This window comes from Oncorhynchus masou, chromosome 13, assembly GCF_036934945.1.
Source record: "Oncorhynchus masou masou isolate Uvic2021 chromosome 13, UVic_Omas_1.1, whole genome shotgun sequence".
Lineage (NCBI taxonomy): Eukaryota > Metazoa > Chordata > Actinopteri > Salmoniformes > Salmonidae > Oncorhynchus > Oncorhynchus masou.
In genome coordinates this window covers 22,404,069-22,516,619 of record NC_088224.1, presented here as the reverse complement: position 1 = coordinate 22,516,619, position 112,551 = coordinate 22,404,069, and the positions used below count along the sequence as shown (strand labels likewise).

At 43.4% G+C, this 112,551-nt stretch overlaps 1 protein-coding gene across 1 annotated transcript; it reads left to right on the top strand.

Moving 5' to 3' along the window:
- The first annotated feature begins 1,963 nt into the window (after nt 1-1,963).
- On the top strand, nt 1,964-106,167 carry LOC135551908 (zinc finger protein 704-like). Its single transcript, XM_064983191.1, has 9 exons — nt 1,964-2,656; nt 6,854-7,074; nt 78,081-78,184; nt 92,315-92,565; nt 96,220-96,320; nt 98,599-98,890; nt 99,134-99,301; nt 99,631-99,728; nt 99,993-106,167. Exons 1-9 carry the CDS (start codon nt 2,399-2,401, stop codon nt 100,105-100,107), a joined length of 1,608 nt encoding a protein of 535 aa, XP_064839263.1. The 5' UTR covers nt 1,964-2,398; the 3' UTR covers nt 100,108-106,167.
- The last annotated feature ends 6,384 nt before the right edge of the window (nt 106,168-112,551 follow it).

The following is a 112,551-nucleotide window of genomic DNA, read 5'->3' as shown; positions in this document are numbered from 1 at the left end:
TGCTGTATAATTCGCTTCTTGATATGCCACACCTGTCAGGTGGATGGATTATCTTGACAATGGATCAAATGTTCAATAACAGGGGTGTAAAAAAATGTGTGGATAAAATTTGAGAGAAAAAGCTTTTTGTGCATAGGAACATTTCTGGAATATTTTATTTCAGCTCAGGAAACAATGGAGAGAAGAGGAAATTAGGAGGGAGGTAAGGGAGTGGATAAAAATGGGACCAGCACTTCACATGTTGCGTTTTATATTATTGTTCAGTGTAGCTCACTTGGGTAAGCCTATGATCATCTCGCCCTATACTGTGAATCTGGCTTTATTTGGTTGGAGGTGACCATGATGATAGAGAGATTCTGACCCATTTTTCTGATAGTAATCATCAAATTACATATTTGATGCCTTATAAATCCAGGAGCAATGCTTTTAGGTAAATGGCCTTCATAGCTCCTAAAATAAAACTTTGTGGGCTAATAGAAGTGTACATAATAATAGGAGGCTTATATTTTTTTTCAAACTATAAGCTTTATGCTTGAAATATACATAATAACCCTGGCTTCTCAACTAGTCTTACTGAGCCTGGCTGGTCTAAGCGTTTCTTTCCGCTACATTCCCATATTTTTATCCTCTCCCCTACCCCTCCCATTTCGTTTTCTCTTCTATCCATCGTTGCGTCATTGTTTTGGATGGAGCCAAAACTTGTGTTATACAGACAAAATACTCGATTGACCGCTGTAACAATGGAAATACATGTCCTTAAAGATGGAAGGCAGGCGACATCAGGTGGGACCATTCTAGCCAATGATTGGGCAGATACGCGTTTGAACAACATGTCATAGAGATAGATAGAGGACTCATCTTTGTTTCTGCGTTATTAAAGCGTCTGTGACGCTTTAAAATCTCAATTTTAAAGTAGTCCATTTTCTTCATTGGATAATTGCTCCCAATTTATGGGAATCCCGACCCAGTTGAGCACTTTAAGATGATAGAAGCCCTCAATGCCAATGTCAAAAATATGTTAAATCCATGAGGAGTCCTCTACAAAGTATATATATATTTTAAAGTTGCTGAAATGCCACATGCATCCATTTTTATCAGTTGCATTCTTAACTTCTTGGTGCACCTAACCATTACGAAACGTATATTAGATCAAATAACCTCACGTAGAAAATGAGCAATTGCAATTTTTGATGACCAAATTCGACACTCTCCCCTCCATTGACCTCTATACAAAAAAAAAAATCTAAAATTCCTGGGTTCATTTTTTTGTGGAGAGATTTTGAAACGTCGCTTCCTGACTGATGGAGCGTCCTCTCCAACTCCCATTACCTTATGTTGGAGGGAAATTGAGGGAGTTTTATTAAACTGAACCCTGGTGCACCGGTATATGGCCCGTGACGTGAACAGACAAAAGTGGTGAGGGAAGAGCGCCTTTTTCAAATCGAACAGTAACCTAATCTGCGCTGCTCGGTCATGTTGTCAACAAGGCAGCATGGTGCATCATTCAGGAACATACATCTCTTTTCCATACGAATTATGTTAACATCGTTTTCATCGGGAAGGCTTGTAAAGCGTTTTTAGCAAGAGCAATCTTTTGTGCATGGTAAAACAGAGTCTTACTCATTACTCCACGTGCTTAATCAAGCCTAGGCTTCGTCGCCTTTGTTTTGAGCGACTTTTACGTGGGTCTTGAAGGGGCATCTGGATCACGCCCAGGAGATAGCCCGGTTCCAAAACGAATGCAATCACTTTTCACCCGGTTTAATCTCATTCACTGGGGTTACCCGGGCCAGATAATCGAATCCCTTCACTGACAGAAAAATGTGCGTAGCCTAGTGGAGGCGTGTGCTGGGTCGACCAATGGGAGCTCGAGTCAACCGGGAGACCGCACATGTTTACAGGCAGCAATCCGCCGGTAGAGGCGCTGGCACTTGGCAGTTGGCTACGGACTGGAATCGGGACCGGGAGTTACTGTACGGATGAAAATGTACTGTACAAATGTCATTGTAGGTCCTCAAATACATTCCGTGTTTTTGTGCTCTCTTACGAGTTTAGAGGGAACAGTCAGGAAAACAAACAGGTCGAACGAAGAAATATCAGTAACCGGTCTGTTGAAGAGGTTATTTCACGGGGAATGGCTTGTTTTCATGCATTTGTTAATCCATGCATGTAGCTTTTTTCTACACGTATTCGTGCTTTCGAATATCGTTCGTTTTGACCCGTGCTAGCAGCAGAGTATGTTGCCGCTTTCTAACATTTGGTTAGGGTTTATGGAGCACGTAGTCTATCCGCTGCGGTGTTGTGTTTTTCATGTCAGTGTTTATCAATTCTAACTCGACGTCCATAGATAGACATTGACCGCTTTCCACTTTAAATTCGGTGCTATAAATTGATCGCTATGCATACGAGGCGTTTGGTGAAGCGTTCAATCCTGGGGAGCCGGGTGTATGCGCCGAGTCCGACTGGGGACGGGGCTCCGTTGACAGGACTGGTACAGGCTGTCAAGCAGGAAAACAGAGACGCTTCAACCGGACCTCGGCGTAACGTCTACACGGTACTAATGCAAGACGGAAGCCTGAAAGAATTCTCCGAGGACGAGATAGCCGTGGGCTTCAACCAAAAGGCCGCGAAAGGACCGCTCAAATCCAGCTTGAAGGTCTGTTTGTGTGTGTGACCGAGAAGCCTGCAGTTGTTGTGCAGCGGTGTTTTGCAGCGTTTAACTGCTTCGTGCACAGACGGAGAAAGAGCGTGCTATTGCATCCAATGCCCGCCGCTGCAACCGGGTATTACAAGCTATATTAATGATAGGCAGACAGTCACACACCCAGAATAATCCAGATGAGATTTATGTTGTAGTGCAGAACTACATATTGAATAATAACAATGCACTGTCAAAATATTTATCATTAAATACAGGACAAAGGGGTTCCCATTGAATGCTTGATTATGATAGGGCCCTATCTGCGCAGTGTTTTTCTGACCCACTGACTGTAGATTTGACCCAGTGGGTAGGTGGCAGACGCAAACACGCTCTGCAGCGTTTTGGACCGATCATTGATGAAATAAAACATCCCAGATTGTACACAATGAATCAGTCGCATATGACACTGGCAATTAATGCATATTAACCCGTCATATTGCATTGAATATTTCATTATAATGTAGTTATTCATGTAATAACAGTAGTTGCATTTATTTTATTGTGTAGGGGAGGGAGTAGTATGTAGTCATTAGCTAAGCTATTTGTTTCATTCATGTCACACTTGTGTCCTTGCTGCTACTGAAGAAAACTGAAAAATTGACTTTAGGCTAAATAACTAGCGTAGAATAGTAAATATCATATTATTATGCCACACTGGATGGTACATTGTGTTCCTAAATATCAACACTGTATTCCTTCCTGTTATTAGAGTGACCTCATTGCCTGCCTTTAAAAGTTCCAGCTTGATGGTGTCGCATGGTTTCACAACAAAGATGGTCTGGTGAGGCTGCCTGCTTGGTGGTCCCTTATAAAAACAGCTCCTATGATGAGAGGGGAATGCATTGACTGTGTTGGATAATGTAGCCTATAAATACGTATTGGGGGTTTGATCCAAGCAATGGGGTCATAGTTCAGCGACTCGAATGGGGAAACAGGCATATGGATACAGTTTCAAAACAGCAAATGTAAACCTCTTCATAGAGGCATGACAGATTCATGACAGCATGGGTATTCATAGGACACAACCATGTTTTAGAAACAAACCCATTCTATTATGCATAGTCAGAATGCAAATATTGGACAAGTACAGTTCCATAAAGAGAAATGTAAGTAGTACGTTTGCATAAAGACACGACAGAAATGCAGGTTGCCATAGCCAGCGCCTCCTAGCAACCACATTTGATAAACAAGCCATAATAACCATTCCATTTATAGTCCGATTTGTAATTTTTAAGTAGTAGTTCTCTAACAGAATGGTAGCTTCCTTCAGCACTGCTCAATCTTCTAAAAGTAGAAAGACAAGACATGGATAGAATCAGGGGACGGAGGAGAGTAGGGGTCAGAGAATGGAGGGGGGAGAGGCTGGCGTGACGAGAGGAAGGGGGGAGAGGCTGGCGGGACAAGAGGAAGGGTGGGTGAGAGGCTGGCGGGGGGAGAGGAAGGGGTGAGAGGCTGGCAGGGGAGAGAGGCTGGCGTGACGAGAGGAAGGGGTGAGAGGCTGGCGGGGGAGAGGAAGGGGTGAGAGGCTGGCGGGGGAGAGGAAGGGGTGAGAGGCTGGCAGGGGGAGAGAGGCTGGCGTGACGAGAGGAAGGGGTGAGAGGCTGGCGGGGGGAGGGGAAGGGGTGAGAGGCTGGCGGGGGAGAGGCTGGCGAGGGGAGGGGAAGGGGTGAGAGGCTGGCGGGGGGAGAGGAAGGGGTGAGAGGCTGGCGGGGGGAGAGGAACGGGTGTGAGAGATGTTTAACTGAAGAGGTTCACATCTCCTAGCAAGCAGTTGCTGTAGCAGCTGTAGTAACAAAGCATGGCTTGGAGAGAGAAGGGCACGGCTTGGAGAAGAATCTGGAGCTCTGGCAAGGTGCCCAGAATGCCAAATGAGCACCATTCACTTTAGAGGAAGGAGGAGTGGATGGATGGATGGATGGAGGGAAAAGGGGATGGAGGGGAGGTGGGAGAATGCCACTTGTTGTTATAAAGGAAGGAGGTATAGCATTGACCGACTGACTGCCATTTTATGCGGCTCCCACACAGACAAAGGCATGTGTTGTTTTCAGTTGATTTGACATCAGACATCCTAACTGAAGCTAACTGACTGACTCTTTGTTCATCAGCACATTGCTCCTCATTGGTTGGTTGGCCACCATTTGCCTGCATGTCATACGACGGGGCCATGTTTAGATTCCTTCATGATGGATAGATGAGTAATCAGATGGGAGAGAGAGAGTCCGGTTCGGTTGGCTTGTGCTTCTGCCAAAATCATTCACCAGGCAGTGTAGCCAAGGCAAGGCCTCCCCTTGCTTTAAGGGAAGGATCATGGATCCTGCCATCAGAGGGCTGTGTTGGTGAATGGAGAGCACTAATCAATATCCCGACTGTTGCATTTGGCTATTGTAAGCTGCAGTGACGTGATGGTTCAGAGAATGAGATCAACATGGCTAACTAGGCTACATCACCTGACACATTGAGTGTTTTAAACCAATCGACTACTTCATGACCGTGCTCCTGCTCTCCTCTTGTTTACTGTGTAGTCTACTGTGTCGTCTACTGGGTAGCCATACATATCAATGGAAGTTAAACTGTAATAACATTGCATGTTTATTTTACTACAATAATATTGAATGTTCTGGCTGGCTATGTAAGCAAAATATTTATTTTCTTTATCCTGGAGCGAAGCCCTTCCCATTAGGTCAATTCACATCCTTCTATGTACATATACCTGTAACCTGTAATCCATGTAAATCTCCTGCATTCTACAAATGTATAGCTTTTTGAAATATTATCAATCTTTAATAGCACTGTTTGATGATTTTTTTTATCCGAATACATTTGATAATATCTAGCCTAATCTTTGAACAATGCATCACATGAGTTGAACACAAATACCATTAGGATGAAACCAAGTATTCCATGACTCCTGAGCTATTGTCAATTTATGATGCATGAAAACTTCTTTACCTTTGGCCTAATAGAGGTGAAAAATCTCATGCCTAAAGCAAGAACATTAATTTTGTGTGTGTGTGTGTGGTGTGTACAGCATGGTAGCTTGTTAAACTTACATTATTAATCTCCTGAATTTTGGCGCTGCGAGACAGTTACCCCACATTGAAAACTCGTATGACACGTGCAACTCAACTTACATTTTATGGTCGATTTGGCTAGCTCTGCAATTTCCTGCCATGCATGAAATATCATAATTCATAGGGCTGTAAAAGGAAGCGATGGAGATTGTTTTGGTTATAGTCAAATAACGGGTCTAGGTAACAGTTAATCTTTCTCTTAGTTCAGATAATCCATCTTGTTGTTTCACTCAAGTCCTGTTTTCAGAAAGGATTTCTCGCTTGTTAAATGTTTGCTCAGCCATGTTTTTATAGATGATAATCCATATTTTACCTCATTAATCTAAGCCAACTGTTCAAAACTGTGTCTGATCGACCGACTGGGTGTTTCCTGTAGTTTTCTCTTCAGTTGAGAACTGATCGTGTTCGTGTGTTTTGGAGATGAGGATCTCCATCCCACTGTAAATCTGTATATGGGCATATTGTCCTTCAACGCTCTGCTGGTGCAGTTAGCCATGTGTATCTCTCTCTCTCCCTGCCCTTTCCGATTATGTGTGTGTTCACCGTGCATGTCTGGATGGTTGACGTCTTTATTTAAGGTGTGCCCAAAAACAAGTGTGCACGGCATGCTACACACACACAATCTGTTGCCTTCCCGAGTTATTTTGTGTGTGTGCTGCTTCGCCTCACATGATCGTTTCCACGGGGTAGTGGTTTACAGAATGTCAGGGGAGATGCTTGCTTGTGCAAAAGGGAATGGCTGTTATCACCACCAGGGTACTGCAGCAACAAGAGCAGCCACCTTCAGGGGCTTTCTCACACAAACAAAGAGCGTCCGGACTTTGACATATTTGAAAGTCAAACACCCTCCACTGGTAGCATACATCCTGTTGGTGTTAGCTCAACGCTAGTAGCACTAGCAAACTGTCTGTACATTTGAGTATTTGCTAGAATGACAAAGGAGAGACTGGAAGGCAAATATGTAGTGAGATTTTGCATCTTTATTTTATTTCCACATGCAAATCCTCTTAGGTTTTTGCCTCCCAGAGTCCCAGTCTTTACTCTTCTGTATTGATCCAGTCATATCTGTTCTCCTCTGCAGCAGAGCTCCAGTAATGGCCGGGGGGACGGGACTCCACACCAGGGCCAGAACGGGGAGAGCAACTCCCTGAGCCCAGATGCGGTGGAGGGGGAGCGGGCAGTGGATGGCAGGAGGACAGGGCGCACCTTGGAGGGTCCTGAGAGGGACCACACCCGCTCTGTCTCCCTGCTGGACCAGAAACGTAAGGTGGTGTCATCCAGCATCGATGTGCCCCATGCCAGGTAAGACAGACAGTGTGTATGTGTGTTATTGGGTGGGCCGATGGGCCGTGTGTGTCTGTTTGGTGTGTGTAAAAGCATTGCTTCCGTGTCTTCCTTGCTGAGCTCGAACCAGGCATCCTCTGAACCCGTCAACACTTTTCAATCATTGCGCCACAACTGCTACATCGCTAGCCATTTCACGTGTGTGTGTGTGTGTGTGTGTGTGTGTGTGTGTGTGTGTGTGTGTGTGTGTGGTATGGGATTGGTGTTTGATTGCAGGAGTTTTTGGTTCGAGTTTCATTGTGTTACATGTATGTGATATACACTGAGTGGACAAAACATTAAGAACACTTCCTTATATTGACGTGCACCCCCCGCCCCTTTACCCTCAGAACAGCCTCAATTCGGGGCATAGACTGTACACGTTAAGTGTTCCACAGGGATGCTGACCCATGTTGACTCCAATGCTTCCCACAGTTGTCAAGTTGGCTGGATATCCGTTGGGTGGTGGACCATTCGTGATACACACAAGAAAATGTTGAGCCTGAGAAACCCAGCAGCTTTGCAGTTTTTGATACTCAAACCGGTGCTCCCATACCCCGTTCAAAGGCACTAAAATATTTTGTCTTGCCCATTCACCCTCCCTCTGAATGGCACACACACACAATCCATGTCTCAAGGCTTACAAATCCTTCTTTAACCCGTCTCCTCCCCTTCATCTACACTGATTGAAGTGGATTCAACAGTGACATCATTTAGGGATCATAGCTTTTACCTGGATTCACCGGGTCAGTCTGTCATGGAAAGAGCAGGTGTTCTTAATGTTTCGTACACTCCGTGTACTTAGGTGTGGTACAATGGATCGATGACGATGGACTGAAATTCAGATTTTTCCACCAGTGGTCTGTTTCCACCAAACAGACTTGTAGCGGATAAGTCCGTGCGTGATGACGTAGTGCACACAAAATGTTTTCATGTACCAAATTAAAGTTGAATGTGTTTCCATCGTATTTTCGACTCTACCACTAGTTTTGTCTCAAAAACTGCTGCATTAAATAGACAATGTGCTCTGGTCTTGACATCTGCACTCAAGCCAACAGCTTTGCAGATACAGTGCAGGTAGGCTAGTCTACATGATGAGATTATTATGGAGAAGAGCCAGAATAGTTTTATTTGTCAAACAGCAGTCAAGCATCGATCATCATGTCACCAGAATATGACCCTCAATATTTTTGGAAAATCTGTATCAAGCTCATCACCCTGTGAAGTTCATCCTAATTTATTTAATCTGTGCCTAATCAACTCCATGGCTTCCTGAGTCGTAATGGGAGGACCACACAACATACACTACCCGTCAAAAGTTTTAGAACACCTACTCATTCAACGGGTTTTCTTTCTTTTTTTTACAATTTTCTACATTGTAGAATAATAATGAAGACATCAAAACTATGAAATAACACACATGGAATCATGTAGTAACCAAAATAGTGTTAAACAAATCAAAATGTATTTTATATTTGAGATTCTTCAAATAGCCACCCTTTGCCTTGATGACAGCTTTGCACACTCTTGGCATTTGCTCAATCAGCTTCACCTGAAATACTTTTCCAACGTTCTTGAAGGAGTTCCCACATATGCTGAGCACTTGTTGGCTGTTTTTCCTTCACTCTGCGGTCCAACTCATCCCAAACCATCTCAATTGGGTTGAGGTTGGGTGATAGTGGAGGCCAGGTCATCTGATGCAGCCCTTCCTCACTCTCCTTCTTGGTAAAATAGCCCTTACACTGCCTGGAGGTGTGTTGGGTCATTGTCCTGTTGAAAAATAAATGATAGTCCCACTAAGCCCAAACCAGATGGGATGGCGTATCACTACAGAATGCCCTGAATTCTAAATAAATCAGTGTCACCAGCAAAGTACCATAACACCTCCTCCTCCATGCTTTACGGTGGGAAATACACATGCAGAGATCATCCATTCACCCACACTGCATCTCAAAGACACAGCGGTTGGAACCAAAATCTCCAATTTGGACTACAGACCAAAGGTCACATTTCCACCAGTCTACTGTCCATTGCTCGCGTTTCTTGGCCCAGCAAGTCTCTTCATGTTGGTGTCCTTTATTGGTTTCTTTGCAGCAATTCGACCATAAGGTCTAATTCACACAGCCTCCTCTGAACAGTTGATGTTGAGATGTCTGTTACTTGAACTGTCTGAATCATTTTATTTGGGCTCCAATTTCTGAGGCTGCTAACTCCAATGAACGTATCCTCTGCAGCGGAGGTAACTCCAATGAACGTATCCTCTGCAGCGGAGGTAACTCTAATGAACGTATCCTCTGCAGCGGAGGTAACTCTAATGAACGTATCCTCTGCAGCGGAGGTAACTCTAATGAACGTATCCTCTGCAGCGGAGGTAACTCCAATGAACGTATCCTCTGCAGCGGAGGTAACTCTAATGAACGTATCCTCTGCAGCGGAGGTAACTCTAATGAACGTATCCTCTGCAGCGGAGGTAACTCTAATGAACGTATCCTCTGCAGCGGAGGTAACTCTAATGAACGTATCCTCTGCAGCGGAGGTAACTCTAATGAACGTATCCTCTGCAGCGGAGGTAACTCTAATGAACGTATCCTCTGCAGCGGAGGTAACTCTAATGAACGTATCCTCTGCAGCGGAGGTAACTCCAATGAACGTATCCTCTGCAGCGGAGGTAACTCTAATGAACGTATCCTCTGCAGCGGAGGTAACTCTAATGAACGTATCCTCTGCAGCGGAGGTAACTCTAATGAATGTATCCTCTGCAGCGGAGGTAACTCTAATGAATGTATCCTCTGCAGCGGAGGTAACTCTAATGAATGTATCCTCTGCAGCGGAGGTAACTCTAATGAACGTATCCTCTGCAGCGGAGGTAACTCTAATGAACGTATCCTCTGCAGCGGAGGTAACTCTAATGAACGTATCCTCTGCAGCGGAGGTAACTCTAATGAACGTATCCTCTGCAGCGGAGGTAACTCTAATGAACGTATCCTCTGCAGCGGAGGTAACTCTAATGAACGTATCCTCTGCAGCGGAGGTAACTCTAATGAACGTATCCTCTGCAGCGGAGGTAACTCTAATGAACGTATCCTCTGCAGCGGAGGTAACTCTAATGAACGTATCCTCTGCAGCGGAGGTAACTCTAATGAACGTATCCTCTGCAGCGGAGGTAACTCTAATGAACGTATCCTCTGCAGCGGAGGTAACTCTAATGAACGTATCCTCTGCAGCGGAGGTAACTCTAATGAACGTATCCTCTGCAGCGGAGGTAACTCTAATGAACGTATCCTCTGCAGCGGAGGTAACTCTAATGAACGTATCCTCTGCAGCGGAGGTAACTCTAATGAACGTATCCTCTGCAGCGGAGGTAACTCTAATGAACGTATCCTCTGCAGCGGAGGTAACTCTAATGAACGTATCCTCTGCAGCGGAGGTAACTCTAATGAACGTATCCTCTGCAGCGGAGGTAACTCTAATGAACGTATCCTCTGCAGCGGAGGTAACTCTAATGAACGTATCCTCTGCAGCGGAGGTAACTCTAATGAACGTATCCTCTGCAGCGGAGGTAACTCTAATGAACGTATCCTCTGCAGCGGAGGTAACTCTAATGAACGTATCCTCTGCAGCGGAGGTAACTCTAATGAACGTATCCTCTGCAGCGGAGGTAACTTTGGGTCTTCCATTCCTGTGGCTGTCCTCCTGAGAGCCAGTTTCATTATAGCGCTTGATGGTTTTTGCGACTGCACTTGAAGAAAAAGTTATTGAAATGTTCCGTATTGAGTGACCTTCATGTCTAAAGTAATAGACTGTTGTTTTCTCTTTGCTTATTTGAGCTGTTCTTGCCATAATATGGACTTGGTCTTTAACCAAATAGTGCTGCCTTCTGTATACCCCCCTACCTTGTCACAACACAACTGATTGGCGCAAACGCATTAAGAAGGAAAGAAATTCCACAAATGTACTTAAGGCACACCTCTTAACTGAAATGCATTCCAGGTGACTGCCTCATGAAGCTGGTTGAGAGAATGCCAAGATTGTGCAAAGCTGTCAAGGCAAAGGGTGGCTATTTGAAGAATCTCAAATATAAAATATATTTTGATTTAACACTTTTGGTTCCTACATGATTCCATATGTGTTATTTCACTATTATTCCACAATGTAGAAAATAGTAAAAATAAAGGAAAACCCTTCAATGGGTAGGTGTTCTAAAACCTTTTAACTGGTTGTGTGCGTATATACACAGAAGTATGTGGACACCCCTTCAATTTAGTGGATTTGGCTATTTCAGCCACACCCGTTGCTGACAGGTGTATAAAATTGAGCACACAGCCATGCAATCTCCATAGACAAACACTGGCAGTAGAATGGCCATACTGAAGAGCTCAGTGGCTTTCAACATGCCACTATCATTGGATGCCACCTTTCCAACAAGTCAGTTTGTCAAATTTCTGCCCTGCTAGAGTTGCCCTGATTAACTGGAAGTGCTATTATTGTGAATTGTAAATGTCTAGGAGCAACAACGGCTCAGCCGCGTAGTGGGAGGCCATACAAGGTCAGAGAACAGGACCGCCGAGTGCTGTAGTGCGTAAATTATAACCTGTCCTCAGTTGCAACACTCACCACTGAGTTACAAACTGCCTCTGGATGCAATGTCAGCACAAGAACTGTTCATCGGGAGCTTCATGAAATGGGTTTCCATGGCCCAGCAAGCCTAAGATCACCAAAAGCTCACCTCCATTGGACTCTGGAGCAGTGGAAATGTGTTCTCTAGAGTGATGAATCACGGTTCACCATCTGGCAGTCTGACGGACGAATCCGGGTTTGGCGGATGCCAGGAGAACACTTCCTGCCCGGCTGTGTAGTTCCGACTGTATAGTGCCAACTGTAAAGTTTGGTGGAGAAGGAATAATGGTCTGGGGTTGTTTTTCGTGGTTTGGGCTAGGCCCCTTAGTTTGTCTAGATGGGGGTGGAAGAACTTGACTGGCCTGCACAGAGCCTTGACCTCAACCCCATCAAACACCTTTGGGATGAATTGGAACACCGACTGCGAGCCAGGCCTAATCGCCCAACATCAGTGTCCAACCCCACTAATGCTCTTGTGGCTGAATGGAAGCAAGTCCCCGCAGGAATGTTCAACATCTAGTGGAAAGCCTTCCCAGAAAAGTGGAGGTTGTTATAGCAGCAAATGGGTGACCAACTCCATATTCATGCCAGTGATTTTTGGAATGAGATGTTCGAGCAGCTGCCCACATTATTTTGGTGATGTAGTGTATCATTGCGTGACTCCACATTTACTTCGATTTGATGGTTATTATTATATCAGTATTTGAGCATGAAGGCATTTCAACATAATTTTACCAACACAAAAAGATCCCACCATGTGGAACGAACATTATCTGTCTGCATTTAGAGAATTGTACCGAAACGACTTGTTTCCATCACAGCTGTCCCATAGCCGCAAGAAGTATTGGTGCTGAGGGTGCTGCAGCACCCCCTGATAAATCACAATACAATTTATATTTTTTTAAAGTAGTGCACTGGGCCGTTATTACTCCTTTTATGAGCAGACAAAAAGGGGTTAGTGAGACAGAGCGAGGGCTCTGTCCCAGTTTAAAATAGTGGGATGTTGGCACAACCTGTATCCATAGGTAATTAGTTCAGAACACACACACACACTAATAATATTAATCTCTGCAGACCAACAACAGATTTAGATTATAAAGGCATTGATCCCTGAGAGGTGAGTTACCAACCACAGATATGTTCAGAATAGGCATCAAATTCTGCATAACAACAGTAATCACTCACATATATGGAAGTACCCAGTGAGACCCACTCCTAGAAAAAAATCAAAAATACATCTGGACAGTATAAACAATCTCCAGGTATCTATCTGCCTTTACTGGCACACACACACACACTGAGAGGCACTTTATAAATAAACTGCATCCCAAATGGCACCCTATTCCCTAGTGTACTAGTTTTGACCAGGGCCCATAGGGCTTTATATCCGGAGTAGGGTACCGTTTGGGACAGATCCTATAGTGGAGGTTTTAGCTCAGTATGCGGTTATTGTTTCTATGTGGTCAACAAACTGCTTTTTCCAAGCTCCCAACTCCAGAGCAATTAAAAGTGAATGAGTGTCTTCATAGCTGTGAAATGTAGTCTAATAAAAGAAAGACACACTTTTACCATTAAATGGCAAACACTCATGTACTATAAACTATACTGGTGTTATACGCCAGGCATTATTTCTCTATTAGACGGTAGATGGCGGAAATCGATTTGGAAGCCGTTGTAAAAGTACAATAAAAACCAACATAGGCACGCACACACCATGCAGATCCATCCAGCTGTTTTTCGACTCATTGATGTAGTATTTTTCGTTGAACTATTGATTTGGCTCTCAAAGTACTTGTCTATCTTCAACCATTTTAAAGTAAAAATATCTCTGTTCAGATTGAATTTATTTTATGGATGAGCCAAGGAATTTTTGATAATTGCCCTTTTGCAAAGGAGCAGTGATTTTAAAATAGATATTTCTGTTGGCATCACTGGATAGCTTATTGATCATCTTGATACCTGTGTGTCTCTTCAGCTAGTTAATCCTCTCCCATGTGAGCGCATACAGCTATTAATCCATATCCAACTAATTATATGGTATAGAGCAGGATTTTGTATCAGGGAGATTATCTAGTGTGTGCACATTTAAAAAAATATAAAGTGTGTGTATATATATATTATTACTTTTATTTTTTATTTATTTGAATCCACCAATCAAATTGACATCCAAAACATTTCAAAGGTCCCTGTGTGCATGGACACTCCAGGGTACAGAAAACACCACCTTCTGCAAACCACTAGACTGCCCACGAGAGATGAAACAGAGCAGCACCTAGCCAACTGCTATGCCCTAGTCTTTGGCAGGCTCGCAATCACACACACATACAGCAAGCCTGCAGCCTCTGGTCAGCTTCATTTCAGCTGAACTGTGCCTAAAACAACCTGTATGTGTGTTAAATAACTGGCATACCACTTAAGGCTGTACTCAGTCTATAAAACAACACCTTGATCCAGCATAGCATGTTGTTGCGGATCACGTCTCTGTAAGGTATGTCCCACGGAGTGCTCTGCCAATATAGGTTCTGTATTCTTTTCATCTAGTTATCTTCTTTCTCCTGAGCAATTTACTTATTTCTTGAGAAAGAATTGTATACAGTAGGGTTGACAGCCATTGTCGCTAAACATTAAACTGTGGTTTAGCATATTTGAACTTGACTGCACCGCCTGAGTCTGGCAGCGCACAACAGCGCAGTGAGCACACAGCAGGGCAACAAAATGATTTGTGTCATGCACAAAGTAGATGTCCCAACCGACTTGCCAAAACTATAGTTTGTTAACAAGAAATTTGTGGAGTGGTTGAAAAAAAGACTCCAACCTAGATGTATGTAAAGTTAGACTTCAACTGTAACTAGGCTTGTCATTGAAGAACAAATTATTATTTACAATGATGGCTTACCCCGGCCAAACTCTAATGAGGATGACGCAGGGCCAATTGTGCTCCAACCTATGGGGCTCCCAGTCACGGCCAGTTGTGATACAGCCTGGAATCGAACCAGGGTCTGTTGTGACACCTTTAGCGCTGTGCACCTCGGGAGACATTTCAATAAGCAAATGCGGAGTCGGTGTTAATTGTCTCACAAACAACTTTTATTTACAAATTGTGCATTTATATAAAAGTCAACCACAAACAGATAATTCAAGTGTTACAGGCTAAACATTTAACTTTGACTTAGGCTAAAAACGAATAGCCAGATTAGGATATGTCTCTTGCCTATCAACCTGTACAAATCCTAAATATATGTTACAAAATAAATAATTTAGCCTAACACAATAAGTATGAAAATAACTAATTATTGCCCAAAAAATTGTAGAGTGAAAATAATTATTTAAAGTTTTGACAATGTTTTATTCGAAAGACACAACATTTGGGCTAAGATGCTTCTGGATTTGAATATAGGTTACATTTACAAAAAAAGTGCAATGAGGAAGCATTAGATCTAGTTGTTTTTACCATGTCTTATGTCAAAGGTTTCTGCCAAGGAACACTAGCATGTTCACCATTTCTGCCTCAGGGTAGTGAACTCTATAGGATGATGGACTTGTAAATGTTGGAGGTTTGTAGTCTGTCCATCCTTTGCCTTGATAATCATTTATCATATTCTTTAAGTGACTTGGGTCAGGTCTGCTGGCTCACCTTTATCATTCGTCCTGAATCCAAAAGAACACGCCAAACGGGGCGAAGACGAGAACACGCCAAACGGGGCGAAGACGAGAACACGCCAAACGGGGCGAAGACGAGAACACGCCAAACGGGGCGAAGACGAGAACACGCCAAACGGGGCGAAGACGAGAACACGCCAAACGGGGCGAAGACGAGAACAACGAAGACATGTTTTTCTTCCCACCAAGTCAGCCATTGTAAATTTTTCGGATTTTTAACTAAGGCGGGCTGTGCTGCAGCAGCTAAGCAGTAAAATCCCGCCACTTTTTTTAACAGTCTGAAACTGAGAGAAAGTAGCCTACTGGAAGAAAGAATATCACACATGCTCTTTCCCAGATGATCAAGATGAAATGACTGGCCTACACTTGATGCTGCTATAAAATTCATTTTTAAAAGGTAGGCTAATATAACTGATATCGGAGTATTTTTATGGACAAGAGAAACCTAGTCCTACCAATTTTAGAAAATCATTCTGCAGCCGAGACGAAAAATAACTAGGCCTGACACTGTTTAGATTTGATGACGTTATTGGTGGTTTTTGTAACAATTGAAATAAGAACCTTCGTGTTCAGTAGATAGACGGTGAGAGCAGAATCCTCCCTTGTAGTTCAGAGCCAGAATGCCCTTGAACAGTCTGAAAGGAAAAGCGCCTCTTCTAGTCGTAATTGAACACAATGTTTTGGGTAATTTGGCTTTCTAGGCTATGTCAACTTGCTTTAAACGTGTAAACCGATCTAGCCTGGTTGGTTTCTGTGCTGTGGTCTCCTCTTCCCACAGTGCATGGTGTGTTATGTTTCAACAGTCTCAGATGGGAACAGATAGTGTCTATAAATGAAATTATATGATAGGTTTGTTGTGAAACTTTAATGTTTAAATTCTCTCATATTCATGTTATTTTCTACAAGTTGGGTACCCTGAAGTCCAGCAGCCAAGTCGTGCCTTTGTGAGGGGCATTCTAGAATGTGACTTTGCCCCCAATCCCAAGCAGGTTTCAATTCATCACTCAAAAGAAGATATTGTCTCCTCCTCTTACTGGGGTGTAGGCTAGGCCACAGTGTCTTCAGCTCTCTGTCTAATAGCTTAATCCCTCTCAGACTGAAATTAATGAACGTGGAGAGATACCATTCTGACTGGGGCTTCAGGAGGAACAGCTTCATGTTCCTGCTCCTTTCGCCTGGCTCCCTCCGTGACCTCTCCTCAGTGCAGGACCATTATTGCCTTCAGATTAAGATCAATGCACACGGCTGCACACCTGTGACCAATTTCTGCCGCAAACGCTGAATGCTTTCTGCGGGAATAAATGGTTCTGCCACCACCACAAAGTAACCGTTAGTAATGTTTATCCTGTATTGGAGACTAGAGGGAAGGATGGAGGGGGGACTGAGAGCAAGAAATGGAGAGAGAAAGAGAAGGCGGGAGCAAGATTGCGAGAGAGGGGGAACGAGTGAAAGAGGGGGAGAGATTGCCTGAGTTTTTTTTTTTTTTTTTTTTTAATTTTTTTTTTTTAGAATCAACTCCCCAGAGGAATATGACCTTGAGGCTTTTAATTGCGTTTCTTTCAAAGTTGTGATTTACAAGGGAACTGACGCAATGTTTGCTGCTGGTGCTCCTGTCCACAATAACCCACATTAGATGTTCACCTCAGTGGAGTAAAGACTTATGTGTGAGTACTGTAGTGGCGACACTATCTGGGGGTTAAATTACTGTAAAGTACAGAAAAACATGTATGGCGTTGGTTATGTTTACTACGCCCAAGGGGCGTCTGGGTACCTTTTTCATTTACACACATACAGCTATTCTGTACATCTAAATGTTTGTAGTCATTTAGCAGACGTTCTTATGTAGAGCAACTTACAGTGAGTGCATAAATGTTCATACTTTTTCATACGGGTCCCTTGTGAGAATCAACCCCACAACCCTGGCGCTGCTACTCCGTGCTCTACCAACGGCCCCACTGGACGTCTCATTATTATATCGAATAGCTTTGCAAATCATTTACACCATTACACCACAAGTCTTCTGTCCAATCTCACATCTCACTCCTAAAATCAATGCTCTAGTAAGTCTACTATATGATGATTGACCTATTTTTCCCTCCTGACTGCAACCAGTGCCCCGAGATACAGTTATATATGAGATGTTTCATTAAAACTGCTGTGTCTCACATCTTAAAATGTGGAACTGCTCACAAAGGAGGATTTAGCTTTCAGTTCTTGTTTATATTTAGGTATGCTTCAAATCAAATTCTGTATTACTCTCTTCCCCCAAAGGCTCTGAATGTACACTGAACAAAAATATAAATGCAACATGTAAAGTGTTGATCCTATGTTTCATGAGCTGAAATAAAATATCCCAGAAAAAAGTGTTTCTCTAAAATGTGCACAAATTTGTTTACATTGCTGTGAGTGAGCTTTTCTCATTTGCCTAGATAATCCATATGCCTGACAGGTGTGGTATATCAAGAAGCTGATTAAACAGTATGATCATTACACAGATGCACCTTGTGCTGGGGACAAAAGGCCACTCTAAAATCTGCAGTTTTATCACACAACATAATGCCACAGATATCTCAAGTTTTGAGGGAGTGTGCAATTGGCATTGTCATGACTGTCCCTCGAGGATCCAGATGGGTCGGATCGGCTTTGCAGTGGATGACTTCGGCCAGACCCCCTCACCCGCAGAGGAGGGAGAAGGGAGCTGGTGGGGGGTTGACCGCTCACACCCTGTTGTAAATCAAGGAGAGAACATCCCTCCAGTGTTCACACAGGAATGTGCCTTTGTCTACACAGACACTTTTCCGCCGAAACTCTTAACACGCTCTAAAGCGAATACTGGAACAATATTTCTAACACAACTTTTTTTCTGGGATCTTTTATTTCAGCTCATGAAACATAGGATCAACACTTTACATGTTGCATGGTCAGAGGCGATCTAAAGAACAATGTAATTTCCGTTATTTTTTGTGATGTCATTAAAAATGTTATAAAGGAAATACATTAACTTTAAAGTGTATGAAATGTGTTTTTGTTAAGAGAGGATGTCATCTTAGAAACTATAAGAGAGAATTGTTTCTCTAACTTTTTGTACAAGGAAGTAGTCACTGCTCCCTGAGTGAGGTCAGAGAAAGTATCAGCCTGGTGAACTGCCCCTTTTGAATGAACCATATAAAACGATGGGTTAAGAATGAACATATCAGACCAGAAAGGCGTCGAGCTGCAGCTCATGTCCAAAGTGGTTTGTACTCTGAAATCTCAACACAAGGTAGAGGCAAGAAGCTCACCTCCTGGACATTCACGGGTACGGCTGATTAGCCCCACCAATGTGTCGGTGGAAACACTGTCCAACTGGCAACCGTGTCAGCATGCATGCACCCGGCCCGCCACAGGAGCCACGAGAGCACGATGGGACAAGTACATCTCGGCCAGCCAAACCCTCCCCTAACCTGGGCCAATTGTGCGCTGCCTCATGGGTCTCCTGGTCACGGCAGGCAGCGACAGCCCTGGATCAAACCCAGGTCTGTAGTGACGCCTTAGACCGCTGCGACACTCGGGAGGCACTTTTTCTTTCTATGTGGATGTTTTTTTAGCAGTTGTTTAGTCTTGCAATTCTTTTGAGGGCCTTATGTTTTCCCTATTGCAGGAAACGGCCTTTGTAACGCGAGCTGGATAAAGGACTGGTGGAAACAGATTGAAACTCTAAATTTGACAAATAGCCTTCTGGAGACTAATTGCTAACAGGGGAAGTGGAGTATAGTCTGGGGTGAAAAGAAGACTGATTGCGTATTATTGAAACAGCAGTCAGCCAGTGATCTTCAGGTTCAAGGCCTGGCCTCCTGACTTGGGTTCAAATACTATTTGAAATCTTCCATATATTGTTGGTATTTGCTTGAGTCTGCCTGGAGGCAAAATGGACTGACTTTGCAGTTTTGTGACTTCTATTGGTTCCATTGCAACATGCAAGCTTAATTAATTACAGATGAGGTATTTGAACCCAGGTCTGACCTTGACCGAGATCTTTAGTTCTCAATAATGCAAGACAAATGATTTGCATGAAGGACCAGCTTTTTCACAGAAGTATCTCAAAATAACCTGCAGTTTTTCTGCTCACGACCTGCTTTGACTTTTTAGTTGGACAAATGTTTTGTTATTGAACACCTGATGAATATGCATCAGTAAAATAACCCTTTTGGACTTTTGCTAAATGCTGACATGTGCTGAACATGAACATGTAGGCTAGTAGTAAAAGATGAATGTTTCGATGAGTGTATCGGCCTAACTTCAAATCACTTGTTTCTAAGTCCAAACCAATCTGTTTCTTCTCTCTCTGTGGTGTGTGTGTGTGTTCTGGAATGGTACTGCATTGTGTTCTGAGTGTTTCACCAGCAGCCATGTGTTCCATCAACACTACAGGCCCAGCGCTGTAGCATAGCCAGCTCTCAGCCAGGGACAACGGCCAAAAGTCTTCTTTTCTCCTGAAAAAAGACCGACTTAAGGGACTATCGCATTATCGTCTGTTTTGATGAAGTTACTTTTCTTTTTGTTAATCTCCCCTTCGTTGTTTTTTACTACAGTATTTCATTTCTTTCTCTTCTTCTGGCACTGATGCAGTTGCCGGATATGTGCAAACAGCAAAGGGGGTTGGGTGGATGAATGTTGAAATGGAGAGGGAGGGAGGTTGTGTTTGTGTGTGAGGTTTGTGTGGTGGGCAGGCGGCTCAATGTAGCATCGGAACAATATGGTTTCTCAGCAGCAGAGCACGGCCACTCGGGCTAGCTTTTGCCAACAAAAAAAAACGATTTGCTCCAGAGTGGATGATGGTTGACCGTGTTATTGCCATCTGAAAGGAAGCACTGCTGTCCTTTCAGCAGAGCATCCGAGGCCTGCCAGGGTAGAAGTCTTCCAGCCAGCCCCAGTTCACATCTAGCTAACTTCACAGAGGGAGAGAAGGGGGGAGAGAGGGAAAGAAAAATAGAGTCGCTTCACTAGTCCAGCCCTGGCCTGCGCCACTACCCTCTTATCTGATTGGACATGGAGAGTTTTTTTTTCGTCCGTCTGACTTTCTCAAACTTTGCTGAGCAATGATTGAAATATTCTATACGCCGTATCTGATTGGCTCTGGCAGTAACATTCTGCTAGAACTACAGCAACATAATGCCAGTCGTCCCACATAATGAATGTTCCCCCTTTTATTAGGAGGTGTGTGTGCGTGCTGATTGACAGAGAGCGTGTGCGTGCTGATTGACCGTCTCTTCTTCAGCTACTGCTGTATGTTATGTTTCAACAGCTAGCTAGCAGGCAGCCCACTTACTCGTATGCACTACTGACATATTCATATTTTAGAGAAATTAGCAGGCAACATAACAACTAGTAAGCAGTTGATTGTAAGCAGCTGACTGTATGCACTGAGAAGACAACTTTTTGATGTACAATCTATTCAATTTCTCACTTGTTTTCCCTTCTTTCATGGGTGTTGTCATACCTGTCCTGGTTCTCCCTTCAACCACCAGGCTACACAATAAAACAAAGCTTTAATATATGTAGTAATCTGATGGTTGGTTTTGGTCAAGAAGAAAGATCTCGTCTGCCAGAAAACCGCCAATGAATCATAAAAACGTATTTCATTCAGGAACAATGGAACTGTTTTCATTGTAGAATCATTGTAACACTCCACAACGGAACGTGAAGGCCATGAGAGAGAGCGACTACCTGTGATGGTGTTGTGTTGGGAATTACATTGCCATGCATTGGAATGTATATGCAAATTGGCAGTTGAATTAAATGTGGTGGGTTTAGTAGGTGTGAGGGTTGACGTGCATTATGGCATTCAGGCCAGTCAGTATACAATATAAAGCCTTGAGCAGGTGGTGCTTGAGTTGCCAAACCCCCAGCTGTGCTGTTTGTATGTTGGGCTGGGATCAACTTACTGTGGATTTATATTGTAACACACACACACACTCATAAGGGCCGTAAATAAGTCAGTGGGAAGGGACTAAAGGTTACATCTGTCAGCATTTTTTGTCCCCTTGACAACGTCTGTTCTAGAAGTGTCTGTATTAATAATTTATCGCCATGACAACATAAATACATGGGTAATGTATTCAGTTAGAATGGTTGTGAGGATTACTAAAGATTATAATTTCAGGGGGTAGATCAGCTTTAATATTGAAGATAGATCAATTGTAGCTTCCATCAATGTAATTGTCTGGATCATTTCCAATCCCCCATATATTTTTGGGGATATAGATATATATCTATCCAAAATGTTAGTCCTGGCCTTGTCTAACCTCCACCTCTCCCATCTGTTTCTGATGTCCATCCAGTTTCATTTCTATTTGCCATATATTTTAACTGTACTATTTCTCAATTTCTTGACCTATATACATTTTACAGACCCGCATGTTTTACATTTATTGTGTTATTTGTCCCACCCTTCAGCTCCATTCAACCCTTCCTATCTCTTAACACCATCCATATTGGATTTCTATTTGCCATATATTTTTCAACTGTGCTGTGATGCTTCACAAAAGTTCTGAACCTTTCTATTCTCATAGTTCTACAGATTGTAAATTAAAATAGCATTTTTGCTAAAAGTATATTATTGATCGATTTGACTATGACTTTTCAAATCACCCAGTATTGCTATCTGCAGCATTAGCTCCAGGTAAATGTTGCAATTCTAAAGCCATTCCTGGACCTGTGACCAAAAATAAATTATCTAATGACTCTGCCTCTTCGCAGATAAATCTGCAGAGCTGGGAAGGTTGTATCCCCCCATATACAGTTGAAGTCGGAAGTTTACATACACTTAGGTCATTAAAACTCGTTTTTCAACCAAGCCACACATTTCTTGTTAACAAACTATAGTTTTGGCAAGTCGGTTAGGACATTTTACTTTGTGCATGACACAAGTAATTTTTCCAACAATTGTTTACAGACAGATTATTTCACTTATAATTCACTGTATCACAATTCCAGTGGGTCAGAAGTTCACATACACTAAGATGACTGTGCCTTTAAACAGCTTGAACAATTCCAGAAAATGGTCATGACTTTAGAAGCTTCTGATAGGCTTATTGACATCATTTGAGTCAGTTGGAGGTGTTCTTGTGGATGTATGTCAAGGCCTATCTTCAAACTGGGAAAATCTAAAGAATTCAGCCAAGACCTCAGAGAAAAAATTGTAGACCTCCACAAGTCTGGTTCGTCCTTGGTAGCAATTTCCAAACGCCTGAAGGTACCACGTTCATCTGTACAAACAATAGTACGCAAGTATAAACACCATGGGACCACGCAGCCATCATACCGCTCAGGAAGGAGACGTTTTCTGTCTCCTAGAGATGAACGTACTTTGGTGCGAAAAGAACAACAGCAAAGGACTTTGTGAAGATGCTGGAGGAAACCGGAACAAAAGTATCTATATCCACAGTAAAACGAGTTCTATATTGACATAACCGGAAAGGCCGCTAAGCAAGGAAGAAGCCTCTGCTCCAAAACCATAATGAAGCCAGACTACGGTTTGCAACTGCACATGGGGACAAACATCATACGTTTTGGAGAAATGTCCTCTGGTCTGATGAAACCAAAATAAAACTGTTTGGCCATAATCACCATTGTTATGTTTGGAGGAAAAGGGGGAGGCTTGTAAGCAGAAGAACACCATCCCAACCATGAAGCACAGGGGTGGCAGCATCATGTTGTGGGGGTGCTTTGCTGCAAGAGGGACTGTTGCACTTCAGAAAATAGATGTCATCATGAGGAGGGACAATTATGTAGGTATATTGAAGCAACATCTCAAGACATCAGTCGGGAAGTTAAAGCCCGGTCGCAAATGGGTCTTCCAAATGGACAATGACCCAAAGCATACTTCCAAAGTTGTAGGAAAATGGCTTAAGGGCAACAAAGTCAAGGTATTGGAGTGGCCATCACGAAGCCCTGACCACAATCTTATAGAACATTTGTGGGCAGAACTCGCGTGTGCGAGCAAGGAGGCCTACAAACCTGACTCAGTTACACCAGCTCTGTCAGGAGGAATGGGCCAAAATTCACCCAACCTTATTGTGGGAAGCTTGTGGAAGGCTACCCGAAACATTTGACCTAAGTTAAACAATTTAAAGGCAATGCTACCGAATACTAATTGAGTGTGTGTAAACTTCTGACCCACTGGGAATGTGATGAAAGAAATATAAGCTGAAATAAATCATTTTCACATTCTTAAAATAAAGTGGTGATCCTACCTGACCTAAGACTGGGAATGTTTACTAGGATTAATGTCAGGAATTGTGAAAAACTGAGTTTAAATGTATTTGGCTAAGTTGTAGGTAAACCTCTGACTTCAACCATATATAATGTTCTGTCAGTGTTGTTTTGCGTGTCAATTCATAAACCATGTGCCATGGAATGGGTACATTGAAAATCTCTTCCCAGCTTTTTTGCAATTAACCCAGGCGACGCTAGGCCAATTGTGTGTCGCCCCACGGACCTCCCGGTCGCGGCCGGTTTACGACAGAGCCTGGGCGCGAATCCAGATTCTCTGATGGCACAGCTGGCGCTGCAGTACAGCGCCCTTAACCACTGCGCCACCCGGGAGGCCGGCCCTTTTAGTTTTGTCTGCATTCCAAATAAAATTGAATATTCTTTGCTCATATAATTTAAAAAAACGGGTCGCTAGGTGTAGGTAAGACCATAAGCAAATGGGTTAACTGTGATATGACTAAAGATTTATTCAGGGTGATTTTTCCACAAATAGACAGTTATTTTCCTTAGATGTTATCTATTTTGCTACCTTTCTATTAAACTGTGTTGGTGTGAGATCATTAATTTATTTTGGGATATGTACAGTGGGGCAAATTAATTACTTAAAAATCATACAATGTGATTTTCTGGATTTTTGTTTTAGATTCCGTCTCTCACAGTTGAAGTGTACCGATGATAACAATAATAGATCTCGACATGCTTTGTAAGTAGGAAAACCTGCAAAATCGGCAGTGTATCAAATACTTGTTCTCCCCACTGTATACCGAGTATGTCCACATCACCGTCAAACCATTTTATTAATAAACTACACGGTAATGTAAAAGTTGTATTTTTTAGTGATCCAATACATAATATAGTACATTTATCATAATTTGGTTTTAATCCAGAGGTTTAAAAAAGTATCTAGATCCTCTGAGGCTGTGGATCCAAGTTGTGTATTTAAAGAAAACATGAATCATCAGTGTACCATGACACCTTTAAGTTTTTAAGCCCTGGATTTCTAATCCCTTAATATTATTGTTGGATCTGATTTTTAACAGCTAACATTTCGATGCCCATAATAAATAATAGATATTTATAAATAAACAAAGGCCTTACCAAAGGCCTTTTCAAAGTCTATTATGAATACCAGGCCTGGTTTCCCAGATGTTTCGTAGTGTTCTATTGTTTCCAGTGCTTGTCTTGTATTATCTTCAATGTCTCATCCATGTAAAAACCAACCTGACTGGGATGAATAGTATCCAACAATACCTTTTTTAATTCAATGCGCTGTACATTTTGCTAGAATTTTTCCATCACAACACTGAAGTGTAAAAGGTGTCCAATTTATTTTAAATGAACTGGATCTTTATATTTACCACTTGCATCCTGTTTCAGTAGTAATGAAATCAGACCTTGTTAGTGTCTTATAATCTACCATTTATATAGGAGTGGTTAAAACATGCTAATAACAGTCCTCTGAGTCTATCAAAAACAGTTTGCTGTACTTCCACTGGTACGCCATCCAGCCCTGTAGTTTTCCCAGCCTTAATTAAAGGCTTTAATTGCACTAAGAAGTTCCTCCTCTGTAATTTGGCCTTCACATGAGTCATTCTGTACAGATGTTAATTTTACATTATTAATAGGAAAAAAATCCATACAATTAGCTTTGGTTAGTGGAGATGGAGGAGACTGAAACTAAAACATATGCTTAAAGTACTTCCTCTTTCAAAATATAGTTTGGTGAATCATGGGTGACCCCATTTGTAACTAACAAGCTTCAGTAAATTATTTTTGGTAGAATTTCCATGTTGAAGATTAAAATAAATAATTTGGTGCATTTTTCCCCCTGTATTCCATCCCGTTCGCTTTATTTTTATAATATATTACACTGGATATTTCTTGAAGAAGTTCCTCCGTTTCTTTTTGTGTTTCCTCTAACTTACTCTGTGCCTCTATGGTACAGTATTTATTGCTATCCATCTGTTCTGTTAGTCCTTCAATTTCCTTTGTTAATATGGTCTCATTTGACCTAAATTGCTTTTGTTTTAGAGATGAGTACTGATTTGCGTGACCTCTAAAGGCACATTTTAAAAGTGTCCCATACAATAAGGGGATCTGCTGTACCTATGTTGTGGAGTAAAAAGCCTTATCATTTCTTCTGTCCTAGTTAACTTGTTTTTATCATTCAATAGGTGTCATGCCTTGGTCTTATTAGTTGGTCAGGCCAGGGTGTGACATGGGTTTATGTTGTTGTATTTCATAGTGGGGTTTTTTAGTTATTGGGGTTGCGGCTGAGTAGGGGTGTTGCATAGGTTTGGCTGCCTGAGGCGGTTCTCAATCAGAGTCAGGTGATTCTCGTTGTCTCTGATTGGGAACCGTATTTAGGTAGCCTGGGTTTCACTTTGTATTTCGTGGGTGATTGTTCCTGTCTCTGTGTTAGTGTTCACCAGACAGGCTGTATAGGTTTTTCACGTTCCGTTTGTTGTTTTTGTATTTATAAGTTATTTCATGTATCGTCATTTGTTTCATTAAAGACATGAGTAACCAACACGCTGCATTTCGTTCCGACTTTCTTGCGACAAATGAAGAACGTCGTTACAATAGGCTTTGATTACATTTCCAATATCTTCACCCACGTGGCAAATCTGTAAGAGTTATTTATTTATTTATTTATATATATATATGTATGTACTGCTCAAAAAAATAAAGGGAACACTGAAATAACACATCCTAGATCTGAATGAATGAAATATTCTTATTAAATACTTTTTTCTTTACATAGTTGAATGTGCTGACAACAAAATCACACAAAAATGATAAATGGAAATCAAATGTATCAACCCATGGAGGTCTGGATTTGGAGTCACACTCAAAATTAAAGTGGAAAACCACACTACAGGCTGATCCAACTTTGATGTAATGTCCTTAAAACAAGTCAAAATGAGGCTCAGTAGTGTGTGGCCTTCACGTGACTGTATGACCTCCCTACAACGCCTGAGCATGCTCCTGATGAGGTGGCGGATGGTCTCCTGAGGGATCTCCTCCCAGACCTGGACTAAAGCATCCGCCAACTCCTGGACCGTCTGTGGTGCAACGTGGCGTTGGTGGATGGAGCGAGACATGATGTCCCAGATGTGCTCAATTGGATTCAGGTCTGGGGAACGGGCGGGCCAGTCCATAGCATCAATGCCTTCCTCTTGCAGGAACTGCTGACACACTCCAGCCCATGAGGTCTAGCATTGTCTTGCATTAAGAGGAACCCAGGGCCAATCTTGGTGTTCTCTGGCAAATGCCAAACGTCCTGCACCGTGTTGGGCTGTAAGCACATCCCCCACCTGTGGATGTCGGGCCCTCATACCACCCTCATGGAGTCTGTTTCTGACCATTTGAGCAGACACATGCACATTTGTGGCCTGCTGGAGGTCATTTTGCAGGGCTCTGGCAGTGCTCCTCCTGCTCCTCCTTGCACAAAGGCAGAGGTAGCGGTCCTGCTGCTGGGTTGTTGGCCTCCTCCACATCTCCTGATGTACTGGCCTGTCTCCTGGTAGCGCCTCCATGCTCTGGACACTACGCTGACAGACACAGCAAACCTTCTCGCATTGATGTGCCGTCCTGGATGAGCTGCACTACCTGAGCCACTTGTGTGGGTTGTAGACTCCGTCTCATGCTACCACTAGAGTGAAAGCACCGCCAGCATTCAAAAGTGACCAAAACATCAGCCAGGAAGCATAGGAACTGAGAAGTGGTCTGTGGTTATCACCTGCAGAACCACTCCTTTATTGGGGGTGTCTTGCTAATTGCCTATATTTTCCACCTGTTGTCTATTCCATTTGCACAACAGCATGTGAAATTTGTTGTCAATCAGTGTTGCTTCCTAAGTGGACAGTTTGATTTCACACAAGTGTGATTGACTTGGAGTTACATTGTGTTGTTTAAGGGTTCCCTTTATTTTTTGGAGCATTGCATATATATGCCAATTATGTGATGGTCTGACTGCATTCTGATTACTAAAGATTTGTAAATGGTAGGAGTTGACTTATTACTGGGGACATTCATTCAGCAGCCAACAACAACATGTTTATTTACATTCATTGATATCATAAATAAGAGTGTAGCAGGCTTCTTCCAGAGTTTGAACAGTTTTTATGGCTGTCAGGAGAGGCGAGACCAATATGCCTGTAGTGTGGGTTTGGAAGACTGTAAAGATGGTAAATCCATGAAGGAATCAATCAGTGATGCTTGAAGAACCCATCTTGCTATTTTAAATGGATCCATATTGTTAGAATCCCATGGTCTTCTCTATGTTACACAAACACACACACACACACACACACACACACATGTACAAACACACACTTTAATATAATGCGTTGTCCACACTACTAGTCAATGCTCTTAAGGCAGTATTTATGTTCAGTGTTGTTCTGGAAGGGATTCGATATTTTGAAGCTAATCCATGACTACGACTGATCGCCACACTGCTAGTCTAGCCCAGGAAACCGCTCATTGATTATATTGACCGATTTTGCATTATGTTATATTTATATTATATTCTAGTTGACCAATAAGGTGTCAGACGGACAGTGTTACATAGTTCACAAAGGCTCACTAATGAGGTGGTGGAATTTCTCAATATGACCCCTCTTTAGCTGGTTCTAGATTTGTTAGTGCTACAGCCAACTCCTATGGTTGTCATCAAACCAAACTGATCTGGGACCAGGCTAGATTAGTCTTTAGCTGGGATGAAAACAACGCATCATCACTTTCATCATGTGATCTTAATGAATAGTTAGTTGGAGCAGTCTAATATTTACCTTAAGATAATTACAGCTATCACTACCAGCTGTGCTCAATCTATGGATGTAAGTGGGTCCATTGCTCAGGCCCATCATTCAGCTTAATGGCAAATGAGTAGTTTGTGTGTTAGTAGTGGTTAGTGAGGCTATAATGAGATGTTAGCAATATATTGATGTCTTCATACCCCACGAACATTAACAGAGAGGGAGGGGTATCACTGACAACCTTCTCGTCATGTCCTGGTCAGGGGCAAAGGCATTATGGCATTGGGTGGGCATTAGGCTTTGTTAACGTGTGTGTCCTATTAAAACGAAACCTGCATAACATGTTCTTCTCTCTAATTACACCCATCAATTTACTACATGGTTGTGTGTGTGTGGTGTAGTGGGTGAATTGAAATGATTGATCTCTGTCACAATGAAAGCCTTTATTAATTAAAATGGAGATGTATGAATTAAGAGCACAACATGAGGGTGTCATAACAGTCCCTGATTTTAATGGTGCGCTGACGCTCATCGATCTTGTCACAGTTTAGCATAATGGGCTTCGGGACAAGGCTGGGGGGATACTTTCGAGGGAAGCACACACGCACACATGTAATGTGTTTTGTCAATTGTCACTCTCCTCCACCACAACATGCCAAAAGGAGATATGGAACCCCCTGACTGCAATACCAGATGCCTTGCCTTTCCCTCCCCCCACACACACACACTCGAAAGTTTTCCTCATGACATTCGTTATGTGATCCAAAGTAATATTTGCATATTTGATGTGAAGTCCCTCATACATCAATATTGTAGTAATTCCATTCTTGATTGAGACCTGCAACAAGTTGCTCCCTAACACTAGGTCTAACCTAAACCTACTCCAGGGCCTGTACTCACAACGTCTCATAGAGTATGTGTGCGGATCAAGGACCAGTTTTTCCTTTTAGATACAATAGTAAGATTACATGGAAACTCCTACTCTGAAACACTTAATGAATACAGAAACAGGCTTCGGCAGTGCAGTTTTCTGGTGAAAAGGAGGAAGTAGAAATGAGAGAAATTTAAGATGACTGTGTTTCTGGAAGAACTCCCACAGACTCTTTCAAAAAGAAATGGAGCAATTTATGCTGTCCTTCTCCACATCAGCCTCTCCAGAAAGAGAGTCAGAATGGCTTATTTCCGTAGAATGACAAGCATCTGGATAACAGAACGTGGCTCGTGGCCCAAACAGAGAGTGTATGATTTGACAAAGTATTTTTCAGGCAGAGGAGCCGTCTTTCTGACGACAACGATCAGCTGCAACGTTTTCAGGATGCAAAAAGTATTGACCGTAAGACTTGGGAATATGTAAATGAGGATACAAAATTATAGTTCACAAACAAGAACAAAAGCACTTAAAATGCTTGTGGTAGGGACCATACCCTCGTGCAGATTCTTAGATGAGATTGTTTTCACCCACACAGGCAGCTGCAAGCCCCTCTAACCCCACCACCTCCCCCAGGTATCAGGCGTCAACTTCGGGAGATGATTTTCATGTCCAAAAAGCTGTTGTTTTTTATACTGTCATTGAATACACACCATAATAAGAAGTGTATAGCCAATTAGTGGTTTGTACACTAGACAAGGCTGCCTGTGTCCTTAGGGATAGAAACACTCGGTCATCGGAGATAGTCTAGTGTATTTAGCATGGCAGCAGTATGTCATTTTAATTCTAAAGAAGAAGATAATTATTCATACAAGGCAATGATTATGTTTGAATGTAACGTGATCGCATGGTTGGAGCTTTCAACTCATGTTCCCATGCCAACAACAACCACTGTTTGATATCACACAACCTTATTTCCCGCTCAGCATTTTGCTCATGCAGAGAAATTCAGTGTTCCTATAGCCAACAGCTATTTTATCAATAAAGCGTCACAATACTGTGCAGAGCATTCGATTTGGCTTGGGGGGGCATGGAGACCCACAGCTCCACAAACCATTGACAACTATGTGCCGTTTTTAACCTCCCCCGCCAACAGCCAATGAAATTGCAGGGCGCCAAATACAAATCAACAGAAATCTCATAAATCAAATTTCTCAAACATACATGTATTAGGCACCATTTGAAAGGCAAAATTCTCGTTAATCCAGCCACAGTGTCTGATTTCAAAAATGCTTTACAGCGAAAGCTCCACAAATGATTACAGAGAGGGAGGGGTATCACAAACCCAGCCATTTTTCCAGCCAAAGAGAGGAGTCACAAAAACCACAAATGGAGATCAAATTAATCACTAACCTCTTGATGAGCTTCATCACATGACACTCATAGGACTTCATGTTACACAATACATGTATGTTTTGTTCGGTAAAGTTCATATTTATATCCAAAAATCTTATTTTACATTGGCGTGTTACGTTCAGTAGTTCCAAAACAACATGCAGTAGTATTGCAGAGAGCCACATGAATTCACATAAATACTCATAATAAATATTGATGAAAATACAACTATTATACATGGAACTTTAGATACACACCTCTCCTTAATGCAACCGCTGTCAGATTTAAAAACATTTTTTCACAGAAAAAGCATAATTTGAGAACGGCGCTCAGGGGTATCGCAGTTCCGCAATAAATTATTGTTTTGTTCGATAATGTCCATTTATGTCCACTAGTTATATTACAGGTCGAAGAAACTTGTCAAACTACGTATAGAATGGAACGAGAGCTACCTCTCAAGTGAAAGCATGTGACTGAGAACGAGGCTGTAGGCAGACCCCTTAGTCAAACAGCTCCCCTCCGGCCCCCCTTTACACGAGCAGCCTGAAACAAAGTTCTAAAGACGATTGACATCTAGTGGAAGCCTTAGGGAGTGCAAAATAACCCATATCCCACTGTGTATTCCATAGGGCTGAGTTCAAAAACTACAAACCTCACAATTCCAACTCTGTTTTCATTTTTTTCTCAGGGTTTTTGCCTACCATATGAGTTCTGTTATACTCACAGACATCATTCAAACAGTTTTAGAAACTTCAGAGTGTTTTCTAAACAATACTAATAATAATATGCATATATTAGCATCTGGGACTAAGTAGGAGGCAGTTCAATCTGGGCACGCTATTAATCCAGAAGTGAAAATGCTGCCCCCTATCCCAAACAAGTTAAGGGAATGTTAAATATTAACTTGTTTATTGTGGTTGTAATATCATCACCTCTCGAAGAGCATAGTCGGGAACAAACATATATGATTATTCCATGCAAAAGTTGGACACATTTTAGCTCTATCATCAAAGTTATAGTCCAGCAAGTAAACTTATGATCAGTAACCATCAATTGATCATGCAATTTCAGATATGTAAGGGTAGCCTCTTGATATCTCTCTATTGTCCACCATTAATTGGATATTTGAATGATATAAAAGTAAAGTATACAAAGTCAAATCAAATTTGATTTGTGACATACACATGGTTAGCAGATGCTGCGCCTTCTTCACCACGCTGTCTGTATGGGTGGACCAATTCAGTTTGTAGTCGTTTAGAGGTAGTCGTTTAGCTCAGTTACCTTAGCTTTCTTGGGAACAGGAACAATGGTGGCCCTCTTGAAGCATGTGGGAACAGCAGACTGGGAAAAGGATTGATTGAATATGTCCGTAAACACACCAGCCAGCTGGTCTGCGCATGCTCTGAGGACGCTGCTGGGGATCCCTTCTGTGCCTGCAGCCTTGCGAGGGTTAACACGTTTAAATGTTTTACTAACGTCGGCTGCAGTGAAGGAGAGTCCACAGGTTTTGGTAGCGGGCCGTGTCAGTGGCACTGTATTGTCCTCAAAGGGAGCAAAGAAGTTGTTTAGTCTGTCTGGAAGCAAGACATCCTGGTCCGTGACAGGGCTGGTTTTCGTTTTGTGATCCGTGATTGACTGTAGACCCTGCCACATACCTCTTGTGTCTGAGCCGTTGAATTGCGACTCTACTTTGTCTCTTTACTCACGCTTAGCTTGTTTGACTGGCTTGCGGAGGGAATAGCTACACTGTTTGTATTCGGTCATGTTTCCGGTCACCTTGCCCTGGTTAAAAGCAGTGGTTTGCGCGAAACTGAAACTGAAATTGAAATGCTGCCATCAATCCACAGTTTCTGGTTTGGGAATGTTTTAATTGTTGCTGTGGGTACGACATCGCTGATGCACTTGCTAATAAACTTGAGTGTTTTAAGGTTAATTTCCCATCCTTTGTGGACTCTGCCAGTCAAGCAGCAGAAGGGCCCATTTGCCGATGTAATGTTACTGTTTGTTAGCTGATAACGTTTACTTTGCAAGCTAATGGGAGAAACGTGGTACAGTTGACTGAACAAAGTAGACTTTTTTTTTCTCTAACCAATGTAGGCCTACCTAGCAAAGTTAGCTAACATTATCCCCTGTTCAACATTGTTTTTAAATAACGTTTAATCACGATTGCTGCTGACAGACATGATAGGCTACATTGATTGATGGACCATGTCAAATTGGCTAGCTAGCTAATAACAGATTATGTCAAAATGGCTAGTTAAGAAGCTAACTTTCAGGGGGAAAACTAGATGGTTATATCCAAATATTTGATTTTCTTTCCATCTATAGTTCTGTCTGACTGACAACTTTACCAGGACGAGGACTTTCCAAAATCACAATCTCTGATGAAGCAAGCTAAATTGCATGCTGTTTGCTTAATGAGTAGTACGCAAATGGATCTGGCTACCCTCACGTATTGGAAAATACATGAAAATAATGTATGTTTACTGAATTGATCGCATACAGTTATTTGCTGTATAACACATAGCTACAGTGGGGAAAAAAAGTATTTAGTCAGCCACCAATTGTGCAAGTTCTCCCACTTAAAAAGATGAGACGCCTGTAATTTTCATCATAGGTACACTTCAACTATGACAGACAAAATTAGAGAAAAAAATCCAGAAAATCACATTGTAGGATTTTTAATGTATTTATTTGCAAATTATTAGCCAAAAAGCTTCCAAACATACATTTTAGAAGGCACAAAATCCTATGTTTGCTTGCCAGCATCTACACACTTAGACCTAATAATAAAAGGCTAACATAGAGCGCTGAAGAAGACAGAATCTTTCCCTCCTCCACCTCCTCCTTCTCCTCTCTCACTTCTTGTTTTAAGTTGGCTGTTATCTTGTTTACAGTTACATTAGCAGCCATTTTGATTTGAAACCATGGGAAGAAAACAGCCTTTAAAATTGACTGCTCAAACTTACACCCCATATACATTGCCTTCAAAAAGTATTCACACCCCTTGACTTTTTCCAAATTGTGTTGTGTTACAGCCTAAATTTAAAATTGATTCAATGTTTGTCACTGGTCTCAGAAAACTGAGGATGGATCAATAACATTGTAGTTACTCCACAATACAAACTTTATTGACAATTGCAACAAGGCACATGTCTGTGGCAAGAACTGCAAATTGTTGTATAGCAATGATCAAAAACCAATTTGACAGAGCTTGAAACGGAGCTTCAATTTTGAAAAGAATAATGGGCAAATGTTGAAGAATCCAGGTGTGGAAACCTCTTATACGTACACATGGACCCACAGCTGTAATCACTACCAAAGGTGCTTCTACAAAGTATTGACTCGGGTGAGAATACTTATGTAAATTAGATTACTGTACTTCCTTTTCAATACATTTGCACACATTTCTAAAAACATGTTTTCACTCAGTCATTATGGGGTATTGTGTTGATGGGTGGACATATTTATTTAATTTGTTTTGAGTTCAGTGTGTAATACAACAAAATGTGGAACATTCTGAAGGCACTGTAATTGCTAACCACAGCCCCTAGCATACACTCCATCAGGGTCTTAGCGGGAATGGAGAACCACTCCGCTGTTCAATACATTTTGTACAACAGTAATTGCTTTCCGCCTCCTACCATAATGGCCAAAATAAGATAACTGTGTGTGTGTGTGGGGTATTGTATGGTTGGGGATCTGATTCATTCTACCACATCCCTTTGTTGTGCTACAGACACATTAGTCATTTAGCTCGACCTACAGCCAAACCAGACAAGTTAGTCATTTAGCTAGATCTACAGTCAGACAGAAGGGTAGAGACAGGGAAGGGTTAATGCATACCGTTTCAGCCACCACTATCTCAAGTTCAGTTTTCCTTAAGACTGATGATGCTCCTCCTCACACACACGTCACACGTGCACACACACACAGACACCTTCCTGTTTCCTCCTGCCTGCAACAACAACAGCTTGCAAGGGGTTCAGAGCAGGCCGTGAGCCTCCTATCTCCTAGTCGGTTGGTCAGCTGTTTCTTTCAGGGCGGTAGTGTGACAGCTGGAACTGTCACCCCCCCAACCCTCTTCAGGGGACTAACGTGTAGTGTTATGTGGGCCACCCCTGGTTTTTCTTCCTTGCCTTCAAACCAAACCCTCAAGTGCAAGTTCAACTTTTATTTGCCATATGATAAATATATTATTACTACATTGTCAGATTAACACTATCAATACTACCTGCCTGGCTCCTAAACTCTCATATTTTTTAAAACCACATTAAAACAGCAAAAGGTTAACAACAAATGTGTACAAATATGCTTTTATACACCAACCAGTGATGATTGATTGCTTCCTCCCAGTCTGCTTTAGCTGTAGCTTGCTGCTTTTTCCTGCCTCAAGTAAACAATGGAGTGTGTTAGTCTCAGTCAGCACTACAGCGCAGCCCAGCAGCATCTGTGGGAGAGGTTGTTGTGATTCTGTTTCATTCTCTGAACTTTGCTCCCGTTGGAGAAAGGAGAGGAGGGAGAGAGGGCTTGTGGCTTGTAGTGTTCTGCCAAACTCTTGAAGGCTGCCTGCCTGGCCTGTGTTTTACTATGGGGAGTAAACGGCATATTGATGGTGCTGCTGGAGGGAATAAGGGAAGGAGGGAAAGATGATGGCATTACCTCACAGCAAGCTGCTTGAGGATGTGTTTACCAGCACAGCCTGAGCTGCTATGATGTACTTTTTCTCTGTCTCACTCTCTCTTTCAATTTAAGGGCTTAATTGGAATGGGAAACATATGTTTACATTGTCAAAAGGGAAAATAAATTAACAGAAATATGGGTGGTGTTTGTTCTTCACTGGTTGCCATTTTCTTGTTCCAACAGGTCACAAATCTCGCTGCTGTGATGGCACACTGGTATTTCACCCAAGAGAGAGAGACTCCTATAGCCCATTCCGTTGTTCTCAGTCACCTCTCTTTCTTGTAGGCTCTCCCTCTGTTTACCTACACTCTCTTTCTCTCCCCTGTTCTCCCTCACCTCTCCTGTTCTCCCTCACATCTTTCTTTCTGACAGCTGTGTCTACCTGTCACTGTCACCCCAGGAAATAGGTAATTCCCTTTCTCACTGACAGAAACACTGCACCCACGCACAGACACATGGATACACATACATACACACAATAAAGGAATGCACAAATGCACAAATGCACAAACTGCATAAAAATGCCCGGTTTCCCACACTGCAATGTACACAAACAGTGGTTGTGGTTGAAGAAGGCAGAAAGCTGATGTTCATACCGTCATACTGTTTCTATACCATACTGGGGTAAACAGTATTACGGGAAGTGCACAAAAGGGGTGCTTTTTAGAAGGTATTTCGAAATACCCCTGTGTACGGTATAAATGGTATATTGCCTAAGCCTAACACACATACGCTGACTCTTCTCACCCCCTGGAGGGAGGGGCCAGGGCCTGCTGCTCATAAAAAACCCTGCTGGTCCTCTCTTAAACAATAAGCACAACACCAACTCTCCTTCCTTCTCTCTCTCCCTGCTTCCCTCCCTTCCTCTCAATTTACTCCAGCTGAAGGGATAAGCGCCCACTCTCCTTCTCCTTCTCTCCTCCCTTCCTCTCCCTTTTCCCTCCCTCTCTTCTTCCTTCGCTCTCTTTTTTTCCTTTGTCTCTTCTCATGTTTTTTCCTCTGTAAGAGAGATGAAACCCCACCGCTGTGCTGTACGGAGGCTTTATTCTACAGTCTCATTACTATAAGGAGTAAGGAGGCCAAGGAACACCAGTGATGTTCTATCTGGCTGAAGGCATCTGGTGTTGTTTGCTATCTGAAGGAATGTGCTGAGAGTCTGAACACCCCCCCCCACACACACACACACACATATCATGGGCAATGACACATGAATGACAATGTAAACAAACACATGTATGATCATATAAAACATGCAAGGTAGTTACAGGCACAGACAACATTGTTGTTTACTTCCTTGGTCTCAGACCACTTGGTGATAAGAGGTAATCCTGGAATACATAATTAGTAGGACTATATCTACCTGTATAAACTGTGGTTCGAGCTCTGAATGCTGATTAGCTGTTGGGCAGTCCTCTTCTCTCCTCTTCAAAATTCATGGGAACATTCAAATTTAGCATGGGAAACATGGCACATTGCCAAAGCAAATGAAGTAGATGATATACAAAAGTGAAATTTACAGTAAACATTACGCTCACAGAAGTTCCAAAAGAATAAAGACATTACAAATGTCACTTCTCTCTGTCTGTGTGTGGTGTATTAATCAGAGATGGAGACTGAGTTGTGTTGGAGGCCTTATCTTCTACCTCTTCAGGCCACTCTCTGCTTTCAGAGCTCCTGCCTGGGGTGGGGTGTTGTGGGTGTGAACCTGGTGACCCAGCCTCCTGGGTGATAAGCCCTCATATAGACTACCTGCCTGTGAAAGTGTTTCTACACTTTATGTACAGGATCGTTTTACTACCCCCAGGCTGTGCTGAAGTGATATTCACTGATAGGGGCCTGCTATATAACCCATCTACCCATGTCCTCCCCCTCCGAGGTGTAATTTATTTACCAATTATTTTAACAGGGTGTTCCATTGAGACCAGGGTGTCTTTCACAATGGAGGAGCTTGCATACACATCATTTAGAAAATATAATATGATACCAAAATTACAAATACATTAAAAACAATTACATTCCTGAGCAAGGAGGTCCCCACTCAACATCTTGAACTGCCAGAGAGGCACCAGAACATGCAGTTGTAGGGAACTCTGTTCCAAACATGGGGTTCAAAGAAATTAAAAGCAGATTTACCCAACTCTGAGGAGACCAAAGGTGATTTCCAGGGTATGGTAACTTGTACATCTAAATGTAATGAATGAAGTTAGGTACGGTGAGTTTTTGTGAGAGCTTTATAAATATAAACAAGGCAATGAATTGAGGAGACTTCAGAGATGGCCAGCTTAATTTCTGGTAAATAATGCAGTGAGGAACCTGTCATCCGTAATAAAACGAAGTGCGCTGTGGTAAACTGCATCTAATGGACTTAAAGACGTGGCAGCTACATCCATATAGATAATGTCCCCATATAGATACTGTTACCGTATAGATAATGTCACCGTATAGATAATGTCACCGTATAGATAATGTCACCGTATAGATAATGTCCCCATGTAGATAATGTTACCATATAGATAATGTCACCATATAGATAATGTCACCGTATAGATAATGTCCCCATATAGATAATGTCCCCATATAGATGCTGTTACCGTATAGATAATGTCACCGTATAGATAATGTCCCCATGTAGATAATGTTACCATATAGATAATGTCACCGTGTAGATAATGTCACCGTATAGATAATGTTACCGTATATATAATGTTACTGTATAGATAATGTTACTGTATAGATAATGTTACAGTATAGATAATGTCACCGTATAGATAATGTCCCCGTATAGATATTGTCCCCGTACAGATAATGTCACCATATAGACAATGTCCCCGTATAGATAATGTCACCATATAGATAATGTCCCGTATATATAATGTAACCATATAGATAATGTCCCCGTATAGATAATGTCCCCGTATAGATAATGTTACCATAGTCTAGGACCCATAGGAACATTGAATGAACTGCTTTCTACTTTTAAGCGAGAGGCAGGACGTCTGTCTATAGAATCCACTTTTTTTCCCGCTTCTTCACCATCTTATCCACATGCTTTCTAAAAGACGGCCCGTCTATCCAGATGCCAAGATATTTGTAAGCAGGGACACGATCAATGTGGGTGCCAAAGTATAAATGCTTAAATCGTTTGTCATTCATATGCCCTCTAGAAAACCACACGTCATTTTTTCCAGCATTCAATGCTGGTTTAAGATCAAAGGTTTTCTGTAAAACCATGAAGGCAGACTGTAGATCAGACAGAGCTTTGTCAACAGAAGGGGCAACACAATACACAGCAGTATCAAATGCATACAAGTGAAGGTTACCATTTTTTATTTACAGACAAACCATTGTTTATATAAATAGCAAAAAGTACAGGTGACTGGGCAGGGAGTGACATTGAGATAAATTTGCTAGGGGCAAACCGGGCCGGTGGCTTTCAAAGTTACTGGCCCCAACATTTGCCTAAATGTTGTGCACATTACCTCATCTTTCTCTGTTGCTTCATTTCTTCCTCGCTCTCAACAGAAAAATGAAATGTTTCACGTTTACATGCGCGCAGTATTCCAGATAGTAACTCATATCCGGCTTAAGGTCTTATTCGTGATAAGCTTTTTACGTGCACATGAGTATCCCTGTAACCATGAATAAACCGAATATTCCTCTTTTTAAATTCATATGGGTGAAATGGAATACTAACTGAAATCTGGACGCTGACTATAGGCCTATAACCTCTCACATGTAGTGTAATATTATATTCAACTCCTATAATACCAATTTGTGCATTTCTTGCTAATTTTGTCTTGGGAACAGAAGTGGAGAAATATGGTTTCCCTCTTTCAGCATCTCTTGAGAAAATGCAAACGTACGTGTAATGTGTTATCTTTGACACTGTTTTGTATTTCAACCACATAAAATATGCCCCCAAGAAACAAACGGTCTTATCAGAAACATGTTTTGTCATTTTCTCAGCTTTTTCAGGGGGTAGTTCAGCTTTAATGTAATTGTTTGCATCACTTCCAATCCCCCATGTAATTTTTTGCTTAATTTCTATACAATACCAGTCAAAAGTTTGGTTACACCTCCTCATTCAAGGGTTTTTCTTTATTTGTACTATTTTCTACATTGTAGAATAAAAGTGAAGACATCAAAACTATGAAATAACACATATGGAATCATGTAGTAACCAATAAGGTGTTAAACAACAATTGCCTTGATGACAGATTTGCACACTCTTGGCATTCTCTCAACCAGCTTCACGAGGTAGTCACCTGGAATGCATTTCAATTAACAGGTGTGCCTTGTAAATTTGTGGAATTTCTTTCCTTCTTCATGCATTTGAGCAAGTCAGTTGTGTTGTAACAAGTTAGGGGTGGTATACAGAAGCCAACCCTAGTTGGTAAAAGACGAAATCCATATTATGGCAAGAACAGCCCAAATAAGCAAAGAGAAACGACAGTCCGTCATTACTTTAAGACACAAAGGTCAGTCAATGCGGAACATTTCAAGAACCAAGTGAAAAACCAAGTGCTATGATGAAACAGGACTGGAAGACCCAGAGTTACGTCTTCTGTGGAGGATCAGTTCATTAGTTACCAGCACCAGAAATTGCAGACTAAATAAATGCTTCACGGAGTTCAAAAACAGGCACATCTCAACATCAACTGTTCAGAGGAGACTTTGAATCAGGCCTTTATGGTCAAATTGCTGCAAAGAAGGTGCTATTAAAGGACACCAATAATAAGAAGAGACTTGCTTGGGCCAAGAAACACGAGCAATGGACATTAGACTGGTGGAAATTTGTTCTTTTGGTTTGGAGTCCAAATTTGAGATTTTTGGTTCCGACCGCCGTGTCTTTGTGAGATGTGGTGTGCGTGAACAGATTATCTCCGCATGTGTATTTCCCAACGTAAAGCATGGAGGAGGAGGTGTTATGGTGTGGGGTGCTTTGCTGGTGACACTGTCTGTGATTTATTTAGAATTCAAGGCTCACTTAACCAGCATGGCTACCACAGTATTCTGCAGAGTTATGCCATCCCATCTGGTTTGGGCTTAGTGTGACTATCATTTATTTTTCAACATGGCAATGAGCCAACACACCTTCAAGTTGTGTAAGGGCTAATTGACCAAGAAGGAGAGTGATGGAGTGCTGCATCAGATGACCTGGCCTCCACAATCCCCTGGCCTAAACCAAATTGAGATGGTTTGGTATGAGTCGGACCGCGGAGTGAAAGAAAAGCACCCAACAAGTGCTCAGCATATGTGGGAACTTCTTCAAGACTGCTGGAAAAGCGTTCCAGGGGAAGCTGGTTGAGATTGCCAATAGTGAGCAAAGCTGTCATCAAGGCCAAGGGTGACAATTTGATGATTCTCAAATATAAAATATATTTTGATTTGTTTAACAATTTTATTTTGGTTCCTACATGATACCATATGTGTGTTGATGTCTTCACTATTATTCCACAATATAGAAAATAGTACAAATACAGAAAAACCCTTGAATGAGTAGGTGTTCTAAAACTGTTGACCTGTACTGTATACATGTCAGAGAGAGGATAAAAGAGAAGAGTACAAATATAGAAAAACCCTTGAATGAGTAGGTGTTCTAAAACTGTTGACTGGTAGTGTATACATGTCAGAGAGAGGATAAAAGAGAAGAGTACAAATATAGAAAAACCCTTGAATGAGTAGGTGTTCTAAAACTGTTGACTGGTAGTGTATATACATTTCACAGTATTTTTTTACAGTAGTTATCTTGTTATTATTCCCAACCTTCAACTCCATTCAACCCCTCCCATCTATCTCTTAACACCATCCATATTGGATTTTTCAACTGTGCTGTGATTTTTCACTAAAGTACCGAACCTTTCTATTCTCATAATTTCTAGACTTTAGATTAAAATTAATTATTTTTGCTAAAAGTATTATTATATTATTGATCGATTTTATATCACCCAGTATTGCTATCTGCAGAGTTAGCTCCAGGTAAATGTTGCAATTCTTTAACTATTTATGGAACTGTGACCAAAAACAAACTACATGGACAGTACCAAAACAAATGATCTAATAATTCTGTTTCTTCACAGCAAAATCTGCAGATCTGGGAAGGTTGTATCCCCCATATATATAACATTCTATTGGTTGCAAGAATTTCGTATAATAATTTAAATTGAAAAATGTGTTGTTTTGAATCCGGCTTCGTTTTCCGTGTCAGTTCAAAAACCACGTGCCATGGAATCCTTACTTCGGAAATCTCTTCACAATTTGTTTGCAATCTATATGGCACAGCTGCAGTTGAAGTCGGAAGTTTACATACACCTTAGCCAAATACATTTAAACAATTCCTGACATTTAATCCTAGTAACAATTCCCTGTCTTCGGTCAGTTAGGATCACCACTTCATTTTAAGAATGTGAAATGTCAGAATAATAGTAGAGAGAGTGATTTCAGCTTTTATTTCTTTCATCACATTCCCAGTGGGTCAGAAGTTTACTTACACTCAATTAGTATTTGGTAGCATTGCCTTTAAATTGTTTAACTTGGGTCAAACATTTCGGGTAGCCTTCCACAAGCTTCTCCCAATAAGTTGGGTGAATTTTGGCCCATTCCTCCTGACAGAGCTGGTGTAACTGAGCCAGGTTTGTAGGCCTCCTTGCTCGCACACGCTTTTTCAGTTCTGCCCACACATTTTCTATAGGATTGAGGTCAGGGCTTTGTGATGGCCACTCCTATACCTTGACTTTGTTGTCCATTTTGCAACAACTTTGGAAGTATGCTTGGAGTCATTGCCCATTTGGAAGACCCATTTGTGACCAAGCTTTAACTTCCCGACTGATGTCTTGAGATGTTGCTTTAATATATCCACATAATTGTCCCTCCTCATGATGCCATCTATTTTGTGAAGTGCACCACTCCCTCCTGCAGCAAAGCACTCCCACAACATGATGCTGCCACCCCTGTGCTACACAGTTGGGATGGTGTTCTTCGGCTTGCAAGCCTCCCCCTTTTTCCTCCAAACATATCGATGGTCATTATGGCCAAACAGTTCTATTTTTGTTTCATCAGACCAGAGGACATTTCTCCAAATAGTACAAAGTTTCCCCCCATGTGCAGTTGCAAACCGTAGTAGCTTCTAAAGCCATGACATCATTTTCTGGAATTTTCCAAGCTGTTTAAAGGCCCAGTCAATTTAGTGCATGTAAACTTCTAACCCACTGGAATTGTGATACAGTGAATTATAAGTGAAATAATCGGTCTGTAAACAATTGTTGGAAAAATTACTTGTGTCATTGCCAAAGTATATTTCCTAACTGACTTGCCAAAACTATAGATTGTTAACAAGAAATGTGTGGAGTGGTTGAAAAACTAATTTTAATGACTCCAACCTAAGTGTATGTAAACTTCCGACTTCAACTCTATAATTGTTTTGGTCCTTAAATGAAACTGGTATATATTTTTATTTATCACATTTTTCTTTAACCAATTATGGTCTTTTAAACAGGGCTGACAGACAAGTTTCCTACTTTTTCCTCCTTCCACTTTCCTCTTCAATTTGTGCAGTAATGATGCAATTAGTTGGTGGTAATTTTCGGGAAGAGCAGACTTTTCCATATTTTTGTTAGCTGCATGTGTGCTAGAACTCCACCAGTCCTATTTATGATATAATTTACAAAGATTGTGTTTATTCATTCATTCATACATACATACATTCATACATACAGTGGGGCAAAAAAGTATTTAGTCAGCCACCAATTTTGCAAGTTCTCCCACTTAAAAAGATGAGAGGCCTGTAATTTTCATCATAGGTACACTTCAACTATGACAGACAAAATGAGGGGAAAAAAATCCAGAAAATCACATTGTAGATTTTTAATGAATTTATTTGCAAATTATGGTGGAAAATAAGTAAAAAATGTATAAAACAATTGATAAAACAATGTCAAGGTGTTTAAAGACTTTCCGAATACACTGTAGAACTAGAATAAAATGCGGTGGCTTTAGCTTTTCTTCACAAGGATTGAATGCTTATGTGGGTCTGAATAAATAATAGCCTGGCGCGATGGCACTTTCTCTATCTTTCAAAGTCCCCAATTAGTTATTTTGGCTGCTGTTTTTAACATTCAGCAAACAAGAGCAAGCTTGCATCCTGCTTGGAATAACACATTTGTAAACCGCTTGCGTCGTGATTTCCATCTCATTCAACTTTGGAAGATGCGTTCGTGGTAATTACACACACTAAACAAATGTTTATCCAGTCATGGTTGATTTCATTGTAATCCTCTGGTTGTTACTAACACAAACATACGTGATGGTTCTTTTCCCGGGACGTATTGACCGAAACAAACCAATTTGACGACACCAATCAATGACCTCATTGCGCACCAATGGTAGGACCGGTCTATTTTTGATTGACTGTATTTTGGCCCAATGACCACTGATCATCTTGAAATCTAGCTTGGAAGATAGCCAATGAGCCGAGGTAAACGGCAATATGTAATAGTTATATGTTTGAAGACCAGCCTTTGTCGTAAACTCTGGTGTAAGAGAGGTCCATTCACCATTGCAAATCCTACTTGACGGAGCCACAAGTGTTACGCATAGCAGTACATAGTCAATAGCATTTTCAGCAAGTTTATATATTTAAATTATGGCGAATAAATCAGGAAAAGCTAAAACAAAGTCTGGGTATACAGATTTAACCCAAATTACAGAGGAAATTGATAGAGAAAGCGAGACCGAGTGAATAGTTACCCTTGTTATTTTTTTTAATTACAAATATATGTATGTTTCACATATTTTTTTGGTGTGTGTTAGAATAGCATTTATCTATTTTCTATATAGTTCTTTCCTTCAAAATGTATCACTGTACCAATTCGGCCACTTGGGTACATTTGGTTACATTTGTGTGGGACACTTGGGTGACTTCATGCTCAATGCCATGTAGCTCCCCAGCATCCCCAGCATCCTATCTGTATGTTTGGCTGTTCTTGGTCATTTGAAAGGTGATGCAGCAACAATAAAATACAGAAAACAAACGTTTATTTCCTTGTATTTTCTTCTACCAGATCTATTGTGTTATATTCTCCTACATTCAATTCACATTTCCACAAAATTCAGAGTGTTTCCTTTCAAATGATATGCATATCCTTGCTTCTGGGCCTGAGCTACAGGCAGTTAGATTAGGGTATGTCTTTAGGCGGAAATTGTGAAGAAGTACCCCAAAGAAGTTAAGAGTGTGCTAAGCTTTCATCAAAGCAAAGGGTGGCAACTTTGAAGAATCTTAAATATAAAATATATTTTGATGTCACACTTTTTTGGTTACTACATGATTCCATATGTGTTAATTCATAGTTGTGATGTCTTCACTACTATTCTACAATGTAGAAAATAGTACAAATCAAGAAAAACCATTGAATGAGTATGTGTGTCCAAACTTGACTGGTACTGTGTGTATCTGTTCCCCGGGCGCCGAAGACGTGGATGTCGATTAAGGTAGCCCCCTGCACCTCTCTGATTCAGAGGGGCTGGGTTAAATGCGGAAGACACATTTCAGTTGAATGCATTCAGTTGCACAACTGACTAGGTATCCTCCTTTCCCTTATTTATTTATATCACACACACACACACACACACACACACACACACACACACACACACACACACACACACACACACACACACACACACACACACACACACACACACACACAGTGCTTTGGAAAAGTATTCATCCCCCTTGGCGTTTTTCCTATTTTGTTACATTACAACCTGTAATTTAAATTGATTTTTTGGGGGATTTCATGTATTGTACATAACCAATTTTGACACTTTTGTGTAAGTGAAAAAAAAAAAAACTTGTTTAAAAACATTCATAAAAATAAAAAACGGAAAAGTGGTGATTGTATATGTATTCACCCCCTTTGCTATGAAGCCCCTAAATAAAATCTGGTGCAAACAATTACCTTCAGAAGTTACATAATTAGTTAAATAGATTGCACACAGGTGGACATTAAGTGTCACGTGATCTGTCACATGATCTCAGTGTATATACACTACCGTTCAAAAGTTTGGGGTCAGTTAGAATGAAAATCACATTTTCTGTCCATTAAAATAACATCAAATTGATCAGAAATACAGCGTAGACATTGTTAATGTTATAAATGACTATTGTAGCTGGAAGCGGCTGCATTTTAGTGGAATATCTACATTATCAGCAGCCATCACTCCTGTGTTTCAATGGCACGTTGTGTTAGCTATTCCAAGTTTATAATTTTCAAAGGCAAAAACCCTTTTGCAATTATGTTAGCACAGCTGAAAACTGTTGTTCTGATTTAAAGAAGCAATAAAACTGTCCTTCTTTAGACTAGTTGAGTATCTGGAGCATGAGCATTTGTGGGTTTGATTACAGGCTCAAAATGGCCAGAAACAAAGAACTTTCTTCTGGAACTTGTCTTCTGGAACTTCTGCAACTATTCTTGTTCTGAGAGATGAAGGCTATTCAATGTGAGAAATTGCCAAGAAACTGAAGATCTCGTGCAACGCTGTGTACTACTCCCTTCACAGAAACTGGCTCTTACCAGAATAGAATGAGTGGGAGGCTCCGGTGCACAACTGAGCAAGAGGGCAAGTACATTAGTGTCTAGTTTGAGAAACCGACGCCTCACAAGTCCTCAACTGGCAGCTTCATTAAATTGTACATGCAAAATACCAGTTTCAACTTCAACAGTGAAGAGGTGACTCCAGGATGCTGGCCTTCTAGGCAGAGTTTCAAAGAAAAAGCCATATCACAGACTGGCCAATAAAAATAAAAGATTAAGGTGGGCAAAAGAACAGAGACACTGGACAGAGGAACTCTGCCTAGAAGGCCAGCACCCTGCAGTCGCCTCTTCATGGTTGACGTTGAGACTGGTGTTTTGCAGGTACTTTTGAGCCTGTAGTCGAACCCACAAATGCTCATGCTCTAGATACTCAACTAGTCTAAAGATGGCCAGTTTTATTGCTTCTTTAATGAGAACAACACTTTTCAGCTGTGCTAACATAATTGTAAAAGGGTTTTTGCCTTTGAAAATTATAAACTTGGAATAGCTAAAAAAAAATCAGCCATTTCCAGCTACAATAGAAATTTACAACATTAACAATGTCTACGCTGTATTTCTGATCAATTTGATGTTAATGGACAAGAAAATGAGCTTTTCTTTCAAAAACAAGGACATTTCTAAGTGACCCCAAGCCTTTGCACTTGTGTGCACCGCAATTTGAACGATTTTACTCATTCACATAAGGAAATCCAGTGAATTGAAATAAACTCTTTAAGCCCAAATCTATGGATTTCACATGACTGGGCAGGGGTGTAGGCATAGGCCCACCTACTTGGGAGCCAGGCCCACCCACTGGGGAGCCAGGCCCACCCACTGGGGAGCCAGGCCCAGACAATCAGAATTAGTTTTTACCCACAAAAGGGCTCTATTACAGACAGAAATTCTCCTTGGTTTCATCAGCTGTCCAGGTGGCTGGTCTCCGATGAAGAGGCTTGATGTGGAGGTCCTGGGCTGGTGTGGTTACATGTGGTCTGCATTTGAGTCCAAATTCTCTAAATGACGTTGGAGGCAGCTTATGGTAGAGAAATTAACATTCAATTATCTGGAAACAGCTCTGGTGGATATCCTGGTAGTCAGCATGCCAACTGCATGCTTCATGAGAACTTGAGACATCTGTGGCATTGTGTTGTGTGACAAAACTGCACATAATAAAGTGGCCTTTTATTGTCCCCATGTACAAGGTGCACCTATGTAATGATCATGCTCTTTAATCAGCTTCTTGATATGCCACACCTGTCAGGTGGATGGATTACCTTGGCAAAGGAGAAATGCTCACTAAAAGGGATTTAAACAAATTTGTGCACAAAATGTAAGAAATAAGCTTTTTGTGCAAATGGGATCCTTTATTTCAGCTCACGAAACATGGGAAAAACACTTTAATGGGATCCTTCATTTCAGCTCACGAAACATGGGAAAAACACTTTAATGGGATCCTTCATTTCAGCTCACGAAACATGGGAAAAACACTTTAATGGGATCCTTCATTTCAGCTCACGAAACATGGGAAAACACTTTAATGGGATCCTTCATTTCAGCTCACGAAACATGGGAAAAACACTTTAATGGGATCCTTCATTTCAGCTCACGAAACATGGGAAAAACACTTTAATGGCATAGGCCTAAAAATCAAGATGTTGATTTGACGAGGGAAAAGAATACCAGTTAAGTTTGCCGCTATGACTGGGCTCGTAGTTTGCACCTTGTTGTTTTTTTCTCACAAGCTGGAATGATGGCATGCCCAAATTCCCCACTGGAGCATCAACTCAACTCAATCCTACATCTTAATGGGTTGTGGATTTGACACATTTGTATTTTTCTCTGAATCGATGCGCTTCATGACTTCGCTGAGACTGGTCTGGCGCGAGTATCCAGAGCGTACTGAGGTGGGGCTCACTCGAGAGGGAAGGCTTTGACATTCTTGCCTCTGCTTGGAAACCAAATGCTGACCGATAACAAGTGTGACGCATCTGAAGGCGGGAAAATTGTGAAGAATTGAGTCCAAATAAAAAATAAGTTTGACTGTTTTGGAGTTTGAAAATGTACTGGCCTAAGCAGGTCATATGAAAACTTGATTAACTGGCCCGGTGAGCTCGGCAGATGTTTCAGGGCCAGCAGGCAGCCCTGAACGTCGAGCCCTGCTGGAGTATACAGGGGTCACAGAGCCCTGCTTGGACCCACTCTGTCCAGATTGAGAGCAGGAACCATAGAGAGAGAGCTCTTTGTTTTTCTTGACAACCAGGAGCCTAACAAAATCACTGTTACTGTTCTACTATCATTCAGATTCAGTAAGGTGATTTTTTTCATACTTCAAGACAGCTGCTGCTCTCCAACTGACTATGCTAGCCTTCATTATGTCTGTTGGGACGTGCACTCTCTTACTGTTATCTGAGATTGGGGTACATGCCGCAGAACCACTAGAGAGCAAGAGGGAGGAAGAGTGGGGTCCTCACAGCAACACCGTAGTGGTCGTTATGACTGAGGTTGCTTCCTCCTCAACCCCCCCCCCCTTCACCCCAACACCCCCTCGTGGAGGGAAAGGGAAAAGGGTTGGTCAAATGAATAGCTTACAGCAGTCTGCGTGTCTATTCCCTCTGCTCATTAGACGGTACAGGAACATCAATTCAGTCAGAGCCCATCACAATATAGGAGCAGGAGCAGTGAGAGTACCACCTGGGTCACAGACACACACAGAGACAGACAGTCTGAGGATCCTATAGACCAGACCGAGGGAAGAGTGGGCCTGGGGCTTGGACTGGGTCTGAGGATCCTATAGACCAGACCGAGGGAAGAGGGGAGGCCTGGGGCTTGGACTGGGTCTGAGGATCCTATAGACCAGACCGAGGGAGGAGGGGAGGCCTGGGGCTTGGACTGGGTCTGAGGATCCTATAGACCAGACCGAGGGAGGAGGGGAGGCCTGGGGCTTGGACTGGGTCTGAGGATCCTATAGACCAGACCGAGGGAAGAGTGGGCCTGGGGCTTGGACTGGGTCTGAGGATCCTATAGACCAGACCGAGGGAGGAGGGGAGGCCTGGGGCTTGGACTGGGTCTGAGGATCCTATAGACCAGACCGAGGGAAGAGTGGGCCTGGGGCTTGGACTGGGTCTGAGGATCCTATAGACCAGACCGAGGGAGGAAGGGGGCCTGGGGCTTGGACTGGGTCTGAGGATCCTATAGACCAGACCGAGGGAAGAGTGGGCCTGGGGCTTGGACTGGGTCTGAGGATCCTATAGACCAGACCGAGGGAGGAGGGGAGGCCTGGGGCTTGGACTGGGTCTGAGGATCCTATAGACCAGACCGAGGGAGGAAGGGGGCCTGGGGCTTGGACTGGGTCTGAGGATCCTATAGACCAGACCGAGGGAGGAGTGGGCCTGGGGCTTGGACTGGGTCTGAGGATCCTATAGACCAGACCGAGGGAGGAAGGGGGGCCTGGGGCTTGGACTGGGTCTGAGGATCCTATAGACCAGACCGAGGGAGGAAGGGGGGCCTGGGGCTTGGACTGGGTCTGAGGATCCTATAGACCAGACCGAGGGAGGAAGGGGGGCCTGGGGCTTGGACTGGGTCTGAGGATCCTATAGACCAGACCGAGGGAGGAGGGGAGGCCTGGGGCTTGGACTGGGTCTGAGGATCCTATAGACCAGACCGAGGGAGGAGGGGAGGCCTGGGGCTTGGACTGGGTCTGAGGATCCTATAGACCAGACCGAGGGAGGAGGGGGTGGCCTGGGGCTTGGACTGGGTCTGAGGATCCTATAGACCAGAACGAGAGAGGAGGGGGCTTGGACTGGGTCTGAGGATCCTATAGACCAGAACGAGAGAGGAGGGGGCTTGGACTGGGTCTGAGGATCCTATAGACCAGAACGAGAGAGGAGGGGGCTTGGACTGGGTCTGAGGATCCTATAGACCAGAACGAGAGAGGAGGGGGCCTGGGGCTTGGACTGGGTCTGAGTGGGTACCCATGTATTACACTAATGACAGATACAGTAAGAACCTGGGACACGAGATGGAGGTAGAGGTGCGTGACAGAGTGTCTGTAAGACCGCAGTATTGCAGTAGTAGGTAGCCTAGTAGTGATGTAGTAGTGTGCGGTAGAGCGGTACTGTATAGGAGGGTTAAAGGCTGAATTCCGTCTCTTTTGCCTGAGGGGGCAACCCACTTCTCTGACTAGCTTATCACCCATTGTGTACTGAGGAGATATCAGGAGTCATAAACGTCAACCTCTCTCTCGCTCCCCTCTCTGTATCTCTCGCCATGTCTAAACTTGACAGTTCATGCAGCTTTTGTATTCTGATCATGGAATTCGGAACACGCCATACATCTACACCTGCATTTGAATGTGTCTACCGTATCCACAGTGTGTGGATTCCCTGTCTCCACACTATACTGAAACATGATGGCACCCGGTTTCTTCACGCATCGCGCCAACAGAAACAAACATCTCTCTGGTAAGAAGGGCGGGGTTGTATGCCTTATGATTAACGAGTCGTGGTGTGACCATAACAACATACAGGAACGTAAGTCCTTCTGTTCACCTGACCTACAATTCCTTACCGACCGCATTATGCCGACCGCATTATCTACCAAGAGAATTCTCTTCGATTATAATCCGCCATGTATATTCCCCAGGTCTGTTCAACGCTGGTCCGACCAATCTGATTCCATGCTTCAGGATTGCTTCGATCACGTGGACTGGGATATGTTCCGGATAGCCTCAGACATCAAAATTGATGTATGTGTACGCTGATTTGTTGAGCGAGAATATGCATCGGTGATGTTGTGAATATTAAAACCTTCCCCAACCAGAAACCGTGGATTGATGGCAGCATATGCACAAATCTGAAAACGCAAACCACTGATTTTAAATCATGGCAAGGCGACCGGAAACATGACCGAATACAAACAGTGTAGCTATTCCCTCCGCAAGGCAATCGAACAATCTAAGCGTCAGAAAAGAGATAAAGTAGAGTCACAATTCAACGGCTCAGACACAAGACATATGCGGCAGGGTTTACAGTCAATCACGGATTACAAAAAGAAAACCAGCCCCATTGCGGACACCGATGTCTTGCTCCCAGACAAACTAAACAACAACTTTGCTCGCTTTGAGGACAATAATGCCACTGACACGGCCCGCTACCAAAACCTGCAGGCTCTCCTTCACCGTGGCCAACGGGAGTAAAACATTTCAACGTGTTAACCCTCGCAAGGCTGCAGGCCCAGATGGCATCCCTAGCTGTGTCCTCAGAGCAGGGCAGACCAGCTTGCTGGTGTGTTTACGGACATATTCAATCAATCCCTATCCCAGTCTGCTGTTCCCACATGCTTCAAGAGGGCTACAATTGTTCCTGTTCCCAAGAAAGCTAAGGGAACTGAGCTAAACGACTATCGCCCTGTAGCACTCACTTCCGTCATCATGTAGTGCTTTGAGAGACTAGTCAAGGATCATATCACCTCCACCCTAGACCCACTCCAATTTGCTTACCACCCCAATAGGTCCACAGACCACACAATCACACTGTACACTGCCCTAACCCATCCGGACAAGAGGAATACCTATGTAAAAATGCTGTTCATCAATAACGTCTCAGCGTTTAACACAATAGTACCCTCCAAACCCGCCCTGTGCAACTGGGTCTTGGACTTTCTGAAGGGCCGCCCCCAGGTGGTGAGGGTAGGAAACAGCATCTCCACCCCGCTGATCCTCAACACTGGTGCCCCACAAGGATGCGTTCTCAGCCCTCTCCTTTACTCCCTGTTCACCCATGCACGCCTCCAACTCAATCATCAAGTTTGCAGACGACTACAGTGGTAGGCTTGATGGCCTACAGTGAGGCGGTGAGGGCCATGGGAGTGTGTTGTCAGGAAAATAACCTCACACTCAACGTCAACAAAACAAAGGAAATGATCGTGGACTACAGAAAACAGCAGAGGGAGCACCCCCCTATCCACATTGACGGGACATTAGTGGAGAAAGTGGAAAGTTCCTCTGCGTACACATCACAGACACCACAGCATGGTGAAGAAGGCGCAACAGTGCATCTTCAAGCTCAGGAGGCTGAAGTAATTTGGCTTGTCACCAAAAACACTCAAACTTTTACAGATGCACAATCGAGAGCATCCTGTCGGGCTCTATCACCACCTGGTACGGCATGTGCTCCGCCCACAACCGGAAGGCTCTCCAGAGGGTACTAAGGTCTGCACAACGCATTACTGGGGGCAAACTACCTGCCCTCCAGGACACCTACACCACCTGATGTATCAGGAAGGCCAACAAAAATCATCAAGGACAAAAACCACTCGAGCCACTGCCTGTTCACCCCGCTATCATCCAGAAGGCGAGGTCAGTACAGGTGCATCAAAGCTGGCCGAGAGACTGAAAAACAGCTTCTATCTCAAGGCCATCAGACTGTTAAACAGCCATCACTAACATTGAGTGGCTGCTGCCAACATACTGACTCAAATCTCTAGCCACTTTAATTATAAAAAATTGGATGTAATAAATGTATCACTAGCCACTTTAAACAATGCCACTTTATATAATGTTTACATACCCTACATTACTCATCTCATATGTATATACTGTACTCTATACCATCTACTGCATCTTGCCTATGCAGTTCGGCCATCGCTCATCCATATATTTATATGTACATATTCTTATTCATTCCTTTACACTTGTGTGTGTATACGGTAGTTGTTGTGAAATTGTTAGATTACTTGTTAGTTATTACTGCACGGTCTGAACTAGAAGCACAAGCATTTCGCTACACCCGCTTTAACATCTGGTAACCATGTGTATGTGACCAATAAAATTAGATTTGATTTGAAGCATACAGCAGAGGACATGTGCAGATTGATTGGTCTGTCAGACACTGTCCCTCATCCCATGCCAACCCACAGCTCTCTGCGTCCTCCCTCAACAGGAAGGGTAGCTTTTTCTCATCAGAGAGGTCTTTGAAACCTTGAATAAGGGTGGGGAAATTACACTCTCTAATAGTTTTTTATTTTTGACGTTTTGTCAGGAAATGCAGCTCTGTCTCAGGTTCTGCTGTAGTGCAGTGGTTGCACAGCTTTTCCTCTACAGGGATCCAGGTTTTCCTGTATTTCTCAATGCCAGGCTGTGCTCTCTGAGTCTGTACTTTTGTCAAGGTTTTTCTAAGGTTTTGATCAGTAACTATGGTCAAATGGTTTGCCACTGCGTACTGTCGATTTAGGGCCAGATAGAGCTGCTTTGTGCTTGTGTTTCCCAATAAGTAATGTAGTTTTGTTTTGACTGTGTTGAAATTTGTTTTATTCTGATTGATTGGATATTCTGGTCCTGAAGCTTCAGTGTGTTAGTAGAACAGATTTGTGAACTCAGCCCCAGGACCAGCTGGATGAGGGGTCTCTTTTCTTTGCTCAGCTCTTGGCATTGCAGGGCTTGGTAATGACATGAGAGGAGGTCACTGTATTTTAGATGTTTCCAAAATGTAATTGCTCTTTTTTTGAGTTTTTATTATTTGTGGATATTGGCCTAATTCTGCCCTGCATGCATTGTTTGTAGTTTTCCTCTGAACATGTAGGATAATCTTACAGAACTCTGCATTCAGGGTTTCTATGGGGTGTTTGTCCCATTTGGTAAAATCTTGTTTTGTAACTGGACCCCGCACCTCGCTGCCATAAAGTGCAATTGGTTCAATGACACATTCAATTAGTTTTAGCCAAATTTTAATTGGTATTTAAATTTTAATTCATTTTTAATGGCGTAGAATGTCCTGCGTGCTTTCTCTCTCAGTTCATTCATTGCATCATTTAAGGTGTTCAGTTGAGCTTATTTTTAAACCTAAGTAATTGTAGTGTGTGCAGTACTCCTATATATTTTGTACCAATTGAGAACTTTGGTCTAATTCCCTGAGATCTAGATCTTCTCTTAAAATTATTTAAATATTTTGGGGTTTTTGGGGTTTTACTGCCAGGGCCCAGGTCTGGCAGTACTGCTCTAGCAGGTCCAGGCTCTGCTGTAGGCCATGTGTTATGGTTGACAGCAGGCATAGGTCATCTGTGAAGAGTTGGCATTTAACCTCTGAATTGTGGAGACTATCACCAGGGTCTGAGGATTTTCCTAGAATTGTGGCCAATTCGTTGATGTAAATGTTGAAGAGTGCAGGGCTCAGATTGCAACCCTGGCGATGGCCCCGCCCCTGGTTAAAGAATTCTGTTATTTTCTTGCCAATTTTATTAATGCTGCACCTATTGCCAGTATACATTGATTTAATTATGTCATATGTTTTACCCCCTACACTAGTTTCAATAACTTTGTAGAACAGTCCTGTATGCCAAATATAATTAAATCCTTTTTTGAAGGCGATTAAGCAAGCGTACATTTTGGTATTATTTTGGTGGACATGTTTATCTATCAGGATGTGTAGGGTGTAAATTTGATCGGTCGTGCAATGTTTTTGTCATGTCTTGTTATGTCTGTTCCTGTCCTTTCTCTTCACTCTGTCTCTCTCTGCTGGTCTTTTTAGGTTACCTTCTCTGTCTCTCATTCTTCAGCTGTTCTACATCTCCCCTAACTAGCTCATTCACTCCTTCCCACCTGTTCTCTCTTCCCCCTCTGATTAGGTCTCTATTTCTCTCTCTGTTCCTGCTACTTTCAGTGTCTGATTCTTGTTTGTGTTTTTGATGCCAGAAGCAAGCTGTCGTCCCGTTTGCTTCCACCTTGTCCTATCCTGTCGGAGTCTGCCTGGCAGGTGCATCCTGCATTATACTACGTTCTTTTGTTCCATTGACTACGTTGGAAGAGGATTTATGCCATTCCTGTTTTTCATTAAAGAACTCTGTTTTCTGTTAAAACCGCTTTTGGGTCTTCACTCAAGTACATAACAGTTTTGGTATAAATCCAATTTGGCTTTTACTCAAGACTTGCTTATTAAGGAAGTTAACAACTCCTACATTTATAATACTACAGAAAACCTTCCCCAAATTACTGTTCACACAAATGCCAAATTAAACCGTTTTAATATAGCCAATTAAAATTTTGCACTAGTGAGTTTGAGATCTCATTTCCGATGCCATCAGGTCCGCATGCTTTAAAAAAAACTGAGGGCCATATAGAGCTCCTGGTCAGTAATTGGGAAGTCCAGTGGATTTTGATTGTTCTTTGTAGCTTTTTCTAATCCGTTCAACTTCCCATGAATTTGGCGTTGTTCTGCGTTTGTGTCAATTTGAACAGTGTTGTAGAGTGTTTTAAAATGGGTTGTCCATATGTCACCATTTTGTATGGCTAATTCCTCTTGTTTAGATTATTAATATTTTTTGCCAGATCTTGTTTGTTTATGGACTCCTCAATTAGTGTCAGCTGCTTGATGTTGTACTGTGCTTTTTTGGTTGTTTCCTTGTCTGTCCATAAAAACATTAAAAAAATAAAAATGTCAGCCTTACACCATGTCTCCTGCAGAATGATGACGACAACATCTTTAATATTAAGATGTTTGTTGACCTCCAGTGCTAAACTCTTCACACCAAAGGTTGATGAGTTTAGGCCCTGAATGTTCCACATGCTAACTGATAGGTGGAAGAGTTTAGGCCCTGAATGTTCCACATGCTAACTGATAGGTTGATGAGTTTAGGCACTAAATGTTCCACATGCTAACTGATAGGTTGATGAGTTTAGGCCCTGAATGTTCCACATGCCAACTGATAGTGATTTCATGTTGCAGAAAGAAAGAATAGCAGTCAGAAATACAGTAACTACTAACTATTAAATTGTTAAGAGTGAGATTAACAGGATAAACAGGATAACAGCAAACATTTGTTTCTGTTATATATACAGTTGAAGTCAGAAGTTTACATACACCTTAGCCAAATATATTTAAACTCAGTTTTTCACACTTCCTGACATTTAATCCTAGTAAAAATTCCCTGTTTTCGGTCAGTTAGGATCACCACTTCATTTTAAGAATGTGAAATGTCAGAATAATAGTAGAGAGAGTGATTTCAGCTTTTATTTCTTTCATCACATTCCCAGTGGGTCAGAAGTTTACTTACACTCAATTAGTATTTGGGAGCATTGCCTTTTAATTGTTTAACTTGGGTCAAACGTTTTGGGAAGCCTTCCACAAGCTTCCCACAATAAATTGGGTGTGTAACTGAGTCCGATTTGTAGGCCTCCTTGCTCGCACACAGTTTTTCAGTTCCGCCCACAAATGTTCTATGGGACTGAGGTCAGGGCTTTGTGATGGCCACTCCAATACCTTGACTTTGTTGTCCTTAAGCCATTTTGACACAACTTTGGAAGCATGCTTGGGGTCATTTTCCATTTGGAAGACCCAAGCTTTCAATTTCCTGACTGATGTCTTGAGATGTTGCTTCAATATATCCACATAATTTTCCTTCCTCATGATCTATCTATTTTGTGAAGTACGCCAGTCCCTCCTGCAGCAAAACACCCCCCACATCATGATGCTGCCACCCCCGTGCTTCACGGTTGGGATGGTGTTCTTCAGCTTGCAAGCCTCCCCCTTTTTCCTCCAAACATAATGATGGCCATTATGGCCAAAAATTTCAATTTTTGTTTCATCAGACCAGAGGACATTTCTCCAAAAAGTACGATCTTTGTCCCCATGTGCAGTTGCAAACCGTTGTCTGGCTTTTTAAGGCGGTTTTGGAGCAGAGGCTTCTTCCTTGCAGAGCGGCCTTTCGGGTTATGTTCGATATAGGATATATATTGAATTGAATTGAATATAGGACTCGTTTTACTGTGGATATAGATACTTTTGTCCCAGTTTCCTCCAGCATCTTCACAAGGTCCTTTGCTGCTGTTCTGCGATTGATTTGCACTTTTCCACCAAAGTACGTTAATCTCTAGGACACAGAACGCATCTCCTTCCTGAGCGGTATGACGGCTGCGTGGTCCCATGGCGTTTATACTTGCGTACTATTGTTTGTACAGATGAACGTGGAACCTTCAGGCGTTTGGAAATTGCTCCCAAGGATGAACCAGACTCGTGGAGGTCTACAATTTTTCTGACGTCTTGGCTGGTCATCCCCAAAGCCGCCTTTCCTTCCAGTTCTCTGTTGCCAGTGACTGGAACTAATTGCAAAAATCACTGAAGCTGGAGACTTCCATTTCCCTCACTAACTTTAAACATCAGCTATCTGAGCAACTAATCGATCGCTGCAGCAGTACATAGTCCATCTGTAAATAGCCCACCTACCTCATCCCCATATTGTTTTATTTAATTTTCTACTCTTTTGCACACCAGTATCACTACTTGCACATCATCATTTGCTCATCTGTCACTCCAGTGTTAATCTGCTAAATTGTAATTACTTCGCTACTGTGGCCTATTTATTGCCTACCTCCTCACACCATTTGCACACACTGTATATAGACTTTATTTTTTTTCATTATGTTATTGATAGTACATGTGTTTATTCCATGTGTAACTGTGTTGTTGTTTGTGTCGCGCTGCTTTGCTTTATCTTGGCCAGGTCACAGTTGTAAATGAGAACTTTTTCTCAACTGTCTTACCTGTTTAAATAAAGGTGATTTTTTTTGATTTTTGATTTTTTTAATGGCCCATTTCACTAGATTTTCCTATGATTTCAAGCAAAGAGGCACTGAGTTTGAAGGTAGGCCTTGAAAAACATCCCCAATTGACTTATGTCAATTAGCCTATCAGAAGCTTCTAAAGCCATGACATCATTTTCTGGAATTTTCCAAGCTGTTTAAAAGGCACAGTCAATGTAAACTTGTAATCTCTCTCTCTCTCTCTCTCTCTCTCTCTCTCTCTCTCTCTCTCTCTCTCTCTCTCTCTCTCTCTCTCGACCCCTCTCTCTCTCTCTCTCGACCCCTGTCTCTCTCTCGACCCCCTCTCTCTCTCTCTCGACCCCTCCCTCTCTCTCTCGACCCCTCTCTCTCTTTCGACCCCCCTCTCTCTCTCTCTCTCTCGACCCCTCAACCCCCTCTCTCTTTCGACCCCTCTCTCTCTCTACCCCTTTCTCTCTTTCGACCCCTCTCTCTCTCTCTCGACCCCTCTCTCTCTCGACCCCTCTCTCTCTCTCGACCCCCCTCTCTCTCTCGACCCCTCTCTCTCTCTCGACCCCTCTCTCTCTCTCGACCCCTCTCTCTCTCGACCCTTCTCTCTCTCTCGCGACCCCCCTCTCTCTCTCTCTCTCGACCCCCCTCTCTCTCCTTCTCGACCCCTCTCTCTCTGTCTCGACCCCTCTCTCTGTCTCGACCCCTCTCTCTCTCTCTCTGTCTCGACCCCTCTCTGTCTCGACCCCTCTGTCTCTCTCTCTCTCTCTCTCTCGACCCCTCTGTCTCTCTCTCTCTCGACCCCTCTCTCTCTCTGTCTCGACCCCTCTCTCTCTCTCTGTCTCGACCTCTCTCTCTCTGTCTCGACCCCTCTCTCTCTCTCTCTGTCTCGATCCCTCTCTCTCTGTCTCTCCCTCTCTCTCTGTCTCGACCCCTCTCTCTCTCTCTCGACCCCTCTCTGTCTCGACCCCTCTGTCTCTCTCTGTCTCGACCTCTCTGTCTCGACCTCTCTGTCTCGACCCCTCTGTCTCGACTCCTCTGTCTCGACTCCTCTGTCTCTCTCTCTCTCTCTCTCGCTCTCCTGACCCCTCTACCTCACTCTACTTTTCTCTTTCTCTCGACCCCTTTGTCTCGACCCCTCTCTCTCTCTCTCTCTCTCGACCTCCTCTCTCTGTCTCGACCCCTCTCTCTCTTTCTGTCTCGACCCCTCTCTCTCTTTCTGTCTCGACCCCTCTCTCTCTCTCTCTGTCTCGACCCCTCTCTCTCTCTCTGTCTCGACCCCTCTCTCTCTCTGTCTCGACCCCTCTCTCTCTCTGTCTCGACCCCTCTCTCTCTGTCTCGACCTTCTCTCTCTCTCTCGACCCCTCTCACTCTCTCGACCTCTCTCTCGACCTCTTTCTCGACTCCTCTCTCTCTTTCGACCTCTCTCTGTCTCGACCCCTCGCTCTGTCTCGACCCCTCGCTCTGTCTCGACCCCTCTCTCTCTCTGTCTCGACCCCTCTCTGTCTCGACCCCTCTCTCTGTCTCGACCCCTCTGCCTCGACCCCTCTGCCTCGACCCCTCTGTGTCTCTCTGTCTCGACTCCTCTGTCTCTCTCTGTCTCGACTCCTCTGTCTCTCTCTCTCAACCCCTCTCTCTTCTCTCTCTCTCTGTCTCGACCCCTCTCTCTCTCTCGACCCCTCTCTCTCTCTGTCTCGACCTCCTCTCTCTCTCGACCTCTCTCACTCTCTCGACCTCTCTCTCGACCCCTCTCTCTCGACCTCTTTCTTGACCCCTCTCTCTTTTCTCGACCCCTCTCTCTCTCTCGACCCCTCTCTCTCTCTCGACCGCTCTCTCTCGACCTCCTCTCTCTCTCGACCCCTCTCTCTCTCTCGACCCCTCTCTCTCTCTCTCTCGACCTATCTCTCTCGACCCCTTTACATCTTTCTTTACTTCTCTCTCTCTCTCCCCCCTGTCTCGACCCCTCTCTCTCTCTCTCTCTCTCTCTCGCTCTCCTGACCCCTCTACCTCACTCTACTTTTCTCTTTCTCTCAACCCCTCTCTCTCTCGACCCGTCTCTCTCGACCCCTCTCTCTCTCGTCCCCTCTCTCTCTCGACCCCTCTCTCTCGACCCCTTTATCTCTTTCTCTACTTCTCGCTCTACTCTCTCTCTCGACCCCTCTGTCTCGACCCCTCTCTCTCTCTCTCGACCCCTCTACCTCTCTCTACTTCTCTCTCGCCCCCCTTTCTCCACCCCTCTCTCTCTTTCTCAACCCCTCTACCTCTCTCTCTACTTTTTCGACCCCTTTACCTCTCGCTCTACTTCTCTCTCGCCCCCCTTTCTCGCCCCCTCTCTCTCGACTCCTCTTCCTCTCTCTACTTCTCTCTCCCCTGACCCCTCTACCTCGCTCTACTTTTCTCTCTCTCTCGACCCCTGTGTCTCGACCCCTCTCCCTCTCTCTCGCCCCCCTTTCTCGCCCCCTCTCTCTCTCTCGACTCCTCTTCCTCTCTCTACTTCTCTCTCCCCTGACCCCTCTACCTCGCTCTACTTTTCTCTCTCTCTCGACCCCTGTGTCTCGACCCCTCTCCCTCTCTCGCCCCCCTTTCTCGACCTCTCTCTCTCTCGACCCCTCTTCCTCTCTCTACTTTTCTCACTCTCACAACCCCTCTTCCTCTCTCTACTTTTCTCTCTCTCTCGACCCCTCTGTCTCGACCACTCTCCCTCTCTCTCGACCCCTCTTCCTCTCTCTACTCCTCTCTCCGCTTTACTTCAATGTAAGGGCTTTATTGGCATGGGAAACATATTTACATTGCCAAAGCAAGTGAACTAGTTAATAAACAAAAGTGAAATAAACAATAAAATCATTAACAGTAAACATTACACTCAGACGTCACAGAAGTTCAACAAAACGTTTCTTGTAGCAACAGGTCACATCTTGCTGCTGTGATTGCATACTGTGGTATTTCACCCAATAGATATGGAAGTTTATCAAAATTGGGTTTGTTTTCAAATGATTTGTCTATCTGTGTAATCTGAGGGAAATACGTGTCTCTATGTTCATACATTTGGCTGGAGGTTAGGAAGTGCTGCTCAGTTTCCACCTCATCTCTCTTTCTTCCTCGTGTGATCAGGCAGGCGAAGTGTTTAGTCTCTCTTCCTGACTGTGTGTAATCGCACCACCACCTAGTTGGGCCGCAGCAGCTGAAAGTCTGGTGGGCTGTCTTTTTTTCAATGGTTTCTGTTGCCTGGGAAAATAGAAATCTCCCCAATTGTATGTTGGCAACTACTGTATACATCTCTAGAAAGAGTGAGTAAGAGAGAAGAAAATACACAATAAGAAACACACATGAAAATAGAGGGAGGCATATAGTCACGTCCTATATAGATGTGAACAGAGTAGCCACGGTGTAGTTGTCTGTGTTTGGTCTGCTCTATGACAGGGTCCCAAATGGAACCTTATTCACTCTGTAGTGCACTATGTTGGGATGCCTCCTGCCGTGTGCAGTCTGATTAGTGAGTCAACAAGGAGATCCAGTATTATCACTGACAAGTTTCTGTGTGTGTGTGTGTGTGTGTGTGTGTGTGTGTGTGTGTGTGTGTGTGTGTGTGTGTGTGTGTGTGTGTGTGTGTGTGTGTGTGTGTGTGTGTGTGTGTGTGTGTGTGTGTGTGTGTGTGTGTGGGTGTGTGTGTGGACAACGTGCGTGTGTGTGTGTGTTTTACTGCTCAGTGGTCCAAATAGAGAACTGAACAGGTCATGTTTACGTGTGTGTGCGTGCCTGAGAGCGTGTTCTTGAGTTGTGTGTGTGACTCCGTTCTCTGTGTTTATGTGTTAGAGATAGAGGAGGGAGGGAGGGAGGATTTGGTCGGCTGCCAGCCACTGTGTGGGATGGTCAGGGCTGCCTCAAACTTCTCCCAGGCTGACCGTCAGTAACCCTCCGGCTCGTGAGACCCCGTGTGTGTGTGTGTGTGTGTGTGTGTGTGTGTGTGTGTGAAGCTGAGCGCCTGTGCAGAGAGCAGCCCACTCAGGCGACCAACGCCGCTCCACGCACACAGCCACACCGCACGCCTAGGAGCCTCTCAGACCTGCCTGCAGAGACAGGGAGTGGGGTTGGAGAGAGGAGGACCAAGAACAAAGACCAGGCTTGTGTTCAGTCAGAATGCTCCTCCACATGTCAACAGAGAGCTGAGATAGAGGCAGTGATTGGCTGCTTGGCTGGGGAGGGGAGGCCTGGTTGGATGCCTGGCTGGGGAGTCCCGGTTGGCTGGGGAGAGGAGGCCCGGTTGACTGTAATATAAGTTGGAAGGTAATGAGTGCATTAATCTTTCCTTACCCGGCCCTGACAGAGGTGGGATAGGCTATCCCAGCACTCTAAGTGTTCTGTAATGGCCTGTGGGTATCTCAGCACACACGCACAGCTCTCGCCCCCTAGTAAAACAGTCATTTGTGCGTTTGCACAGAGGGGAAACCGAATTTCCAATCTCTTGGTCTCTTCTCCCGGAGAAGGAAATACACTGACGATAATGTGTTCATAACCATTTCATGAATCATTTCAGCCTGCAATCCTTTCATAGAGAACCATGAAAGGCAAAGGCAAACATTAGGTACATGTAAAGAAACTCAACTATGTGTGTTTCAGTTTTACTGGTAGGGTACTGTCTCTAAATGCAGTAATGAGCTCGGGCCGATTCCGGTGTGAGTTATCTTGCCCAAATGTATTACTTGGGGCTAGGGCCGATTGGGGCTACTCTCTGGCAGATGATTACACAACCTGCTTTATGTAATTAACACTTCATTATGTATTCATTTCCATATTTTCTCATTGTTTCTGTGATAAAAAAACAAAAACAATTTAACATTTAAATAAAAAATGTTGAGTCCTGTTTTAAGTTGTATTTAGTTCATGTTTTAATAAATTGTATTATTACCCGCAAACTCTACCACCCCTCCCCCAATTGGAGTAAACTAATAAACAATAACACCTAGGCTTATACCTTTAGTTTATACAAACTATACACATTTTACAGACACTATCTATTTTACAATAGTTATATTTTTTGTTTTTAATTCTGGTCTTCCTCTATTTCTGATGTCCATCCAGTTTGATTTCTATTTGTAACTGTGCTAATTCACAGTTGTGAAGTTGTGAACCTGTATACATTTTACAGACCCCGTGTGTTTTACATGTGTTATCTTGTTGCTATTAGTCCCACCCTTCAGCTCCATTCATCCCTTCCCATCCATCTCTTAACACCATCCATTTTCAATTTGACATATATTTTTCGACTGTGCTGTAATGCTTCACAAAAGTTCTGAACCGTTCTATTCTCATAGTTTCTACAGATTGTAAATGAAATAAAAATAATTGCTAAAATAATAATGACATTATTGATCGATTGACTATGACTTTTCAAACCACCCAGTATTGCTTTCCCTTACTTTTCCCCCTTCCACTTGTCTCTTCCATTTTATGGTAATACTGCAATTAGTTGGTTGTAATTTTGGGTAGAGCACACATTTCCGTATATCTGTGTTAGCTGCATGTGTGACAACTCCACCAGTCCTATTTATGATATAATTTACAAAGATTATACCTTTTTTTAAACAATTTATCGAAAAATATGTTTGTAATTTTTTTTATCAATAATTATATTGGGGGGCGGCAGGGTAGCCGAGTGGCTAGAGCGTTGGACTAGCAACCGAAAGGTTGCAAGTTCGAATCCCCGAGCTGACAAGGTACAAATCTGTCATTCTGCCCCTGAACAGGCAGTTAACCCACTGTTCCTAGGCCATCATTGAAAATAAGAATTAGTTCTTAACTGACTTGCCTAGTAAAATAAAGGTAAAAAAAAAAAATATATATATTTGAGTTTAACCATAATATTTGTTGTATTATATTATTTGTTCTGTCTTTTCAGGTGGATTAAACTGAAAAAACAACTTTCTAAGGCTTTAAAAAAACACTTTATTTTGGAGATTATTTTGTTCAAATAATCCGAAAGTGAGCGGTTGTAATCTGAATAAAGGGAAAGAGGCCATTCTTGAACATGAGGGGGCAGGCATTCTTACTCATTTACTAGAGAACCATTCCGGATTTAAGTATAACTTTATGTCTGATGCCTTTGGTGGGAGATTTAATGCTTTAATATTTAATTATTTCTGCCCTCCGAATTCATAGTCATTATATAAATAGGCCCTTTTAATTTTGACTGGCTTAATATCAAATTGAATATTTTTTGCTCATATAATTTAAAAAGCAGGTCACTAGGTGGAGGCAAAACCATAAGCAAATAGGTAAACTGTGATATAACTAAAGAGTTAATCAGGGTGATTTTTCCACAAATAGACAGGTATTTTCCTTTCCATGGTAGCAAGAGCGTATCTATTGTTGCTAACTTTCTATTCAAATGTGTTGGAGTGAGATCATTCATTTTGGGGGGGGGGAAATGTATACAGAGTATATCCACACCCCCGTCAGACCATTTTATTGGTAAATTACACGGCAATGTAAAAGTTGCATTTTTTTTTAGTGATCCAATACACTTGGTTTTCCAGAGAGGTTAGAAAAAGTATCTAGATCCTCTGAGGATGTGGCGGGATTATAATTGTGGTTGTAAAAGAAACCATTATTCATCAGTCTACAATGTCACCTTTGTTTTTAATCCATGAATTTCTAATCCCTTAATATTATTTTTGGATCTAATTTTAACAGCTAACATTTCCATGGCAATAATAGATATGTCGATAGTGCACAACCTTGTTTTACTCTCCTTGACAGTTTAAGCCTTTCTGAGATGTAGCCATTATATACTATTTTACACCTAGGGTTACTATTCATAACTTTAACCCATTTTAGAAGAGATTCACCGAAATTGAAATATTCCAGGCAGGTATATATAAACTCCAGTCATACTTTATCAAAAGCCTTTTAAAAGTCAGCTACGAAAAACAGTCCTGGTTTCACCGATATTTCATAGTATTCTATTGTTTCCAGTACTTGTCTTATATTATCACCAATGTATCGTCCATGTAAAAAACCTTTCTGATTAGGATGAATGATATCTGACAAAACCTTTTTAATTCAATGTGCCAAGCATTTAGCTAGAATTTTTGCATCACAACACTGAAGTGTAAGAGGCCTACATTTTTTTTAATGGACTGAATCTTTATATCGCTTGGATCCTGTTTCAGTAATAATGAAATCAGACCTTCTTGTTGTGTGTCCGGTTATCTACTGTTTATATAGGAGTGGTTAAAAAAAGCTAGTAATGGTCCTCTGAGTATATCAAAAAACAGTTTTGTATACCTCAACTGGTATGCCATCCAGCCCTGGAGTTTTCCCAGACTTAAATTCTTTAATTGCACTAAGAGGTTCCTCCTCTGTAATTTGGCCTTCACATGAATCTTTCTGTAAATATGTTAATTTAACATTATTGATAGTGAAAAAATCCATACAATTAGCTTCGGTTAGTGAAGATGGAAGAGATTGAAATGAAAACATATATTCTTAAAGTACTTTACTTCCTCTTTCAAAATATTGTTTGGTGAATCATGAGTGACTCCATCATTTGTAACAAGTTTCAGTAAATTATGTTTTGTAGCATTTCTATGTTGAAGATTGAAAAATAATTTGGTGCATTTCTTTCCCCATATTCCATCCAGTTCATTTTATTTTTGTAATATATTACACTGGATATTTCTTGAATAAGTTCCTCCGTTTCTTTTTGTGTTTCCTCTAACTTACTCTGTGCCTCTATGGTACAGTTTTTATTGCTATCCATCTGTTCTGTTTGTCCTTCAATTTCCTTTGTTAATATGGTCTCATTTGACCTAAATTGCTTTTGTTTTAGAGATGAGTGCTGAATTGCGTGACCACTAAAGGCACATTTTAAAAGTGTCCCATACAATAAGGTAATCTGCTGTACCAATTATGTCAGAAAAAGTCAGTTATAAATTCTTCTATCCTAGTTAAAAACAATTTATCATCCAGTAGGGTTTGATTAAATTTCCAATATCCTTGCCCACATGGAAATTCTGTAGGGGTAGTATATATGCCAATTATGTGATGGTCTGACCACATTCTGTCACCTATCAGCACTTTTTTTTTTACTTTTGGTAACCTAGAGAGGAACCAAAACCTAGAGAGGAACCAGGCTATGAGGGGTGTCCAGTCCTCTTCTGGCTGTGCCGGGTGGAGATTATAACAGAACAGGGCCCGGATGTTCAAATGTTCATAAATGATCAGCATGGTCAAATAATAATAATCACAGTAGTTGTCGAGGGTGCAGTAAGTCAGCACCTCAGGAGTAAATGTCAGTTGGCTTTTTATAGCCGATCATTAGAAGTATCTCTACCGCTCCTGCTGTCTCTAGAGAGTTGAAAACAGCAGGTCTGGGACAGGTAGCACGTCCGGTGAACAGGTCAGGGTTCCATAGCCGCAGGCAGAACAGTTGAAACTGGAGCAGCAGCACGGCCAGGTGGACTGGGGACAGCAAGGAGTCATCATGCCAGAGAGAGCATACTTAAATTCACACAGGACACTGGATAAGACAGGAGAAGTACTACAGATATAACAAACTGTCCCTAGCCCCCCAACACAAACTACTGCAGCATAAATACTGGAGGCTGAGACAGGAGGGGTCAGGAGACACTGTGGCCCCATCCGATGATACCCCCGGACAGGGCCAAACAGGAAGGATATAATCCCACCCACTTTGCCAAAGCACAGCCCCCACAGCACTAGAGGGATATCTTCAACCACCAACTTACCATCCTGAGAAAAGTCTGAGTATAGCCCACAAAGATCTCCGCCACGGCACAACCCAAGGGGAAGCGCCAACCCAGACAGGAAGATCACGTCAGTGACTCAACCCACTCAAGTGACGCACCCCTCCTAGGGACGGCATGAAAGAGCACCAGTAAGCCAGTAACTCAGCCCCTGTAATAGGGTTAGAGGCAGAGAATCCCAGTGGAGAGAGGGGAACCGGCCAGGCAGAGACAGCAAGGGCGGTTTGTTGCTCCAGAGCCTTTCCGTTCACCAGACTACACTCAATCATATGACCCACTGAAGAGATGAGTCTTCAGTAAAGACTTAAAGGTTGAGACCGAGTTTGCGTCTCTCACATGGGTAGGCAGACCGTTCCATAAAAATGGAGCTCTATAGGAGAAAGCCCTGCCTCCAGCTGTTTGCTGAGAAATTCTAGGGACAATTAGGAGGCCTGCGTCTTGTGACCATAGCGTACGTGTAGGTATGTACGGCAGAACCAAATCGGAAAGATAGGTAGGCGCAAGCCCATGTAATGCTTTGTAGGTTAGCAGTAAAACCTTGAAATCAGCCCTTGCCTTAACAGGAAGCCAGTGTAGAGAGGCTAGCACTGGAGTAATATGATCACATTTTTTGGTTCTAGTCATGATTCTAAGCAGCCATGTTTAGCACTAACTGAAGTTTATTCCGTGCTTTATCTGCGTAGCCGGAAAGTAGAGCATTGCAGTAGTCTAATCTAGAAGTAACAAAAGCATGGATTAATTTTTCTGCATCATTTTTGGACAGAAGGTTTCTGATTTATGCAATGATATGTAGATGGAAAAAAGCTGTCCTTGAAACAGTCTTGATATGTTCTTCAAAAGAGAGATCAGGGTCCAGAGTAACGCTGAGGTCCTTCACAGTTTTATTTGAGATGACTGTACAACCATCAAGATTAATTGTCAGATTCAACAGAAGATCTCTTTGTTTCTTGGGACCTAGATCAAGCATCTTTGTTTTGTCCGAGTTTAAAAGTAAAAGTTTGCAGCCATCCACTTCCTTATGTCTGAAACACAGGCTTCTAGCGAGGGCAATTTTGGTGCTTTACCATGTTTCATTGAAATGTACAGCTGTGTGTCAGCTACATAGCAGTGAAAGTTAACATTGTTTTCGAATGACATCCCAAAAAGGTTGAATATATAGTGAAAACAATAGTGGTACTAAAACGGAACCTTGAGGAACATCGACATTTACAGTTGATTTGTCAGAGGACAAACCATCTACAGAGACAAACTGATATCTTTCCGACAGATAAGCTCTAAACCAGGCCAGATCTTGTCCGTGTAGACCAATTTGGGTTTCCAATCTCTCCAAAAGAATGTGGTGATTGATGGTATCAAAATCAGCACTAAGGTCTAGGAGCACGAGGACTGATGCAGAGCCTCAGTCTGATGCCATTAAAAGGTAATTTACCACCTTCACAAGTGCAGTCTCAGTGCTATGATGGGGTCTAAAACCAGACTGAAGCATTTCGTATACATTGTTTGTCTTCAGGAAGGCAGTGAGTTGCTTAGTTTTTTGTATTTTCTGGGTCAAGGTTTGGTTTTTTCAGGAGAGGCTTTATTCCAGCAACCTTTAGTGAGTTTGGTACACATCCGGTGGATATTATGTTCAACGTAGGAGGGCCAAGCACAGGAAGCAGCTCTTTCAGTAGTTTAGTTGGAATAGGGTCCAGTATGCATCTTGAAGTTTGAGGCCATGATTATTTCCATCATTGTGTCAAGAGATATAGTACAAAGTATAAAACACTTGAGTGTCTCTCTTTATCCTAGGTCCAGAGTTGTGCAGACTCAGGACAACTGAGCTTTGGAGGAATAGGCAGATTTAAAGAGGAGTCCGTAATTTGCTTTCTAATGATCATGATCTTTTCCTCAAAGAAGTTCATGAATTTATTACTGCTGAAGTGAAAGCCGTTCTCACTTGGAATGCTGCTTTTTAGTTAGCTTTCCGACAGTATCAAAAAGACATTTCGGATTGTTCTTATTTTCCTCAATTAAGTTGGAAAAATAGGATGATCGAGCAGCAGTAAGGGCTCTTCGATACTGCATGGTACTGTCTTTCCAAGCTAGTCGGAAGACTTCCAGTTTGGTGTGGTGCCATTTCGTTCCAATTTTCTGGAAGCGGGTATTTTCTGTATACCAGGGAGCTAGTTTCTTATGAGAAATGTTTTTAGGTGTGCAACTGCATCTAGGGTATTGCGCAAGGTTAAATTGAGTTCCTCAGTTAGGTGGTTAACTGATTTTTGTCCTCTGACGTCCTTGGATAGGCAGAGGGAGTCTGGAAGGGCATCAAGGAATCTTTGTGTTGTCTGAGAATTTATTGCACAACTTTTGATGCTCCTTGGTTGGAGTCTGAGGAGATTATTTGTTGCGATTGCAAACATAATAAAATGGTGGTCCGATAGTCCAGGATTATGAGGAAAAACATTAAGATCCACAACATTTATTCCATGGGACAAAACTAGGTCCAGAGTATGACTGTGACAGTGAGTAGGTCCAGAGACATGTTGGACAAAACCCACTGAGTCGATGATGGCTCCGAAAGCCTTTTGGAGTGGGTCTGTGGACTTTTCCATGTGAATATTAAAATCACCAAAAATTAGAATATTATCTGCTATGACTACAATGTCCGATAGGAATTCAGGGAACTCAGTGAGGAACGCTGTATATGGCCCAGGAGGCCTGTAAACAGTAGCTATAAAAAGTGATTGAGTAGCTTGCATAGATTTCATGACTAGAAGCTCAAAAGACGAAAACTGCATTTTTTTTCTGTAAATTTTAATTTGCTATCGTAAATATTAGCAACACCTCTGTCTTTGCTGGATGCACGGGATGCTCCTCCTTTACGGTCCATAGATGTATTTAAAACCGTTTAAAAATCTCCCACCATAATAATATTGTCTAGTGTTGCTTGTAGAGTTGATCAATTCTTATATATATTTTCAAAGAAGTTTGGATCATCATAATTTGGTATTTTAGTATTTTGATACTTTGTGCAAGGCAATTGATAAGCATTAAAAACTGGATGGAGCTGCCTGAGTGGTGCAGCCGTCTAAGACACTGTGTTGCTACAGATTCTAGTTTGATACCCATGCCAGCAGGTCAGACACATGCACACCGACACAGTCACCAGGTGTACGCTGTTTCCTCCAACCTACATTGTTTTGGGGTGGATGGGTATAATTTGTATGCATTAAATGTATAATAGTCATATTTAAAATGACTAAATGGGGTAATTTTGTATAGATTTATTTAAATGTGCATCGGGCCACTTCTGGGCCGATTCCTTATTGCTGGGAAACCAGTCTAATATGAATGAATGGCAGAGTCATAACCCTTTTTACTGATGCAGGGAACAGTAAGACGTGATGTATCAGACATTGTGCAATGGAATTATTGTCAACCTAAAATATTGTTAAATAATCCCAAATACAGTTTATACAGGTTTTCTACCAATTCTCTGTATAAATGGCATGTAAAATACAGTATATGTAAACAGACCAGTCTCCATTTTTGTTTTCTCAGAAAGCTGTGAGTGTTATGTGATACAAAAGAAAATCCCAAGATGGCGTAGCAGTCGGACGTGTGTGTTTGTCTTTGTCTTATCCCGTGTAAATAGACTTTATATTTTTTATTGACTATACGTTTGTTTATCCCATGTGTAACTCTGTGTTGTTTGTGTCGTACTGCTTTGCTTTATCTTGGCCAGGTCGCAGTTGTAAATGAGAACTTGTTCTCAACTGACATACCTGGTTAAATATAGGTGAAATAATTTAAATGAAATACAATATCAGTACTTGTTGCATTTCCAACTTGTCTCAGTCCTGTCATCAACTGTTTTCAGCCAGTGTGGCTGTGGATTGACTGCATTGTTTGAATGGGATGTTGACACATTGGCAGTTAATTTGAACCATTTATGGAATCATTCCTCTAAAACTGTCTGGCTAGCTAACAAACATACTTGGCTGACCCCATTTAGTCGACTGGACGATTGTTTGGTCAATATGCTATTGGTCGACCAATATATTTTTTAGTTGAGCAGTCCTAAATGTACAGTGCATTCGGCATGTATTCAGACCTCTTCCACATTTTGTTACGCTACAGCCTTATTCTAGAAAGGATCAAATAATTCCCCCCTAATCAATCTACACACAATACCCCATAATGACAAAGCAAAAAAACTTTTTTTGTTGTTGTATGTATTAAAATTTAAAACTGAAATTACATTTACATAAGTTTTCAGACCCTTTACTCTGTACTTTGTTGAAGCACCTTTGGCAGCGATTACAGCCTCAAGTCTTCTTTGGTATGACGCGACAAACTTGGCACACTTGTATTTGGGGAGTTTCTCCAATTCTTCTCTGCAGATCCTCTCAAGCTCTGTCAGGTTGGATTGGGAGCGTTGCTGCACAGCTATTTTCAGGTCTCTCCAGAGATGTTCGGGTTCAAGTCCTGGCTCTGGCTGAGCCACTCAAGTACATTCAGAGATTGTCCCGAAGCCACTCTTGCGTTGTCTTGGCTGTGTGTTTAGGGTCATTGTCCTGTTGGAAGGTGAACCTTTGCCCCAGTCTGAGGTCCTGGGCATTCTACAGCTCCCAGTCTCTCAGCTGCTGAAAAACATTCTCCCAGCTTGATGCTACCTTCAGAATCTTGTTTCTCATGGTCTGAGAGTCCTTTAGGTGCCTTTTGGCAAACTCCAAGCGGGCTGTTATGTGCCTTTTCACTGAAGAGTGGCCTCCGTCTGGCCACTCTACCATAAATTTAGGGCCCTATGAAATCCATTTTATTTTTTTTCAAATTCAGTTTTATTTTTTCCTCATTCAGTTTTTTTTCTTAATTCTGAATTCAAATTTCATCATCAGAAAGCGTGTCTAATAATGTGAATGAATAAAACGTCAACAATTTAATAAGATAAGAGTATACAAGGAGTACATTTGTAATGATGCAGCACAATATTGCACTATTTTTTTTATCAAGGCAAGTGCTTCAATCCAGAGTTCTACTAAGTGTTTAATTATTAAAAAGTAATGCAAGAATAAAGGGAACAATGCAACAAGCAATAGGCAAAACCTAGAGTTATACTTATGTGTAAAAAAATTTTTTTTTTTTTTTTAAATGTTGCATTCAATGTTTTTTGTAAAATAAAGTGCTTCACATAAGTGTTTCATTATAAATGGAGAAAAAAAGATTAATGCAAGAATCTAGGCAGCAATGCAGCAATAGGCAAAACTTATGGAACTACTTTATGAGGTCCTATGTTTGTCCATTGTAAGTTTTCCATCTATGACAGACATCTCTATTGAAGTACATGATTGTCAGCCTCTTTGTGTTGAGCTCGGTGAGTGTCTCTCGCTTGTCTGTGAGCAGAGTCTTATTTTAGCTGAAACTCCTCTCACAGTCGACTGAACTGACTGGGAAGTAGATGTAGGGCACTGCCACTTCTGCAACTCTTGGGAAACTCACACTCAGGCCCCTCTAGTAATCAGCAAGCTCCAAAGCAGGTGAGGGCTCCCTGGACACACAGTGGTGATAGGCAATCCATTCTTCACTCAGCTCTGTTGGTGGGCTTGCCATGGGTTTCAGTTGTGTGTATGCTTCAATCTGCTTTCCCATGCTGGAGTCTGCCTCGGATCGAACTCCCTAGCCAACCTGTAGATCTCTCTGGCTGGATGTGTGTCCCAATGCTTTGACAACTTTGTGAAGGCCAAGTGGAATGCATCATGGAGATGGTCAAGCACCTCCCTCCTCTCTCCAATCCCCATCCTTCTCAATAGCTCATCTGTTTTGGCACCATACCCACATGTTTTTGCCGTTCCATTCACTAGGTAAGAGCCCAGATCCTACATGACATTGTATGCAGACACTGCTGTGGGACAGTGTGTTCCTTCTAGGATTGACAGAGCTGTCATCCATTTGGAGCAGCCCTCTGAGATGAAGGTCATTTTAACAGTGAGGGCCTGCACCTTCTCTCCTGTTTCCAGCTGGATGAGGAGGTATGTGAATGCCTGGGATAATGACTTTTCTGCCAACAAAAACTCTCTGTACAGATGAACATACTCTGCTTGGCACTGCCTCAAACCAGCTATTCCATCTGGAGCTCACTGCCTCAAACCAGCTATTCCATCTGGAGCTCAGTGCTTCAGGAGGAGCCTTGTCCTGCACAAACTCCTTCATAATGAGGAAGCTCATCCATCTTCTCTTTCTGGCAGACTTCTTGAAGAAGACAGATCTCATCCATGTCACAAGTGATGCAACTTCAGAGAAGTATTAGTAGTGCTGTCCGGTCTCACACACCAGATTGACATGGTAGAGACCGGTTACATGGACACTGTTGGGCATCTCTCCTTTCAGAACCTCCTTGTATGACTTCAGGCAGTAGGAGACATTATCTGTGTCCACTGCCCAGGCATCATTCAGGTTCAGATGGTTGCTGTGGAGGGAGGCTAGTATAGCCTGGGAAAACGTTGAGGAGTTGCATTTGTCCATGAAAATGACATCCACCAGGTAGTACTGGTTTTCAACACCTTCAATGAAAGATAAGGAAAAAACGTTTAATGATGTTTTAACCAAAATAAGTGTTATTTACATTTCAAGTGTAAACACAATATAGATACAGCGATAGTTACCTAATTGGAGAGGCAGACAGCTGCTGACATTATGCATCGCTATATTTCCCCACCATAGCTCGTCGTTTGGAATATCACAATTTGCATGCGGACAATTCAACGTGCAGAATGTAAATGTAGGCTATGTTAATAGGCTGTTAAGTGAACTCACCAATGACCATATTTAGAACGCTGAAATCCCTTGCATCTGTTGTCTTGTCAACAACCACCGCAAACTTCTTCCCACGGATCTTCTGTAGAAGGGCAGTCATATGTTGGTCAAACACACGGGGCAGGTGAGTTTGACGGAGACTGCTCTCATTTTTGGGCAACGCTCCTCCCTGTTTGCAATGCTTCACTAGAAACGGCCTTGGCTTTCTTAGCTTTTCAAAGGGGATATCAGACTCGGCACACACAGCCACAAAATCCTGAGTAATTCCTGGTCTTGAATCTGCTGATGCACTAGTAATGGTCCTTTGAAGAGGCATGTTCTGGCCAACACGGTGCTTTAACTTCTTCTTCACATGGGCTTTAGACTTTAAGTGGTCATCACACACTTATTTTTACGGGTCCAATCAATAGTATGTTGACATAATTTTCAAAACAGCTTATCGCCTGACTCGATGGTTCGTTGGGTATTGCTCTGCTCTGAATTTAGGGTTTCGGGTCAACTTTTTTTGTTTTTTTGACGACTGGGCGTCTCAGATGGCCTCTTCGTGAGGTGTGAGGTGACATAAGAGTCCAACGCACGACTGACCCCCCGGAAAACGGAATTAATTCTCTAGGCCTACTCGTCTCTAATTTTACAATTATGAAATAATTTAGGTTAATACAATAAATGTAAAAAATTCAGCCAAATTATGGAAAATTCTGCAATATTCCACGTTTTCCAGTTGATTCCATTTTTATTACCAAATTCTGCGATCCCGTCTGCGTTTTCCGCATCGCGGATATCATAGGGCCCTATAAATTGGTGGAGTGCTGCAGAGTCTTTCTGGAAGGTTCTCCCATCTCCACAGAGGAACGAACTCTGTGAGCTCTGTCAGAGTGACAATTGGGTTCTTGGTCATCTCCCTGACCAAGGCCCTTCTCCCCCAATTGCTCAGTTTGGCCAGGCGACCAGCTCTAGGAAGAGTCTTGGTGGTTCCAAACTTCTTCTATTTAAGGATGATGGAGGCCAGTGTGTTCTTGAACATTTTTTGGTACCGTTCCCCAAATCTGTGCTTCAACACAATCCTTTCTCTGAGCTCTATGTACAATTCCTTTGACGTCATTGCTTGGTTTTTGCTCTGACATACACTGCCAAATGTGGGACCTTTTATATAGACAGGTGTGTGTCTAATCAATAGAATTTACCACAGGTGGACTCAAATCAATTTGTAGGAACATCTCAAGGATGATCAATGGAAACAGGATGCACCTGAGCTGAATTTCCAGTCTCATAGCAAAGGGTCTGAATACTGTAAATAAGGTATTTCTGTTTTATTACATTTTTCAAACATTTCTAAAAACCTGTTTTCGCCTTGTCGTAATGGGTTATTGTGTGCAGATTGAGATTTTTTATTTTATTTTAAAATACATTTTAGATAAGGCTGTAACAGTGCCCTTAAAGCATCAGACTATAAGCACACAGACCCATGCACAAACACGCATGTACACACGCACACTCAGACAGTGACATGCAAAAACACACCTGCTAAACACACTAACTCAAATGAAAGGAGGAAAGATCTGATGTGGAAGTCAAAACAGAATGCTCTCGCTCTCTTATTATCCACAACCCCTGTGAGATGAAGGCATGGCCTGTCTGGAATGCATCTCTTCCGTGTGTGGTGGGAGGTTAGTCTTAATGTCCTTCATGTCCTTGCCCTATGTCATTCATAGATCTGTGCTGTATGTGTGCGTGTGTGGACAGATGATAGAAGTATCATCCGAGTAGATAAGAGGGAGAGAGAGATTGGAAGGTGTTTAGCTTTTCGCAGGAGGTGTCTGATTTATAGTCAAATATTCAAGAGGAAATTAGCGTCATAGGCCAGCGACTGTAATTAAAGATGAGCTGCCCCACTCTACGCCCACATCAAAGAGACTGGGGAGCCCCCTCTAACCCTCCGCTGGAGCCCCAAATACCCCTCCTCTGGGGCCCCCTGCTCTCCTCTCCCTGTTTTACACCCAGCTCAAAACAGAGTTGAGTGGAAGGAGAGAGAGCAAAACAGAGTTCATTCTCAGAGGTGAGGGGGAGGTTGAGTGTAGCAATAGGAAGGAGGGCTCTCACTAGGCAGAGTTTGGGGGGAATTCCCAGCAGATAGTTAAATTGGCTTCATTATTTTTGATTAATGGTTTTCGATGACACAGAGAATTAAGTTTCCAGATGTGTGTGTGTGTGTGTTTGTGTGTGTGTGTGTGTGCGTGTGCGTGTGTGCGTGTGTGACACATTATACCTGGAAAGTCTGTACTGATGTTCCATGTCAAACTCCCCACGTCACGTCTTATCTAAAGAGAGAAACGGTTGTTTGTTCTGGATCAAAACCTCTCGTTTAATTGTCATTGGTTAGTTAAGTTAGCTGAACTACAACAACAGTAAGTGGTCTGTGTTTAGAAGATAACTTGTCATTAATTATACAAGCAAATGTTCATGAGTTCGCAGAACTATTACAGTATGCGTCGTGAGTCAGTGTTCAAATGGTCTTAGCCAAACTCATTTTAGACATGCAGGAAGAGACTCGTGTTAATGTTGTTTTCTGATGCGGTACATCTGAGGAGATGGCTAGTGTGTCCACTGTACAGTACGGAGCTGGTTATGTCCCATCAAACGTCTGGTGGTGTTATAAACACCTGGTGGTGTTATAGAAACACCTGGTGGTGTTCCAGAAACACCTGGTGGTGTTCCAGAAACACCTGGTGGTGTTCCAGAAACACCTGGTGGTGTTATAGAAACACCTGGTGGTGTTATAGAAACACCTAGTGGTGTTCCAGAAACACCTAGTGGTGTTCCAGAAACACCTGGTGGTGTTATAGAAACACCTGGTGGTGTTCCAGAAACACCTGGTGGTGTTAAAGAAACACCTGGTGGTGTTCCAGAAACACCTGGTGGTGTTATAGAAACACCTAGTGGTGTTATAGAAACACCTGGTGGTGTTCCAGAAACACCTAGTGGTGTTCCAGAAACACCTGGTGGTGTTCCAGAAACACCTGGTGGTGTTCAAGAAAAACACCTGGTGGTGTTATAGAAACACCTGCTGGTGTTATAGAAACACCTGCTGGTGTTATAGAAACACCTGCTGGTGTTCCAGAAACACCTGGTGGTGTTCCAGAAACTGGAAACATCCCGGGCTGGGACAGGGAACAGGGCAAGGAGGGTGCTGGCTGTCGAGTGGATCCTCAATGGAACCATTAAAGACAAAGGCACAGATGTCTCGTGAGTGGGAAGGAGGGTAGGTATTGGTTTCTCTCTCTCTCCTTTTCACTCAGATTGCCTTTCTCCCACCACCCCGCCAACCCTACTAAGCCATTTGTCTTCTAGAGTTTGGACAGTCAGTCAACCACAAGAAAGTTGTTAGCACATCTGTCTGTCTGGTGGAACAGTGTAAGTTCAACAGATGTCATCAGACTGTAGACAGACTGCTTCTCTCTGGCTGATGGCCATCTCTCCCATTTACCCCCTGCCCACCAACCAAACCCCAATGAGGGGGTAGACCTAACCCTGTGTCTGCTAATGAGGGGCAGTGGGCTGGAGTACAGGCTGTTCTAAACCCTGTGATATCAACCCCCCCCCCCCGCCAGTTTAGCAGGGCAGGCAGACTGCTTGGTTCACAGCTCTACTCTATTTAAAGGGATACTGTGAGTTTCTGGCAATTAAGACGTTTTTCTACTTACCCAGAGTCAAATGAGAATGCCTACTACTTTTCTACTTCTGCTTTGCGCTAACACTAGTTAGCATTGGCTCGCAAAAATACCTCTAACTTAGGTAAATACAAAAATGGAATCTTACAGTATCCCTTTAAAGGAACTTGGTCAGGTACAAGAGAGAGGATGAAGTTCTAGTTCTTCAGTATAAAAAGTACCCAATAGTCATACTTGAGTAACAGTCAAAGTCACCCAGTAAAAGTCTAAAAGCATTTGGTTTTAAATATCCTTAAGTATTAAAAGCAAATGTCATTGCTAAAATATACTTAAGTTTCGAAAGTAAAAGTATAAATAATTTCAAATTCCTTCCATTAAGCAAAGCAGACGGCACCATTTTCTTGTTTTTAGAATTGACGGACAGCCAGGGGCACACAACAACACTCCTACACTCCTACACGGCAACGCTCTGGCATCATTTAGAAGATATGCATTTGTGTTTAGAGAGTCTACCAGACCATAGGCAGTAGGGATGACCGCGTGTTTTCTTAATAAGTTCGTGAATTTCACAATTTTCACAATCCTGTCATCTCCCCATCGCTTGTAATTATCTCCCCATATCATAACCACTAGACTACTCTGTGTGCGTGCACATACATATTTACTGTGTTGGTGAAATCTACAATATTTCATCCATTTAAAGATATGAGGGACTGCAATCATGAGCTGTCCAAAGGGACGGCCTGGTGGCATTATCTACGTACACACACACACACACACACACACACACACACACACACACACACACACACACACACACACACACACACACACACACACACACACACACCAAGGTGACCAGAAACTGTGGGGGGGGGGGGTTCTGGGTAAAGTTCATCAGTGATTTATATGTAATCCATGAATGACATCATATTAATTTCATCAGAACATTGATTTAGGTCATTCTCCTCTATCAACCTCCCTGCTCTCTATAATAGTAATTTGTGTGTGTGCGTGTGTGTGCGTGTGTGTGTTGGGAGTACAGCGGGGTGGATTAAGAGATGAATCCATTGCGTTGGTGAATTCACGCCAATTAAGAGACGCATGGCGATGTTTACATTCAGCATGTCTGTTATTTGTCAGACATCAACGTAGAACAAAGAGGCTGCCGGATCGTATTAATGAGCTAACCAATATATCACGGTCTCACAAGGGGAGTTGACGAATGGTTTTGAGGCATGCCCAGTGAATCTGAAATTGCACTATATTGCTGTGCCATATTACCAATGTAGGCTACGTGCTTTGGGTCAGAGCTGTATATGATGTCATTTCGGATACAGCCACATTATCTGTTTGTTATTGTTGTTGTGTTTTCATGCACAGTAATATTCTCTGTTTGTTGTTGTTTTAACAGGAAGTCAGAGGAGGAAGTGGACATGGACAAGGTGACAGCTGCCATGGTTCTGACCAGCCTGTCCAGCAGTCCACTGGTCAGGAGCCCCCCAGTCAAAGTTAGTGGTGAGTCGACCAAACCTGGTTTTATATCATTTATTATTGTATCCTCTTTTTATGCTGGTGATCCCATTAAGGCGGCAGGGTAGCCTAGTGGTTCGAGCGTTGGGCCAGTAACTGAAAGGTTGCTAGATCGAGTCCCTGAGCTGACAAGGTAAAAATCTGTCGTTTTGCCTGTGAACAAGGCAGTTAACCCACTGTTCCTTGGCCGTCATTGTAAATAAGAATTTGTTCTTAACTGACTTGCCTAGTTTAAATCAAGGTAAAATAAATTAAGATTCTCTTTGTTGCCGTCTTGGGACAAGACTCAGTGGTTAATCAAACATTTGATCAAACAAACATTTGCGGAGGTGATCATGATAGCTAGCGTCTGTACGTGTTGTTTTGCGTGCTCTGAACGAACTGACAAAGGAAGTTGTTTTTGGGTGAACCATTTACTGTTTCATATACATATCCCCTTGCTGAGGTCACGTCATGATGAGGACGTGTGAGACTAGTGCAGCTGTAGAGATGCATACTGTATGTATCTCCTGAGTGCAGCTCTCCCACCAGGTGAAGATGAATGCTGTCTTTGATCTCTCTGCTCCGTCTCCACCTTCAGATTGAATTAGAAGTGCTGAGTGGTTTGCCACGGTGATATCTAAAGGAGAGCTTCTCTTCATCTGCTGTAATGTACCTTATATCAATCGCAAGACGTCTCAACTAAGTCCCTGGAGTGCAGCAACTGTAAATGAGGTCTTGTTTGTAGTGCCACTCAAAATGTCACTCTTTCGACGCTGGCCTCCACACCATCCATCCCAGCAGCTTCTGCTCCATGGGAGACGGGGCTGTTAGCAGTGCAAACCCTGAACTCTGGAACTCCATCCCTCTCCATGTCAGAACCTCACAATCCATACACACGTCCAATAACACATTCACACCGGATGATCTGTTGTCTTAGCTTTTACCCCCCGTCGAGTTCACTTCCCTAATGAGTCTGTTATCATGTTTAGTGTACTACTCTCTGGTTAGCCTTCCATAATGTTTAGTGTGCTCTCTGGTTAGGCTTTCATAATGTTTAGTGTGTTCTCTGGTTAGCCTTCCATAATGTTTAGTGTGTTCTCTGGTTAGCCTTCCATAATGTTTAGTGTGTTCTCTGGTTAGCCTTCCATAATGTTTAGTGTGCTCTCTGGTTAGCCTTCCATGTTTAGTGTGCTCTCTGGTTAGCCTTCCATAATGTTTAGTATGCTCTCTGGTTAGCCTTCCATGTTTAGTGTGCTCTCTGGTTAGCCTTCCATGTTTAGTGTGTTCTCTGGTTAGCCTTCCATAATGTTTAGTGTGCTCTCTGGTTAGCCTTCCATAATGCTTAGTGTGTTCTCTGGTTAGCCTTTCATAATGTTTAGTGTGCTCTCTGGTTAGCCTTCCATGTTTAGTGTGTTCTCTGGTTAGCCTTCCATAATGTTTAGTGTGCTCTCTGGTTAGCCTTCCATAATGTTTAGTGTGTTCTCTGGTTAGCCTTTCATAATGTTTAGTGTGCTCTCTGGTTAGCCTTCCATAATGCTTAGTGTGTTCTCTGGTTAGCCTTTCATAATGTTTAGTGTGCTCTCTGGTTAGCCTTTCATAATGTTTAGTGTGCTCTCTGGTTAGCCTTCCATAATGCTTAGTGTGTTCTCTGGTTAGCCTTTCATAATGTTTAGTGTGCTCTCTGGTTAGCCTTCCATAATGTTTAGTGTGTTCTCTGGTTAGCCTTCCATAATGTTTAGTGTGCTCTCTGGTTAGCCTTTCATAATGTTTAGTGTGCTCTCTGGTTAGCCTTTCATAATTTTTAGTGTGCTCTCTGGTTAGCCTTCCATAATGTTTAGTGTGTTCTCTGGTTAGCCTTCCATAATGTTTAGTGTGCTCTCTGGTTAGCCTTCCATGTTTAGTGTGTTCTCTGGTTAGCCTTCCATAATGTTTAGTGTGCTCTCTGGTTAGCCTTTCATAATGTTTAGTGTGCTCTCTGGTTAGCCTTTCATAATGTTTAGTGTGCTCTCTGGTTAGCCTTCCATAATGTTTAGTGTGTTCTCTGGTTAGCCTTCCATAATGTTTAGTGTGCTCTCTGGTTAGCCTTCCATGTTTAGTGTGTTCTCTGGTTAGCCTTCCATAATGTTTAGTGTGCTCTCTGGTTAGCCTTCCTTAATGTTTAGTGTGTTCTCTGGTTAGCCTTCCATAATGTTTAGTGTGTTCTCTGGTTAGCCTTCCATGTTTAGTGTGTTCTCTGGTTAGCCTTCCATAATGTTTAGTGTGCTCTCTGGTTAGCCTTCCATAATGTTTAGTGTGTTCTCTGGTTAGCCTTCCATAATGTTTAGTGTGTTCTCTGGTTAGCCTTCCATGTTTAGTGTGTTCTCTGGTTAGCCTTCCATAATGTTTAGTGTGCTCTCTGGTTAGCCTTCCATAATGCTTAGTGTGTTCTCTGGTTAGCCTTTCATAATGTTTAGTGTGCTCTCTGGTTAGCCTTCCATGTTTAGTGTGTTCTCTGGTTAGCCTTCCATAATGTTTAGTGTGCTCTCTGGTTAGCCTTCCATAATGTTTAGTGTGTTCTCTGGTTAGCCTTTCATAATGTTTAGTGTGCTCTCTGGTTAGCCTTCCATAATGCTTAGTGTGTTCTCTGGTTAGCCTTTCATAATGTTTAGTGTGCTCTCTGGTTAGCCTTCCATAATGTTTAGTGTGTTCTCTGGTTAGCCTTCCATAATGTTTAGTGTGCTCTCTGGTTAGCCTTTCATAATGTTTAGTGTGCTCTCTGGTTAGCCTTTCATAATGTTTAGTGTGCTCTCTGGTTAGCCTTCCATAATGTTTAGTGTGCTCTCTGGTTAGCCTTCCATAATGCTTAGTGTGTTCTCTGGTTAGCCTTTCATAATGTTTAGTGTGCTCTCTGGTTAGCCTTTCATAATGTTTAGTGTGCTCTCTGGTTAGCCTTCCATAATGCTTAGTGTGTTCTCTGGTTAGCCTTTCATAATGTTTAGTGTGCTCTCTGGTTAGCCTTCCATAATGTTTAGTGTGTTCTCTGGTTAGCCTTCCATAATGTTTAGTGTGCTCTCTGGTTAGCCTTCCATGTTTAGTGTGTTCTCTGGTTAGCCTTCCATAATGTTTAGTGTGCTCTCTGGTTAGCCTTCCTTAATGTTTAGTGTGTTCTCTGGTTAGCCTTCCATAATGTTTAGTGTGTTCTCTGGTTAGCCTTCCATGTTTAGTGTGTTCTCTGGTTAGCCTTCCATAATGTTTAGTGTGCTCTCTGGTTAGCCTTCCATAATGTTTAGTGTGTTCTCTGGTTAGCCTTCCATAATGTTTAGTGTGTTCTCTGGTTAGCCTTCCATGTTTAGTGTGTTCTCTGGTTAGCCTTCCATAATGTTTAGTGTGCTCTCTGGTTAGCCTTCCATAATGCTTAGTGTGTTCTCTGGTTAGCCTTTCATAATGTTTAGTGTGCTCTCTGGTTAGCCTTCCATGTTTAGTGTGTTCTCTGGTTAGCCTTCCATAATGTTTAGTGTGCTCTCTGGTTAGCCTTCCATAATGTTTAGTGTGTTCTCTGGTTAGCCTTTCATAATGTTTAGTGTGCTCTCTGGTTAGCCTTCCATAATGCTTAGTGTGTTCTCTGGTTAGCCTTTCATAATGTTTAGTGTGCTCTCTGGTTAGCCTTCCATAATGTTTAGTGTGTTCTCTGGTTAGCCTTCCATAATGTTTAGTGTGCTCTCTGGTTAGCCTTTCATAATGTTTAGTGTGCTCTCTGGTTAGCCTTTCATAATGTTTAGTGTGCTCTCTGGTTAGCCTTCCATAATGTTTAGTGTGCTCTCTGGTTAGCCTTCCATAATGCTTAGTGTGTTCTCTGTTTAGCCTTTCATAATGTTTAGTGTGCTCTCTGGTTAGCCTTTCATAATGTTTAGTGTGCTCTCTGGTTAGCCTTCCATAATGGTTAGTGTGTTCTCTGGTTAGCCTTTCATAATGTTTAGTGTGCTCTCTGGTTAGCCTTCCATAATGTTTAGTGTGTTCTCTGGTTAGCCTTCCATAATGTTTAGTGTGCTCTCTGGTTAGCCTTTCATAATGTTTAGTGTGCTCTCTGGTTAGCCTTTCATAATGTTTAGTGTGCTCTCTGGTTAGCCTTCCATAATGTTTAGTGTGTTCTCTGGTTAGCCTTCCATAATGTTTAGTGTGCTCTCTGGTTAGCCTTCCATGTTTAGTGTGTTCTCTGGTTAGCCTTCCATAATGTTTAGTGTGCTCTCTGGTTAGCCTTTCATAATGTTTAGTGTGCTCTCTGGTTAGCCTTTCATAATGTTTAGTGTGCTCTCTGGTTAGCCTTCCATAATGTTTAGTGTGTTCTCTGGTTAGCCTTCCATAATGTTTAGTGTGCTCTCTGGTTAGCCTTCCATGTTTAGTGTGTTCTCTGGTTAGCCTTCCATAATGTTTAGTGTGCTCTCTGGTTAGCCTTCCTTAATGTTTAGTGTGTTCTCTGGTTAGCCTTCCATAATGTTTAGTGTGTTCTCTGGTTAGCCTTCCATGTTTAGTGTGTTCTCTGGTTAGCCTTCCATAATGTTTAGTGTGCTCTCTGGTTAGCCTTCCATAATGTTTAGTGTGTTCTCTGGTTAGCCTTCCATAATGTTTAGTGTGTTCTCTGGTTAGCCTTCCATGTTTAGTGTGTTCTCTGGTTAGCCTTCCATAATGTTTAGTGTGCTCTCTGGTTAGCCTTCCATAATGCTTAGTGAGTTCTCTGGTTAGCCTTTCATAATGTTTAGTGTGCTCTCTGGTTAGCCTTCCATGTTTAGTGTGTTCTCTGGTTAGCCTTCCATAATGTTTAGTGTGCTCTCTGGTTAGCCTTCCATAATGTTTAGTGTGTTCTCTGGTTAGCCTTTCATAATGTTTAGTGTGCTCTCTGGTTAGCCTTTCATAATGTTTAGTGTGCTCTCTGGTTAGCCTTTCATAATGTTTAGTGTGCTCTCTGGTTAGCCTTCCATAATGTTTAGTGTGTTCTCTGGTTAGCCTTCCATAATGTTTAGTGTGCTCTCTGGTTAGCCTTCCATGTTTAGTGTGTTCTCTGGTTAGCCTTCCATAATGTTTAGTGTGCTCTCTGGTTAGCCTTTCATAATGTTTAGTGTGCTCTCTGGTTAGCCTTTCATAATGTTTAGTGTGCTCTCTGGTTAGCCTTCCATAATGTTTAGTGTGTTCTCTGGTTAGCCTTCCATAATGTTTAGTGTGCTCTCTGGTTAGCCTTCCATGTTTAGTGTGTTCTCTGGTTAGCCTTCCATAATGTTTAGTGTGCTCTCTGGTTAGCCTTCCTTAATGTTTAGTGTGTTCTCTGGTTAGCCTTCCATAATGTTTAGTGTGTTCTCTGGTTAGCCTTCCATGTTTAGTGTGTTCTCTGGTTAGCCTTCCATAATGTTTAGTGTGCTCTCTGGTTAGCCTTCCATAATGTTTAGTGTGTTCTCTGGTTAGCCTTCCATAATGTTTAGTGTGTTCTCTGGTTAGCCTTCCATGTTTAGTGTGTTCTCTGGTTAGCCTTCCATAATGTTTAGTGTGCTCTCTGGTTAGCCTTCCATAATGCTTAGTGTGTTCTCTGGTTAGCCTTCCATAATGGTTAGTGTGTTCTCTGGTTAGCCTTTCATAATGTTTAGTGTGCTCTCTGGTTAGCCTTCCATAATGCTTAGTGTGTTCTCTGGTTAGCCTTTCATAATGTTTAGTGTGCTCTCTGGTTAGCCTTCCATAATGTTTAGTGTGTTCTCTGGTTAGCCTTCCATAATGTTTAGTGTGCTCTCTGGTTAGCCTTTCATAATGTTTAGTGTGCTCTCTGGTTAGCCTTTCATAATGTTTAGTGTGCTCTCTGGTTAGCCTTCCATAATGTTTAGTGTGTTCTCTGGTTAGCCTTCCATAATGTTTAGTGTGCTCTCTGGTTAGCCTTCCATGTTTAGTGTGTTCTCTGGTTAGCCTTCCATAATGTTTAGTGTGCTCTCTGGTTAGCCTTTCATAATGTTTAGTGTGCTCTCTGGTTAGCCTTTCATAATGTTTAGTGTGCTCTCTGGTTAGCCTTCCATAATGTTTAGTGTGTTCTCTGGTTAGCCTTCCATAATGTTTAGTGTGCTCTCTGGTTAGCCTTCCATGTTTAGTGTGTTCTCTGGTTAGCCTTCCATAATGTTTAGTGTGCTCTCTGGTTAGCCTTCCTTAATGTTTAGTGTGTTCTCTGGTTAGCCTTCCATAATGTTTAGTGTGTTCTCTGGTTAGCCTTCCATGTTTAGTGTGTTCTCTGGTTAGCCTTCCATAATGTTTAGTGTGCTCTCTGGTTAGCCTTCCATAATGTTTAGTGTGTTCTCTGGTTAGCCTTCCATAATGTTTAGTGTGTTCTCTGGTTAGCCTTCCATGTTTAGTGTGTTCTCTGGTTAGCCTTCCATAATGTTTAGTGTGCTCTCTGGTTAGCCTTCCATAATGCTTAGTGTGTTCTCTGGTTAGCCTTTCATAATGTTTAGTGTGCTCTCTGGTTAGCCTTCCATGTTTAGTGTGTTCTCTGGTTAGCCTTCCATAATGTTTAGTGTGCTCTCTGGTTAGCCTTCCATAATGTTTAGTGTGTTCTCTGGTTAGCCTTTCATAATGTTTAGTGTGCTCTCTGGTTAGCCTTTCATAATGTTTAGTGTGCTCTCTGGTTAGCCTTTCATAATGTTTAGTGTGCTCTCTGGTTAGCCTTCCATAATGTTTAGTGTGTTCTCTGGTTAGCCTTCCATAATGTTTAGTGTGCTCTCTGGTTAGCCTTCCATGTTTAGTGTGTTCTCTGGTTAGCCTTCCATAATGTTTAGTGTGCTCTCTGGTTAGCCTTTCATAATGTTTAGTGTGCTCTCTGGTTAGCCTTTCATAATGTTTAGTGTGCTCTCTGGTTAGCCTTCCATAATGTTTAGTGTGTTCTCTGGTTAGCCTTCCATAATGTTTAGTGTGCTCTCTGGTTAGCCTTCCATGTTTAGTGTGTTCTCTGGTTAGCCTTCCATAATGTTTAGTGTGCTTTCTGGTTAGCCTTCCTTAATGTTTAGTGTGTTCTCTGGTTAGCCTTCCATAATGTTTAGTGTGTTCTCTAGTTAGCCTTCCATGTTTAGTGTGTTCTCTGGTTAGCCTTCCATAATGTTTAGTGTGCTCTCTGGTTAGCCTTCCATAATGTTTAGTGTGTTCTCTGGTTAGCCTTCCATAATGTTTAGTGTGTTCTCTGGTTAGCCTTCCATGTTTAGTGTGTTCTCTGGTTAGCCTTCCATAATGTTTAGTGTGCTCTCTGGTTAGCCTTCCATAATGCTTAGTGAGTTCTCTGGTTAGCCTTTCATAATGTTTAGTGTGCTCTCTGGTTAGCCTTCCATGTTTAGTGTGTTCTCTGGTTAGCCTTCCATAATGTTTAGTGTGCTCTCTGGTTAGCCTTCCATAATGTTTAGTGTGTTCTCTGGTTAGCCTTTCATAATGTTTAGTGTGCTCTCTGGTTAGCCTTCCATAATGTTTAGTGTGTTCTCTGGTTAGCCTTTCATAATGTTTAGTGTGCTCTCTGGTTAGCCTTCCATAATGTTTAGTGTGTTCTCTGGTTAGCCTTCCATAATGTTTAGTGTGCTCTCTGGTTAGCCTTTCATAATGTTTAGTGTGCTCTCTGGTTAGCCTTTCATAATGTTTAGTGTGCTCTCTGGTTAGCCTTCCATAATGTTTAGTGTGTTCTCTGGTTAGCCTTCCATAATGTTTAGTGTGCTCTCTGGTTAGCCTTCCATGTTTAGTGTGTTCTCTGGTTAGCCTTCCATAATGTTTAGTGTGCTCTCTGGTTAGCCTTCCTTAATGTTTAGTGTGTTCTCTGGTTAGCCTTCCATAATGTTTAGTGTGCTCTCTGATTAGCCTTCCATGTTTAGTGTGCTCTCTGGTTAGCCTTCCATAATGTTTAGTGTGTTCTCTGGTTAGCCTTCCATAATGTTTAGTGTGCTCTCTGGTTAGCCTTCCATGTTTAGTGTGCTCTCTGGTTAGCCTTTCATAATGTTTAGTGTGCTCTCTGGTTAGCCTTCCATAATGTTTAGTGTGTTCTCTGGTTAGCCTTCCATGTTTAGTGTGTTCTCTGGTTAGCCTTCCATAATGTTTAGTGTGCTCTCTGGTTAGCCTTCCATAATGTTTAGTGTGTTCTCTGGTTAGCCTTCCATAATGTTTAGTGTGTTCTCTGGTTAGCCTTCCATAATGTTTAGTGTGTTCTCTGGTTAGCCTTCCATAATGTTTAGTGTGTTCTCTGGTTAGCCTTCCATAATGTTTAGTGTGTTCTCTGGTTAGCCTTCCATAATGTTTAGTGTGCTCTCTGGTTAGCTTTCCATAATGTTTAGTGTGTTCTCTGGTTAGCCTTCCATAATGTTTAGTGTGTTCTCTGGTTAGCCTTCCATAATGTTTAGTGTGCTCTCTGGTTAGCCTTCCATAATGTTTAGTGTGTTCTCTGGTTAGCCTTCCATAATGCTTAGTGTGTTCTCTGGTTAGCCTTTCATAATGTTTAGTGTGCTCTCTGGTTAGCCTTCCATGTTTAGTGTGTTCTCTGGTTAGCCTTCCATAATGTTTTGTGTGTTCTCTGGTTAGCCTTCCATAATGTTTAGTGTGTTCTCTGGTTAGCCTTCCATAATGTTTAGTGTGCTCTCTGGTTAGCCTTCCATAATGTTTAGTGTGTTCTCTGGTTAGCCTTCCATAATGTTTAGTGTGTTCTCTGGTTAGCCTTCCATAATGTTTAGTGTGTTCTCTGGTTAGCCTTCCATAATGTTTAGTGTGCTCTCTGGTTAGCCTTCCATGTTTAGTGTGTTCTCTGGTTAGCCTTCCATAATGTTTAGTGTGCTCTCTGGTTAGCCTTCCATAATGTTTAGTGTGTTCTCTGGTTAGCCTTCCATGTTTAGTGTGTTCTCTGGTTAGCCTTCCATAATGTTTAGTGTGCTCTCTGGTTAGCCTTCCATAATGTTTAGTGTGTTCTCTGGTTAGCCTCCCATAATGTTTAGTGTGCTCTCTGGTTTCCATGTTTAGTGTGCTCTCTGGTTAGCCTTCCATGTTTAGTGTGTTCTCTGGTTAGCCTTCCATAATGTTTAGTGTGTTCTCTGGTTAGCCTTCCATAATGTTTAGTGTGTTCTCTGGTTAGCCTTCCATAATGTTTAGTGTGTTCTCTGGTTAGCCTTCCATAATGTTTAGTGTGCTCTCTAGTTAGCCTTCCATAATGTTTAGTGTGTTCTCTGGTTAGCCTTCCATAATGTTTAGTGTGCTCTCTGGTTAGCCTTCCATGTTTAGTGTGCTCTCTGGTTAGCCTTCCATGTTTAGTGTGCTCTCTGGTTAGCCTTCCATAATGTTTAGTGTGTTCTCTGGTTAGCCTTCCATAATGTTTAGTGTGTTCTCTGGTTAGCCTTCCATAATGGTTAGTGTGTTCTCTGGTTAGCCTTCCATAATGTTTAGTGTGTTCTCTGGTTAGCCTTCCATAATGTTTAGTGTGTTCTCTGGTTAGCCTTCCATAATGGTTAGTGTGTTCTCTGGTTAGCCTTCCATAATGTTTAGTGTGCTCTCTAGTTAGCCTTCCATAATGTTTAGTGTGTTCTCTGGTTAGCCTTCCATAATGTTTAGTGTGTTCTCTGGTTAGCCTTCCATAATGTTTAGTGTGTTCTCTGGTTAGCCTTCCATAATGTTTAGTGTGCTCTCTGGTTAGCCTTCCATAATGTTTAGTGTGTTCTCTGGTTAGCCTTTCATAATGTTTAGTGTGCTCTCTGGTTAGCCTTCCATGTTTAGTGTGCTCTCTGGTTAGCCTTCCATGTTTAGTGTGCTCTCTGGTTAGCCTTCCATAATGTTTAGTGTGTTCTCTGGTTAGCCATCCATAATGTTTAGTGTGCTCTCTGGTTAGCCTTCCATAATGGTTAGTGTGTTCTCTGGTTAGCCTTCCTTAATGTTTAGTGTGCTCTCTGGTTAGCCTTCCATAATGTTTAGTGTGTTCTCTGGTTAGCCTTCCATGTTTAGTGTGTTCTCTGGTTAGCCTTCCATAATGTTTAGTGTGCTCTCTGGTTAGCCTTCCATAATGTTTAGTGTGTTCTCTGGTTAGCCTCCCATAATGTTTAGTGTGCTCTCTGGTTAGCCTTCCATGTTTAGTGTGCTCTCTGGTTAGCCTTCCATGTTTAGTGTGCTCTCTGGTTAGCCTTCCATAATGTTTAGTGTGTTCTCTGGTTAGCCTTCCATAATGGTTAGTGTGTTCTCTGGTTAGCCTTCCATAATGTTTAGTGTGCTCTCTAGTTAGCCTTCCATAATGTTTAGTGTGTTCTCTGGTTAGCCTTCCATAATGTTTAGTGTGCTCTCTGGTTAGCCTTCCATGTTTAGTGTGCTCTCTGGTTAGCCTTCCATGTTTAGTGTGCTCTCTGGTTAGCCTTCCATAATGTTTAGTGTGTTCTCTGGTTAGCCTTCCATAATGTTTAGTGTGTTCTCTGGTTAGCCTTCCATAATGGTTAGTGTGTTCTCTGGTTAGCCTTCCATAATGTTTAGTGTGTTCTCTGGTTAGCCTTCCATAATGGTTAGTGTGTTCTCTGGTTAGCCTTCCATAATGGTTAGTGTGTTCTCTGGTTAGCCTTCCATAATGTTTAGTGTGCTCTCTAGTTAGCCTTCCATAATGTTTAGTGTGTTCTCTGGTTAGCCTTCCATAATGTTTAGTGTGTTCTCTGGTTAGCCTTCCATAATGTTTAGTGTGTTCTCTGGTTAGCCTTCCATAATGTTTAGTGTGCTCTCTGGTTAGCCTTCCATAATGTTTAGTGTGTTCTCTGGTTAGCCTTTCATAATGTTTAGTGTGCTCTCTGGTTAGCCTTCCATAATGCTTAGTGTGTTCTCTGGTTAGCCTTTCATAATGTTTAGTGTGCTCTCTGGTTAGCCTTCCATGTTTAGTGTGTTCTCTGGTTAGCCTTCCATAATGTTTAGTGTGCTCTCTGGTTAGCCTTCCATAATGTTTAGTGTGCTCTCTGGTTAGCCTTCCATAATGTTTAGTGTGTTCTCTGGTTAGCCTTCCATAATGTTTAGTGTGCTCTCTGGTTAGCCTTTCATAATGTTTAGTGTGCTCTCTGGTTAGCCTTTCATAATGTTTAGTGTGCTCTCTGGTTAGCCTTCCATAATGTTTAGTGTGTTCTCTGGTTAGCCTTCCATAATGTTTAGTGTGCTCTCTGGTTAGCCTTCCATAATGTTTAGTGTGCTCTCTGGTTAGCCTTCCATAATGTTTAGTGTGCTCTCTGGTTAGCCTTCCATGTTTAGTGTGCTCTCTGGTTAGCCTTCCATAATGTTTAGTGTGTTCTCTGGATAGCCTTCCATAATGTTTAGCGTGCTCTCTGGTTAGCCTTCCATGTTTAGTGTGCTCTCTGGTTAGCCTTTCATAATGTTTAGTGTGCTCTCTGGTTAGCCTTCCATAATGTTTAGTGTGTTCTCTGGTTAGCCTTCCATGTTTAGTGTGCTCTCTGGTTAGCCTTCCATAATGTTTAGTGTGCTCTCTAGTTAGCCTTCCATAATGTTTAGTGTGTTCTCTGGTTAGCCTTCCATAATGTTTAGTGTGCTCTCTGGTTAGCCTTCCATGTTTAGTGTGCTCTCTGGTTAGCCTTCCATGTTTAGTGTGCTCTCTGGTTAGCCTTCCATAATGTTTAGTGTGTTCTCTGGTTAGCCTTCCATAATGTTTAGTGTGTTCTCTGGTTAGCCTTCCATAATGGTTAGTGTGTTCTCTGGTTAGCCTTCCATAATGTTTAGTGTGCTCTCTGGTTAGCCTTCCATAATGTTTAGTGTGTTCTCTGGTTAGCCTTCCATAATGTTTAGTGTGCTCTCTGGTTAGCCTCCCATAATGCTTAGTGTGTTCTCTGGTTAGCCTTTCATAATGTTTAGTGTGCTCTCTGGTTAGCCTTCCATGTTTAGTGTGTTCTCTGGTTAGCCTTCCATAATGTTTAGTGTGCTCTCTGGTTAGCCTTCCATAATGTTTAGTGTGTTCTCTGGTTAGCCTTCCATAATGTTTAGTGTGTTCTCTGGTTAGCCTTCCATAATGTTTAGTGTGCTCTCTGGTTAGCCTTTCATAATGTTTAGTGTGCTCTCTGGTTAGCCTTTCATAATGTTTAGTGTGCTCTCTGGTTAGCCTTCCATAATGTTTAGTGTGTTCTCTGGTTAGCCTTCCATAATGTTTAGTGTGCTCTCTGGTTAGCCTTCCATGTTTAGTGTGTTCTCTGGTTAGCCTTCCATAATGTTTAGTGTGCTCTCTGGTTAGCCTTCCATAATGTTTAGTGTGTTCTCTGGTTAGCCTTCCATAATGTTTAGTGTGCTCTCTGGTTAGCCTTCCATAATGTTTAGTGTGTTCTCTGGTTAGCCTTTCATAATGTTTAGTGTGTTCTCTGGTTAGCCTTCCATAATGTTTAGTGTGCTCTCTGGTTAGCCTTCCATAATGTTTAGTGTGTTCTCTGGTTAGCCTTCCATAATGTTTAGTGTGTTCTCTGGTTAGCCTTCCATAATGTTTAGTGTGCTCTCTGGTTAGCCTTCCATGTTTAGTGTGCTCTCTGGTTAGCCTTCCATAATGTTTAGTGTGTTCTCTGGTTAGCCTTCCATAATGTTTAGTGTGCTCTCTGGTTAGCCTTCCATAATGTTTAGTGTGTTCTCTGGTTAGCCTTTCATAATGTTTAGTGTGTTCTCTGGTTAGCCTTCCATAATGTTTAGTGTGCTCTCTGGTTAGCCTTCCATAATGTTTAGTGTGTTCTCTGGTTAGCCTTCCATAATGTTTAGTGTGTTCTCTGGTTAGCCTTCCATAATGTTTAGTGTGCTCTCTGGTTAGCCTTCCATGTTTAGTGTGCTCTCTGGTTAGCCTTCCATAATGTTTAGTGTGTTCTCTGGTTAGCCTTCCATAATGTTTAGCGTGCTCTCTGGTTAGCCTTCCATGTTTAGTGTGCTCTCTGGTTAGCCTTTCATAATGTTTAGTGTGCTCTCTGGTTAGCCTTCCATAATGTTTAGTGTGTTCTCTGGTTAGCCTTCCATGTTTAGTGTGTTCTCTGGTTAGCCTTCCATAATGTTTAGTGTGTTCTCTGGTTAGCCTTCCATAATGTTTAGTGTGTTCTCTGGTTAGCCTTCCATAATGTTTAGTGTGTTCTCTGGTTAGCCTTCCATAATGTTTAGTGTGTTCTCTGGTTAGCCTTCCATAATGTTTAGTGTGTTCTCTGGTTAGCCTTCCATAATGTTTAGTGTGCTCTCTGGTTAGCTTTCCATAATGTTTAGTGTGTTCTCTGGTTAGCCTTCCATAATGTTTAGTGTGTTCTCTGGTTAGCCTTCCATAATGTTTAGTGTGCTCTCTGGTTAGCCTTCCATAATGTTTAGTGTGTTCTCTGGTTAGCCTTCCATAATGCTTAGTGTGTTCTCTGGTTAGCCTTTCATAATGTTTAGTGTGCTCTCTGGTTAGCCTTCCATGTTTAGTGTGTTCTCTGGTTAGCCTTCCATAATGTTTTGTGTGTTCTCTGGTTAGCCTTCCATAATGTTTAGTGTGTTCTCTGGTTAGCCTTCCATAATGTTTAGTGTGCTCTCTGGTTAGCCTTCCATAATGTTTAGTGTGCTCTCTGGTTAGCCTTTCATAATGTTTAGTGTGCTCTCTGGTTAGCCTTTCATAATGTTTAGTGTGCTCTCTGGTTAGCCTTCCATGTTTAGTGTGTTCTCTGGTTAGCCTTCCATAATGTTTAGTGTGCTCTCTGGTTAGCCTTCCATAATGTTTAGTGTGCTCTCTGGTTAGCCTTCCATAATGTTTAGTGTGCTCTCTGGTTAGCCTTCCATAATGTTTAGTGTGTTCTCTGGTTAGCCTTCCATAATGTTTAGTGTGCTCTCTGGTTAGCCTTCCATAATGTTTAGTGTGCTCTCTGGTTAGCCTTCCATAATGTTTAGTGTGTTCTCTGGTTAGCCTTCCATAATGTTTAGTGTGCTCTCTGGTTAGCCTTTCATAATGTTTAGTGTTCTCTCTGGTTAGCCTTCCATAATGTTTAGTGGAATTTTAGTCTTGTTTGTTTTAAAGTATGACTTGAAACGTGCTTAAAATAAAGTAGTATTAAAACTACTGCAACAATTGTTGTATTGTTGCTTCGAGGAGTCCTAAATAGTTGAGTACTAAGTTTGAGTACTTTTCTGACTCTCTCTCTCTCGCTCTCTCCCCCCCAGAGGGTCTGAATGGCTCGTGGAAGGAGAGTGGTGTGGGCTTCACCCCCTCCAGTTACAGCAGTAGTGGCTATTGGAGCTGGAGCGGCCCTAGTGACCAGTCCAACCCGTCCACCCCCTCCCCTCCGCTATCTGCAGACAGCTTCAAGCCCTTCCGCATGTCCAGCGTCAACGGCCCACCCCCCGACGACGCCATCGACGAACAGGATGGCAGCAGCCTGCTCTTCGACGAGCCAATCCCACGCAAGCGCAAGGTGGATAGACCGATTTCATTTCACCATCTAAAAATACATTTCTAGCCACACAAGTGGATACACTCAATACCCCTTAGGATAACCCATAGGATAACCCAAAAACAGTTAACATAATGCTATTTTGGTCCTCTGAGGACCACACAGAACCAACACTTGATTAGATCAATGTTTCAAACACTTCTGACCGTTGTACATTTTGAATTGGTAGTAGGTTGATTTAAGAAGCGGTTGTACTGCAGTATCGGTGATCTTGACAAGACAGAGGATGTCCCAAAAGAAGGGAGTTCCTGCTAGCTAATGTAATACCTCCTTCTTGAACTCCGTGACATTGGGAGATGACAGCTGACTGAGGTAGAATTTGGGACACGGGGTAAAAGTGACAGACTGATCCTTAGACACGTGGCGACGCCTGATGTCGTCTCTGAGCCACCACATAGCACAAACACCACTAGAGGAGACCATGAACACTAATTGGGCGGACCCAGCAGCATGTTATGGCCACTTAGAGTAGCCGAACGCTCCCGCTTCAACTCTCATTTATTTACTCCGTTGACGGCCACCATTTTGTCACTCTCCTCATTTACGTGAATTAATGACTGAATATTCCCTCCTTTATTTCTCTCCCTCTTTCTTCATCTCTCATTCTTATCAGGGGAGCGGAATTCTTGGATGCTGAAGCTCTGTTGTCTAGCTGTCCATTCCCAGACTACTGACACACACACACACACCCACACACACCTCCCGCCCTGCAACTCCAGGCATTTATCCTGCTTAATTACTTTACAGCCACACGTGGGCCCATCTAACATTGAAATTAATGATTTTAATATCTTCACTGGCAAACATGAAGATTGTCCCTCCGTCTCCTCCTTCTTTAGAATCAGTATCCAATTAAGAGATGAGCGGTGCCGTGCGTCTCATCAGATCAATAGGATAGCTCTGGTGAGAGACGCACAGCACCCCTCATCTCTTAATTGGATACTGATTCTAAAGAATGAGAGGATGGAGAGGGAGATGGGGGGGTGGTGGAAAGAAAGTTAGAGGGGGTGTGCTGAGAGATGGAGACAGACACAAAGAGAATGAGAAAGGGGTAGATGGAGAGCAGGAGACAGGAGGAGTCTATATCAGAGTATAGTTTGATTTGAGCCATGCAACAGTGCAATAAAATATATTCAGATTTGATTTTAAAGGGGTATTCTGTAAAAGAGTCTGCTGATATCTTTTAGTTTAAGACTCGTCTATTGTATTACATTATTGGCTATATGTTGTCATTAACAATGAACTGTTCTCAGCTTGAAGAAAACCGTCCACCACAGGAACTCTCCCTCTCCTGGAGGGGCACAGGACATGTCTGTCTGGTGTCTCCCTGTGTTATGTTCCTCTTTCAACTTCTGACTCCAGTTCTCCATATTGGCTTCAGACACAAGTCTAGTTTTCATTGTTCCCCATATTTTCAGAAAACTTCCCCCAGGTTACATGTGAAATAATCACCCATGACAACTGGAGCCAAGTGTTGCTCTTCTTGTCCTCCTCTGAGTCAAACACAATGCTGCTCGTTCACCAGCTCTCTTTTAATTAACTGTGTGCTGCTGGAATGTGGAACTGCACAGGGGTTTTGTTACCGAAGGACCAACACACACACACACACACACACACACACACACACACACACACACACACACAAGCAGGAGATGATGATGAGTGTATTATTTGGCATCAGGAAGAAAAAATGTAAAACATCTTCTGTTGTAAATGAAATGAATGTCCTGAACAATGGCCAAATAGACGGCCACCTGACACCCATCATAAAGATCTATGACGAGGGATCAGAGCATTAAGACACGTCTATCCTCATCAGGCCCAACAGCTTTCAACTGGAGGCACACACACACGCAGACCTCCTCCTTCGCTCTCCTCTCACCACCCCGCAAGTTACACCAGCCTCCTCAGACTGAATGGGGCAGACAGGTGGGTTGGTGGGAGTCCCTGGCCACATGTCAGTTTGACTAATGGAGAATGGGATGAATGGCAGAGCTCTTACCACTCTGTTTCTCTGTAAGGGAGGTACAATGACACAAAACCCACACACATATACAGCGACAACACAAACACATACATACACACAACATGCTCGCACACACTTTTAAATCATTTGTTGCTGCTACTCTGTTCTTTATTTGACTTGTATTATCTATCCTGAAGCCTAGTCACTTTACCCTGCCTTCATGTACATATCTATCTGATCTATCTGAAATACCTCGCATCCCTGCATAGTGATCTGGTATTGGTGCTCCTTGTATATAGCTCCACATTGATCTGGTACTGGTACTCTCTGTATACAGCTCCACATTGATCTGGTACTGGTGCTCTCTGTATACAACTCCACATTGATCTGGTACTGGTGCACCCTGTATATAGCTCCACATTGATCTAGTACTCCCTGTATATAGCTCCACATTGATCTGGTACTGATACACCCTGTATATAGCTCCACATTGATCTAGTACTCCCTGTATATAGCTCCACATTGATCTGGTACTGATACACCCTGTATATAGCTCCACATTGATCTAGTACTCCCTGTATATAGCTCCACATTGATCTGGTACTGATACACCCTGTATATAGCTCCACATTGATCTAGTACTCCCTGTATATAGCTCCACATTGATCTAGTACTCCCTGTATATAGCTCCACATTGATCTGGTACTGATACACCCTGTATATAGCTCCACATTGATCTAGTACTCCCTGTATATAGCTCCACATTGATCTAGTACTCCCTGTATATAGCTCCACATTGATCTGGTACTGATACACCCTGTATATAGCTCCACATTGATCTAGTACTCCCTGTATATAGCTCCACATTGATCTAGTACTCCCTGTATATAGCTCCACATTGATCTAGTACTCCCTGTATATAGCTCCACATTGATCTAGTACTCCCTGTATATAGCTCCACATTGATCTAGTACTCCCTGTATATAGCTCCACATTGATCTAGTACTCCCTGTATATAGCTCCACATTGATCTAGTACTCCCTGTATATAGCTCCACATTGATCTAGTACTCCCTGTATATAGCTCCACATTGATCTAGTACTCCCTGTATATAGCTCCACATTGATCTGGTACTGATACACCCTGTATATAGCTCCACATTGATCTAGTACTCCCTGTATATAGCTCCACATTGATCTAGTACTCCCTGTATATAGCTCCACATTGATCTAGTACTCCCTGTATATAGCTCCACATTGATCTGGTACTGATACACCCTGTATATAGCTCCACATTGATCTAGAACTCCCTGTATATAGCTCCACATTGATCTAGTACTCCCTGTATATAGCTCCACATTGATCTAGTACTCCCTGTATATAGCTCCACATTGATCTAGTACTCCCTGTATATAGCTCCACATTGATCTAGTACTCCCTGTATATAGCTCCACATTGATCTAGTACTCCCTGTATACAGCTCCATTCTTGTGTATTTGATTCCTCTTGTGTTACTATTTCACGGTAAAGTCTACACCAGTTGTATTCGGCGCTTGTGACAAATAAAATTAGATTTTGAGTGCGTGAGAAAAGGGTGAAGTGTCTGATGTTGAATGTCGTTCTGTCTTTCCTCCTGTGTGTAATGTACAGAACTCCATGAAGGTGATGTTTAAGTGTCTGTGGAAAAACTGTGGGAAGGTTCTGAGCACAGCTGCTGGGATACAGAGACACATCCGGACCGTTCACCTGGGGTAAGACACATACTGTTATACACATAGACATCACTCACTCTCTCCCGTACACTTTTTTTACTCTTCTCTGTTATCCTCTCTCTGACATGTATACAGTACAGGTCAACAGTTTTAGAACACCTACTCATTCAAGGGTTTTTCTGTATTTGTACTATTTTCCATATTGTAGAATAATAGTGAAGACATCAAAACTATGAAATAACACATATGGAATCATGTAGTAACCAAAAAAGTGTTAAACAAATCAAAACATATTTTATATTTGAGAATCATCAAAGTATCCAACCTTTGCCTTGACGACAGCTTTGCACATACTTGGCATTATTTCGACCAGCTTCATAAGGAAAGCTTTTCCAACAGTCCTGAAGGAGTTCCCACATATGCTGAGCACTTGTTGGCTGCTTTTCCTTCACTCTGTGGTCCGACTCGGTCGGAGGCCGAGCAGTTGCCATACCAGGTAGTGATGCAACCCGTCAGGATGCTCTCGATGGTGCAGCTGTAGAATCTTTTGAGGATCTGGAGGTGTGGAAGTGTGTTCTGGATCATCATTGTCCTTTTGAAAAACAAATTACAGTCTCACAAATTGTAAACCAGATGGGATGGCGTATCGCTGCAGAATGCTGTGGTAGCCATGCTGGTTAAGTGTGCCTTGAATTCGAAATGAATCAGACAGTCACCAGTAAAGCACCCCCACACCATCACACCTCCTTCATCATTCATGGTGGGAACCACACATGCAAGTTCATTCGTTCACATTCTCTGCGTCTCACAAAGTTGCAACCAAAAATCTCAAATTTGGACTCATCAGACCAAATGACAGATTTCCACTGGTCTAATGTCCATTGCTCGTTTTTCTTGGCCCAAGCAAGTCTCTTCTTCTTATTGGTGTTCTTTAGTAGTGGTTTCTTTGCAGCAATTTCGACCATGACGACCTGATTCACGCTGTCTCCTCTGAACAGTTGATGTTGAGATGTGTCTGTTACATACAAGCATTTATTTGGGCTGCAATTTCTGGGGCTAAATAATGAACGTATCCTCTGATGCAGAGGTAATTCTGGGTCTTCCTTTCCTGTGGCGGTCCTCATGATAGACAGTTTCATCATAGAGCTTGATAGTTTTTGCCACTGCACTTGGAGAAACATTCAAAGTTCTTGAAATATTCCGGATTGATTGACCTTCATGTCTTAAAGTAATAATGGACTAATTTCTCTTTGCTTATTTGTGCTGTTCTTGCCATAATATGGACTTGGTCTTTGTGACCCTTACCATGTCACAACACAACTGATTGGCTCAAATGCATTAAGAAGGACATTAATTCCACAAATGAACCCTTAACCAGGCTCACCTGTTAATTGAAATGCATTCCAGGTGACTACCTCATGAAGCTGGTTGAGAGAATGTTAAGCGTTTGCAAAGCTGTCATCGAGGCAAAGGGTGGCTACTTTGAATAATCTCAAATATAACCTGGCTGGCAGCGGTCCAGCTGAACCTTGGGCACCTCCTTTCACTGGGATTGTCAAAACACAACAGCAGATTAATCCTTGTGGTATTATCACCATGGTAACATTTTCTCCACTTGGCACAACGTGACAGGCCAGGGATAAATGAGGACAGAACCGAACAATGTTATCACACAGATGACATTTACACTCAGTCAATTAAAGCACAATAATAACCACAGTGGTACTCACAACAGAGATACCTTTAAAGACCGCCACCCCACTTCCCTGACAGACAGAACAGTTTGTTTGCCAGGCCTGTGATGGTAAGGTCTACTGTCTGTGCTACAATGGGGATGAGGGAGACATAATGACACATTTCAGAGCCAGCTCTCCCCAGGCGATCTCTGATGAAGTTTGCTCATAAAGAATGATAGAGGCCTCTGATGGCCAAAAGGCCTGGCAACGCCATTGAGGGCTTCCACCATTTTAATGTAGTCAACTGGGTGGGACTTCCAACTTCATTGGCTGATCACTCCTGGTGACCCTGTTGGAGTCATGTCCAACCAGATCGTCAGGAGGGATCATCCAATCGTGAGAAAGAAAATTGTCTACTTCAAAATGGGAAACAATTATCCATCTCAATGTGCTAGCTTTAGTTTCTCTGTCATTCACTTTATGAACATGATCAGATTCGGTAGTTCATAACCTGATATTAGTCATGGGACCAGCAAACTTCCCCAATCATCATTTCTCTGTAATGACAAGACAGGGCTCATCTAATCAAAGATAAATGCTGATATTAACATTCCTAGTTTTAACCCTTTCCTCTCCCACAGGCGTAACTGTGACTCTGACTGCAGTGACGGAGAGGAGGATTTCTACTACTCGGAGATCAAACTCAACACAGACTCAGTCGCTGACGGTCTGAGCAGCCTGTCCCCCGTCTCCCCCTCCGTACTCTCCCCCATCTCTCCCCCCCATGACCACCACAGACGACCCCCTGCAGAAGGCAGCAACGGGACCAATGGGAACAAGGATAATCACAGCCACACCCACTCCAACAGCACGCCCCTCAGTCGCTCTGCCCCCAGCGCTCTCTACCTCATCCACGCAGAGCACGCTTACCAAGTGAGAAATGCACCCACAAAACTACTGGCCACACCTTCTGATCTCCAAAGTAGCGAAGTGCTTATAGTATTTGCAATTCAATTGAATTGATTGAGTGCTTGACTTGGTTGGTTTGATTGTTTGATTGGCGTATTGGTTGATAGGTCCATTGATTGATTGATTTGTTAATTGACTGACCTTGTGGGTGCTTCACACTGGTCTTTAAAGGTGTGACTGACTTGTGGCTGTCCCTCCCCTCCCCAGGCCACAGCTCCAGTCACCATTCCCTTCTCTGGCTCTGCTGCCTCAGGCTCTGCTGCCTCAGGCTCTGCTGCCTCAGGCTCTGCTGCCTCCACCTCCTTCACCCCCAGCAGCAGCTCGACCTTCAGTATCTCCTGGCAGTCACCACCTGTCACCTTCACTGGCACTGCTGTGAGTAGAAGAAACACACAAACGTGCACATACAGGGATTCACACAGTCTCACACACACCACACACACACACACACACACCACACACACACACACACACACACACACACACACACACACACACACACACACACACACACACACACACACACACACACACACACACACACACACACACACACACACACACACACACACACACACACACACACACAGCCTCTCAAGCATACCAGTGGTTTTCTGTTGTCTTTTGCCTGTATTCAAATGAATGTTCTCTGTCTATTTCTGTGTTCTGATGGCTCTGGTCCTATTCTGTTTCCCTCTCTCCAGGCATCTCCCACCCACAGTCGGACACAGAGCTTTGGGGAACAGCGGTCCCAGACAATAGCAGTCCTCTCCTCCCCTCCCAGAGCCACTGGCTCACTCAGGTACCGATGACCTTTACCAGCTGAACTTTTACTGATGGCCCCTGAGCTTCAGGCATCCTGAAATCACAGGAAACCCACATTGAATCCATATGTAGAGATGGCAACCATGTCTTCCATTAGAATGAAGCAACTTACCAGAACCATGTTTTGTGTTTTCCCCACTTGTATAAACTATACATCAATGATCAACATTTTGGATGTTTTCTCTCATTATAAACCAGTCAGTGTTAACAAACATATTTGACCATATTCTCATCTCTCCAGCCGTAAGTCCCGTGGTGAGGGTAAGAAGTGTCGTAAAGTGTACGGAATGGAGAACAGGGACATGTGGTGCACTGCCTGCAGATGGAAGAAAGCCTGCCAGAGATTTACCGACTGAACCAACCAAGTAACCGACCAACCGTGAGGGTTCCCCGTGGGAACCAGGGGTGCTCCGTTCTGTTCCCGTCCTACGCATGCGTTGTCACACCCTTCTACAGTCCTGGTCCACTCCACCCCAACCCCTCCTGCCCCACCCCAGCAGGACCAAGGGGGTGGAGCCTCCTACTGTTCTGAGTATATCCCAAGAACTCCAGCTCCCTCCCAAGACTTCCAACCGGGGAACAAATATAATCTCGGACCTAATTGTCAGGTCAGTTGAAGGGACCAGAGAAGAGGCAAATTTTGTTCCAGAACGTCTCAATATTTTTTTTAAATTGAGATTGGGCTTTTTTGGCTTTGAGAGAAGGTCATAATAAAAAGAGAAGGGGGAAAATCATTGTTTCCCATGTAGACTCCTTCTTTCCCCACTGGCCTGCTTCTTCTACTGGGTGCTCTGGATCTCTACAACCACAGGCCCCCTCTCTTCCCCGTCCTCACCCCAGGGAATGTATCTTGTGTCTGGACTCGGCAGGGGGAAGAGGGAGGGGTGGATAGCACCCCCTAGTGGGGTTAAATGGATCAATGCAACAACAGCAAAAATACAAATACACATTCGGGGTGCAGAACAGACCAACCTTGCCAGCAGCAATGAGCCCTACACCCCAACACTGCATCACAACCGCAACACAGGCCCACACAGTTTTCTATCTACATTTTATATATATATATCCAGTTGACTGAAGCTAAAAAGGGTCATTTTCTTTCAGGGAGTGTTGATCAAAAGAAAGGAAACATTTCAATATAGTTATTTACAGTGAGGGTTTTGGTCACATGATATTTACTTGCAACCAAAAAGTGTATTTTTTATTTTTTTTTAGGTGCCATTTTCCCGAATGTTGTTATTTCTCTGTATCTATTCTTATTGGTGTATTGAAAGCACAAAAAGGACTGTTTTTGCTCACTAAGAACTCAAAACATTACACCCCTCCCACACACTTTGGGGCAAAACGATCAACCGACTTAAAATGGGTCTGCATACAAGTTCCCCTCTTCTTCCATCCGGAGTTAGTTTGTATTTCTAGCGGTTTGTTTACGGGCGCCATACTTTACCAAAGCCCGTAGGTCCCCTACAAGATGGAGGGTATCCGCTCAATTTTCCCTTTCCTTTCCAATACCAAAAGTGAAGCAAGAACTTTTATTGTATGTGTGTGACGTGAATGAACACTTGCAAAGGCAGTATGTGGCAGTTCCTGTTGGGTCGGGGTGAACATCTCACTCTCTCTCACCCTACTCACTCTTGTGTTGACCTTCCAGGTCTGAGAGAATATTGGTGAAGTGGTGAAGTAAGCATGGTAACATCACCTGTACCATACTGTGACCGGTCCAGCCCAGACCTCCTTGTTGGAAAATGGGAAGCTTTTTGGGAGATTTCTTTAACTCGGCACACTGCACTCACTCCAGCTCGGCCAGCACATCACTCTATGGGCTTCATAAGTAGTAAGAAACTGTGTGATTGATGGGTGGCAGAGGCCGGTCCACTGGTGCAGCTCCCTGATTGGTTATGTGGACCTGGCTGTCCTCACCCACTCCACTTCCTCCTGATGAGACTGGCCACCTGGTTGGCTTGGACGCGGGAGGTTGACTCACTTGGACGCGGGGCATTACTGTACGTGGTGGATTATGAACTCTTATGGAATCACTCTGTTGTCACCCAGCTAGTTCTCTCTGTCTGTTAGCTCAGACACTCTGGCTGTTCTAAGGCTGCGCACCGCAAGTGTGGACTTGCAGATTTCCGCTCATGGATTTAACAATGGTGTGAACTCTCTCCTGCCAGTTTTTACACCAATCCTATGCTTTTAAATCCATGAATGGGAGTATGCACATTTCGGGACACAGCCTGAAACTCTTATATGAAGGTCAATATAACAAGGTCAAAGAAGTACACACGAAGAAAGAAGTCAACACACAGTCCAACACCAGCTATATAAACACACTAGTAAACCCACTCTGTTCACAACCCAACTTCCTCCGTACCTCCTCCGGGATTATATAGCCTTTATATCTCTCAACCCTTTTCTATTTTTGTCTTTTTATCAGAATGTTTATGTAGATGGAGCTCTGATTTGACTGTTTATTAAGTTAAATGTTATCCACTTTAAAAATCTATCCTCCACCCAATGGACAAGTTCAGTATAACGCCAAGAAGGGTGACCATAGTTTCAGTGTTGTATCATTCATTCAAGTGCAGGCTAAACCAATGTTGTTGACATGGTATGGCCTCGGTCGCACATTCAAAGTCACTGTGCTTTTAAATAATGTCATTGGAGTTTCTGCAAGATTAAACTATATTTAGATCAGTGATGGGCCCCTGGTAGCCCACTGCCCCCCTTCTGAAGGCCCTCGGATACATTTTTGGGGGAACTCAGTCGGGTCTCAACTTCCTGTTGGGAGTTAGAATAGTAGAATACATCAGGTGCAATTTCAACATGTGGTTGTGCATCAGCAGTTTCTCTCTTATGTCAGTCACTCATACTCACTCAATTAGCCTATATCAGCTAAAATGTTTAGCGGCCAGTTATCTAGACTTGTTATGATGGTGGAATTACTGGCCGGGGGCCCCTCCATTGATTTTGTTAGTCAGTCTCACTCAGATATATCATATTAAATCCTGCAAACATTTCTCTCCACCCTATGGAAAATGTCTAGAATTGCAGGAAATTAGATGCAAAACATCAAAATCTTCTCTCCACCCTATGGCAAATGTCTAGAATTGTACGAAACTCACATTTTAAAAAATCTCTCTCGTCTGTCAAGAATGTTTTGCTCGCGGTGTGGGGGTATGGATGTGTGTACGTAGACCTCCCCACCATCATCATCGTTGCCCATCCCTGACCCAGATGATCTAAAACTGCCATTTTATTATGTCAACGGATTGTTGTTTTAAAAAGACTCATGTACACATGCTTACGGAGGAACAGATGGATCTGTCTGTTCTACTGCTAAAGGAAGACTGTGGTTATTGTAACCGTGCAGCTCTTAGGAGAGTACTGTCAGCTTGTTTTGTTACAGTAGGTGAACCCCACAACCTAATACCCAAATGCTCACTCGCTCTCTTTCTCTGTCTCTCTGTCTCTCTCTCTGTCTCTGTCTCTCTGTCTCTCTCTCTCTGTCTCTCTCACACACACACACACACACACACACACTGTAACCCTCTATAATATCTATCTGCCAGTGTCATTTAGCAGTTGGAGAAAGACACCTGATTAAAAACATTTGTCTTATATGCAATAGCATTCTCTTCAACCTTATAAAGTTGTCATACCCTCAATTAGCTTGACGTGTGTGTGTGTGTGTGTGTGTGTGTGCGCCTTTAGGCTAGTGTGTGGGCCCATGCACCCCCCCCCCCGGGAATCTATTGTGTTATCTCCAACTCCATGCCCTGTTACTTACACTGTGGTGCTTTTTCAAATTGTGTTCAATAAGCGGTATTAGAAATAGCATTCTAGATTCTATTTCTATGTCCCCGTTGTTGTGTGGAGATTGTGTCAGCCTCTACGGGGCTGAGGCTGGGTTACTTAGTGGTGCTGTGCACTCAGGTAGCAGGGAATGCAGGGGTGCACCTTTTGTCCAATGCAATTTCACAATAATGTCCTATGGCCTCTGTTACACTGTAGTAGAACATGAAAATAAAACACCTGGGTCGAGGCAAATCTCTCAACAGAGAACTTGGTGTGTCGTCACCAACACTGTGGTTTTTCCTCTCCTATCACATTATAGCATCTCCTATCACATTATATTATGTACCGTCTCGTATCAACGTGTTGTAGCTTATTTCAGTAGATATCAACCGACCAGATTCCAATTCTACCAGATATAGTGCTGAACATAGTGGAAATGCAAAGTTAAAATGTTGTTCACGTGTAATAGATAATGATGTTTTTTTAAATACATCATATAGCTACAGTGTTATTGAGTTAAGACTGGTTTAAACCCAGTTGTTGTATGAAAGGTCCATCCACCCGATAAGTCTACATTACGTTGCCTTTCTGAAACATAGTTTTCAGCTAGTTGTGGTAACTGTGTTTAACTGTCATGCGACTGAAGAAACTAGGATATAATGTATGATCCACCGGATTTCCCTAAAGGCGTCAGGTTCAATGATATCATCCGTTATTTACATCACAGTAGAACGGAACAGAAGGGAGCTGAATGGATGGAATCTGAGGGAACAGCCATAGTAGAATGATTTGTTTGCTTCATTCAGTCGGCCCTGGGAAACGGCTTCTCACTATGAACACGTGTTAGAGAAGCCAGGTGTGTTCAGCAGGACGCAATGTTTTGGAACGTTCAGATAGCAATATGTTATGTTGAAGAAATATGCCTCTGACATGTAGTAGAATAAGGAAGCGCATTGGCTCTATTCATGGCATTTCTATCTGCAACATTAGAAAACATTGGACAACTGAACATGGCCTGTAGGAGTTCCCTGTAGTGGCTAAGTGGGTGACATGAATACATATTAGGAACATGGGGATGTGGAGTGCACCAGTGGTGGGTCGATCATAAAGGGCTTTTGTTCTCTTGGGTTTATATGCTGCTGCTCCTGCCGTTAAGGGGTTGGGCTCCCTGTTGATTTTAGTCGGATTAAAACAAGGCAGCAGCATTCAAATGGAAGCGTGACATCAAGCTATAGCATTATGATGAGGAGGATCCCCAACAGAGCAAACAAACATGTACCCGGAGACATACAGGGTGCCCGGATACATACAGGGTACCCGGATACATACAGGGTACCCGGAGACATACAGGGTACCCGGATACATACAGGGTACCCGGAGACATACAGGGTACCCGGAGACATACAGGGTACCCGGAGACATACAGGGTACCCGGATACATACAGGGTACCCGGATACATACAGCGTACCCGGATACATACAGGGTACCCGGATACATACAGGGTACCCGGATACATACAGGGTACCCGGATACATACAGGGTACCCGGATACATACAGGGTACCCGGATACATACAGGGTACCCGGATACATACATACATACATACACGGATACATACATACAGTACATTGTCTCTCACTACCAGCGATCTCCTCTCCATGCTGAGGGCAGTGTGATGGATTCTGAGGCTATGGGCTGAGATTAGTTATAGTTCAAGTTTTGTAACAAAGTCTAAAGGGAAGTTTGTGCATAGTTTAGATAAGCTAAGTGGTCTTTACAATGTCCATATGTTTAGTGATATTCCAGCCGTACCCAGTTAGCCCTATCCTGGATCTGACCTTCAAACCACTTCTTTTGATTAGCCAGGTAGTTAGTGCTAGCGCCTGGCAGGGGTCTTCTCTCTGGCCTTCTAGGGCTTTTGTATCTGCCCCTAGCTTCGTCCCTCTCTCCTCTGTCACTCTCCTCCCTCCCTAGCTCCGTCACTCTCTCCTCTGTCCCTAGCTCCATCACTCTCTCCTCTGTCCCTAGTGCCGCCACTCTCTCCTCTGTCACTCTTTCCTCCCTCCCTAGCTCCGTCACTCTCTCCTCTGTCCCTAGCTTCATCACTCTCTCCTCCCTCCCTAGCTCCGTCACTCTCTCCTCTGTCCCTAGCTCCGTCACTCTCTCCTCTGTCCCTAGCGCCGCCACTCTCTCCTCTGTCACTCTCTCCTCCCTCCCTAGCTCCGTCACTCTCTCCTCTGTCCCTAGCTTCATCACTCTCCTCCCTCCCTAGCTCCGTCACTCTCTCCTCTGTCCCAAGTTCCATCACTCTCTCCTCTGTCCCTAGCTCCGTCACTCTCTCCTCTGTCCCTAGCTCCATCACTCTCTCCTCTGTCCCTAGTGCCGCCACTCTCTCCTCTGTCACTCTTTCCTCCCTCCCTAGCTCCGTCACTCTCTCCTCTGTCCCTAGCTTCATCACTCTCTCCTCCCTCCCTAGCTCCGTCACTCTCTCCTCTGTCCCAAGTTCCATCACTCTCTCCTCTGTCCCTAGCTCCGTCACTCTCTCCTCTGTCCCTAGCTCCATCACTCTCTCCTCTGTCCCTGACTTGCCTAGTGAAATAAAGGTAAAAAAAATATATATATATCCAGAGCTCCGTCCCTCTTTCTTCCCTCCCTTACTCCGTCACTCTCCTCCCTCCCGAGCTCCGTCACTCTCCTCCCTCCCTAGCTCCGTCCTTCTCTCCTCCCTCCCTAGCTCCGTCTTTCTCTCCTCCCTCCCGAGCTCCGTCCCTCTCTCCTTTGTCTCTCTCCTCCCTCCCGAGTTCCGTCCCTCTCTCCTCCCTCCCTCCCGAGCTCCGTCCCTCTCTCCTCCCTAGCTCTGTCCCTCTCTCCTCCCTCCCTTGCTCCATCCCTCTTTCCTCCCTCCCTAGCTCCGTCACTCTCTCCTCTGTCCCTAGCTTCATCACTCTCTCCTCCCTCCCTAGCTCCGTCACTCTCTCCTCTGTCCCTAGCTCCGTCACTCTCTCCTCTGTCCCTAGCGCCGCCACTCTCTCCTCTGTCACTCTCTCCTCCCTCCCTAGCTCCGTCACTCTCTCCTCTGTCCCTAGCTTCATCACTCTCTCCTCCCTCCCTAGCTCCGTCACTCTCTCCTCTGCCCCAAGTTCCATCACTCTCTCCTCTGTCCCTAGCTCCGTCACTCTCTCCTCCGTCCCTAGCTCCATCACTCTCTCCTCTGTCCCTAGTGCCGCCACTCTCTCCTCTGTCACTCTTTCCTCCCTCCCTAGCTCCGTCACTCTCTCCTCTGTCCCTAGCTTCATCACTCTCTCCTCCCTCCCTAGCTCCGTCACTCTCTCCTCTGTCCCAAGTTCCATCACTCTCTCCTCTGTCCCTAGCTCCGTCACTCTCTCCTCTGTCCCTAGCTCCATCACTCTCTCCTCTGTCCCTGACTTGCCTAGTGAAATAAAGGTAAAAAAAATATATATATATCCAGAGCTCCGTCCCTCTTTCTTCCCTCCCTTACTCCGTCACTCTCCTCCCTCCCGAGCTCCGTCACTCTCCTCCCTCCCTAGCTCCGTCCTTCTCTCCTCCCTCCCTAGCTCCGTCCTCTCTCCTCCCTCCCGAGCTCCGTCCCTCTCTCTCCCGAGCCCTCCTCTCTCTCCTTTGTCTCCCTCCCGAGTTCCGTCCCTCTCCCTCTCCCTCCCTCCCGAACTCCGTCCGTCCCTCTCTCCTCCCGAGCTCCGTCCCTCTCCTCCCTCCCTCCCGAGCTCCGTCCCTCTCTCCTCCCTCCCTCCCGAGCTCCGTCCCTCTCTCCTCCCTCCCGAGCTCTGTCACTCTCTCCTCCCTCCCTAGCTCAGTCACTCTCCTCTCTCCCTAGCTCCATCACTCTCTCCTCTGTCCTTAGCGCCGCCACTCTCTCCTCTCTCCCTAGCTCTGTCCCTCTCTCCTCCCTCCCTTGCTCCTTCCCTCTCTCCTCTCTCCCTAGCTCTGTCCCTCTCTCCTCCCTCCCTTGCTCCTTCCCTCTCTCCTCTGTCCCTAGCGCCGTCACTCTCTCCTCTCTCCCTAACTCTGTCCCTCTCTCTTCCCCCCCTACTCCGTCACTCTCCTCCCTCCTGAGCTCCGTCACTCTCCTCTCTCCCGAGCTCCGTCCTTCTCTCCCGAGCTCCGTCCCCCTCTCCTCCCTCCCTAGCTCCGTCCCTCTCTCCTCCCTCCCGAGCTCCGTCCCTCTCTCCTTTATCTCTCTCCTCCCTAGCGTCGTGCCTCTCTCCTCCCTCCCGATCTCCGTCACTCTCTCCTCTGTCCCTAGCGCCGTCACTCTCTCCCTAGCTCTGTCCCTCTCTCCTCCCTCCCTTGCTCCGTCCCTCTCTCCTCCCTCCCTTGCTCCGTCCTGCTCTCCTCTGTCCCTAGCGCCGTCACTCTCTCCTCTCTCCCTAACTCTGTCCCTCTCTCCTTTCTCCCTAGCTCTGTCCCTCTCTCCTCCCTCCCTTGCTCCGTCCCTCTCCTCCCTCCCTTGCTCCGTCCTTCTCTCCTCTGTCCCTAGCGCCGTCACTCTCTCCTCTCTCCCTAGCTCTGTCCCTCTCTCCTCCCTCCCTTGCTCCATCCCTCTCTCCTCCCTCCCTTGCTCCGTCCTTCTCTCCTCTGTCCCTAGCGCCGTCACTCTCTCCTCTCTCCCTAACTCTGTCCCTCTCTCCTTTCTCCCTAGCTCTGTCCCTCTCTCCTCCCTCCCTTGCTCCGTCCCTCTCCTCCCTCCCTTGCTCCGTCCTTCTCTCCTCTGTCCCTAGCGCCGTCACTCTCTCCTCTCTCCCTAGCTCTGTCCCTCTCTCCTCCCTCCCTTGCTCCATCCCTCTCTCCTCCCTCCCTTGCTCCGTCCTTCTCTCCTCTGTCCCTAGCGCCGTCACTCTCTCCTCTCTCCCTAACTCTGTTCCTCTCTCCTCCCTCCTGAGCTCCGTCACTCTCCTCTCTCCCGAGCTCCGTCCTTCTCTCCTCTCTCCCGAGCTCCGTCCCCCTCTCCTCCCTCCCTAGCTCCGTCCCTCTCTCCTCCCTCCCGAGCTCCGTCCCTCTCTCCTTTGTCTCTCTCCTCCCTCCCTAGCTCCGTCCCTCTCCTCCCTCCCTAGCTCCGTCCCTCTCTCCTCCCTCCCTAGCTCCGTCCCTCTCTCCTCCCTCCCTAGCTCCGTCCCTCTCTCCTCCCTCCCTAGCTCCGTCCCTCTCTCCTTCCTCCCTAGCTCCGTCCCTCTCTCCTCCCTCCCTCTCTCCGTCCCTCTCTCCTCCCTCCCTCTCTCCGTCCCTCTCTCCTCCCTCCCTAGCTCCGTCCCTCTCTCCTCCCTCCCTAGCGTCGTCCCTCTCTCCTCCCTCCCGAGCTCCGTCCCTCTCTCACTAGCTCTGTCCCTCTCTCCCTAGCTCTGTCCCTAGCTCTGTCACTCCCTCCTCGCTCCATCCCTCTGTCTCTAGCGCCGTCCCTCTGTCCAGCGCTCCGTTCCTCTGTCTCTAGCTCCGTCCCTCTGTCCAGCGCTCCGTTCCTCTGTCTCTAGCTCCGTCCCTCTGTCCAGCACTCCATCCCTCTGTCTCTAGCTCCGTTCCTCTGTCTCTAGCTCTGTCCAGCGCTCCATCCCTCTGTCTCTAGCTCCGTTCCTCTGTCTCTAGCTCCGTCCCTCTGTCCAGCACTCCGTTCCTCTGTCTCTAGCTCCGTCCCTCTGTCCAGCACTCCGTTCCTCTGTCTCTAGCTCCGTCCCTCTGTCCAGCGCTCCGTTCCTCTGTCTCTAGCTCTGTCCAGCGCTCCATCCCTCTCTCCCTAGCTCTGTCCCTAGCTCTGTCACTCCCTCCTCGCTCCATCCCTCTGTCTCTAGCTCTGTCACTCCCTCCTCGCTCCATCCCTCTGTCTCTAGCTCTGTCACTCCCTCCTCGCTCCATCCCTCTGTCTCTAGCTCTGTCACTCCCTCCTCGCTCCATCCCTCTGTCTCTAGCTCTGTCACTCCCTCCTCGCTCCATCCCTCTGTCTCTAGCTGTCACTCCCTCATCGCTCCATCCCTCTGTCTCTAGCTCTGTCTCTAGCTCTGTCACTCCCTCCTCGCTCCATCCCTCTGTCTCTAGCTCCGTCCCTCTCTTCACTGACACTGGATTCATTGTGATCCTCAGGTATTGCTCAACAATAAGCCAATGGCAGGTGGGCTGGGCTGAACAGAGACCCACTGCACTGGCACAATACTGTGTGTATGTGTCTTGGTTAAATGGACCGCAAAGCAATGAAGAGGAGATTTAGTGGCCACACACATGCATGAGCGCGTGCACACACACACACAGACACACACACAGCACGACTTTAAAGTAAAGGAAATCATAAAAAAATTGCTGATGTATTTTTCATAAATGACACAAGATGATCACCTGTAACAAAAAAGTACAAAGGTTATTTAAGAGAGTAGGTTGCTAGTTATCAGAATAGTCATGGGAATATGGCTTGTATTGTACAAGCACAACCAGAAGGTCAATAACAACACATTCTAACAGGACGTCCAACAACAAACCATGAGAGCAGGTTATGTCTGTCTGGTGTTAGTGGGGTTGGACAGTGTTGTTGTGTTCCGGGGTTTGGGGAGTGGGGGCTGTCACTCTGACTGCTTTCAGGAATGTTAAGTCATGTGAAATAGAGGATGGTTTTTCAAGGGAACCTGGAGTGTGACTGTGCCTTGATGAGTTTGAGTTGGATTTTGACTCTGGGTGTGTAGCTATGATGGAATGTCTCCAGCCTCCTCTTGTCTGGGTCGTTTATTCCATCTTCATTCAAATGATGAAAATGTACTATTAAGTTCAGGGGCCACTTTTGGCCCCCGTGGGAGTGCAAGGCTAGAGTGACTGCCTCCTTTCTCTTTCATGCTGTGGTTCGAAAGAGGTAGGACATTTTTGTTTTAGGGCAAGGAATGATTTTTGGATCTTCAGATGCTTTTTATAAACTGTTTTTATGTACTTTTCTGTCTGTGTGGTCCTTTCTTTCTGCTTTTCCAAACATGTATTTGCCCTTGAATAAGGGCTTGTAGTTTGAAGATTGAGATTGAAGAATTACAATCATGATGGAAAAGGCTTTTACTCTTTAATGGAATGTTTGGGGAATCAGGGAGGCCTCTTTTAAATGTGTTAAATCAGTAAGATGACCCATTCAGAGACTCAACAACCACGGGTGTGCAGGTCTTCATTGTATTGTTGGCCCTCTTCCTAATGCTCACACCACACCATTCCTCTGTGACCTGCAATCCACTAAAAGTTGGCAGCAGCCACAGTGAAATAGTTGACCACCTCTCCAGAATCCACAGGAGGCAGCATTTTGATCAGACCAACTAATGTGACCCAAAATACGCACCTCGATCCCGCAACTTCAAAACTAGGAGCATTTATTAGTGGGAGGAGCTTTGTCTAACGTTCTATTCGGTGCACAAATAGTTGTTTTCTTCCCAGAAAAGGGGAGACCAAATGGAGACGGAGCATCTTTGTAAATGGATCATCTCACTGGCCTGTCCTTTACCTACGACAACCATGTCAACCTCAACCAATTTAATGACTGTCGCACTGGATTTTTACACTTTTTCAATAGGTCTATATACTCTATGATGATCTAACTGTATTTTGTAATACTGCATGTGCATGCAAAGCTTCTGAGAAATGACTTTATCATTGTGTATATTGTTGTGTTGTCCATGTAGCGGGCAGGCAGGTTGCCATGACCACAGAGGGAGAGGGACCGCTTCAACAGTCCTCCAGTAGTGTTCGTGTTCTCCTGCCACTGTCCCAGTTAACCCTCTTCCTGCTATTCTCTGGTCTGTTATACTGACATCATGGCACCATATTCTCTGGTCTGTTCCACTGTCCCAGTTAACCCTCTTCCTGCTATTCTCTGGTCTGTTCCACTGTCCCAGTTAACCCTCTTCCTGCTATTCTCTGGTCTGTTCCACTGTCCCAGTTAACCCTCTTCCTGCTATTCTCTGGTCTGTTCCACTGACCTCATGGCACCATATTCTCTGGTCTGTTATACTGACCTCATGGCACCATATTCTCTGGTCTGTTCCACTGACCTCATGGCACCATATTCTCTGGTCTGTTCCACTGACCTCATGGCACCATATTCTCTGGTCTGTTCCACTGACCTCATGGCACCATATTCTCTGGTCTGTTACACTGACCTCATGGCACCATATTCTCTGGTCTGTTCCACTGACCTCATGGCACCATGTTCTCTGGTCTGTTCTACTGACCTCATGGCACCATATTCTCTGGTCTGTTCCACTGACCTCATGGCACCATATTCTCTGGTCTGTTCCACTGACCTCATGGCACCATATTCTCTGGTCTGTTCCACTGACCTCATGGCACCATATTCTCTGGTCTGTTATACTGACCTCATGGCACCATATTCTCTGGTCTGTTCCACTGACCTCATGGCACCATATTCTCTGGTCTGTTCCACTGACCTCATGGCACCATATTCTCTGGTCTGTTCCACTGACCTCATGGCACCATATTCTCTGGTCTGTTCCACTGACCTCATGGCACCATATTCTCTGGTCTGTTATACTGACCTCATGGCACCATATTCTCTGGTCTGTTCCACTGACCTCATGGCACCATATTCTCTGGTCTGTTACACTGACCTCATGGCACCATATTCTCTGGTCTGTTACACTGACCTCATGGCACCATATTCTCTGGTCTGTTCCACTGACCTCATGGCACCATATTCTCTGGTCTGTTACACTGACCTCATGGCACCATATTCTCTGGTCTGTTCCACTGACCTCATGGCACCATATTCTCTGGTCTGTTCCACTGACCTCATGGCACCATGTTCTCTGGTCTGTTCTACTGACCTCATGGCACCATATTCTCTGGTCTGTTCGACTGACCTCATGGCACCATATTCTCTGGTCTGTTCCACTGACCTCATGGCACCATATTCTCTGGTCTGTTCCACTGACCTCATGGCACCATGTTCTCTGGTCTGTTCCACTGACCTCATGGCACCATGTTCTCTGGTCTGTTATAC

Coding starts and splice junctions, on each gene's coding strand:
- LOC135551908 (XM_064983191.1), top strand. CDS start 2,399: ATGCATACGAGGCGTTTGGTGAAGCGTTCAATCCTGGGGAGCCGGGTG. Junction 98,891..99,133: donor ACGCAGAGCACGCTTACCAA/GTGAGAAATGCA, acceptor TCCCCTCCCCAG/GCCACAGCTCCAGTCACCAT. Junction 99,729..99,992: donor AGAGCCACTGGCTCACTCAG/GTACCGATGACC, acceptor TCATCTCTCCAG/CCGTAAGTCCCGTGGTGAGG.